The sequence below is a fragment of the Salvia miltiorrhiza genome, chromosome 1, assembly GCF_028751815.1.
Source record: "Salvia miltiorrhiza cultivar Shanhuang (shh) chromosome 1, IMPLAD_Smil_shh, whole genome shotgun sequence".
Lineage (NCBI taxonomy): Eukaryota > Viridiplantae > Streptophyta > Magnoliopsida > Lamiales > Lamiaceae > Salvia > Salvia miltiorrhiza.
In genome coordinates this window covers 66,800,586-66,908,636 of record NC_080387.1, presented here as the reverse complement: position 1 = coordinate 66,908,636, position 108,051 = coordinate 66,800,586, and the positions used below count along the sequence as shown (strand labels likewise).

The 108,051-nt window shown below is 37.7% G+C and overlaps 13 protein-coding genes, 1 long non-coding RNA gene and 1 other non-coding gene across 37 annotated transcripts; 9 read left to right on the top strand and 6 right to left on the bottom strand.

Annotated features, from left to right (window-relative positions):
- Positions 1-7,708: 7,708 nt before the first annotated feature.
- On the top strand, positions 7,709-11,762 carry LOC131005222 (DUF21 domain-containing protein At4g33700-like). 2 transcript variants are annotated; one of them, XM_057932062.1, is made up of 11 exons: positions 7,709-8,159; positions 8,279-8,355; positions 8,462-8,545; positions 8,650-8,763; positions 8,863-8,949; positions 9,020-9,159; positions 9,252-9,339; positions 10,096-10,169; positions 10,956-11,083; positions 11,162-11,415; positions 11,503-11,762. In XM_057932062.1, exons 1-11 carry the CDS (start codon positions 7,982-7,984, stop codon positions 11,545-11,547), a joined length of 1,269 nt encoding a protein of 422 aa, XP_057788045.1. In that variant the 5' UTR covers positions 7,709-7,981; the 3' UTR covers positions 11,548-11,762. The 2 variants fall into 2 exon arrangements, 1 of the variants encoding a protein (XP_057788045.1); XR_009095235.1 differs by lacking the exon at positions 11,503-11,762 and having other exon boundaries at positions 7,716-8,159; positions 10,964-11,083; positions 11,162-11,232.
- A 1,169-nt stretch (positions 11,763-12,931) lies between these two features.
- On the top strand, positions 12,932-13,609 carry LOC131005221 (histone H3.2). Its single transcript, XM_057932061.1, has one exon. The coding sequence runs from the start codon at positions 13,060-13,062 to the stop codon at positions 13,468-13,470; it is 411 nt and encodes a 136-aa protein (XP_057788044.1). The 5' UTR covers positions 12,932-13,059; the 3' UTR covers positions 13,471-13,609.
- A 1,824-nt stretch (positions 13,610-15,433) lies between these two features.
- LOC131005220 (uncharacterized) lies at positions 15,434-19,234 on the bottom strand. Of its 2 annotated transcripts, none has more exons than XM_057932060.1 (4): positions 18,808-19,234; positions 17,227-17,452; positions 16,086-16,359; positions 15,434-15,987 (listed from the first exon to the last, which is right to left on the bottom strand). In XM_057932060.1, the coding sequence occupies exons 2-4, from the start codon at positions 17,393-17,395 to the stop codon at positions 15,672-15,674; spliced, it is 759 nt and encodes a 252-aa protein (XP_057788043.1). In that variant the 5' UTR covers positions 17,396-17,452; positions 18,808-19,234; the 3' UTR covers positions 15,434-15,671. The 2 variants fall into 2 exon arrangements, with proteins under 2 accessions (XP_057788043.1, XP_057788042.1); XM_057932059.1 differs by having other exon boundaries at positions 17,227-18,132; positions 18,808-19,207.
- A 1,014-nt stretch (positions 19,235-20,248) lies between these two features.
- On the top strand, positions 20,249-24,637 carry LOC131005219 (probable LL-diaminopimelate aminotransferase, chloroplastic). Its single transcript, XM_057932057.1, has 9 exons — positions 20,249-20,615; positions 21,068-21,135; positions 21,757-21,873; positions 22,237-22,299; positions 22,486-22,590; positions 22,727-22,777; positions 23,164-23,484; positions 23,782-23,988; positions 24,154-24,637. The coding sequence occupies exons 1-9, from the start codon at positions 20,453-20,455 to the stop codon at positions 24,445-24,447; spliced, it is 1,389 nt and encodes a 462-aa protein (XP_057788040.1). The 5' UTR covers positions 20,249-20,452; the 3' UTR covers positions 24,448-24,637.
- On the bottom strand, positions 24,614-26,564 carry LOC131005218 (uncharacterized). The gene has a single exon (XM_057932056.1). The coding sequence runs from the start codon at positions 26,562-26,564 to the stop codon at positions 24,807-24,809; it is 1,758 nt and encodes a 585-aa protein (XP_057788039.1). The 3' UTR covers positions 24,614-24,806.
- A 1,733-nt stretch (positions 26,565-28,297) lies between these two features.
- Positions 28,298-31,762, top strand: LOC131005215 (uncharacterized). Its single transcript, XM_057932053.1, has 9 exons — positions 28,298-28,669; positions 29,297-29,361; positions 29,457-29,518; positions 29,636-30,601; positions 30,695-30,773; positions 30,863-30,970; positions 31,043-31,150; positions 31,231-31,382; positions 31,457-31,762. The coding sequence occupies exons 1-9, from the start codon at positions 28,477-28,479 to the stop codon at positions 31,590-31,592; spliced, it is 1,869 nt and encodes a 622-aa protein (XP_057788036.1). The 5' UTR covers positions 28,298-28,476; the 3' UTR covers positions 31,593-31,762.
- A 60-nt stretch (positions 31,763-31,822) lies between these two features.
- On the bottom strand, positions 31,823-37,144 carry LOC131005216 (proline iminopeptidase). 2 transcript variants are annotated; one of them, XM_057932054.1, is made up of 11 exons: positions 36,855-37,144; positions 36,148-36,362; positions 35,718-35,816; positions 35,524-35,634; positions 35,393-35,455; positions 35,170-35,263; positions 34,845-34,942; positions 33,678-33,779; positions 33,105-33,218; positions 32,601-32,675; positions 31,823-32,099 (listed from the first exon to the last, which is right to left on the bottom strand). In XM_057932054.1, exons 1-11 carry the CDS (start codon positions 36,946-36,948, stop codon positions 31,995-31,997), a joined length of 1,170 nt encoding a protein of 389 aa, XP_057788037.1. In that variant the 5' UTR covers positions 36,949-37,144; the 3' UTR covers positions 31,823-31,994. The 2 variants fall into 2 exon arrangements, with proteins under 2 accessions (XP_057788037.1, XP_057788038.1); XM_057932055.1 differs by having other exon boundaries at positions 36,148-36,373; positions 36,855-37,007.
- A 16,991-nt stretch (positions 37,145-54,135) lies between these two features.
- Positions 54,136-55,088, bottom strand: LOC131005214 (uncharacterized). Its single transcript, XR_009095234.1, has 2 exons — positions 54,803-55,088; positions 54,136-54,211 (listed from the first exon to the last, which is right to left on the bottom strand). It is a non-coding gene; the product is annotated as an uncharacterized LOC131005214 (long non-coding RNA).
- Positions 55,089-67,096: 12,008 nt separating this feature from the next.
- On the top strand, positions 67,097-69,181 carry LOC131005213 (malate dehydrogenase, glyoxysomal-like). The gene is made up of 8 exons (XM_057932052.1): positions 67,097-67,455; positions 67,526-68,050; positions 68,138-68,227; positions 68,317-68,400; positions 68,479-68,514; positions 68,600-68,689; positions 68,768-68,862; positions 68,936-69,181. Exons 1-8 carry the CDS (start codon positions 67,396-67,398, stop codon positions 69,006-69,008), a joined length of 1,053 nt encoding a protein of 350 aa, XP_057788035.1. The 5' UTR covers positions 67,097-67,395; the 3' UTR covers positions 69,009-69,181.
- LOC131005212 (protein TUNICAMYCIN INDUCED 1-like) lies at positions 69,151-71,064 on the bottom strand. Its single transcript, XM_057932051.1, has 3 exons — positions 70,835-71,064; positions 70,240-70,587; positions 69,151-70,160 (listed from the first exon to the last, which is right to left on the bottom strand). The coding sequence occupies exons 1-3, from the start codon at positions 70,964-70,966 to the stop codon at positions 69,336-69,338; spliced, it is 1,305 nt and encodes a 434-aa protein (XP_057788034.1). The 5' UTR covers positions 70,967-71,064; the 3' UTR covers positions 69,151-69,335.
- Positions 71,065-71,308: 244 nt separating this feature from the next.
- TRNAV-AAC (transfer RNA valine (anticodon AAC)) lies at positions 71,309-71,382 on the bottom strand. Its single transcript has one exon. It is a non-coding gene; the product is annotated as a tRNA-Val (tRNA).
- Positions 71,383-75,646: 4,264 nt separating this feature from the next.
- On the top strand, positions 75,647-77,291 carry LOC131005211 (transcription factor bHLH19-like). 2 transcript variants are annotated; one of them, XM_057932050.1, is made up of 5 exons: positions 75,647-75,780; positions 75,883-75,958; positions 76,100-76,303; positions 76,420-76,758; positions 76,893-77,291. In XM_057932050.1, exons 2-5 carry the CDS (start codon positions 75,920-75,922, stop codon positions 76,959-76,961), a joined length of 651 nt encoding a protein of 216 aa, XP_057788033.1. In that variant the 5' UTR covers positions 75,647-75,780; positions 75,883-75,919; the 3' UTR covers positions 76,962-77,291. The 2 variants fall into 2 exon arrangements, with proteins under 2 accessions (XP_057788033.1, XP_057788032.1); XM_057932049.1 differs by having other exon boundaries at positions 76,094-76,303.
- A 319-nt stretch (positions 77,292-77,610) lies between these two features.
- Positions 77,611-80,030, top strand: LOC131005209 (uncharacterized). Of its 19 annotated transcripts, none has more exons than XR_009095220.1 (6): positions 77,611-77,902; positions 78,018-78,113; positions 78,334-78,380; positions 78,496-78,641; positions 78,780-79,051; positions 79,583-80,030. XR_009095220.1 is itself a non-coding variant. In XM_057932046.1 (5 exons), the coding sequence occupies exons 1-5, from the start codon at positions 77,869-77,871 to the stop codon at positions 78,934-78,936; spliced, it is 534 nt and encodes a 177-aa protein (XP_057788029.1). In that variant the 5' UTR covers positions 77,611-77,868; the 3' UTR covers positions 78,937-79,299. The 19 variants fall into 19 exon arrangements, 2 of the variants coding, with proteins under 2 accessions (XP_057788029.1, XP_057788030.1); XR_009095219.1 differs by having other exon boundaries at positions 78,280-78,380; positions 78,789-79,051; XR_009095217.1 differs by having other exon boundaries at positions 78,280-78,380.
- A 1,662-nt stretch (positions 80,031-81,692) lies between these two features.
- LOC131005208 (transcription factor bHLH25-like) lies at positions 81,693-83,231 on the top strand. Its single transcript, XM_057932045.1, has 4 exons — positions 81,693-81,943; positions 82,055-82,411; positions 82,475-82,807; positions 82,899-83,231. The coding sequence occupies exons 1-4, from the start codon at positions 81,908-81,910 to the stop codon at positions 82,974-82,976; spliced, it is 804 nt and encodes a 267-aa protein (XP_057788028.1). The 5' UTR covers positions 81,693-81,907; the 3' UTR covers positions 82,977-83,231.
- Positions 83,232-98,917: 15,686 nt separating this feature from the next.
- Positions 98,918-100,749, top strand: LOC131005207 (transcription factor bHLH25-like). The gene is made up of 5 exons (XM_057932044.1): positions 98,918-99,014; positions 99,138-99,211; positions 99,297-99,767; positions 99,838-100,191; positions 100,273-100,749. Exons 2-5 carry the CDS (start codon positions 99,176-99,178, stop codon positions 100,339-100,341), a joined length of 930 nt encoding a protein of 309 aa, XP_057788027.1. The 5' UTR covers positions 98,918-99,014; positions 99,138-99,175; the 3' UTR covers positions 100,342-100,749.
- The last annotated feature ends 7,302 nt before the right edge of the window (positions 100,750-108,051 follow it).

The window sequence follows — 108,051 nt, the reverse complement described above, 5'->3', positions numbered from 1 at the left end:
TCAAATAATTTATTTTGGTGTTCGTAATTTTTTTACGCTTGTTCGATTTGTTTTATGTTAAATATTTATGTTAGTCAGAGAAATTCAAATAATTTATTTAGGTGTTCGTAATTGTTTAAAGCATGTTCAAAATGTTAAATATGTCAAAAAAAACGAAAAAAAAATCATATTTCACAGCAGAAACGAAAATAAAAGCGATTCGCCGAACATAAATGAAGAGAACACAAAATATAAACGAACAGAACACAATTTCTAAATGAACAGATATATTCAGATATACTGGACGCATGAATATCCCCAAAATTTCAATTTGATCATTCTCGGCATAAGAGTGCAGATTAGGGCCAAAGACCAGACAATGGAACTGAACAAATTTATAAAATAAAATAGAAAAATAGAAAGATAAGGTGTGTTTCTTCCTCCTCATACTCTCGCCATTATTCCTCATTCTTGAATTTCATGGCGGATCGGGAATTATGCATTTTGTTGATGACCTCGATCCTCGTCCACCACGTCACTCACCTGGGCGTATTCTCCGCTCTTTGCACCGCTTGCGTGCTCTGCCAGCAACATTGGCCATTCATCTGCCTCACGGGGAGATCTCCCAATAGGATATCTATCAAATAATAATTTTGCAAAAAACATTTTGAACAAATATGTATAATAAATTGAACAACCAAATAAAGGTTTCAACCATGTGGCATAATCTCTCCCGACCCTGCTCATGCACTTTGCCACAGCATCCCGCCCGCTGCCGTCAACTTTAGGATCTCGTCGCTGTTCGTGAATGACCGCCCTCATCTCTCGCGCATCGTGGTGGCGAATGCCACCGGCACCACATCCATCACCCCTGCGCAGAGCAGCACAGCCGATCGTAGAGACACGCGCCCTCCTATGGACAGCTGCCACAACATCACCGAAGAATTTACAGAGAATGCCAAAAAAATTGAAAATTCATCGACATACACGTTCGATTCAGTAGATCTTCAAACCCTGACCTTTTTCAAATAAGTCGTCGTCGATTATTTAAACGAAACCCTACTTGCAAACCGATTTGGGTCGTCGAAAGCTCCTCAAGAGAAACCCTACCGATCGTGGCTGTCTGTTCAGAAATTGTGGGAGATGATACGCGGTTAATGAGAGTAAATCTCGGACCTACCGTTTTTAATAGGTTGTAAAGTTATCCCAAATGCCCTAATTCTAATTAAAATGTATTTTTGAACATGGAAAATGCCAATTAAAAAATGTAGGCAGATTTAATTGGAACCGCACGATCCATCATTTTCTAGGGACTAGATTTATTCTCTATTCTTTATAGATAGGGTCATTCTTTGTTTAACTTGACCCATCATAAAATTATATATTATATTAGAGTTTATATTAGAGTTAATCCATCAAAATATTTATTCTCGTATAGCAAAAATAAAAAATGTTCATTAAAATAAAAAATTTAAAAATTTACTATTTTTTGTGAAAAAAAATCAAATTTGCCCCTATCACTCTCTCTATTTCAACATAATCGTGTGTTTATTTTTTCTCTCCCTCTCTTCTTTTTTCCCGAACCGACGAGACTGACCTTCTTTCTTCATGATCGGTAGTCCTCCGTCCATCGATTTCATGTCACGCTAATTTTAATTTTGTGATTAACTTATCCGATAGTCGTCGATTAGTCGCGTCAATCATAGTTATCTGATTGATCTATAAGATCGATCATCCCCTTCGATGCAAGTCATACTTTAATTGTAGCCGCTGACTGAATTTCATATGCATTCGCCGCAAATCTCACTATTCACCGTGACAATTTCTTTTTCCTTTCCGATAATATGCAGGGGCGCACGCACATAGAGTCAAGGGAAGGCAATTGCCACCCCTTGATTTTTAATAAGAAATACCTATATTATTTTTCATTAATTATTTATTTATAAATATATCCTTAATATTATTAAACAATTAGGATTGTAATTGTTTTCTATATTTTCCCTCAAATTCTAAAATTTCTTGCTAGCCAATGAGGATGTAAGGAGAATTGCTCTTCAAAATGCCCCTGCAAATCTCAAGTTAATAGCCCCTCGTATTCAGAAATATATTGTTAGAGCTTGTGCATCTAAAACACTATACTTGAAGAACTTGGTGATGAAGTTAATAGCCCCTCGTGTTATCCGGTTGCAACAACTTCTCTGAAAAGAGCATTTTCAGCTATGAAGATTGTGAAGAATTGATTACGCGACAGGATGGGTGATGAATGGATGAATGATAATTTGATAGTGTATATTGAAAAAGATGGAGTATTTAGTTGTGTTTCTATTCATGCTATCATACATAAGTTTCAAACTATGACGAATCGTCGCGATCAAATATAGATTGGATTTCTATGAATAATTTGTATATATTTAGTTTTGTTTGATATAAACTTTTTTGCCATCCCCTGATAGAAATCCTGCATCCGCCACTGATAATATGCGTATTTATTTGTAATTTCACATATATTGGGGTACCATATATATATATATATAAAATGTTGAGGTATAAATGATATTTCCCTAAAAATAACACATAATTTTGTTTTATATAGGGAAAACATACAATATTTAAGAGAATTATACGTCCATATATAAGCGCTTGATTGAAATAAGCGGTTGCGTAAATGAAAGTTGTCCTAGAATGTAAAGTGACATTAATTAATAGTCAATAGTATAGAATTGGATGTCATCACGCATATATTATTTTCATCTCATGCTACCTATCTGGTATTTGTGATTCAGACAGGCATCTTAGTATTTCACGTAATCACTCTGATTTTGTAATCGATTCTATTGTACTGAAACTATTTGAATACTCCATTTGTCCACGAAATATTGTCCTAAACAAGAGAGGCACGAGTTTTAAGAAAATTTATGTAATTTATTTAGTTAATGAAAAAAGAAGTTCACAAATGAAGAAAAAAAAATTAAGTTTGCAAGTGAAGATTGAGGCCCACATATTAGCAAGTTGAGAAAAAGACCCACAAATTTACTAAAAATAGATTATGATAATTTTTTGTGAACATATCAATGACAAATTATGATAATATTTTGTGTACGAATAAAGTAATAATTATGAAAAATAGCGAAAGCAAGCTTTTTTTCAAGGATGATAAAAATGAAAAAGTGGATCTCTCTTTTTAAAGTGAAAAGTTTGTCGCTTGAAATTGGCACTTGAATATCTCCAAAGGCAATAAAGTTAATCGGTAAAGTGGTAAAAAAATTAAGGTTAAAGGTTCTGAGTTCAAGTATATTGTAACACGATTTCTAATTTTTTGTTTAATTATTAATTTATCAAAATTAAAATCGATCCTACAAGTAATAAAAAATTGCAAGATAAATAAAATTAAGTAATATTGTAATTAGTTTTCGAAACTCGACTCCTAATTTTCTAAATAAAATAGCATTAATACTTATTGTGGAATTATGACAAATTTAAAACTATTGAATTTAGCTTCTGAGCTAGATCTTCTTGAGTTTATTTAATTATATCTATATCTCAAAATTACTGACATGGACAAACATTTTTTTATAAAAAAAACTATTAAATAAGGAAAAGAAAAAAAGGACAATAAAATAAAATTACAACTAACTCTCAGGTTATTCAATACAAACATAGTAATTAATGTGTCCGCGATATTTATTAGCTGGCGAAAGCTTTATAGGAAAGAGGACCCCGCAAATTTAATAAAGTTCCTTTGCATATGCAAGTTGCAACAGTGATTGAGATTTGGGGGCCCACGTTCCTGAATAACCAAAACTTTCAAGGGCGACGCACAATTTCACAGCTAAAATTATGGATGTTTTGAGAGAGGACATTGATGTGGCTTAGTGATAGAGGTGTTTGGTTTGAGTGATAAGGTATGATTGATAAAATAATTTATTTTAATTAAATGTTTGGTTTGTAGGATTGGATTCGTGATTAATAATTCGGCCCCATCCAATCATTCAAATGAGTGATTATTTATCACCCCAAAATTTGATTGATTATTTACTCACTCCTCCAATCCTATCAATCTTATCAATCATTTTTAATCTCATCCACCAAACCAAATAAGGGTGTGTTTGGTTTATTTGCTTACAAGAAAGGGATAAGTTATATTTATCACTTTATATATCGTTTATTTTGATGTATAAAAAATTTTAGATAAATTGTACTACTATAATTTTTTGGACAATTCTTTATCTCTTGGAAAATAAATAACTTTATACTTAAGAAAATGTGGCATAATTTTATATCACTTTATAAGTATTGGATAAATATATTATCCTTTAAATTAAATAAAATATAAAAAATATGATCACCACTTTAAGTAATAAATTTATACTTCATTATATTATCCCTTCATTTAGAGGGATAAAAAGCAAAAACATGGTGTGTTTGCTTTGAGGTATATACCTTGTTTGTTTTAATGTATGAAAAAATTCGGGCAGTTTGTATAATTTTTCGGACAGCACCTTATCCCTTGGAAAAGGGGATAATTTTATACCTAAGAAATGGTGGTATAATTTTATACCACTTTATAAGGAGTATAAAAAATATGGTCCCCACTTTAAATAATAGATTTATACCTCATTATATTATCCCTCCATTTAGAGGGATAAAAAGTAAACATACCCTAAGTCTCGTAGTTTGCAACTTATAAGTTCACAATACACAGGATGTGATTTCCCTCATTATATTATCCCTCCCTTCGTCCCGTGATGTTTGAGCAATTTTTTTCCGCACGAGTTTTAAGAAGCTAGTATTTTATGTATTAAGTTTGGTACGTGAAAAAATGAAAAGGTGATAAAGTAAAAAAAATTGCCATATAAGGAAAGTGCTCAAGCTTCAAGGGACAAATGAATACTGTTCAAGTTTTTGCAGGACGGGAGAGAGTAATAAATATCGAGAGAGATGCATGCAAGTTATATCGAGCATCTCATGGTGCACAAAATTGACGCTAAAAAAAATTGTTATACAAAATTTTGAAATAAACAATGACCACTTTTGAACCTTTACTTTTAAGGGTGCGTTTACTTTGATAGATAAATTTAACATGAAAAAATAAGGGATAACAAAAATTTATGCCTGTAAATGTCTCATTTCTTTCCCACATTTTATACAAAAGAGAAGTTCATCATTTTTTATTTTTTATTTTCATTTCAAAGAGGGATAATGAAATTTTCACATATCTAAACATATTTAATCTCGCACACACAGAAATTATAACATGCAGGGAAATTGATGCAGCGCACCTAGAATTTATAACTCACAAAGAGACTTATGCAGAAACACGTGTTGAAACTGTAAAGATCAAGAACACCAAAGTTGGTAACCCAGTTCGGTGATAAACCACCTATGTCTGGGGGCCACGCCTAGGGTAAATTATCCACTAGTGATGATAAGATATACAAATGGCTTACGCATGAAGAATCGTTCTCCCTAGCCTCTATATCTTCCCAAACCTTCATCAAGATGAATAATTGAGAGCAAATTAACAATTCACTCCCTAAGCTTGAATGCTACACATTCAACTCTCGAACCCAACAAATAAACTTACTCCAACAGGCTGAAGCAATGAATCAAAATAATAACACACCCACAATGCTTACAAGATTAAATAAGCAACAAGAACACACTTACATGTATTGTATGCCCTGAACAAAATCCACGAAAATACTCTAAAAAAGTACTAGTAGAGTAGCATGAAAATCAGCAGCCAAAACAGGTCCTCTTCGTCTTCAATATATAGCCAAAACCATAGCAGGACGTATGCTTTGAATAAGATTCTTTGAACAAGTTGGAGTCTATCTGATAATATGGAACGAAATAACTCCCCCCAGTTTGTAGAATCAGATCCATGTTTATCCACAAAACATGTAAAAGATATCTCCAAAAATATAAAAAAACCCGCAAGTCTAGAGCTGTTAGGAGTCTTCAGCGCGAGTTAGAATATCGGAAGAGACTCATTAAGCAACTATTCTAATTGGCAAAGTAGAACTTATGAAGACACTCGTGTTAGGTTACACAATGACAAACACCTAGAGTATGAAAATACTCTAATAGATAATATTACCACTTTAAAAAAAGAAGACATTTAAAGATATAAATTTTTGTTATTCCTTCTTTTTTTCATGATAAATTTATTCATCAAAGTAAACGCCGTTAAAATTTATATAGCATGGCAATATATCATGATTATGATAGCATCAAGAGTACGCTTCATAATATTCAGTTATTCACACGTACAATATGCTAAATATTTCGTGCAAGTGAGAATCAACTTGAGAAGTTGAGCACTTAAATCACTGAGAGCATCCACAATGGAGAGCCAATGGTGAACTATTAAATGATGGTCCCCACCATTTTGAGCCCATTATCTACAATGGGAGAGCCCACCATTTGGCTCTCTAATTTTTTTTTTATTTTCTTTTTAATTTTATTGTTATTTTAATTTAGAATTAACATTAAATTTAACAACTTAAAATTCATTAAATTAAAATTCAAACATTGCATTAAAAAAATCAAAAATATTAAAATATTACATTAAAATAAACCTACGAACTATGGCTTGACGGGACCAAAGCGTGCCCATACATGCTCGACTAAATCATCGCGGAGGCGAGTATGAAATTGTGGGTTCAAGAAAAACAAGTCGGGATTTTGTTGTGGATCGGGAAGAGTATGAAATTGTGGATTCAATTCTTCTTCTTCTGATGAAGAATCGTTGGATGAGTTGTGAAATGAAGACATTTTTATTATAGAATGGAGAGATTAGGGAGAAATAAGATGAAGAACGGTGTGAGGAAGTGAATGAAGTGGGCATAAATGAAGTAATTTATATAAGAAAGAAAGAAAAAAAATGGCCGAAACGGTCGAAAATACAACGGCCGAAAAAAAACGACTCAATTCTCAACGGCTATTTTTCAATTATGCAATTTTTATTTTTATTATTATTATTATTATTCAATGTAGAGTATGATTAAAAAGCAATATGGATAAGAGTTGTGAAGAAAATAAGAATGAAGGAGAAAAATAACAATTAAGGAGAATTGACAAAAATATAAATGGAGAAATTCTAAATATTGCATATTCTTACTCTCTCTTTTTTTTTTTTTATAAATTACATAAATAAATAAATAAATTAAAATATCTTACTTTTAATTACAAATAATGAGTATTTTTGTTCAAATCACAATGTTTGAAGTAAAAAATGACTTTATAACAAACATTAGAATGAATTAACAAATTTATCAATTTGATCTTAATCGCTAAAGTTAAAAAAAAACACTGTGATAAAATTTATATACTCCCTCCGTCCCACTTCAATTGGCACTTTTACTTTGGGCACGGAGATTAAGAATAAATGGCTGAGTGTGTAAAGTGGGTGGGGCCATTTGTTTAATGTGTGTAGAAAAGTGGGTGAGGGCCATTTGTTTACTTTGGAAAGTGTCAATTAAAATGAGACAAACAAAAAAAGTAAGTGTGCCAATTGAAGTGGGACGGGGGAGTATATTTCTTTTAAAATTAAGAATTGAGATAAAATTGTTGAGCGATCGACATATATTCGATGATTAACCCCCACAAAAATAATTCGAACAGTTGTCAAGGAATAACAACAAAAATAATTGATAGTCAGACAAATCGGAAAAAACAATTTGTTAGATAAAGAAATATTAAAAATGACACGTGGAGCCCATGCCGACTGAGATACGGACAGCTCGTGTATCGAATAGAAGCGCATAAGCAGCAGTTGATGAGTTGAATGTTGAATGTCGAAGCACAATCACATCCTCATTCTCTTCTCTTCTCCAAGGTTGTTCGCACGTCATCTTCCATTCTTCCTCTCCTCTCTCACTACACTACAAAAGCGCCCTCTCCCGTTCCCATTTCCTCCGGTTTCCTACCCCACGCGTTCTCCGCCCCCCTCCATTTTACACAGGCAAAATCAAGAAATTTTTTTCCGGAGCTGTGGTGAATGGCGGTGGAATACGCATGTTGCGAGCTGCAATTTTTCATTCACATTGCGGTGATTGTGTTTCTGGTGCTGTTTGCGGGCCTCATGTCCGGCCTCACTTTGGGCCTCATGTCTCTCAGCCTCGTCGATCTCGAAGTTCTCGCCAAGTCTGGAACTCCAAAGGATAAAATATACGCCGGTGCGCTTTTCAATATTTCGATTTTCCGAGAGAAGAAAATTCATCTGATTTGAGAATTATAGGTGTGAAATGGAATTTTATTTTATTGCTCGTTTTAATGTTTGTATTGTTACTTGCAGTGAAGATACTTCCAGTTGTCAAAAACCAGCATTTATTGCTCTGCACTTTGCTTATTTGCAATGCCGCTGCTATGGAGGTGCATATTATGTAATTTTTGAGTTATATTATGCCTCTGAATTCATCAATTCAAAATTCAATTTGAGATTAATGGTGTAAAGGTTTGAGATAATTTGTGTTCTCAGACGCTTCCTATTTTCCTCGACGGCATCGTTTCGGCTTGGGTTGCGATTCTCGTATCCGTCACTCTGATACTTCTGTTTGGTGAGGTAAACTCATGTCATGGTTAATTAATTACTTTACCTTTTAGAATTAAATTATTTAAGAAGCTCGTCATCTAGTGATTAATAGTATTTAAAATACTTAATGTCAGATAATTCCCCAATCTGTTTGCACTAGGCATGGACTTGCTATTGGGGCAACTGTTGCCCCGGCTGTTCACGTTCTTGTTTGGATTTGTTTTCCTCTTGCATATCCCATAAGCAAGGTAATTAACCCATTGCTTTTCTTTACTCGACGATGTCTATTCCACAACTTCTTGCAAGATTTTACACTTTTCTGCTTCTCTTTTTTTCTACTTCTTTAGTTGTTGGATTTCTTGCTTGGTGATGGCCATAGAGCTTTGTTTCGACGCGCTGAGTTGAAAACACTTGTTAATTTTCACGGCAATGAGGTAGTAAATGGGAGCGATTAAATTCCTAGCTTTCTTCATCAAATGTAACTCTAATTGGTAATATATATAGGCTGGTAAAGGTGGAGAACTCACGCATGATGAGACAACAATCATTGCTGGGGCGCTTGAGCTCAGTGACAAAACTGCAAGTGATGCCATGACCCCTATATCGGAAATCTTTTCGATCGACATAAATGCCAAGCTTGATAGGTATGTGTATGGTTTGTGACACTGATTCAGCAACTTAAATCTTTTGATCATTACTTGTGTTGTGAAATAGTGTTATTCTTTCCCTGTTTTAGGTCTGTGATGAATATGATTTTGGAGAAAGGACATAGTCGAGTTCCCGTCTATTATGAGCAACCTACAAATATCATTGGGCTTGTTCTGGTACATTTTTCATGCTTTAGTTTCAGATTACAAATTGTCATGAATTTGGATTTTGGATGCATAATTGGGGTATATATGTTACAATTTCAAATTTATAATTTCCTCGGTAATACTCCCTAAAGTAAGCAACTGGCTTGACTTAAATAAACTTAACTGTAATAGTTTTGTTTTGATTCTTTTGAGTTAAACCTACGGTAGTCCACTATTTTAGAATCCTCATTTTGTAATTCAGGGAAAGAATTAATTTATAACCGGGTGTTTTTTTTCTCTCTTTTCTTCCATCACTTTCCAATTGAGCTTACAGTGAGTTAATACTTCAAATTCTTGCTGTATACGATGCTCTGTAATTTAAGATTTTTCTGACAAGCTTTCTAAGTTGGTGGGATCCCAGTGTTCGGTGATCCTCAACCAATATTTTAGATATGAAAAGAGAATGTGGCATATGTGCAAGTCATACAACATGAAGTAGTAACAAATGTATACGAGTAATGAGACTTCTGAATATCACTGTATTCATCTACTTGTAGAACAATTCCCATCTGCTTTCCTCAGCTATCATATTTGTTTTTTCACAAAATGTTTGCGTTTGTAGTTTATGCACGTTACTTTGTTGTTGTCTAGAGAGCCACAAAGTTCTGTTTTCAGTTCGGCCCCTCCTATTTTCCACCTTCGAGTAGAGTAGTGCGTTGAACGCAACTTTTTATCTTAATGCGTAGTAGATCCACTTTTCTTGTGTACTTATTTATGGCTTTCCAGGTTAAAAATTTGTTGACCATTCATCCAGAAGATACAGTACCAGTAAAGAGTGTCACAATTCGCAGAATCCCAAGGTGTGTTCGAACACTGAAACTCCGAATCTTTCATTCAGAAATGAGGCCTTGATTACATGTTAGCAAAAATTAGTTTTTCTATGCTTTCATCAAGGAGGCATTTATCTTTGAGGATTTGTCTAGATAGATAAAAAATAGTAAGGGTTAATCCCTTCTTTACTAAGATGGATTGGAATATTGGGATCCCAAGGCCCTTGGTAATTTCCATCATTTGAGCTAGTTTTACTTGATTCATATCATATTGAAAGGGTGGGATTGGAAAAATCCTAATTTTTAGGATAAAAATACTCAAATCATATATTTTATCAATCATGCAAAGTAAACACCCGATAAAATTACTATTACCAATCAACGAACCATGTCATTTCATGCTTTCCTTGCTCGGGGCTCGTGCTAGTTTTCTCACTCTTGTTAATAAATGTGCTTTCATACAATATAATACAAGCTAGCAACTGGATACATATGCATCTATTCTTACTCATGCACTTGTTTTACCTTGGTATCTCTGTTTAACTCTCCAGTTCAAGTCTTAGACATCCTACTTTTGTTGATTTATTACTGGTGAACATATATTTTGCCTTATATGTAGAGTCTTGTGCCAGAAATTTGTCGTTAGTTGCACATTTATCATTTGATGAGGCGTTTAGTTTGGGTGATAGCTAACATAGATTAATTCACCCCATACTTTGATGGATTTGACAATCTTAAATCTATACAAAAAGTAAACGCTCCCAATTGGCTTTAGACATATGGAAAGTGTGCTGATATACCTCTACTTGGTCTTAGGGTTGCAGAAAGCTTGCCACTATACGACATCTTGAATGAATTCCAGAAGGGTCACAGTCATATGGCTGTAGTCATAAAGCAGTATACCAATACAATTGACAAGCCTGCTAGCCAAGCGCCGCTGGATAGTAAGTTTGTTTGTGTTTGTTTCTAGATTTACTGCACGAAACAAATGTTTGAAACCACTTGCTTTTTACATTGTGTAGATCCAACCAAGGATGTGAAGATAGACGTGGATGGTGAAAAGACTCTGAAGACAAAGAGACCACTACAGAAATGGAAGAGTTTTCCAAATAATGGAAGTGAATCTTTCAAAAACACAGCTAGGAGCAAGAAATGGACCAAAAATATGTATTCGGACATTCTGCAAATAGATGGAAATCCACTGCCAAAGGTCCCCGAAGAAGAAGAGGCAGTAGGGATTATTACCATGGAAGATGTCATAGAAGAGCTTCTGCAGGTGAAGTATACATTATAATGTGCTTTCCTAAATCATTCATTTAATTTTCAAATTCTCTTACATTATTTTATGGATTGCTTCTTTCAGGAAGAGATATTTGATGAAACGGATCACCATGTCGATGAGTCATGACCATATATATAGCATGTTCTTATGCGAGAGAGAGAGAAATATATAGTATAGATACTATGTTGAAATTGTTGGTATGTACAAGTTTTGGTTGGATATATGCAAAAATATTGGATAGGGAAGTCATGTTTCTTATTCTTATCGCTTAGAATGCGTATTGCTTAAGAGATTGAAACAATATTCATTGATTCATGAAAATCCAAGTTATGTTTAAACAAGCATGTACTAATATTTGTGTTTTTGTAAATCGGAGCTGGTTGCCATTCAAGTACATGCTGGTGCCAGATTGATTTCTGTCATGTATCCACATCAGTGGTCTTTTTCGTGCCATAAATAATTGAATATTTATAGTTATTAAATGTATATTTTTTAATTTCTGAAATGATTATTTAATAGTAATAATGTCAATAATCAATAATGTATCCATGCTTTTTTCATATAATAATGTTCATATATATATTTTTAATTTCTTTATACTGTGTTTACATAGCAAATTTCATGTCTCTTATACATTAACATGAAAGACTAATACTCCCTCCGTCCGCCAAGATTATGGCAATTTGCTTGGGTACGGGATTTAATAAAATTGGTGATGATTTTGATGTAGTGGAGAAAGGGTCCCACCACTTTATGAGATGAGTGGTTGAGATTGAATTTTGAGTGGTTTTTTTGTAAATAAAGAGTGTTAGTAAGGATAAAATATTAAAGGGGATGGTGGGACCATTGTCATAAAAGGAAAGTGACATAATTTTGGCGGACGCCCGATATAGTAATTGTGACATAATCTTGGCGGACGGAGGGAGTAGTATTTTCTCAAAAAAAAAAAGACTAATAGTATAAGAATTGTAATTTGTCCCTCTCTCTCCATACATTTTATACTCACTATGAAAGGGGTATGAGTCTTAAGATAAAAATTATTGAATGTATTGAAAGTAGTATTGTATTAAAGATGATAAAAAATACTTATAATTAATATTAAAAGTGGTAAAATGTAAAAATAAATAAAATATTATTAGTAGTGGGTTAGTGTTCCAAAATGAATAAAAAATTATTTGAGAGATAACAAAAAAAATGAAAGATAGTAGGAAATTAAACTTAAGTAGTCGTTACAAATGAAAACAAAGTTTTTAAGTGAAAGTCATGGCAAACAAATACTAACAGCTTTCAAGCAATAATAATTTGTTGCATTTAATTTGTAAAAACCTGACCGACGAAGGACGCAGTCCACTGCCCACGTCAGCAATCCGCTCCACGCTCAATCTCAAAATATCAACCGTTGATAAATCCCATCAACATACCACGTCATTAATCCTTCCCATCTCAACAAACAATCGCAGCCGTTACTAAAATTTCAAAATCCGAGCGCTCCAATTTTCCCTCCGTCCCGCCACTTTAAATTTTGAAGAATCCTCGCTATAAATCTCCACTGAGAATCCATCCTTCTTCATCCACTAAATCAAATCTCAAATCCTTTCAAAGCAGTCGCGCAATTTCCCTCTCTCAGAAACCCTAGAAATGGCACGCACAAAGCAGACAGCCCGCAAGTCCACCGGCGGCAAGGCGCCCCGCAAGCAACTGGCCACCAAGGCCGCCAGGAAATCGGCTCCGGCCACCGGTGGAGTGAAGAAGCCTCACCGTTTTCGTCCCGGCACCGTCGCTCTCCGTGAGATCCGCAAGTACCAGAAGTCCACGGAGCTGCTGATCCGCAAGCTTCCGTTTCAGAGGCTTGTTCGGGAGATTGCGCAGGACTTCAAGACCGATCTGAGGTTCCAGAGCTCCGCTGTCGCGGCGCTGCAGGAGGCGGCGGAGGCGTACCTTGTTGGACTCTTTGAGGATACGAATCTGTGCGCTATTCACGCTAAGAGGGTTACAATTATGCCCAAGGATATCCAGTTGGCTAGGAGGATTAGGGGTGAGAGGGCATAATTCTAATTTGGGGGTTTTGTTGCCGTGATGGTGCTAGAGTGATGATTAGGCTAGTTAGTTTGGTTTGATGTTATTGTTGCTGAATCTGTGGTTATACTTTTGGATCTATGTTAAAATGAAGTTGATTTCAAATTTTCAATTCTATGTTCGGCTGTTTGTTGTCCTATAAATTTATCAATTTTTTTAGAAATCAAATATATTTCACTGTATTCATTTCAAAATTGGTTTATTTCAGCCAGTTGCCACATGAATTAAATTGGAGTTTTAAGCCTAAAAATAAAGTGATCTTTTGCTCTTGGAAAAGGAAGAAAATATGAATGAGAGTATTATTGTGTGGAGCATCTTAACCATACTCCATGCTGATATGTACCAGAACAGACCAGAAATGAGTTTATACAAAAAGATGGACTGAGAAAATGGATAGGAAAGGAGGATTATATTCAGATTAATTTTCCAATTTTATTAGGAAAAATAGAGGAGAATGAAGTAGAGACTCAGTTTAATATACCAATTATATCAATAAATATTTGACTTGCGTTTTTAAGGGATCAGTTATGCTATCAACCTTTTTTGGCTTTGATTGGAAATTTTCTTGCAGAGCATCTTTTGTTAAAACCTCAAGAATTTGGGACTGCCTTTGGGAACTTATTCAGAAAGAGACCTCATGCCAAAAAGGAAAAAGAAAAGAAACAAGGAATCTACACTGCTTGTTCACATACAAGAGTTGTTTCAGTATTCTTTTACTCCACCAATCCATCTTGCAACTAAATCCACACTTTCCTTCACCGAATCTTATTATCATTGCAGGAGTTTTCTTCCTGAATTAGTTTCTCACAGATTGTGCCAATTCGATCAAGTAAAAGAGTGAAATACACCTGTATGACCGAGCTAAAAGGTCGATAACTTCTTACAATAACTGATTCTAAAAACAAAGTTATGTATTTACTGATATTCAACTGACAAACTATAATAAATGAAATGCAACTAAACTATACGCCTATCCTTCTAGTACTTCTTATTCATTTTTCATGAATAAACTCGAATTCGTTCCTATTAGGGGTGAGCATAAACCGAACCGAACCGAAAAAACCGATCGAACCGATCATTTTTGGTTCGGTTCGGTTTTGAATTTTCTGGTTCGGTTTTCGGTTCGGTTTGCAAACTAAAAAACCGACAGAGTTTCGGTTCGGTTTCGGTTCTCCGGCCATGGTTCGGTCGGGAACCGAACCGAACCGATACTTTTAATATATTTTAATAAATATATTATTTATTATATAGTTTATGTTTTATACTCTACTTTTTGAAACCCTAAGGCATTTGAAAATGCTTTCATTTTCTGCCCCCCCAGTCCAGCCGCCTCTTGGCCCTCTTCCACCATCCAATTCCATTTTCAAAACCTAATTGCTCCTACCTCCCATGCCGCGCCGGCGTTTCCACCGCACCCACGCCGCGCAGGCTCTTCCTCCGTCCCCACGCGGCCACGCCGCACAGCGTTTCCACCGCACCCACGCTGCGTAGGACCGACGCTGACACAGTTCCACCGCTTCTCCTCCAGTTTTTCTACCCCTCTTTTCTTACTTCGCGGTTCCGCCGCTTCTCCTCCAGCCACGAGCAGACCGGCTTCTCCTCCGCCGAACCAACGCTAACGCAGATCCCCCCTGCTTCTCCCACGCCACGACAGATTTTACTGGTTTTTTTTTCTTTCGAAAATACAGCCTGTTTTTCATTGAATTTGGGCAGATTTTCCAATTTTTTTGATAAAACAATGGTTCGGTTCGGTTACCGACCGAAACCGATCGGTTTCGGCCGGTTCGGTTTTGGTCGGTTTTCGGACATTTAGCGGTTCGGTTCGGTCCGTCTTCTATCGAGGTCGGTTCGGTTTCGGTTTTCTCAAAATGCATCGGTTCGGTTCGGTTTTGAACCGATGCTCACCCCTAGTTCCTATTCCATAGCACATGCATCATGAATACAACCCACTTCATTACGAACCAAACGCGGACATCTAGAATTTTTCTACATTCCCTTCGATAGGCAGTTGGCCAACACAACAATGTCAAGTGATTCCATAAGTGATAGTAAAAAGATGAGCAAATACATAAACTAATGTACATGGCAACCACATGTATTGATGTATGGGGTTGGTCGATCCTGAGACAAGGCCTAAGCCACCTGCTGCTTTCCATTTGAAAAACGCTGCATGCTCATTTATGATGTTTACTTTTCTTGTCCTTCCTCCTCCTACTCTTGCCTTTAGATTTTTCTTTTGATTTGTGTTTCCTCGAATGCCGCTTGCTTGAGGCTACCTTAGCTGTCTTCCTCCGGTGTGAACGCGATTCATCATCTGAAGATGATTCACTAGATGTCAGGGAATAAGGCTTCTTCGGGCCAAGCACGACTCTTGCTTTATTTGACATCTCAATATCGCTCTCAAACTTGTTATTAGAATCTGGGCTAAGGGGAAGGTAAGGCCCGGTTTCGTCCATCCTTGATCCAACAGAGCCCCTGCCTCGCTTGATTCTATAATTGGAAAGATAATAAGCACAAATACTAATTAAGTCCGCAAGGGAAAGGTCACCAAATTGTATACAGAATATAACGTGCATAAGCAAAAAAACCTGGACTGTAAAAATTGGTCAATCTCATCATCCTTTAGACCTTCATCCTCCATTGGATCAAAATGCTCAACAGATCTTTTCTTTGAAGAGAGAGAAGCATTTGCACTGTTCTCCACTTCATTGCTTGCTCTACTTGTACTAGTGTGAGATTCGCGAATGTCCTTGTGACCTCTTCCACTGTTGCTCCCACTTCTGATTCCTCCAAGCTTATTGTCCAGTTCCAGCTGTTTTTCCCTTAGTCGCCACATTTCATTAACTTCAACGACACGATTAGCTGCAGTACCAAATATCAAATGGGAGTCGTACAATATTGTATCCAGATAGATACATAAGATACTATAACTGGCTAGAAAAGAGAACCGTGTTTCTGTGAAACTTGCCACACTTCAAAGAAAGCTACTTGTAGTCTCAATACATCAACAGTAGCTCAGCTCACCTTTCCATATAACAGCCAGAAAAAGAAGATAAAAAAAAGAGAAAGTTCAATTTACTGTCCAGCAACTAACATCCAGAAGATCAAACAAACTTTAGGTACAAAAAAGTGATTTTGGCTTCTTTAGTTTATTTGCATGCTCAATAACACTTTGACAGATTTTCTCATCTAAGATAAAGATTTTGAGTAAAATATGTACATCATAGAAAAAATTACTAACTTACTGACAAACACACCAGTTCAACTCATAAATCCAGTCAAATATTTGTTTATTAAATTCAGTAGAACATCTAAGACAAGACTATAGCTTGAGCTTCCTAGTATTTCATTGCAGACCTCTACAGCCAACTTAAGGAGTTAATGTAACATAAAAAGACTTTTGATGCATAAAAGACAACAGGAATAATTAGACCCTCCATGCTGGCTAAAGAAAAGGCTATCTTTCAGTCCTTTCTATGACTTATGGCCTGTCATCATTGACATGCATAATTAGGTTAGTATTAGACAAGGGAGCTTTATGATATTTGCTTGAGAACACCCTTTATTATTTCTGAAGCCAAGGCAAGTCAAATCCAACTAAGGATTTCGTATATAGGACAACTCTAAAGAACAAAAACCACCACATCCATTAGTCAGAGAAGCACACATATATTTAAACCATAGCCCATTCAAACACCAGAGAAAGAAAAATAGGCAGCTAAAACTTACCTTGTTGAACTCCACGAACAGTTGCAGTCAAGAAACGAGAATTCGGCCTAAACCTAACAGTGGGCTCACGAAGATAAGCAAGTGCACCTTCCTTCTGAGCCTCACGACGCAATTCTGCGGCCTCCTTTAAAAGAATGGCAGCTATTCTGTTTTCCGTCTCCAAATCCATATTGAAACCTCAATAGGATTAAGGATGCCCACCAGGGTAGCTAAAAATAAGATATTCCTGCATAGTAGAAGCAGATTTAAAGCATTTTCATTAGTCAAAGATGCCAGGTGAATACAGAATCGTTGACATGTCAGTTTAGAGATCTTTCATTATCTTTTTAATTTTCAAACTCTAACTCAAACATAAGAATATCATCAGAGACTACTATCCCCTAAATTATCTATATCTATACACAATATTAAAACACAATTCGACAGCAGATTTTTACCGCCAATTCATTAGCATTGTTTTTTCCATCTTTTTAGTCGCAATAAATTTTTCGACATGATTTTCGGCATCAAGTTATCTGTGTCAACTTTTACCTTAATTACCAAACAAGTAACCATGGTTTTTCCACATACAAATTTTTTAATTTGGAGATAGGTGCAGTTTTAGTTATGTGAATAAAGAAATAACCACAAAATGCAAACATTGCCATGACAAGTGTTTCATAGATCAATAGAAAGAAGACATGTGTTTTACAGATCAACAGACAATAGTTGCTGGTTTAAGGAGCAAAAAAACTGTATTTAGAATATATTACCACCATCTATTGTCAGCGACAGACAAGATTTTTAGTACAAACACAGGTGTATTTCAATGAGAAAAAGAAAAACAGAGAAGTGAGGGATTAAAATTGAGAGATGCGTCTACAAAAATCTCTCTCCATATCCAGAGTCAGTTTATCTCTGTATCCCCTACATTGCAAAAATAAATCAACTGTGACAAAGCAGAATCCATAAATTTCATCCTCTTTACAGTCCAATGGACATTTGTTGGTTTAAGGTGCAAAAACTGTATGAGGCACACTTTGGTACATCCGGTGCATAAGCGCTAATTAAATCCTAATTGGTATTGCTGAACTACAATTGGATTTAATTAGGGTGAATGCAACACTGCCAACACATATCCAATGCAAACAAGTTTTTGCCAAACTCTTATATTTACAATATATTACCACCTATTTTCAGCTGCAGTCCAGATTTTTGAAACAAGAACACAGGCGTATTTTCAGTGAGAAAATAAAAATAAAAATAAAAATAGAGAGTAGCATAATTCAGAGATTGCGAGAAAAACTAAAAATTCAGAGTAGCTACAAAAATCTCTCTCCGTCTCCGGGGCAAGATTTATCCCTCAATCTCAGACGATGCAAGTGGAATCAGTAATAACAAGATAATACACATTCTTTAACACAAGGAAGAAATTTAACTATTATGACTCCTTCCTCTTCGCCTTCCTTAAGTAGATGTATTGAGAGTTCAATTATCAATGAAAAAAATAAAATTATACACTGTATATATAAAAAAACAAAAAACAAAATTAAGCATGCTCTGAATCAATTAATTACACTTTCAAACTAATGCCATATTTACCTTAGATCTTCCGCAAACTATGTGCGGATTCTGTCGCCAAAGTGCGCTATCCTCTCAGGTTTATGCAGGTGCAGGTAAATTTAGGGCGTATGTGAATATATCAGGAAGATTTCTCGATCAACCGGATGAATTTACGAAATTGATATCTAGGGTTTTTGGGTACTGACAAAGAGATCAGGAAAAAAAAAAAAAAAAACAAGAGGAAGAGGAAGAATTATGCAACAAAAAGATGAGTTCGAAGGTTATTATCCAAATTAACGGAAATTGTGTGATGGGGTCGGGGCGGTTGCCGGTGGCCGGAATTCGAGATATGAAAGGGAGGAGACGAGGCCGCAAGGGAGACAGCTGAGATTTAGGTGTATGGCAAATTGGCAATGCTGGGACGGGAGGAAATTAAAAATAAGGAATAGACTACAATTTTAAGAATTATAGGGTTAAAAAAATTAAGAATTATAAACTTCAAATTTATATTTAAAAATAAATGGGTCCCAAATATAATTATTGGCCCAACGTTTAAATTTATTAATTATTGTATATGTTAATTTGAAATATTATTGCTCTTAAAATTTGCATATATTAATATGAAATATGTATATATATATATATAGATAGATATATGTATATTTACGAAGCAGTACTTGTTAATGAAATAAAATTATTTTTATCATTCTAAATTATATTGATAAAACTCTTTTTATTATTACATCTATTTTAATATATATGTATATATATATATATATATATTCTATATATATACTTCATATTATGTTTAAAAAAAATTAGACTTAAGTATAAAAAATATGAATATATTTTATTTTATTGAAATTACGTAATTCAATGTTCTACGTCGAATTACAATAATTTCAATTTATGCTTTTATATTTACTCGTTGACAATAAATGTAGTCATGTTAATTTTATTTATATACATAACATCTATAATTTTATTTATTATTTCTAGTATGTATATATACCCATTGGTCTATATCAATTTTTTTTTTGAATTGTGTCACTCTTATCGTAATTCTACTATTTTTTTTATAATTTAATTATTAATATATAATATTCCTTTAATTTATGAAATAATTTATTAGGAAGGAGTGAGGTATGTTTTAAAAAATATTGTTAAATGTATTAGAAGTAGTAAAAAATAAGGGTAAATAAAATATTCCCTCACTTCCAACTTTAAGTTGCACTTTCTTTGTATGATAACATTTTTTTTCTCTATTTATATTTTCATTTTTTCACCTATCACGCATAATAAATAAAATACTAACTCTTTATAATTAATATCGATTTTTTTTTTAAATTTCGCCGAACAGAAAAAGTAAAAAATGGTAGAACTTGTTTTTATTTTGTGAGAAAATATAATTAAATAGAGATAATTAAAAGATAAAAATGGTAAGCTTATTTTCTTACTTTAAAAAGAGAATACTTGTGGTGGTACAATTCAAAAAGAAAAGCAGTACACCAGTAAAGAAATCTAAAGTGACATTGTAAACAGAAGACACGAAGGATTAACAGAAACTAGGGTTTGTATTAGAAAATTGGAAACCAAAATCTCATCATAATTGGCGGCTCTGACTGTGTAACCCAAGCAACCTCAACTCTCACTCATCTCCACACTCTGAGCTGACTTCACGAGAATGTCTGCGATTCATCAAAATGTCTCCACTTCTCTCTCCGCATCCACCTCCACTTTCCTCGGTCGCAACAATCTCAAGGCCATGAGGCCTTCTCAGGTCTCGGTGGCGGGGAGAACGAATGCGGTTGTTAAATGTGTTGCGTCGCCGTCAGCTCAGAAGACTGGTGAGTCGGTGACTGCTTCTCTCGTTATTCAATAATGTCTTTTCTTTACTCATTCTTTAGTCAATTTTATTTTTATCTGGAAGGTATGGATGTGTGTTTGTTTCTCCCCTAAAATACTTGCTCTTGTGTTTAAATGCGAGTAAGGAAGCTTGAGGTGAGAGAGCTCCTTGGCTGTAAATTTTAAGAACAATATTTCACTGCTAGATAGAAGATATGGCAGCTATGAATGGGTAGTGACAAATACCACAGATTAGTCAGACGAATATTGCAGTAAACATTCGAGAGAGAGTTCAGTTCACGAGGCACAAAATGTTATTCTTGAACGTCATCTGATTGGTTTCTTTCAGCATATTCTTGTGTATTAGTTTTTCTTGTGTAGTTACACGACATAGAGATTGTTCAGGCATTAACTTTAATACCATATGCTGATTGTTGTGCTACTTTTGATGAAGCTTACAAGACAAATGTGGCGCGCAACGAAAACCTAGCTAAACTTCAAGCTGGCTATCTCTTTCCTGAGGTCTGTTTCAGGACCATTGTTTCTAATTGTACATCTGTTTGATAATTCTTTTTTTTTTTTTTTTTTTTTTTTTCTGGTGCAGGTTTTAGTTGATGAGAATCTCATTTGACCTGGGCTTCATTTATTTACTAACATTAGCAAGGATTGCTTTCACAAGTCCTAATTATGCTTTCTTTAGAAGTTTATTAGAATCCTTGAAATCTTCGGAGGCTTCTAAGTTCTACCAAAATGCACAAAATGTTTCCAAGTAAAACTGGAAAAAATGTGTTTTCCTGTCTATATCATATCTTTGAGTTTTGGATCGTTTACTATTTCCACAGTCCCGAAAGTACCTACTCCAATTTCAAATGCAGATGGTCAGTCATACATTATGTCAAATGAAAAATTGATGTACTCATTTCATTCCAATCTTCCATGTATGAGATGCTGCTCAATTACACATTTATTTATGCCCAGAAGTAGCTGCATTCTGTTATCGCTTTCGTTAACAAAGGCTTTTTCTTATATATGAGATTTGAAGGTTGTTCCTTTTGTTCTGGATTAAAAGTTATGATATTTGTTACGCTATTTTGTTTCTGGATGTAATAACTAGATTAAAAAATGCAATTTCGTTCTTATTAGATAGCAAGGCGGAGAAATGCACACATTGCTAATAATCCAGACGCTAAAGTTATCAGCCTTGGAATTGGTGACACAACTGAGCCAATTCCAGATGTCATTACTTCTGCCATGTCAAAGGTATTATTTTTCTTTATAGTTTTTTTGTTTTATGAGGGTAAATTTGATGTGTTATATGGGCATGAAGGCTCACTCTTATATGGGTGTGAGTGTGAACTCACTCCCCTGGCAGTAAATTTGAGGCAATCTTTATGTCTTCTGGTAGCTTCTCCTTATGCGATGTTTGCATCAGTGGAAATTTATGGTCCTGGTCCCACAGGCTGTACTTGTGAAACTAGTTTAATCCAAATAGGCAAGAAAACAGTTTGTTAGATTAGGACATTGTTGTTGTTCCTACATAGATAGTATTTATATTTGTGTGCTCTTTTATCTTGTTGATTATTGATGCTCTTTCCTGGATTATGATGGCCTTTCTCATATCAGAGATCAGATGCGCTGTCAACAGTTGCTGGTTACAGTGGTTATGGTGCTGAACAAGGTGAACAGGTAGTAATCTTCATGTCATTCCTGTTTTGTGCTCTGTGTTTTCTTTCACCTTGTTTTCCTCCACTAGTATTGCTTGTTCTTTTTCAATCTGAGTGAGAGGTATGGCTGCCATTGATGTTTTTGGCTTCCATTATTCAACAGACGGAGAAACAAAGGCACTCATTTTTCTAACTTATTTCTTAACAGAAATTGAGAGCTGCCATTGCTTCAACCTACTATGCAGGCCTTGGCATCGAAGAGAATGATATATTTGTATCTGATGGTGCAAAAAGTGACATATCTCGCCTCCAGGTTAGCTTTTTTAATCTCGCCTCCAGGTTAGCTTTTTTCACTTCTCTTGCGGGTATAGGTCAGCAATCTATAGGGGTATTTGTTACTGGATATAGCTTGTTGTCTGCTTAGAGTTTTTTATTTTCCTGTTGTGCAGGTCCTTTTTGGATCTAATGTGACGATGGCTGTTCAAGACCCATCTTACCCGGTAAATATATTGTGTTTTATTTTGTAAATATGAGTCAATTCATTATTAAAATATAATTTGTCTTGCTGCATGAACGTTTAAACGCAAAATGTCAGGGTCTATTGACTCTATTTTGATGTTGCCATGTTCTATCATGTCATTTGGTTTAACAGTGTTAACATCAGAATCACCTTACACCTTACAAATTAAAAACTCATTATCATGAGGTAGCATTCAGTGCGTGCACAGGCTGAATAATAATCTATTCTTTCTTGCCTCATTTGTTAATCGTGCTGCTGCTAATGATCTGTTAAAACTGTTAGCAACAGGGGGATCTTCCATAAATATTTTTTTTCCTTATTATCTTGTACTTCTTTGGAATTTTATGAAATATCTCCTCTCTGTAGGCTTATGTGGATTCGAGCGTTATTCTGGGTCAGACTGGGCTGTTTCAGAAAGATGTGGAGAAGTATGCAAATATTGAGTACATGAGGTGCACGCCAGAAAATGGTTTTTTTCCTGATTTATCCACTGTTCGTCGGACAGACATCATCTTCTTTTGTTCTCCAAATAACCCGACTGGTTCTGCTGCATCAAGAGAGCAACTAACTAAGCTTGTACAGTTCGCTAAAGAAAATGGTTCTATCATAGTCTATGATTCTGCTTATGCTATGTACGTCTCAGATGATAGTCCGAGATCCATTTTTGAGATTCCTGGAGCCAAAGAGGTTTGTGCTATATGTGATTTCTAGTCCTATGGAATTATTATTTATATTCTTGTCTCTTGTGTTTATGTGATGTTCCTCAGATCCATTTTTAGTATAATTAGTTTTTCAGCTCTTTGAAAATATAACATAAAAGTATGGATGCCTTCTTGCGCATTTGCTTGTTTATCACATTTTTCAAGAGAAATCATATAAATGTTGATGACGAATAAGATGGAAAAGATTTTAGTATTGCTTTACATACACATAGTTTATATATCCGAGAAGCATGAATCACTTTGTTCTTTATAATGGTTGCAGGTTGCACTTGAAGTTTCTTCCTTCTCCAAGTATGCTGGGTTCACTGGAGTTCGTCTTGGTTGGACAGCCATTCCGAAAGAGCTCCATTATGCCGATGGTTTTCCAGTGGCCAAGGACTTCAACCGCATAGTGTGTACTTGTTTCAATGGTGCATCTAACATTGCTCAAGCTGGTGGTCTGGCCTGTGTTTCACCTGAAGGCATTAAGGTACTTCCTTTTTCTTTTCTTTTTGCCCATTACAAAGTTCAGATACCTTAAGCTACACTACAAAACATCAAACTCGAGAAAGCTTAAAGATGAGTGGAAGAGAAGGCAGCAACAGTAAGGCTAAAATGATGCTTGGAATAATGAATATGAATCTACTATATGCAGGCAATGCAGGATGTGGTTGGTTTCTACAAGGAAAACACGGCTATCATCGTGGACACATTCAATTCGCTTGGGTTCAAGGTTTATGGAGGCAAAAATGCACCATATGTTTGGGTCCACTTTCCTGGCCGTAGCTCGTGGGATGTGTTCAGTGAGATTCTGGAGAAGACCCATGTCGTCACCACTCCCGGAAGTGGTTTTGGACCTGGAGGCGAAGGCTTTGTCAGGGTCAGTGCTTTCGGACACAGGGAAAACGTTGTCGAGGCCTGTAGAAGATTCAAGGAGCTCTACAAGTAAACAGACGAATCTTCTAGGATCAATCGGACAAACGTTTATCAGCAGTGATTGCAGTGCTTGATTTGCATCTACATGTTTTATCCATGTCTTCTTCTTTTGCCCATTACTAGGTACTCTGTAAATCAGGCAGAAGCCAAAAGTTGCAAACAATTTAGTCCCCACTGCGTTGAATAAAGTATCAATTTTCAAAGAGTAAGAATGTACAAAGAATACATCTTTTATGGTCTAGACACATTTGAAGTACAAGAAGAATCCTATTTTACAAGACATTTACGGTTTTGTAGAGAGAAGAGGGGAGAACACCACCAGGCAGGATCAGCTTACACCTATTTTTGACCAAAATTACAAAACTGAGACACCTAGATTTGTTGTATACTCTTACAAACGTCCGATTTGCAGGTCGACTTATAATGCCCGGTCTGATTGCATCGACTACAGTGGACGGTATGCTTCTCCCGATTAAGATCCTCTACACACATTCGCTTCTTCTCAGGGCGTCCAGGGGGCCGTCTAACCTTAGGAGGCCGTACAGTCCTCATTTCATCGTCCATGGCAGTCTCGCTCTCACCATCCTTCTTCCACTCAATCTTACCAGGCATAGGATGTATCTCTTCAGCATATGCAGCAGTGTAACTAGCCACAGTGAAGTACTTTGATGTGAAAGCATATATATGGTTCTTGGAGGAGATGAGGGCAGCAACAGCATGCGAGCATGGTAATCCATTGAGCTGCCAATCACGACAAGAACACGAATACGTTCTGATGTTCACAATGTCAGAACGCTCGGCTGAGAGGACCTCAAACTCCACCTCATCTGACCGAAGAACTTGATAGGTGGAAGCACGGTTCATGGCCTCAATCATGTGCTTCTCTGCAGATGGAGCGAGTATGGAGAACCACGACTTGCACCTTGCACGCCTCTCCTGAAACTCCATTATCAATTTACAGTGGATCTGTTCAATCACCTGAGTCACTGGCAGGTCCCGAGTTTCAAGAATCCATTGATTGAATTCCTCGACATTTGATGAGAGATGCCCATACCGAGATCCCTCAAAATATATCAATGCCCAACGAGAAGGTGGGTATTGTTGTAGCCATTTCGTTGCTTCTGCTGAGACCTCCTCGAGTTCTACCATTTTTTCCTTGAACGCAGAAGCAGTAGTAGCATATGCTGCTTTCCACAGCAGCTGGACAAGCCGAGGGTTCTTGAATTCTCTAACAATGCTTTCGCTCAAGTGTTTCATACATATGGCATGACAACAAGTCGGGAACTTCCTTTTTACAGCATCCCCAACACCTTTCTGCCATTTGGATAAGAAGGTGAGATGCGGTATGATCTCTGTATGCATCTCAAAGGCCTTATGTAGTTCCGACAAGAACCACATCCAACTTTCATCGTTCTCTACATCAACAACACCAAAGGCAAGCGGAAATAATCCACCATCAGCATCAAAGGAAGTTGCTGAAAGTAAAGTGCCAAGATATTTACTTTTAAGTGGAAAGCCACCAAGCCCAATGATTGGGAGGCAACCCTCGAGAAACCCCTTTATCGAAGCATAAAAGGAAATAAAAACACGTTGAAACCGGTTGTCAGAACCAGCAGTAAACACCTCAGCAACACTTCCCGGATTGTTCTTCCTGATTTGCTCACAGTACACAGGAAGGAGGTAATACCCTTCTTCAGAAGAGCCGTATATGGCTTGCAGTCCACGCTCCTTGGCACGCCAGGCCTGCTTGTAGGGTATAGTTATCCCGTATTGCTCATATACATCGTGCAAGATATCCTTTGGCTTGTAATTTATGTTGTCACGCAACCGTTCCTCTATGAAGTTGACGATCCAGTCTACAGAAGCCTGATGATGCCCAGCATGTGCGTTCTTCCCACAAGTGTGCGTTCCATCTAGACTTCTTATCGTGAAAGTTGGAGCATTTGGAAGCTTCACTGCACGTATTCGCCATGGACAGCCTTCAGCAGCACATTTAGCTATGTACCGGATGAGATCGCTTTTAACTATCCGAAGCTCAAAATGTTGTGCAATGGCAGCCTCTTTGATTGCATTGCGGAAGGCCTTAACGTCTGGAAACTCCTGGCCAACAACAAAATCACGATCTTCCATACAACGGAGTATGACAGGAACGGTTCCACTTATTCAACACAACCATTAACCAAACAGATTATTTGATTCAACGATTTCCTCAAGAAGTGCTAAAGGCCTAGAGTACGGTACAACCAGTCTACAAAATCATACACACAAGAAATTCAGTGTTATTATGCATAGCAATACGATTAAAACGATACTTATACGAACTAGTAGTAGAAAAAGGTGAAAGTAGCACCATTTCCACATAATATGATAATTAACCAAATACATCAAGCTTCAATAACCTCATAGTTTTGTGTGTTCGAAAAATCCAAAAACAATAATACTAATAATAAACAAATAGATAAGTAAGCACAAATAGTACAAGAATTGCTGCTCAATTGTTTATTCATCGCCAAGACTAATATCTGGAATGCATTCATACTAACGCGACTATGAGCTATGAAAGTTCAGCAAAGGAAAAAGGTTCCGTAAGACAAAATTAGAGTGCAAAAAGCTCGGACTACTCGAAAAGCAAGCAAATTGCTTCAATCAAATTACGAATAACATATGATAAATTGGAAGGAGCTTGTCATGGAAATTTATAGAGAAACCTCACAAAACAGCAACTGGTATAAAATTGAAGAATAAGAAGAACACGATTTATTTGGTAAACAATCAAAAACGAGAATTGAAGAGGCACGTTACTCGGAGTATGAGTCTAACCTGAGAGTTACAGAGGGAAGTGATCGATGAGAGAGAGTGAGAAAGTATTGAGAAAGGAATAGGGCTCAACGAGAGGTCAAGATTGTTGTAACTTCGGACGGAGGGAGTATTTTTCTTTTTCTTTTTCCACGCCGCTCTCAAAATAAAATCTAACGCCTTTTCAATTATTATTATTATTAAAAACTAACTAATCTAATCTGATTTTTTTGGAAGTACAAACTGAAGCTATTGGTTTGACGAATTATCTTTGTGTTACTTATGATTAGATAAAAATGTGACTTTTGTCAGTTTTATTAGATCCCCAATTCCAATTTCGATTAATCGTTTCAAAAAAAATCCAATTTTGATTAATGTTATAAAGCTTAACAGTTAACATACAAAACTGTTTGATTGCAATTTGAGCCCCACAAATTTAATTCGCTACTTTTATGTATTTCTTTAGAAATATTGTTATTATTAATTGATCGTGTATGAATATGATACATATGTCTCTTTACTAGAGAAATTTTTTGATAAAAAAGCAAAAAGTTCATGAAAAATATAACTAATCTATAAAATCTACGAACCCTCCCCTTTATAAGATTGAGAGGGGCCCGATCCCTAATTAATAAAAAAGATAAATTTATATCTGAAAATATACTTGAGAAAAATTAAAGATACACACCCCTAATAATTTACCATCACTTGATTGCCACAATTGAACACAAAATCTTTATAAGCTATTTGGGTTCCTTAGTTTTTTTGTTTTTTTTTTTAAAGATTTTTTGCAACACTCTTTCTGGTGTAGGATTAGGTTGGATCCCCTACTACAAATAGAGCGAATTAGTATTTCTCTAAAAACCAAATTCTGTAAAATCTCAATAACATAAAATAATGAATTTATTCAAATAAATTCAAAAGCATACTGGGTCGGCAAAACTATAACCAACTGTTTATTGGGCCCATGAATTGGGTCACAGCCTTTTGGCCCAACGAATTGAAAGCTCAAAATTACCATCCTCTTACAAACAACAAACCACGTAGGATAGATCCCAACGGCTACTTTCAGACTCGCCCCAAATTTAAATTTTATCTCAGTTCCTCGGATGCTGTCGCCTCGCTTCACAGAAGTGCACAACGCTCCATTCCACCCCTCATCCCCATTTTTGGCTTCATTAATTCACACAGAGAGAGAGAGAGAGAGAGAAGAGATTTATAGTAGTGAAGGATAATCATATATAAAATGGGGGAGTGTCAGGAAATTCCGAATAAATTCTTATCATTTTCGTCATCGGAAAATCGAGATTCGATCGGGTCGCTGAATGACGGAGGGGAACAAGAATTTTATGAGAAGATCGAGGCTCCGAAGTTCGTAGACTTCACTTTGCCCGATCATTATAGCCCCGACGATCGTTATTGGTTTTGCCTCCGTGTGGGTTAGTCCCCGATTACAGATTTTGTCTTCTCTCTTCTACTTTTCGAATTCTGATTTTGCTCGTACTAGCTTCTGCAGCTGGACTTATTGCTTCTCAATAAGAGGTTGCATTATTTACATGTATGAGATTTGTTTCTGCTATTGATGTGCTAGATACATTCAAATGTCATAAGACTTGATGAGTGAGAGAGAGGGTTTTCATTAGTGAACTGCAAATTTAAAGAATTACGAGCTCCCTTATTGTTTACTGAATCGGTTGCGGTTAGCGAAGTAGTTTTATGTTGCAGATCTTTGATTCTGTATCATGTTTCAGTCATATGCTTCGATTTTATCATTGAACTCCTAACACCATCTGAAATAGAGGATTTTACGATCTCTATTAGTTAATGAGAAAGGAGTTTTATTCGTTGATTTGGGAAATCTTACCTATAATTATGAGGGAGCTGGTTTAGCAGCGAGCCTAAATTCTTTGTGGGAACAAAACTGATTAGTATTGGATGCTTTATGCTCCATATTTTACTTCATATAATTAGTTGATTGGTGTTGGATTATATCTTTCAAACTCTTTTCTATGTTATGTTATTTTGCTTTTAGTCTTTAAGAAGAACAAGGTTGATTTGCGTTTCAGGATGTGATCAAAAGCATGAGGAAGAAATGGATTCTGAAGCAATCTACAACAATTTTGTTCTTCGGGTTAGTCATCCATCATTGATTTCACTACTGCATTGCCTCTTCTCGTGTATGATTACTGAATCTTTTTTTTGTACTGCTAAAATCTGCTCGTACAGGTGATGGCAGCCAGGAGTCCCAATGTAAGGCTTCGGAAAGCACTCGATAGAAATGCTTCGAGGTACATTTTAATTTCATCTTCTAGGTTGGTTTGTGGATTGTGGTAGTGAGAATCCGCATTTCATGTCATGGTCTTGCTTCTTGAATTGACTGCAATAGCTTGAATTATGTTTTCCAGAACACCTATCAAATGCCCACTTTCAGCTCCTCCAAAATCTTCCAAGCCAAGGCTATCAAGGATGGCTGTCATTTCATCGATTTCTAAGAAGATAACCGAGGACAAGAAAAAGGTCGTTCGACCCCTTATGAAGCCTGGATCTACACCGGTGACTAAGACGAAACCAGTTGCTGCTAAGTATCTTACAACTCCAAGGAACAAAAAGTGCACATCAGATCAAACTTCGTTTAGAAGTGTTCAGCATCCAAAACCTATCAATATTGAAGTGCCAAAGAGTCGAATAGTGGCAAAGGCTTTGGTTTTTCGCTCTCCAAAGAAAGCCGTAAAGCTAAAGTCATCTGTTGAACTGCGTACACCCATCTCAAAATTATGCCAAGGGATGAATAAGCTTGAGATTTCAAGTCAGAGAAAGCGTGCCTTGGGCTATTCTAGCAACTCATCGAAGAATTTGAGTAATAGTTTGTCGAGGAGACAGTTGAGCAGTCAGAAGTTGCAAGCAAAGCCTGAAAAACCACTTCAAACTTTCAAAGGCCAAGAAGCTAAATCTGGAATATCGTTTGGAACTAAGATCAAAGGACAGTTATCACAGCAGCAGGAATCTAAAAAAATGCTGGGAAGCGATGAGACACATAACTTAAAGAAAAAAGAAAGTTGTGATATTAAAAAACAGTTAGCCACAAAAGTCGGTGAAGAATCTTGTCATGAAGGAGCACTTGAGCATTCAAACTTGGATTCGGGCTCAGCAGATTACTCAAGAAGGGAAGTTAGCTGTTTAGACGTAGAAGGAAGAGATGATTCAAGATCCGAAGCTACAAAAGCTGAGGAGAATAATGGGAATAAAAACATCACTTCAGAAAGTTGTATAGATCAGTTTAACGGCAACAATTCTTCTGAAGGGGAACGAAGCAGACTTGACTATGATGATGGAGATGACAAAGAAAACGCTGCAGTCTCTGATGAGAACAGGTTGGAAACTCTATAAACATGTGAAAACATAATTTTAGAATTTGTTCTTTTTGAACCTGTTGAAGTGATTAGTCAGGATCTTGTTGTATGCAGAATTCCAAACAACACTCTGAAGCAAAATGGAAGAAACATCCTTGGATTGCACGGGAAATGTGACCAAGTCGAAAAAAAGGTTTCTTATTTGGAAGAAGTTGTTGTTGTTGTTGTTTACATTTATCTTTTTATCGTGTTTCTGATTTCAATATACTATTGATTGCATAGGTTATTACTCAAGCACAGGACATCTTGAAAGAAGGTTTGTGTGGTATGGCGACGAAGCTCAAGAAACCAAAGGCCACGAATCCTAAACCTTTTAGACTAAGAACTGATGTAAGGATCATCTCCGCCTAGCAGCTGAATTTCTAAACAGCAATCAGAAATCTAATAAAATTGTAATTTCAGGAGAGAGGAATTCTTAAAGAAGCCGTCTTGGAAAGAAGAGTCGTCGAACCCCCAGCTAGTCGACGTGAAAATGCAACAGGTGGGAAGTTGCAGCGGAAAAATGTTCAAGTAAGCATTTTTCTTTCATGTGTATTTTGGTGCTTCCTTCAAGTGTAGTAGTGTGAATGTACAAATTCGAACTTTTGCAGAAAGGGAACACGACAGCAGTTTTAAGGACTCCAAAACGGCAGGAGAGATCGAAATCAGCAGAAAGTAAAAAATCTCAAGAGCCGAGTAATGCGATGCAAAGGTTGGAGAAGTTTAGGAAACTCACATCTCCTGTTCCCAAACAACGACATGGGTAAGCTAACAATTCTTTCCTTTTCTCTCACAAGCAAGACTCACAGTTATTGAGATAAAAGTGGATATTTGCAGGGTTGAATCAAGAAAGCAGGAATTGATTTCAGTACTGATTCCTGGTCAAAAGCTGGACGTGATACACGAAACATCACCCCAAGAATTGTCAACTGTGGCGAGGAGGAGGCTCGTCTCACACGTACCAAGGAGTTGAACTTTTACAATTTTTTTGTTCAATTCTTTATTGAATTATTATTTGGTTGTTGCCAATGTTCAATTATGTATTTAAACGGCGCAGACTTAATTCTGCTGGAAAGTGTAAACACTAAGTACCGACCATATTGGTCAATTCTGTTTTATGATTATGAAAAGTGTTATACGAAATGTTGCTCTCTGTGTGGATCTGTTACTGGTTAGATTTGAGGTATTTTAAGGAAGATGGAATAGACAGCCAAGAAGAGTTTTCAGATATATATAATTGAAGTTATATATATCAAAATCAGACATTATTTTCCAATCTGTATTCAATCAAAAAGAAAAAGTCGCCGAAACCGTGTATTACATAATAGCACAGATATGAATTATTGAAGTAGATATGAAACGTGGCGGTGCAGTTCTAGGGAGCAGATCCTTTGATGATAAACTTCAACTTCTCAGTTGCAGCAACAAGTTCTTTCGATATTCCTGGTTCGTTAGCCGAATGCCCAGCATCTGGGACCACCTGTGCAATCCAACAAATTTACTTGTATAAATCAAACATGTTGTTTCAAGTCCTGCTACAGCAAAGCTTCTTGTTTTCATGTGTATTTTCCTAAAAGTGCCTGAAATTTTCCAAGTTTCTGTCACTCAACACTAGTTTTTTGCCCTTCGATATTTTCAGCAATGCACACAGGCATTGTGTTTATACATTAGTGTAACTAGTGTCAAACTTAAAGTAGTAACTAAAATTTTCACCCTCCTATTCTCTGTTGAAAGGATGCCCCAGGGAGAGAAATGGAAGAGCCGCCCTTTTCCCCTCCCTATGGGACTTGGGGAGCATAGGAATCTTAGTAACCATGTGTATGCAGAGGTGGCAAAAGCCACTGTATTCATGTCAGATAGAACAATGCCACAAAATCCCTATTATATATAGTTAGTCCAGCAAACAAATTTACACTTAACTAACTCTTAAAAATTTCTCTATATTAACAAAGATGTCGAAGATGTGGAAATGTATTCTTACTCTGAAATCAGCCTCTGGCCAAGCCTTATGAAGATCCCATGCTGACATCATGGGGCAGCAGACATCATACCTTCCCTGCATGACAAATCAGAGACTTAATATCATGTGTTGATCTTCTGGAGTAAACTCAACAGCCGCTCACATTATGAGAAGCCAATGTAAGAAAAAGTATTTGCCACAGAAAACATGAATTTTGCAAGTAACCTTTCACATTCTTGTCTTCTAATTACTGATCTGCTCCAGAAAATGAATGCTAATGACAGTAGTTTTATAACTCTTTTTAAGATATATAGGTTCGGAAGAACTCAATGATACTGAATGCAAAGTGTACACCTTGATGAGCAGGAACGAATGAGATCTTAACATTGATATGCAGTTTCTCATAATATTCATCATTTCGAACTACTGTATCAAAATTGCCGGACAACTAACATTATTGTCCATATTCAATAATCAAATTCAAAGATTTTATATATTCATCATCCAACAAGATAGTAAACAAACCTGCACGATTACAGTGTTGATATGCTTTATTTTCTCAAGATTGTCCAACAGGTAGGAGTCTGAAGGAAAAAAACCTCTGTTGACAAAGTAGTGATTCTCAATCCTTGCAAAAGCCTGGAGAGAGGAAAAAGTTGATCTAATGGAAAAATCACAAAATAGACGCAGTTTCCACTTTCCAGACTACGTCTTCTATTCTTGAGCTTGATTTTAGCATTGATATTATCCATTCACTTTTCCATGATAAGAAAGTTGCTGCAGTAGCACGTGTTTGTTTGAAACAAGTTTTTTGACATTTTAGGAGAACAAGTAAATACTTGTGGCTAGTTATATTTGGAATCCCATCTTACAATATGTAACTCAATATAAGGCAAGAGTCTGAAGAGTACCATGTTACTTCCATTTAAGATCTTTATACTGACATTCCAAAGGCAAACAGTTGATTCTGGAAGAAGATTACTAAATGTGAACTAAAACGATATTCAAGCTTTTCTACACAAATAGAGTAGCTTTATAAAATTCAAATCTTTCATAAAAGAATGAGAAACGATGCTAATTAAATGGGATTGAACTCACCAAGCAAAACTCATCATCATCTCCACGTTTAGCGGTAGCTTCATTAGGCAGAAGATGAGCTGTCATCATTTCCCATTTGGTCCATGCCCTAGCAGCTGCATACTACATTATCAAGAGATTCAGATAAATAATTTTAGGACGGACCTTAAAAATGCTTAGAAGTAATACTTTTAAACAAAAGCGCTCCAATTAAGATGTGTAACTGTAGGTTCTTTAAACCCACCACTTTCATGGAATGTATAGATGTCAAAAACAGAATTGAGAAAACACAAAAAATAAAGAAAGGAAGAAGAAAAAGAACAATCCCTTAGCATACTACATTATGTGATTGCCACAGTGATCATCGGACCATCAACTCATTACATCACTATTTAAACTTTCGCACATAAAAACACAATCAAGACAAAACATAAACAAATGAAGAGATGGTCATATCAGTAAACCATGATCTCCAATATTTTCAACTCATTGGCTCAGAACTTGTAAATTCTGAGGAAACTGATTTCATGGTTTGAAATTTAGACCCTTTACATTTTGGAATATCTACGAGACAGTGGCATAGTGGCCATCACCCAAGAGTGGCTCCTAACATCAAAGAATCACATAACCACACAACAACCTTCTTATTTCCCTTATCCAGCAAAACCAAAATTACTTGTATAATACAAGGTTCGATAAAACTATAGCCTTCTAACACCATCCAAAAGCCATCTTTCTTGTTCTATTTACTCAATTTAGCCCTATTTTGCAGGCCTTGCCATGAAATGCTGATAGCAGACTTTAGCAAACGGAAATTTAACTTACTATAATTATTCCATCGAGAATTAAGTTTACATTTGTAAATGTTTGAGTAGCTACCTTTTAGAATAATTTAACTGGGCATCTAGGGATGTAGGTTTCGTTCAAAACTATCAAGTGGTTTCCATACAACAATTCAAGTCCTGAAAAAATGCAAGACATATCTCACCTATGCATAGAGGCATTTATCAACAAACCCAACTTCAGAAAAGGTACTAGGTCTCCTAACAGATTCAAGAGGTACTGAGGTAGAATACTTTTTCCAGTAGGCTTTTTGACAAAACTTATGGCTTACGGGAGATATTCAGTAACAAAAAGCAGTCGACAAAAATGCTGCATAGAAAGCAAAACAAGAATGTTAAGACTTACTTGTGTCTCCTTGTCATTGGAGTTTAACCTCTTGTGGTAGGCATCAACAAAACATCCTCTTTCACTTTCAGGAATAAGATCTCTAAATGGCTCCCAAGCTAGAAAAAGATTAATTTTAACCAATTTTAAAACTCCAGATATACCAATCAACACAAGAGAGAATATGAATTACACTTTCTACCTGATACTACATTCCCATTTTTTAAATCATCAAGAGGTGTGTACATCTACCAGCCAGAAGCTGCTCTATTTATTTAGCATGTAGGATATACCTTTATAAAGAATAAAAACTCTAAGTGCACCATCAGGAAAATGAGAAGCATACCATCAGGGTATATGGCAGCAGCTCCACCCTCGTAAAACCAATCAATTTCTTTCTTGCGCAATAGAAAAATGCCTCTCAATACAAGACCAGTCACCTTGAATATAAAGCAATTGAATGACAGTCAACAATCAATTCAAAATAGTTAGATGACTATCTGTCATTATAATTTGCAAAAAAACTACCATCTCTTGAGGAGAAGTATGAAAAAGGACAAGCAAGAAACCTTGTCAGGATGAGATTCACTATATGCTAGAGAGAGAGTGCTTCCCCATGAACCACCAAAAACCTGAAAATTGATATTGATATGAAGCACATAAAGCAGCATCCACGAAAGCATTAAGAGGTAGTAGTTACCAGCCATTCGGGAACTTGTAAGTGTGTTCTTAGTTTTTCAATGTCTTCAATAAGTTTCCAAGTTGTATTCTCCTCCAGGCAAGCATGAGGTGCACTTTTACCAGCGCCTCTCTGGAAGAGAAATATTTTAAATGAAAATGTCACGCATTCTGTTCCTTAGCTTCCTCATAAACCAAGTCATTCACATCACAAACCTGATCAAATAAAATGATCCTATAAAAATGGGGATCAAAGAATTTCCGGTTCTTAGATGAAGTTCCGCCCCCTGGACCTCCATGGAGGAAAACCACTGGCTGCAAGAATGAAAGATCATAAAAAAGACAGCACGTAGTTGATCATTAAAACTATGTAGGTTAGAATGGTCTGCAAAATTAGTATGCCTGACTCTAGCCATTTCCTTCAGAAGTATTTTAATGGGCTCAAAGAAATTCACTAATATATTATCTTCCTTCTAGTGAGAAATTATGCCATTAGAAAATTCGAGGCAACAGTCAGCCGTTGCACCCTCAAAATGATACCTATAAACACACTATCAATTCACACAAGACATTCACGTAATCTTATAGTAGTTACAATACAAGATGCTAAACCAGTATACAGGATGTAGAGGTAACAAAAACTCACATGCCCATCCGGATTCCCAGACTGCTCATAATAAAGTGTGTGAATGTCCGAAACCTTTAGAAAACCAGTGTCGTATGGCTCTATATCCGTGTAAAGGCTCCTATTTACTTCAGAAGACACTGCTTTGGTTTCCATAGTGTCCGAAATTACTAGCCGATCACTGTTATAATAACCAAGATTACGACTTTGACTGAGCACAACTAGATTTCTTCTTCCTGCACACACCCTTCACAATGTCAACCAACCAATATAAGCAAGAATCCACTGACAATCAAAAGAGAACCATTTCGCAGTAAAGATTCTCCAATCAATCAATTTCTCTAGTAAATAAGCGTATACATTAAGAATAGGAGGCAGGGTAGTATAAGGGTAAGAATCGTAAGATCATTTTTTAAACCTAGATTTAACAGAATGCAAAACCCAATACAACCAGAAATAGTTACTCTTTACTGTCATTCACATGCTTCAGTCTGATCTAACGCAGCATTAACGTTTGGCTGACGGGGTCATAAGCATTTATTACCACTACTGATGGAAAATTTAAAGTAATTTTTTGTGTTTATCTATTTCTGGGGACACAGAAATCTTGATCCCTTCCGCACCAAGAATCATCATCCATTTCATTACATAAGGAAACCTATCGATTTTTTTTTTCTTAAATGTTACGATGATCACAAGGAAAAATCAGAGAGGAGAGAGAGAGAGACCTGGAGTTGTGGGATTATTGATGGGAGCTAGAGTATGAGTGAAAGAGAGACGAAGAGGAGTGTTGGGAGGTATAACGGCAACCCCAAGATTCATTGCCGATTCCGATCAAATTCAATTATGCGGATGCGGATTAGCCATTATCTTGTATACTACAGAACGCATCAGCAATTAATGATTCCTTTCAAAATACTCTCGTTTTTGTTTGTTTGTTTGAGTCATACGAAAGTGTATTTTTAGTAGGGGATGTCTAAATGGATACTGGGATTGGATAATTCAATAATCGAATTATTCAATTTATCGAATTTTTCAATTATTAGATCGGTTTTGATTATTAAATTTTAAAAGATTTTGAGTATCTGTTAAGCTGATAATCAATTCGGGTTAACCTGATAATCGATTCGGGTTAACCGAATAATCGATTTTTTATTTAGGGGGGTGTATTAGTTCAAGACTTATGTAGATTTTAAAAGTTCGTGGATTTTAAAAGTCTATAGAATTCTCACGGATTCTTCATGATTTTGAATGAATTCTTGGTCGGATTTTTAATGAATTAGGAAGAATTTGTCCTGATTTTCTCGGAGTTGAAATCCACAAAGCCAGCGGGCGTGGAGATCTCGCGAGCGCTGCAGGCCCCGCGAGCGCTGGGTTCACGCGAGCGTTTGAAACCCAACGCTCGCTGAAGACCAGCGACCGCTGGATACTTGAAGATTGAATCTATATGAGTGATGCATATATCTCTGTCCTATTTTTATTGATTTTGCATGTTCATAATTAGGTGAGATTGATTGAATTGATTTTCTTTTCTGCACTAGTGGTGGAGGGTAGGGTTGTAACCGAATCGAATACTGACGAATATCTCAATATTCGATTCGTATTCGTGAAATAATTCGTATATTCGATTCGGTATTCGTTTAGGTTTCAAATACAAAATGTGATTCGATATTCGATTCGAATTGATTTTTAAATTATTCGCTTCGATTCGTTTTCTTAAATGACTTTAAATTAAAAAAATTCGAATATTCGATTCATTTTCCCTTCTATTCGATTCGAAATTGTAAAGAAAAAAATATGTGAAATAATAATCTAAAAAATATAATGATATATTTCAATACATCTACCTAATAAAAAATAGATCAAAAAAGCTCATTTGATGATTCCACGCCTTCATCTTCTTCCTTAACTCCATCTTTATCATATTCACTGGTGAATTAAGAACCAACACCTAAACTATAAGATGTAAAGTGTGGAATATACCTAGTAAAGATGATCGGAACGAATGAAGTAAAGCGATTGGAAAATTGAGCACGAGAGCAAACTAACTGTTGTATTCAAAAACAAATGATAACGTGATTGTAATACATGAGCTGAGGTCTATTTATAGAGTACAAGGAAGGGTAAAATGGTAAAATCATTGCCCATGTATGCTCCTTGCGTGGTTGGAGGGTAGAATAGTAACTTCGCCTTTACGCGGGAGATCTTCCCGCGCCTTCTAGCATTTCTCTAGCAGGAGGTAATTCCTCTGGTGATGATGACTTCTCTGGCGCAAATGGCTCCTCTGGCGAAGGTGACTTCTCTGGCGAAGGTGACTTCTCTGGCGAGGATGACTCCTCTGGCGAAGATGGCTCCTCTGGCAAGGGTGACTTCTCTGACGAATATGATTCCTCTGGCAAGAGCCATTCCTCTGGCAGATAAGTTGTCTCTGATATATGAAATCCCTCCGGTAAGAATGATTCTTCTGACCAGTGTGATTCCTCTGATGAAGATGATCCCTCTGATTTGTATCCTTTCTCTACTCTGCACATATCACTCATCATCAACCACTCCCCCCTCTAGTCTGGTTGAACCGGGTATTCTTCGCGTTCAACCAGTGGGGTATTGTGAAGATCAAAGCTATGTTGCTTTCCTCGATCCCTGCAAATCATGAAGATATAAGTACTTCTGATATTATATGGAAACAAGGGTAAGCCCTGTAAGTTGCTCTCTGGTGTTTTTGTTACTCCCACCCCCTGGTCTGGCTAGTTCACTCTGGAATAGTGCAACTAGGCAGAGGACTCGCCCGCGTAGGTGACGTCACCTGCATTAAATGCCTGCCCGATGTACAGTGCTTTCCCCGTACCCCGAGGTTACTTTTTAGCCTTTGCGTCCTTTCGTCTTTCTGTAGAGATTTTCACCCGTTGATTATTTCCCGTATGCCACGCGTCATTCATCCCGCGTGCTCGTAGTTGCCCGCGTACATTTTTACTTAGTCGATTCGAACTTCCATTTTTCACTATTCTTCTTCTCCTAGTTTCCGAACTCCTTTTTCTGCATTTTTCGGCGATTCTCTTCCTGTTCCGGCGTATTATCCTGCGACCCTTCCGCTCCAGGTTTTATCATCAATCTTTCTCTGGCCTAGGTAATTCGCGCATCTTCTTCTCCTGCAGTTTTTGTGCTTGGTATAAGTAGTTTTTGAAATTTGTTGGTGCTCTGATTGAGCGTGCAAGAAACCCTAGGTTTTAGATATTTTGATCATGGCCTCCCCTTCTGTTCCTCAACCCTCGCAATCGCCTTCTCCCTCCCCCCGAGCTTCTTCATCTTCATCTCCTCAACTCCAGGATCTCGAGAACCTCCCTTCCCCCTCTGCCTCTTATGACTCTCAAACTGTCCCCAATCCTTCACCACCTAAGAAGAGGGGTAAGAAGACACCCCAACCTCCCAAGCGTGTTCCTGCCTCCCGTCTTGGTGTCGCGGAAGTGGAAAAATTGAAGAGCAAGTGTCGACATCCTGAAGATTTACAATTCATAGCCTTCTCTAAAGACTCAACGCCCCCCGAGAGCCTTCGCCACCACAAAATGATAGTCATCTGGCAAGCCCAGATAAATGCTGGTCTAAGGCTTCCTCCCCCTGCCCTTTTAGTCAGTGTTTGTAACCACTATCGCATCCCATTTTACCAGGTTACTCCTTCCGCCATCCGGCGGTTATACGCCTTCCATATTCTTTGCCGCGCCCGCGGTGTTGGAGATACCGGTAAATTATTTTGTCAAACCCAGATTCTCCGCATGCAGGGCAGTCCCCTGTATAGCTTCGCTGCTCATCCGAAACATCCCACCACTTTCCTTTCATCCCTGAATTCCTTTGATAAAGACTTTCTATACAATTATTGCTATGTGCGCACCCTTGTCGGCAATTGGCGTGATTACCAAGTTTTAGAACTAGAATGGCATAGTTCCCGGACTGCCTATAGGCCAGCCTCCTTAGAACCTCCCTCGAACTTTGACCTGGGAGTTATAGCCCATCTAAATGCTATGAATGCAGCCAAGCCTTTAGAATGTAGATACCTTGCTAAGAACAATTCGGCTCTGGCACACAATGGCCTATTTCCCCTATATCCAAAGAAATCGATAGGTAAAAAATATAAATTAGAAAAATATATTAACTTTTGTTACCCGGATGCTAATGATGTAGCTTTTAAATTGCAGACATGTCTTGGAGAAAGAAATGTGGGGACAATTTGCCTGACATTGCTTCTCTCGCTTGCAGCGGGGAGCATGGTACCGGGGGTTCTGCTTCTGGGACAGGCCCCTCAGAACAGCCAATTGGGGCCGAGCTGGTCGCCCTTCCTCCTGTGGTAGAAGTCCCAGAGGGGAATGTGGGAGCCTCTCGTGCATTTGATGCAGAAGAGGTTGATGCGGGCGCCCTTGTTCATAGGGGTAAACGTCCCAGTGCTGGTGCTACATCTGGTACTGGGGGAGAAGATGTCCAGATTGTGGACATTACCGATGAAGTTCCCTCGCCTGATTCGGTCCCTGGTGTCCCCCTCTCCGAGCTTTCAAAGAAAAGGAAGAGAGGTTCTCTGATTTCCGTTGGTGAGAAAGAGAAACAAGAGAGCCTAAAGAAGGCCGGCAGGACTCAAGAACCATCAAAGAAGTCTGCTGGTGGTTTGAAGGTCCTCTCGTCTGCCGTGGAGAAGGGCAAGGGACCAGCAAAGAAGTCTGCTGGTGGTTCTAAGGTTCCCGCTTCTGCCGGGGGAAAGGGCAAGGGGAAAGCTGTGGCGCCCCCTGCTGATGAATCAGAGGATCTTGTTCCTGGGCCGATTTCGAGTTTGTCAGGGCAGGGGTTGATTGATGCCTTGATAGCTCGTGTCCACTCAAAGGACCAGGAGAAAGTGGAGCAGCTGACCCGGGGGGCTTTAGCTACTCAGCTGTGCCAATTGGCTCTTCAGGTACCCTGCATCTTATACTTTTATTAGAGGAAGAATGAAATTATTAAACTCTTGATCGCATTGTTGGAACCCGTTTTGCTTCCCTGCAGGTAGAGGCTCGGATGTGGGGAGCCGTTAAGTGCATCCATGACTACGACATGGCAGAAAAGGAGAGGGAGAAGGAACAGGCGGACATCGCTAAGCGTGATGACGATGTGGCCGGGGTGGTGGCGCGTTTGAGTAAGGCTGAAGCGGAGATTGCTGAGTTGAAGGCTCAGTTATCCCAAGCAGAGGTGGAGAAGTCCTCCCTGGTTTCTGAACTGACCAGGACGACCAAGGAAAGCCATGAGAACCTGGCCAGGTTCAAGGCGGGGTATGAAGAAGCCTACAAGGAGACCCGGCGGGGTTGGAAGAAAACGCTTGTGGAGGCGCAGAATCGTGCCTATGTCTTGGGGGCGCGAGATCAACGCCTGGAGTATTTCTTGTCTCCGCAGGGTCAACACTTTCTAGGGTTGATGCTGGAGGGCACTTTGGCGGCCTATAAGCGGACTCAAGAGTACCTGGAGGACTTCGGGCCCCTCTTCGCTTATGTGATACAGCAGTCTGCTTCCAAGGCATTAGAGATGGCTGGGGCGACCTCGGAACAGCTTGCTACCCTGGACCTGCATGCCTTAATGGATAACCTCAAAGATGAGGAAATAAATAAGCTGATGGGGATCCCTGCGAATTCTCCGAAGAAACCAGAATGGTGGTACCCAGTGCTGGAGAGGGCCATTCCCTATTTCGCCTTTGGGGTTGGGTCTGCTTCAGTGCCCTCCGCTCCATTGTATGCGCCTGCTTTCTCTGCTTCCCTGGCGGGCTTTGTAAACCGGCTGCGGGATCCCACCAACAAAAGCACTCGAAGATTTTCTCAATATGGTGTGGTGCCTCCTCTGCCCTCTGATTTGGCGGCCTCCGTTTCTGAAGATTCCGCTTCCTCCTCTTCTGCGATGGATCAGCTTTTTACCCTGTATCGAGATGAGAAAACCTTTGTACAAGAAGCTGTGAAATTGCTGGACTTGGGAGTCCGTCTCCCTGAGGTGAAGGAAATAGGCATGCTGCCGGTATTCACAGAGGGGGCCGTTTCTGGCCAAGTCTCTGCGAGTGGTGCTCCTCCCCCGGTTTCATCTGCCTCTGCTCCTGCCCCTTCTGCTATTGCTCAAGATGCTTCCGCTCCTCCTGCCTGAGTTAATAAAATTTTTGTAATTTTTTGGTCTGTACAAACTTAATACTTACTTCCCATTTTTGATGTGCAATTCTGCCTTCTCGGCGTGTTTATATGAAATTCCTTCCCTGCTTGTACTGCTTTTTCCCTTTCATTACTTGTATTGTTTTTGTTGCTTTCACGTTCATGTTGAATCTGTGCTTGGCTTGGTTTAGCTCATCGTGCTTTGAGGATTTCGTTGATTCCTCTGACGAGGATTTTGGTTGACTCTTCTGGCAAGGGTTTGGAAGGCTCCTCTGTCGAGGATTTTGATTGACTCTTATGTCAAGAGTTTGGTGGACTCCTCTGGCGAGGATTCTGATGACTCTTCTGGTCAAGAGTTTGGAAGGCTCCTCTGGCGAGGATTTTGGTTGACTCCTCTGGCAAGAGTTTGGAAGGCTCCTCTGGCGAGGATTTTGATTGACTCTTCTGTCAAGAGTTTGGCGGATTCCTCTGGCGAGGATTCTGATGACTCCTCTGGCCAAGATTTGGCAGACTCCTCTGGCGAGGACTTTGTTGAATCCTCTGGCAAGGATTTTGCTGACTCCTCTGGCGAGGATTTTGATGACTTCTTCGGATAAAAGCTTCACCGCCTCCTCTTGCGAGGATTTGGTTGACCTTTATGATAGGGATTTCATCGCCTCCTCTTATGAGTATTTGGTTACTTTCTCTGTCAATGATTTCGCGATTCCCATCCAAGCTGCTTCCCATCCGAGCTGCTTCCCATCCAAGCTGCTTCCCATCCAGGCTTGAGCACTCTGCGCGGAGCATGGAGGACCCGGGGGGTGCAACCAACTTTCGCGGCTTACGATTAAATAGTAACCCTCTGCGCGGAGCATGGAGGACCCGGGGGGTGCAACCAACTTTCGCGGCTTACGATTAAATAGTAACCCTCTGCGTGGAGCATGGAAGGCCCGGGTGGCACGACCAACTTTCACGGCTTACGATTAAATAGTAACCCTCTGCGCGGAGCATGGAGGACCCGAGGGGTGCAACCAACTTTCGCGGCTTACGATTAAATAGTAACCCTCTGCGTGGAGCATGGAAGGCCCGGGTGGCACGACCAACTTTCACGGCTTACGATTAAATAGTAACCCTTTGCGTGGAGCATGGAAGGCCCGGGTGGCACGACCAACTTTCACGGCTTACGATTAAATAGTAACCCCCTGCACGGAGCATGGAAAACCCGGGGGGTGCGACCAACTTCCGTGGCTTACGGTTAAGTGCAACCTCTGCATGGAGCATGGAGGACCCAGGGGGGGTGCAACCAACTTTCGTGGCTTACGATTATGTGCAACCTCTGCGCGGAGCATGGAAGGCCCGGATGGCACGACCAACTTTCGCGGCTTACGATTGAAAGAACACCCTGCACGGAGCATGGAAAACCCGGGGGGTGCGACCAACTTTCGTGGCTTACGGTTAAGGACAACCTCTGCGCGGAGCATGGAAGACCCGGGGGGTGTAACCAACTTTCGCGGCTTACGATTAAGTGTCACCTCTGCACGGAGCATGGAAGGCCCGGATGGCACGACCAACTTTCGCGGCTTACGATTGAAAGAACACCCTGCACGGAGCATGGAAAACCCGGGGGGTGCGACCAACTTTCGTGGCTTACGGTTAAGGACAACCTCTGCGCGGAGCATGGAAGACCCGGGGGGTGTAACCAACTTTCGTGGCTTACGATTAAGTGTCACCTCTGCGCGGAGCATGGAAGGCCCGGATGGCACGACCAACTTTCGCGGCTTACGATTGAAAGAACACCCTGCACGGAGCATGGAAAACCCGGGGGGTGCGACCAACTTTCGTGGCTTACGGTTAAGGACAACCTCTGCGCGGAGCATGGAAGACCCGGGGGTGTAACCAACTTTCGCGGCTTACGATTAAGTGCCACCTCTGCGCGGAGCATGGAAGGCCCGGATGGCACGACCAACTTTCGCGGCTTACGATTAAGTAGTATCCCTCTGCGCGGAGCATGGAAGGCCCGGATGGCACGACCAACTTTCGCGGCTTACGAGCGCTTCCCTCCCTCTGCGCGGAGCATGGAAGGCCCGGATGGCACAACCAACTTTCGCGGCTTACGGCGCTTCCCTCCCTCTGCGCGGAGCATGGAAGGCCCGGATGGCACAACCAACTTTCGCGGCTTACGAGCGCTTCCCTCTGTTCTGGTGGAGCGTGCTCCCTCTGCTCTGCTGGAGCGTGATCCCTCTGTTTTTCCTTTGATTTGTTGAGAAGCCATTTTTGAATTTGAAAATTGGGGACTACGGGTATACACCATACTCCCCCCTCTGGTGACATGTGCAATACTCTGTTATGAACATGTTGACCCAATTACTTCTTACTCCCTTCTCCGGCTCATAAGTTCGCACGGGCCCATTACCTCTTAGCCCTTTTCTTAAGCCCAGTACCACCTCTATATATACCCTCTACCCTTCATGCCCTAGCTTAGCATCCTTTATTTCCCTTCCGCCATCTCAAAACTGCTCTCCTTGCCAAACCCTAGATCTCCCGTCCTTTTGGCTTAAGCTGCCTCCTTATCCTGGTCGTAACGCCCTCAGTCGGGGGAGTAAGTCCTTTTAAGAAAGTACACCGGCGTCTGTTGATGGCTTGAAAAAATAGGACTCTCCCCCGCCTGAGGGTTTTATCTTCAGGGTTTCTGAAGAAAGTTCCCCCGTTGCCCCTTCCTGATTTCCTCTCAAACCCTAGATCTGCTGGCTGTTTGTCTCTCCTTTCCTGTATCTTTCCCCATCTTGGTTGTAAAGCTCTCAATCGGGGGAGCGAGTCCTGTTAAGAGGTTGTACACTGAAAAGACAGGACTCTCCCCCGCTTGAGAGTTTTATCTCCAGGATTCCTGAAGAAAGTTTCCCCCCTGAACCATTCCTAGCTTGGTTGTAAAGCACTCAAATAAGGGAAGTTCCCCTCAGAACACTCATATCCCTAGAGGCTCTGCTTTCCTCCCTGTGCTTCCAGTGCAGGTTTCTAGCTTTGTGGTTGTAAGGAGGGGGACTTCCCGTATTTGAGAGCGTTATTGCCATGTTCCCGAGATCTGGATGCTGGTTGTTCTGTTCCTCCGTATTCTTTCCTTTTGGCATTTTGACTTGTTGCTTTTCTTGATATTCTGCAGGTGCGGGGTAGATCCGGAGTGGATCTGAGATAGATCTGGCGGAAATGTCCTCGAACGGAGGAGAAAAACTTGAAGTGTTGGCACATGGAGACGAAGTCGTCAGCTCCTGATGTCTTGCTTTCCCTTTGACCTGCTAAGAAGCAGTTTTTGTATTTGTCTCTCCCTTATCCTGCTAAGAAGCAGTTTGTATTTTGAATTTAAAAATTGGGACCTACGGGTATACACCCTACTCCCCCCTCTGGTGACATGTGCAATGCTCTGCATGAACATGTTAAATAGCATATGTAATGTAAGAAAGCAATAATTGAAATAAGCGAACACAACACGAGGGAATTCCCTAGAACCACATATCTGTTTTATTGATATCATGGCCCCGGACCTCGTTAAAACCCCTGTGGGGAAAAAGAGTATCCGGTCTACAAGTGATTACTCCTGCTAAGAAGCAGTTATACATAGAACTTTTTGAGTGTGTTTATATTCCATGGCCTGGGGAGAGCTCTGCCGTCTGAATCCGACAATGTGTACGCTCCGCCACCCAAGACCTCTGTAACGATGAATGGTCCTTCCCAATTTGCTTCAAACTTGCCCACTGCCTTTAATGCGTCTGCTCTTTTCAATACTAGATCGCCCTTGACCAGCTTCCTTGCTCTGACCCTTTTGTCGTAGCCTGCTTTGATGACACTTTTATATTTTGCTGCTCTGATTTGCGCTTCTTCCCGCTGTGCTTCCACAAGGTCTAGCTCAGTTCTTCGAAGGTCGGTGTTATGCTCTGTATCATAGGTGATGATGCGATATGATTCCAATCTGGCCTCTGCTGGTATCACCGCATTGGATCCATATACCAGCGTGAAAGGAGCCTCCCCTGTTGCCGTCTTTGGACTGGTGCGATAAGCCCAGAGGACGGTATCCAATTCTTCAACCCACTTCCCTCTGCTCTGGTTCAACCTCTTCTTGAGCCCTTCACAGATTGTTCTGTTAGCTAATTCCACTTGGCCATTTGCCTGTGGGTGAGCCACTGAGACAAAACGCTGGGTGATGTCCATTCGGTCGCAAAAATCCGCGATTCTCTGCCCTGTGAACTGAGTCCCGTTATCAGATACAATGATTCTCGGTACCCCGAATCTGCAACAGATGTTCCTCCAAATAAAGCGTTCCACTGTAACTTCATCAATCTTGCCCACAGCCTCGGCCTCGACCCACTTAGAAAAATAGTCTACTGCCACGATGAGAAAGCATTTCCCTCCAGGTGCTGTAGGCAACTTTCCGACTATATCAATGCCCCATTTGTCAAACGGACAGGCAGCGTACATGATACCCATGGGCTCCCCTGGTGTGTTGATTCTCCCGGCATGCTTCACACTTGCGGACGAACTCTCTGGCTTCCTTGTTGATATGAGGCCAATAGAACCCTGCCCGGATGATCTTGCGTACAAGGTCCCGAAATCCCGTATGCCCACCACAGCAACCTGCATGAATTTCTTTCAGAGCAAAGTTAGCTTCTTCTGGCGATAAACATTTTAACAGAGGTTGAGTGAAAGATCGTTTGAAGAGTTGATCGTTGATTAGGCAATAATTCTCATAACGCGCCCTCTGATTGGTTTCTCTACTTAGCCGTTCCCCTGTCTTTAGGAAATGTATGATCGGAGCCCGCCAATCATCCCTGATCTCTACCGAGAACACCTGCGAAGTCTCCATCTCTCTGGTATCACAGAGTAAAATGATCTCATCACTCCAAGTTTGTTCTACTGCACTAGCCATGCGTGCCAGTAGGTCGGCCTTCGTGTTCTCCTCCCGAGAAATTTGTTCGAGCTTAAATTCCATGAACTTTTCTTTCATTTCGCTGATTTTGGTATAGTACGCCTTCATCATCTGATCTTTGATACTATAACTTCCCGAGAACTGTTGAGCTACTAACTGAGAATCTGTTTTTATGATGACACACTCGGCTTTAAGCTCTGACAAGATGTGAGCCCCTCTGACCACGGCCTCATATTCCGCTTCATTGTTGGACAATCGACAAGTGAATTTGATGGCGAACTGGTATGTCCCATAACCCGGTGAAGTGATATAAACCCCTATCCCACATCCCTCTTTCGTCACGGATCCGTCCACAAAGGCCACCCAAAACTCTGGTACAGGACGACGAGTTGTTTCTTGTATGAAGTCTGCCAATGCTTGCGCTTTGATCGCCGTTCTCGGTTCATACTCTACATCATACTCCCCTAATTCCACAGCCCATTTAACCATTCTCCCCGACAAATCCGGGCGTCCCAAAACTTGTTTGAAAGGTAAAGATGTGCGCACGACCACTCGGTGTGAAAGGAAATAAGGCCTCAACTTTCTTGCCGTGATCATGACTGCCAGAGCAGCCTTCTCAATCTCTGTATAATTTGATTCAGAACCTTGAATAATTCGGCTGACGAAATAGATGGGCTTCTGGTGACTCCCCTCTTCCCTGATAAGCACAGAGCTGATCGCATCCTCCCCTACCGCTATATATAGATACAACGTTTCTCCCGGGACCGGCTTGGTCAGAGTCGGGAGCTTTGCCAGATATACCTTAAGATCCTCAAATACCGCTCGACATTCCTCTGTCCATAAAAACTTAGTTCCCTTCCGTAATACTTTGAAAAACGGCATACTACGTTCTGTCGATCGTGATATAAATCTGCTCAGAGCAGTGATGCGTCCGTTCAGAGTCTGCACCTCCTTGATTCCTCTGAGTGGTGTCATTTCCATGATAGCCCTGACCTTTTCGGCATTAACCTCAATCCCTGCAGGTGTGACCTTATATCCCAAAAACTTCCCTGTTGTGACCCCAAAGGTACATTTTGCTGGATTCAACATAAGTCGATGGTCTCTGACCACCGTGAATATCTCCTCTAGATCAGAAACATGATCCTCTGCCCTCACACTCCGAACAAGCATGTCATCCACGTATACCGAAATGTTCTTTGCCAATTGCTCTTTGAAAATTTTCTCCATCATCCGTTGATATGTAGCTCCCGCATTCTTCAGACCAAACGGCATACTTTTCCATCCATATACCCCACAACAGACGGCAAAGGCCGTTTTGGCGATGTCTCCCCTGTTCATCTTTACCTGATGATATCCCTGGTATGCATCCATCATGGATAACAAAGCACACCCCGAAGTAGAGTCCACCAATTGGTCAATCCTTGGCAGAGGATAGTGGTCCTTTGGGCAAGCAGCATTTAAATCTCTGAAATCCACACACATCCTCCAAGTGTTTGTTTTCTTGGGCACCATCACCGCGTTTGAGATCCACTCTGGATATTGCACCTCCACAATATGCCCGGCTTTCAGTAACTCATAGACCTGCTCTCTGATTGCAGCGTCCTTTTCAGCCCCAAAATTCCTTGTCCGCTGTTTCACCGGCTTAACCTTAGGGTCCACGTTGAGACAATGCTCCACCAGCCCTCTATCAATTTCTTTTAAATCTGCGGTGCTGAATGCGAATACATCCGCATTTCGCCGAAGACAACCAATGAGCTCTTCTCTGACCTGATCACTCATGGCAGACCCGATTTTAGTCTGGAAACCCTCTTTCCCTGGGAATAATTCAATCATGTTGCAAACATCGCTAGTGGACATCAGCGCGGTTTTTTCTGTGGAGTCTCTGTCTTTTAATAAATCCGCCAACTCTTGGCGCTCCTCTGCTGGGGCATGCACCTCGCCCACCTTTCCCTTTTTCCGGGTATCTGATCCCTCTGACATTCTTTCCCTCTTTTGGCCCGCCGATTGTGTAAGCATTTGTACGTGGCATGCTTTCGACGCTGTTTGATCACCACAAACTTCTCCCACTTTTCCCCCTCCGATGGGGAACTTCATTTTCAAGTGAAACATAGAAATTATCGCCTTGAACGCCGTCAAAGCAGGCCGACCGAGTATGACATTATATGAAGGTTCGGGCATGTCCATAACTAAGAATCGTACCATCCTTGTCCTGCTGCTAGCAGCATTAGCACCCAGAATTATTGGCAACTCCACACAACCTAACGGCATGACCATCTCTCCCCCGAACCCAAACAAAGGGGCATTTGTTGGCTCAATACGGACTTCGATTCCCATGTTTTGAAGGCATTCCTTGTACAAGATGTTTACAGCACTACCCGAATCTACAAATATACGGTGAATAATGCAGCCGGCAATGTCTGCTGTGATTACCAGCGCATCATCGTGCGGGTACATTAACGTGCGCAGATCCTCTGCCCCGAATGTGATAGCTGGGTCCTCCGCCACGCTTGTAATCTCCATGACCCGCTTAGGATAATATCCCGATTTGACTGCCCGCACCACCTGTTTCTTAGCCCTGTTCGATGTGGGCATCCCATTCTCTCCACAAATCATATGAACTTCCCTCCGATATGGGAAAGGGGGAGCTTGTCTTTTCGGTCCTTCTCTGCGGTTATCTCGATTGTCATCGGGCCTACGATCTCTGTTATTTCCCTGCTCTTGTCACTGATCACGGTTATTTCTCTGATCCCTCTGATCTCGTTGATCCCTCTGATCTCTCTGATCATTCCGCCTCTGGCCCTCATTTCCTCTGTCGATGAACTGGTCGAGGTATCCCTGACGCACCAGCAGCTCCAATTGGTGCTTAAGATGTCCGTAATATTTTGTGTAATGTCCGAAAGAATTGTGATACTCACACAACTTGTTATTAGGCCCCTCCTGTGGCGGCCCAGTCCGATAGGTTCCCGGTGCCCGAAAGAACGGCTGATCCTTTATCAAATGGAAAATTTCCTCTTGTGGTTTATTCAAGGGCGTGTACTCAGTAAATCGCGTAACCTCATTCACTGTGCGTTGCTGATGGGACGACATTCCTCCCTGTGGTGGTAACATCCTCGGGGGCAACCCTCTGAATGGGGCCCTATCTTGCTGCCTCTGTCTCTCAGGTGCTTCCTCGGCTTTCTTGACCCTATGCTTATCATTTTCCACCTTTCTCGCCATCTTGGCGTCCTCCAACTGCAGGTAGCCCGGCAACCTTGCCATAATGTCATCAAAATCCCTTGCTGGTCGGATTTGTAATTCGTCAAAGAAAATCCCCGGCCTGAGTCCTCTGACGTAAGCACAATTTTTGATTTGCGATTCTGCCTCTGGCACCTCCAGAGCGGCAAGATTAAACCTTGCTGTGTATTCCCGCAACGTCTCACCCTGATCCTGTTTGATATCCATCAGCGAAAGGGCTGACTTCCCTACCCTCCGCGAACTCGCAAACTGTCGTAGGAAGCGAGTCTGCAGATCTTCAAAAGAGTGAATGGAATTCGGGGGAAGCATCCCAAACCATAACTGAGCCGGCCCGGTCAAAGTAGTTGAAAAGATACGGCACTTGATGCCCTCCGTGTACATATGCAACGTGACCAAACCTTCAAACCGATTGAGGTGCACCTCCGGATCGGTAGTGCCATCATAATCCAGCGAGATGGGCTTGTAGCTTCTGGGTAGGGTATCTGCCAGAATCTCATCAGAGAAAGGACTACGGTTGCTGACGGGGTGAAATCATGAAGTCTTAGCCCTCTTGTCCCCCTTATGCCTCCCCTGCTCCCTTCTGTCCCTGGGTGCGTCACGAGCATGGCGTTTGTGAATTCTATACTCAGGTCTGCCAGATGAATACTCCGGTTCCCGTTCCTCTGATCTCTCTGTGTAGCGCGATTTTTTTGATCGATGGGACTTCTCTACCCGGTGTGATTTTCCTGACCTTTGTTCCCTGTCCTCCCTCCGGGATTTCTCCCTCAGTGATTCCTCCAGATCCTGGAGTTGGTGTTTCAGCTGGGACACTTGGTTTTTCAACCGTGCCTTCTCCTTTGGTCTTTCTTCCTCGAACACAAGGGAGACGGATTGACTATCAGACTCGTCAACCCTCTCCTTTCTAACAACACTGTTGAGTCTGACACGGCTTCCCTCTGGTCTTCTTTCCACTTCCCTGTCAGCAGGGTCCCCTTGTATTTCCAGAGGCATCGCAGCCTGTTTGTTGATTGCCAAAGTGTTTGCCTCCTGAGCAGCGGGAGGTGGGGCCTCAGTACCCTGCAGGTTTGCTGCTCCAACCGGGGGAGCTACAGTAGGAATGATAGACAGCATCGGAGTTCCCATTGTCTGGCGCATGTTAGCGTAACTGAGTAAGGCCATCATCTGCTCTGCTAGCCCAAAGTTAATCGATCCCCCACCAGATGTGGGGGCCAAGCTCGGCACCTCTGATCCTGGTGTCATCAGAACAGACCTCTGGAAGTTACCATTCAATCCCACCAGCGGAGTAGCAGAGACAGCGGGGAATCCTGGTGGCGTAGCGAAGGTTGTGTTGCCCTGCAAGTTGTTGAACAATGAGGTAGGCACCTCAGTGGTGAGCGCAGCGGAGTCGAACTCCTTTTCTAGGTTGCGGTGTGCATCAGAGGATCCCATGGTACCTACACATAAACAAAATGAGAAACAGTCCCAACGACGAAAGAATAAACCCTCCGTTACCGATTGGAGTCCCGATATAAGAAATCCAATAAGAAATCCCGGCTACCGGTACAGAGACCGTTAAAAAATTCCCCACGCAGTAACTCTATACACCGGGAAATAAACCCAGGGCATAGATTGAGAAAACAGAGCCCGCATAACGGCGGTTTTCCCCGTGAACCCACACCAATGTCCGGCAGAGAAAACAGAGTACCCAGAGAACCAAAATAGGAAAACCAGAGATAGGCAAAAACAGGGTAACCACCAACAAACTTATTAGCGTAATACGTTAGAAATGATAGATAAATAAGAGACACGTAAGGAAAGGAACATCATAACCTACAATTAACGCGGTCACGCACTATAACAACAGCAAAACCTACAAGCAATTAGAATTATCATGGCAATCAGCCAGATTAGCAACATGATGCATCAATTAGAGCACAAAACGAAGATTAGTTTAAGAAAACATGAAGAACATCAATAATTATTTCCCTCAAGTGAAGATCATTCGCAGATCGACAGCATGAACCCCACCACAACAGAGATAAAGTGTTAATCATCATACTATCGAGGTAAAACCCCCGCATCAACGACAACAAACCAGGATAACCAGTGACAATGTAGCAACCAACACATTATCGATGCAAAACCCATAGATCCGCAACAAAAAACCCCCATATAACAGGAACAGAGCATAACTCCCCAACTCACCGATCGAAATCGAAAATTAGCCACAAAGACGTGGAAAACACTGATAAATACCCTCCCTTAAACGAAAAACATCTGCAACAGACTATCACCCTCCGATCCAACAATACAGAACGAGAATTAATCGCCAAGACATGGGAAGTAACGGTAATTATCATCCTCAAGCGAAGAACACCCACAGATCCACAATACAAGCTCAATCATAACAGAAACAAAATGCTAATCGACGTACTATCGGTGCAAAACCATGAATTAACAATAAAAACCCCACGCCTACCAAAAACAGGATAGTATCCGGCAAATCATTAGTGCAATTCTAAGATTATCGTAGAAAATACGAAGATACTCCGCAATTATCACGTTGACATGTAAAACACCCATACGCAAACAGCATAAACCCAAGATATCGAGGATCCGTAAGAAAACGACTGACGTAATCAAAACAGAGCATCAAACCACAATTTCCTCATGCAAAACATTAGATCGGTGACGAAAACGTCAATTTTACAAGGAAATCCCTTATCCACGGACAACCAACCCGAACAAACAGTAAACAGATGTGAATTTCCCCTGATTCATGATTTGTGCCCGTCACCACCTTTCCCCATGCACCCAAAACATAAATCAACGCAGATCATAGAGGATTAGCAACATATTAACCCGGAAAACACAATTAATCGATCAAAAACAGTTGGGTGCCCGAATTGTTGGCTCCATCGGTGCCGACGCCCGCAAATCCGATTGAAATTGCAGATCTGCGTACGCCGGCAACCATAATCTCACGTCCTAACCCAGTAGCCTTCCCACAGACGGCGCCAGTTGGTGAATTAAGAACCAACACCTAAACTATAAGATGTAAAGTGTGGAATATACCTAGTAAAGATGATCGGAACGAATGAAGTAAAGCGATTGGAAAATTGAGCACGAGAGCAAACTAACTGTTGTATTCAAAAACAAATGATAACGTGATTGTAATACATGAGCTGAGGTCTATTTATAGAGTACAAGGAAGGGTAAAATGGTAAAATCATTGCCCATGTATGCTCCTTGCGTGGTTGGAGGGTAGAATAGTAACTTCGCCTTTACGCGGGAGATCTTCCCGCGCCTTCTAGCATTTCTCTAGCAGGAGGTAATTCCTCTGGTGATGATGACTTCTCTGGCGCAAATGGCTTCTCTGGCGAAGGTGACTTCTCTGGCGAAGGTGACCTCTCTGGCGAAGGTGACTTCTCTGGCGAGGATGACTCCTCTGGCGAAGATGGCTCCTCTGGCAAGGGTGACTTCTCTGACGAATATGATTCCTCTGGCAAGAGCCATTCCTCTGGCGGATAAGTTGCCTCTGATATATGAAATCCCTCCGGTAAGAATGATTCTTCTGACCAGTGTGATTCCTCTGATGAAGATGATCCCTCTGATTTGTATCCTTTCTCTACTCTGCACATATCACTCCTCATCATTCACCATTATTACCTTCCTCCTTATCTTTCTCCTCATCACCATTATCACTTAACTTTTTCCTCATCACCGCTCTCTCTTGTATCATCACCTTTATCATCATATTGATCACTCCACTTCATGCTCTTTCTCTCTAATCTAATCTTCTTGAGGTGTATGCTCTACTAAATTTGGAGCATCCATCTTCCTGCAAAAATATTAAATAAGCCGAAGACTTCTCACAGTTACAGTAAATCTAATTTCACATTTACAACCATCGAAATTCATACTAACAGTAAAGGAAATTAAATCTTAAGCCGAAGTACTGACCACTTATAATACATCTCACTAGATATTTGACAACTAACATGTGCATTTCTCATTTGTTGTATGCGTTTTAGCTAGGCAACTATTGTCCTACTTTTGTTTTATGCAGAATAAGATATTAATTAAATATATAGCAAAGTTGCAAAATTGAGAATCAAATTAGGATATCAAATTATTATTGCTAAGACATTCGTATAGTTCACAAACATATCATATTTCTAGTATTTTGATTTAGAGCTCATATTAATACATGGCGGAAATATGGATATGCTCAATAACTATAGCGAGGCATCTGAGCCAGATCTGTGTTCTTGCAATAATTCAAAAAACTCCAACAAAATAAAACTCCAACATGTATGTAACATCTGTGTTCTTGCAATAACTCAAAAAACTCCATCAAAATAAAAAATGCAGCAACAAGATTGGATGATCACATCATCAAGCAATTGAGCCTTGTTAAACAAAATCTAACCTGCTAGCAGACGGCAGATGGAGGAGAGGGCGACGCCGCTGCGGGGTACTGGCGACTGGCGGCGGGCGACGAGCGACATTAGCAGACGGCAGATGGAGGAGAGGCGACGCTGCGGCGGGGTGCTGGCGACTGGGGACGAGCGATGTTAGCTGCTGGCGAGTGGCGACAGGCAGTGCCGCGATGGAGAAGAGATGCAAGCTGCAGGCGCGGCGTGCGTGGAGAAGAAAGAGAGAAGGTTTTTTTTTTTCAGATTTGAAAGTGGAGACTAGAGGAGCGGCGCGGCGCCTAGAAGTTTAGAATTAGGGTTAGATTTTTTTATTTTTTTTAAGAAGGGTTAAAAAGTTACTAATATAAAAATTATAATTAAAATATAATATTATATATATAGTATATATATATATATAATTAGGGTTAGAATTAGATATTTTTTTTGAAAGGAGTGTTACAATTAGAAGTTAGATATTATAAAATTATAATAAAAATATTATATAATATGTATAAATATATATTTATATATATATAAATATCGAATCGAATATCTACGAATATCGAATCGAATATCATAATTTCATATTCGTATTTGAATAATAATCGAATCGAATCGAATATCTGTTATCGAATACGAATCGAATAATTTCGAATACGAATAGGGCAATTTCAAATCGAATCTCGAATCGAACTAAAATATTCGATTCATTTACAACCCTAGTGGAGGGGCCCTCATTAAAAGCCGGCTCAATTCATTAGTGAGAATTTGATGGTTGTATTGAACTAAGAATGACATTGTGAATTTGCATTGGTCGCCCCAGCGAGCGCTGGGTCCAGCGCCCGCTGGCTTCTTGGCCGCGGGCGTTGGCATCCAGCGAGCGCGGAGATTTTGCAAGATTTGTGAATTCTCGCGGTCTGTCTTCGGATTTGTTCATGCCTATTTTTTCAACGAAATCAAGGAAAGTCATTCCAACTTTAAAGTCCATAGATTAACGAATACACCCAGATTTTCATAGACTTTTAAAAGTCTTGAACGAATACACCCAGATTTTTATAGACTTTTAAAAGTCTTGAACGAATACACCCATATTTTTATAGACTTTTAAAAGTCTTGAACTAATACACTCGGACTTTAAAAGTCTGCAGAAATCTATTAAAGTCTTGAACTAATACACCCCCCTTAATTCATACTCCCCCGTTCTAATAATGAAAACACACTTCATTTGGACACGAAGGTTAAGGGGAGGTAGTTTAGGAAAGAAAGTGTTGTGGCCCACATCATTAGTGTATTTAATTAAGGAGTTGATTAGGGGCTTTATTGGAAATATAAAATTTTAAATTAATAAAATTTGAAATTACTTTAACTCTCAACTCTCTCTCCCATCTTCTCCAACCACCACCACCGCCGACGACGACCACCACCGCTGACTCCCTCTGTTATGCTGTCGAAAATCGAACCCGGAATGTTAGTGTTGCTTCCTTCAAACTTGATGTGACACACTGTGTTTAGGAAACACACCAGTGCACACAGAGAAATATTGCAGTGTAAATAAAAATGGGAGAAGACACAATGAGATACAAAAATTCTTCAAGTTATAAAGTATAACTTAAAGACGCCTCATGGCAAAATGACTAAATCGAGAATGAACAACTCACGTTCAATACCTTTACAAGACTCTAGGTATTTAACACATGACACTCTCACTAAAAAACAAAACTCGGTTCAAGAGTAATACTCCGAAACCTTACAAAATTAAACAACGAGTGTTGACTCTGATGTCATCCCAACATACAGAATCACACTCGTACACAATTGCCCTACATGGCTTGATTTCTCTCTGTAAGCTCTGGGGTCTGAACTGAGACTTCTCCTTGGTATTTATAGATCTCTCAATCTTGTTCTCCGAGTCTTGAAGTCGTGGGAATGTAGTTGGATAAGTGGCCGTTGATGGTTTGTTGTATAGGCTCCACTTTGTCAACTTTTTTCCTTGAATGTAGGAGCTACTAACCACCTCCTATTTTCTCTCCCTTTATCTCCACTCTCTCTAGTAATCAGCCGACTCATTTGTCCTCTCTTTGACTTAGTCGAATACCTACAAAACACACGTGAAGAAGGCAAAACAAACCAAAACTTTAGGAAAGTTTTATGGAGTTAAAAATTAACTCCAACACAGAAAATAAAACATATAATTCGCAAATTATCCAAAAAAACTAGCACCAAAAACTAATTCAAAATTAGTATCGAAATTGCAAATATGTGACTGCAAAATAAAAATGATTGGGGATTGTGCGATGGCTGCTACCATCGAAGAGAGAGAGGGAGGATGGAGCTGCGTGGTGGTGGTTCGGCGGCACAGGGCGGTGGTGATTTGCCGGATCTGGGCGACTCCGCCAAGAAAGGGGAGGAGATGAGCGGCAGGTTTGGGAGTGAAGAGAAATAAGGGGGGCGGGTGAATTGAAATGAGTAGATTAGGGTTTTGTACTAATTTATACCATAGTTAAAATTCAATTAATTAGTTATAATTAAGCCCTAATTATTTCTATTTTTAGAAATGTGTCTTTATTATTGGGACAACCCAATAAGAAAAGTGTGTCTTTATTATTGGGACGAATGGAGTAATTTAATATATATATATATATATATATTATAATTATTACTATTATTTTAAAAAAATATATATTTAGTTAAAATTAAATTATTTTGTATTGAAAAAAGAAGAATGAGTCTTGGTTTAATGGATAAGTTGCTTCTTGTATTTGTTGGAGACCTGAGTTCGATTCCTCCCATGAGAGCCGAACTCGAACCGATCGACAATCCTAATGTTTAGTATGTTTCTCACTTTTCTTTAGCGCTTATTTATTTGACAAGAATAAAGTAATGTTGGAAAAAATATTTTAGGAAAATAATTGTTGCAAATAAATGAATCGTAATAAATAATTCATAAATTTTCTTGCGAGACTAAATGTATACATGAGATGAGCTAAGAGACAATGACTTAAATCGTGTGATGGATAATGGTCCCAGCAAATGATAGCCGTGTTCTCTGTCCCCTGGATATTACAAGTGTTGTGATCTGAATACCCACATGATTCATTACTCATCATTAAACTATACCCGTTTTATCAAAAATATCCTAAAATACTATAAGAAATATCGGCTAAAACCCCAAACTATTAAGTTCGTATAAAATATATCCCGCGTTCATTTTCCGACCAATCACCAGAAACTTGATGTAGCTCGTCTGGATGCCACAATGTAATTTATATATATATTTTTTAATGGCATGGCATAAAACGACGTCGTTTAGTACCATGTCATTTAAAAAATTAAAATCCACGCGAAATTTGAACTAAATCGTGATTGAACAAAAGAATGCAAAAAGATCAGCCCAAAAAATGCAGACGAAACCGCGAGGTCTCCCTCCTCCATATGCTCTCTCAATCGTTCTACATTGTTTGCTTTTTTCGCGTCGAGCACGTCGACAACAAGAACGACAAGCCGCTCCTCTACCTCGTCTTCGAGTATCTCGACACCAATCTCAAGAAATACATCGATTTCCACCGCAAGAGACCCAACCCTAGGCCCCTACCGCTGCAGCTGATCCAGAGCTTCTTTATCAGTTCTGCAAGGGGCGCCCCACTGCCACAGTCACGACGTTCTCCACCGCAATCTCAGGCCACATAATATATTGCTCAATAAAGAGAGGGAGATACTTAAGATCGCTGATCTCAACCTCGGAATGGCCTTTACCGTCCATCTCAAGAGCTAGACGCACAAGGTATTGTCGTCAATTTACTGTAATTTTTCATTTGGTGTTGAAGATTAAGCGGTGTGATTTTTAAACTGATTTCGCCTGCGTTTTGGGGCTGATCTTCTCGCATTGTTTTTGTTGAATCACGGTTTAGTTTAGATTGCAGTGTGGATTTTACTTTTTTAAATGACATGGTACGAAATAATGTCGATTTAGGCCATGTCGTTTAAAAAACTAAAATATAAATTACACTGTGGCATCCGACAAGCCACATCACGTTGCTAGTGACTGGAAAATGGACGCAAGATATTTTTTATACAAACTTAATAGTTTAAGGTTTTAGACGATATTTCTTATAGTTTAGGGTATTTTTGATATAACGGATATAGTTCATGGTTTAATATAATATTTATAAAAATAAAATAAAAAATTACTGTTTTCATACTCAAACCTTAGCCGCACAAGCACTCCCTTATTTCTTATCTCTCTTATATCCCTCTTCTCTTTCTCTCTCTCTCCTACCAAATCTCCTTGTGGAACGAGTCCAAGAGCAGCAGTAGCGCCGTGACGTGCACCTTCTTCGAGCAGGATAAGCTTTTGCATCCAAGAGAACAGTAAGGTGGCCCCTATCCTCCTCCTTCTCGAGTTTATTGTCCCAACTTCTTACCTCGCCAGAGAGATACTACACGACCTTATCCTCATACCCTTGATGCCGATCTCTTCCCCTTTCTTCTACGATGATTTTGCCGTTTCTCACCGCCAGCGGCTTCAAAAACACAACTTGTGGCTATTCTCTTCACATCAATTATTTTGTTTATTCACAAGATGTTGTACTTATAGTTATAGGGTCAAGTAATTATTGTACTAAAAAAAATTATTAATATAAAAAAATGCAATGTTTCAAAATTATTACTCTCATCGTCCTCATAAAATGTATCTAAAATATTTTTGATAAGTTTTTTTATCGCAATAAAGTGAGACCCTTACTCAAGTCACAACACATTCTTATTAAAACTCGTGTCATTCAAAAGTGGTTACATTTTATAAGGGCGGATGGAGTATTTATTTTTTTTTACGACAATTTTATTATATTCACAAGAACTTGTACTTTTGTGATATGAAAAAAGGCAATATTTCAAAATTTAAATAAACACTAGGAAGAAAAAAAAAAAGCAAAACAAAAAAACAGTTAAAAAAAACACTGAAAAAAAAAACGTTGCAAAAGAAAAAAGAAATGAAAGACATAAAAAATGCTGAAAAAGATAAAAAGTTACAAAATGCATTTAGTGAATTTTAAACTCTAGTCAAATATAAAGTGAAAGTGATGCTTCACTATTGCACAACAACATCCATTTTGTATCTATTTAAGAAAATAATTACTCCATCCGTCCCACGAATCTTGACATATTTGATTTTGGCACAAAAATTAAAGAATTATAGATTAACGTTTTAAGTGCGTAGGTAATAAAGTATAAAAGTGATAAAGTAGGAGAGATAATGTAATAAAGTGATAAAGTAGGAAAGAAAATGTAATTAAGACCCCTTATTTTTGGACCAATTATTACCTTATTTGGAATGTATCAAGATTCGTGGGACGGCCCAAAAAACAATACATGTCAAAATTCGTGGGACGGAGGGAGTACTATATATTTATCATGCGCCCAGTCCACTCCGATCCGTCTCATGCATAGACTTGGTCTCACAGGAGACAAACTCTAAATTATTTATTTTGTGTTTTGACTCATTAAAAAAAATTGTTATAATTTTGAATTTGTATTTAATAATTACTCCCTCCGTCCACGAAATGAGTACCCATATTTCCTTTTTCGTCCGTCCACGAAATGAGTACTCATTTCCCTTTTTGGCAAGTGTACCCCACACATCTCTTTAATTAATACACTCAAAAAATGGGACCCTTAAACTATTCACACTACACACCATACATTTCTTAAAACTCATGTCGTCCACAAATGGGTACTCATTTCGTGGACGGAGGGAGTATATACTCTTTTTGTCCCCGGTATTTATGTATATATACCTTAGATTTATGGCACGTCTTCCAAATTTATGCACATCCTATTTTTGGACACTAGCCCACACATAATTTTCATCATTTTATACTTATAAATCATACTCCCTTCGCCCCGTAAAAGTGTATCACATTTTTCATTTTCGTCCGTTCCATAAAAGTGTATCACTTCCATTTTGAGACATGGCCTCACTTTCTCCTTTTAACTACAACCACTCAATTTTACATAACCCCATAATCACTTCAACTACAACCACTCATTTCCACTCAACACTTTATCTACTAATTTTTTTCCTTAAAATCCGCACCATCCCTTATGTAATACACTCTTACAAGACGAAAGGAGTATTATTTCCCCACAATCTACTTAGCAATATTTTTTATATGGCACAATTTCTCCACTATCAATACTCTAAACAACTTTTATTAAAACTCACATCCGAAACACCTATTCATATTTATGGGGATAGAGAGAGTATTAGTATAATTTACTAGTAATAAACGTAATATTTCATCTGTCCACGAAAAGTATGATACTTTTGCCATTTTTGTGTCCATAAAAACCATGACACTTTCCTTTTTAAAACATAGCCCACATCTTTTTTTATATCTTTTATTCTTGCAAACTTTTTTTTTTACAAAAAAAAATTACCCTTAATTCAATTTCAATCATTCATTTAATACAATAATGATACTTTTATCCACTAGATAAAAATCACCACTATTTTATTAAAATACGTGCTCATCAAAATTGTCATAGTTTTGATTGACAGACAAATTAATTAACTTGTACCTTTATACATAAAAGTTTTTATTGTTAATTTTGTAGTAAAAATAATGTACATTATCAAGGTACATACAACAAATAATAATAATAATAATAATAATAATAATAATAATAATAATAATAATAATAATAATAATAATAATAATACAAAACACTACTAAATGAAAAAGCATTGTTTGCATTTCAATAAATATTGAGTTTACTTTTAATCTCAACAACAAATTTGACTTAAATATAATTATTATGCTTTTTATCAATAGCTCATACTTAAGTTAAAATTTTGGCCTTTAATTAAATGAAATAAAATTAACTACCCACAATTGATTTATCAATTTTAGACCTTAATTTAACTAAATAAATTAATAGTCCACACCTAATATAATATTTTGAGCTCTTACACCCAAACTATATTATTATAAAAAAAATAGCTCAAAATTAAAAGTTCAGATTTTAAACAATTAATTAAACTTAGTAATAAAAACTATAAGCTACAAAAAAATTAATAAAAATAAAGACAACATAAGTTTTAATAAAAATAATTAAATATATTGTGAATTGAAAAAAATTATAAAGTTAGTATTATTACTCCCTCCGTCCCGCTATTCATGGCACGTATTCCATTTCGGGTTGTCCCATTAATAATGGCACGTTTCTATTTTAGGAAATAATAAGGGATAGATAATCTTAATTAAAGCACTAATTAAATACCTAATAAAACCTAATTTAATTAAAAACTAACACTCTCACTTTAACTCTCTCTCTCTCCCTGTTTCAAAAAACTCTCTCACTCCCGTTTACTCTCTCTCTCTCTCTCTCACACACACACACACACACATGCTGCACCATCGTCGTCTCTCCTCATCCACGGCGACGGCGCGGCGACTCCACATCCACCCACCGCCTCCGCATCCAACCACTCTCCTCCGCGACTTCTCTTTTTCTCCTCTGCGTGTCACCTCCACTTCCGCCGGATCTCTCTGTCACAGTCGTCTCGCCTCTCTCTCGCTCCAGCCGCCTCCACCATCACCTCCTCCACCGTAGCGCCACCTCCTGTACTGCGCCGGCCCCCATCCACCCCCCTCTGCCTCCGCCCTCCTGCCTCCACCCTCGCGTTGCCTAAGCGCCTCCGCCCGAGTGCCTTCACTGGTGGCTTCTCTGTGTCGACCAGATCCGAGAGAGAGAATAGAGGCTTGAGTTGGGGATCTAAAATCGGCCATGGTGGCGGCCTTATGGCCGTGCAGTCGCCGGAAATCTAAGAGGAATTCAACCACAATTTGAAGCCTAGGGTTTTAATTGCGTATGACTATTTCTTGAGTTTCTTGAATTTTAGGCGGCTGAATTTCTTTTTTGTTGTTGATGACGATTTCTTAGTTTTTTTTTAAATTTCAGGCAGCTGAATTTCTTTGTTCGTTGAAGATGAGGATTTCTTGGGTTTTTTAAAACACTATTGGATTTGAATGATGGTGTATTGAGGGGAGCCGATGCCGGCGTTGGACTGGCCGGTGTTGAGTCAACCTTAGGGTGTGTTACTTTATTAAGATTAATTAAATCAATTAACACATGTGGGCCATACAACCTTTCTACTAATATAGCTCTCCTAAATACCCGTGCCGAAAAGAAACGAGCCATAAATAGCGGGACGGAGGGAGTAATACACTCTCCGTCCACAAAAGTGTGGTACTTTTACCATTTTTGACCATCTATAATAAGTATGATCTTTCAATTCTAGCATATACTATATTCTTATATTTTATCCGATTCACACAATATTTATAAAAACTCATCTTACAAATTTTTTATTAATTTTTTAACAAATCAATTCGGTGAGACACTTTCTTCATTTTATACACATATCTCAATATTTTTTTCTTTAAAATTTGTGCTCTCATCCACACTACACTCATCGTGGTTGGAGGGAGTAATAATTAGTTATATTCCTACTATTTTTTATTAACTTTCAAAAATAATAATAAAAAAATACTATTCTCTCCGTCCATGAATAATAGTCATACATACCCCATTTTTTTTGTCCATGAAAAAGAGTTTCATTTAACCATTTGAACCATCATATCATACATTTTCTCTTACATTTAACTATAAATTGTACTTTTATTCCACTTTTTAACTAAAAATGTACTTTTATTTTACTTTTTTGTACTAATAATATCCCTACAAATTATACATTTATCTCACTTACCCCTATTTTAACAATTTTTTAAAACCTGAGCCGAACCCCATATGAGACTCTTTTTCATGGATGTAGGGAGTATATTGTTTGCGAAGGAGTGAATATAAACCTTATAAAAGGAATATTTGTGCAACCCTAATCTATTTCTTCTTCCTGCGCCGCTCTTCATCTCCTGCTTTTTTTGTTTTGTTTTAGGGAAATCTTCTAGTTTGTTATGTTGCTCTGCATCTTTTTCTTTTTCCATCGCTCTTTCTTCTCCATCACCTTGCATCCTTGCATCTCCTTCATCCTTCTCCATTCTCTCTCGTCGCTTCCTAAGAATAGATCTCATGAAACAATTCAATTGTTTAAAAAATAACGAAGACAATTGAGTTGCATCATCTAATTATTTTAAGCAAGTGAGTAGCAGCACAGAGAAAGGCCCTTCCCCCTTAAACAGCCTTCAGTGTTGATCTCAATTAACTGAAGGTGTTGATTTCAATTGACAGCAATATTCATCGTTTTAAAGACTACTCTGTTGCCCATTAAGTGTTCGACACTTAAGCAGCCCAGAATAGATCTCAATTGTCTATAAAGAATTTGTTGATGCTATTCAATTGTTTAGTCAATATTGTCAAACAAGCGAATGGCATTGTCAAGTTCTTTAAAATGCTTGACGTTGCGAACGATTAAACGGTGAATTTTGCTGTTAATTGCAATTTTGCATCTTCATCAAAGGCGTACAAACCAGATGCAACGCACTCTCATCAAAAAATCTCTTTTCTTGAGGTATAGAAGGGCTCTTTTTAGATCATATGAAATTGTTTGGAAAACTTTTGGATTTAATACTATTTGAACGTAATGATGTTATGATTTTCACTTATTGCTCATGATTTGCTTCATAGATTAGCTCATGCAAGGGTGGAATGGTGTATCCACGATGATTAACAGCCGTATTTTAACTTCTGTTTGTGCGATGTCAGTAGATTGAAGATATACTGACTATGTTTTGGAAATTATGAAACAATTGGATGTTTGTTCGTCACTTATAATGGGCTCGTGGATAGATATGTACTCTCTCCGTCCCAAACGAAATGTCCTGTTTTCCTATTTGGGCTGTCCCAAACGAAATGTACTGTTTCCTTTTTTGGCAATACACTCTCTCTATACTTAATATTTAAATAATTTCCATCAACCCACTTTATCTACTTTATACACATTTCTTAATCTCCGTGCCGAAAAGAAATAGGACATTTCGTTTGGGACGGAGGGAGTATTAATCCTTCGTTTTCATCCATAATATAAATAATTATCTTTTTTTTAGAGGTATAAATAATTATCTTTAATAAATTTACTTTCTTTGAACTGTCATCCTTTTTTCATTTTTTATTTATAATATAATTAATTATCATTATTAATACTTTTTAGAATCGAATCATTTGTCATTCAGAGTACAGTCAACTACTTTTATTTAAACAATATATTAACTATCATAAAAAATTTCATCTTTTTTCAGCGGAAACAAGCAAGAGGTGAAATAACACAAAAGAGAAAGTATACCTAAAAAAAGAAATTTTGGTAAGCGGTACCTGTTTTGTTTAACCACACCCATAAGAGGGAGTATTTGCGAGGGGATAGATAAAGCAAAATAATTAGTTGATGCCATAGTAGAAAATACCTAAAGCTTTGTATTTATAATAACACGAAGCATGGATTATTTAGTAAAAATAGATTTGTTGAGTGTTGAAAGCTTTTTAGAAGCTTACGGGTGTATTTATTTTAGAGGATTAATCTTGATAGGTAAAGTTTATAAGATTAATCTCTTACTTAGATGAACTCAACAATGTATTGTTGGATGGATTGTGCAAAATGGAAAATTGATGTTGCAAAATACAGTTGCAGTTGGTCAAGGCATGCGTTTGAAATTAATCAAGAGAGGTTCCCGCACAAAGTAAAACATATGAAAAAGTAGGAAGCTGCTTCTCAATATGAAGCCAACTTTTATAATCTTTCATTTTTTTAGATACAAGATACATATTGTATGTTACAAACTTACAGTTGAATTATAATTCAACATTCAATATCCAAATAAAATACTAGTACAACCTAAAAAGATAGAGTTTTTGGTGCTCAATTTTGCTATTTGAGCCACATATTGTTTGGTATAATCCTATCTCAAAAAAGTATTAACTCTATTTTTTATTTTTTAAAATTTAATATTTCAACTTATTTCTAATAAATACACATACTGGCTGTTGAAGAAGAAACCTCCCATTGAAGCAGCAATCCAAGGGAGACACAGAGGTATGTATGCATAAAATCTAGGTTATTGGCTGAAATTTTGTTGATCATTCAAGATGTTTTGTTTGTCATGAACCCGAGTCTCTTCCAACTAAGATACGATCAACGCAGAAATCCTCTTCACTACGCAGCCGATTCTGGCTATTTGGAAGGCGCGAATTGGCCACTTCCCTGAAATGGCAATTCAGAGGGATAAAAGTGGTTCATTCCCCATTCTTGTGGCATCAAATGAAGGCCATGTTGATGTGGTCAAGCTTCTCTTTGAAGACTTGCCCGATCCACCGGAGGTGCTCGACAGGGATGGCTGTAATATCCTGCACCTCGCGGCCAGGCACGGAAGGGCTAATGTAGTGAGTTGTGTTCTTGGTATTACTAAATACCACCCACCTTTGATGTTGGATATGTATTTCATTGTCACTTGTCTTTTTTTTTGGATAAATTATGCAAGTAAATAAAGAAATTTAAAGATGGCACGACGGTGGACTCGAATCCAGGACCTCAAGCTTTGGGCATTAACCACTCACCTATAGCTAGACCAACACACAAATTAAAACTTCAAAGCAGAGTTTCAATGTTATCCATGTTTTGAGTTTCAACATTGAAATGTCGACCAAATTCTTGTTGTGTATCAATTTAGTGATGCATTTTTGGCAGTGCTCTGAGCAAAACATTGCTCACTATACAATCAGGGGCAACGTAGCATCACCAACTTAGTGGTGGTATTCCTCACTTCTTGGAGGCTCCGAACTCAATTAAAATAAATAAACAAGTAATTACAATTTCAAGCTCTTCTTTAATACTCCATCCGTCCCACTTCAATAGGCTCACTTCTTTTGGACACAAAGATTAAGAGGAAAGTGATAATAAAGTGGTGTGGTCCACACCAATTAAGTAGTACAACTTTTTTTTACCTAAAAAGGAAAATGAGTCTATTGGAGTGGGACAGAGGGAGTATATACTATAATACATATAGATACAGAGATTGTAAAGATATTTGAGTTTAGTTGGGATACAGTCGCACACACCACACAAAGCGTAAACAATTAATACGATAAATTGGTAGTGTTAATGATGCTACTTTTGTAAATAGGTATGGACGGTGATGATATGAGTCCTCACAAAATTGAGCGACTGAGGTTTTCAACCTACGATTGTGCAGTAAAATCATGACTAGATAGAGGTGTGAATGAGATTGTACATGGATAACATTTAACTTAATAACTAAAACATAAATAGAAAATTGCTAATGTATTCGAATTTTTCTAGATAAAAAAGAAGTGCCACCCAAAATAATTTAGAATTTTTAATTTTTGACACAGTTTTTGTGCGTTTAGCTTTGTGACAAAGGTCTGACATCAGAAAGGAGGCCTGTTTTCCTATGAAATACAAACAAATGGGAGAAGAAGAGCCAATCAAATACCCAATTTTGAGAGCCACAGACACTGGATACACAGATAAAGCCTCACTGAAAATTCCATTTCCATTCATATTCCGCACCTTAACCTTATAACTTCACACTCTTTCAAACAATATCCCTTTCCATAACTCAAAATAATCTCACCACAAAACATGGAGGCCAACCACCGCATCTCCCGAATTTCGGCTCACCTCCATCCTTCAAATCCACAGGTAATCAATTAAACTAGTAAAAAAGTGGTGTGATTTCGAAGCTCAAGTTTAGCTGTTTATGTTTGCACAGATGGATCCCATGCTAAGGGCGGCGGAGTGCAGGGCCAAAGGCGGCGCCCCCGGCTTCAAAGTGGCCATATTGGGCGCCGCCGGAGGCATCGGGCAGCCCCTCTCCATGCTAATGAAGATGAACCCATTAGTCTCAGTTTTGCACCTATACGACGTCGTCAACGCCCCCGGCGTCACTGCCGATATCAGCCACATGGACACTGGTGCAGTTGTGAGGGGGTTTCTCGGGCAGCCGCAGCTGGAGAGCGCGCTCGAAGGGATGGATCTTGTGATCATACCTGCGGGAGTTCCCAGGAAGCCAGGGATGACTAGAGATGATCTCTTCAACATCAATGCCGGCATTGTTAGGACACTCTGCCAAGGGATTGCCAAGAGCTGTCCTAACGCCGTTGTTAACTTGATCAGCAATCCCGTCAACTCCACCGTGCCCATCGCTGCTGAAGTCTTCAAGAATGCCGGCATATATGACCCAAAGAAGCTCTTGGGAGTCACTATGCTTGATGTTGTTCGAGCCAACACGTTCGTGGTATGTGTTTTTTCATGTCTAAGCTCGATTCTTGAGATTCATTGCCAACCAAATTTTGAATCTATATTTGTACTGAAATTGATCTAGGCTGAAGTTTTGGGACTTGATCCTAGAGAAGTTAGTGTTCCTGTTGTTGGTGGGCATGCAGGAGTCACAATTCTGCCCCTTCTCTCACAGGTAGCATAGAGCTTGTTGTTTCTATCTTATTTTAGTTGCACCTCAACATAGATTTGCTTAGCAAGTTATCTTGAAATCGTTGTCTGTAGGTGAAACCTCCTTGCTCTTTCACACCGGAGGAAACGGAATACTTAACAAAGCGCATTCAAGATGGTGGGACTGAAGTTGTTCAGGTAAAGCTGATTGCTGTGTTTCTTGAATAAGTAGAAGAAAACAAGCTACTCAGATTCTTGATGCAATTATCATTGCAGGCAAAAGCTGGTGCAGGCTCAGCAACTCTGTCAATGGTAATGATTTTGGTTCAATGCTTACCATTCTAAAAGAAGAAGAAGAAGCAGGTAACTAACATCACACATGAGTTAAAATTTGTAGGCATATGCAGCAGTGAAATTTGCAGATGCATGCCTTCGTGGCCTAAGAGGAGATGCGGGCATTGTTGAATGTGCTTTTGTAGCTTCACAGGTACCTCTATCGAGCTTCGGTGAGATCCACTTTCTGAAACATTTTGCTGACATGCGCCTCTCAATGATCGGTTTGCAGGTTACAGACCTCCCGTTCTTTGCAACTAAGGTGCGACTTGGACGTGGAGGAGCTGAAGAGGTGTACCAGCTAGGGCCTCTGAATGAGTATGAGAGGTAAGAGTGTTTGTGACATGAAAGTTACTGTTACTGGCATGGTAAAAACTGATTGCTGGATAAATATGGACAGGGTTGGATTGGAGAAAGCAAAGAAAGAACTGGCAGTAAGCATTCAAAAGGGAGTTTCCTTCATCAAAAAATGATATCCTATGATAATAATAGCATCAAGAATCCCCCTTTTTAAGGCTATTTTTAAGTTTGCTGCCTGATAAAAGTTTTAAGATGTTTCCTTGTGCAGTTTCTTTCTCTGTGTTATCAGTAAATTTTATCTGTGTTATAATACAATAGAAGTGAATGAGACAACTATATTCGCTTATACGAATTCATGAACCACATCACTCATGGCTTTTTGGTGTATGGTGTATGGTGTAACTATATTGGCTATACTACATATAAAAGGAACAAAAATGTCTACAATATCTTACACTTTCCTCATCCTCCTCCATTACATCAAGATCCTCCACAATAGTTCACAACATAAATGGATTTGGAGGCTGGTGGACTATAGGCATCTTCGACATAGTAATGTTGCCCAAGAGCGCGCTCTGCGCCACAGAATCCTCTGCTATCAAAGGATTAACCTGCACCACCCTCTCCGGGACAATCCTGTTCCCATCAACCTTGGCCAGCACCTCAAAGTGCATCCTCACAGTCGAAGGCTTCGTCCTCCATTCAGGGATGCCAGCCACATCGCCCTCTTTCAGCCTCTTCTCGACTTCAAAACCTATCTTCACAAAAGTCTGAGCAGACACATCCGCCTTCAACAGCTTGAAAGACCCCTCCTTGTTCGCTCTGGGACCCAGCAGAGACGATAACAGTGCCTCAAAACCAAGCAAGTTGGAGTTTGAGCCGTTGATGGACACAACGGGCCACAGTGTGCTAAAATGGTCGGGTGCAAGAAGGGCCGTGGCGTCTCCTTGGAGATCAAGGGCAGATATGGCATCACTTCCCACGTCTCTCTTCTTTGAAGCAGAGGACAGCTCCACCAGGCCAGGCGCAAGGCGCTTGAGCTTGAGGCGGTTGCTGGAAGAGGGTGATGATGGGGCAGGGGATGTGAGCGATGTGGGGCCAACTATACGAAGGGAAAGGAGAGGACCATCTTCTTGGGAGCGTGCAGCATCTTGGAAGCGCTCTGCCAAAGATATGAGGCCTGTGGCAAAACCGTTGTTTGTAACATTCAGTGGAAGTGGAAGCTCAACCGGATGGCGCAGGCTAACTGATCTAGCCCCCTTAACTGTAACAACAGCACCATCTGCTAGGATCACCTTCTTAAGCACACCAGCATCCACGTCGTGCTGCACGAACATCAAACAAAATCAGCAACCAACTAAAGATAAAAAGGAGAAATATTCAACAAAACTCAATTTCTATTACAGGCAACGATATCCTCATGTCCTTGGCATCCTGAATCCACAGTTCCATCGGACCTGCCAACTGGAACGGCGCAAGCACGGGCATCTGATCATCAACCTTTCGTCTCTCCAACAGCACATTTTCCTCTCCCGGCCTAGCCGAATTTTCCATTTGGAAAATGGGTAAATCTACGTACTCCCATCTGTTGACATCCTCCAAGAGCTTCAAGGGAAGAACTTTATTCTCAATCTCCACGTCGAATTCATATGCTACTGATCTCCCCACCAGAGCATCCCTCAAATCGAATCCGGATATCTTAAAATCATCAGCTTGGAGCCCTAATCCCTTCACAATCGCTTCTTTCAAATCCTATTATGAACAACCATAAAGCTCGATCAATTTGATTTTATCAAAAGAGAACCCTAGATTGAATAAGAAACTCGTAATTCATGTCAATTCATCAACCAAACACATCCTAAGACAGCTCGCAGAAACGTAGAAACACACAAAAGACACCCTATGAAAAAATCACATGCTAAAAAGTGTTTATGCAGCAACAACAACATCAAAAGTGAAATGAAAAGGTCTTGGAAAAGTAAATGGAATTAGAACTTACGGAAATAGCTTTTGGATAGGGAGGATTGGAATCTGGGGCGGCAACCAAAGCGGACGATTTAGAAATTTGAGTTCCGACCAGAAGCAAACAGAAGGCGGCAGCGATGACCGGAGATGGCCGCTCTGAATCCATTGATGGGTGAGGAAAGAAGGGAGATTCTGAGCAGAAAATCAAGGAGCTGTTGATTACAAATTTCTGTATTTGATTTGTTCAGGAGAAAAATGAAATCTAGTTTGCAACGTTTTAAACTGGCCCATTAACCGGGGCCATGGGGCAAACTGGATGACGTGGATGTGGTCAGCCAATAGGAATTGAGAGAGTGATAAAAGGAGTAATATGATTGGCTGAGTTTGTTACGTTTAACGTGGTCGTTTCTTTGGCGCGGGAAATTGGTCGCTCGCTTCAATTTGGGCTGATGTGAGAAATACGACGTCGTATTGGAAGTTGCAACGAAAAGTAAATTAAAAATTTAAATGGCTTCGCCCGGACTCGAACCGGAGACCTTCAGTGTGTTAGACTGACGTGATAACCAACTACACCACGAAACCATATGTTTGTTAGTATCCCCTAAAATTTATATAAACTCATATTTTAAAACCAATTTGGTCTACACTTGCAAGTTGCAATTCGGTATGGAACACCGTAATGCTCAAATTTGGTTCATTTATTATCGAGTCAAATCACAAACTTTGTTTACCAAATATTTTGAGGCTCATGAGGCTAATCGAACTTTTTAAATATATATTCAAAATATTAATTTTCTTTTGAAAAAAAATTATGTCATTCACAGTAACATAATATATTACTCCCTTCGTCCCACTTATATTGAGACAATTTTTTTTTAGCGTTCCACCTATCTTGAAATATTTTATTATTTGGCATTTTTTTTTCTATTATTCACTTTTTCATTTTTTCACCACCTACCATACTTGACACACAAAATATCAATTTCTTAAATTTCATGCCCAAAATTTTTGTCTTAGGATAATCGGGACGGGGGGAGTAATTTTTTTCTTCGAACAATTAGAATTATTTAGATACTTAATACAATTATGACTAATTATAATATATGTAAATATAAATTGTACATGATAATAATTTATATTTTCAAATTAAATCAGTTAACGAACTTATTCATGAGCTAACGAGACCAAATACTATCAAGCTTAGGCTTGATTTATTTGTTTATAAAATTTTACTAAACGAGCATGAACAAGCTATTTTTGAATCGAGCTTCGAATAATTTGCAAAGAATTTGATTTGTTTACAAGTTTTTGAGCTTATATAAAAGTTTTCCTAAAAACTCAAAACAACTATGTTCATCACTTCATTTTTCGTCTTCATTTTGAATGACCCACATTGTACGTCATAAAAAATAGTCATAAAGCCCGTTCATTTATATCAAACATCAAGTATATTGAAAAAGATCGTAGAACAAGAGTTCCAACTCATTGTATATGATGTCATAGCATACAGTCGTATCTGATTCTTTCACCGTTGCAGCGGCGAACGAAAACTCTCTCCAAATTGGAAGAATTACATAACCTTCCTCAAATATAAGAGAAAGAAGATGACCTTTGAGCATGTGCTGCTACTTACGATATAAATTCGTTTTATTTTTGGAGACGATACATCAAGCCATGAACACTATCGGAGCATATCTCATTTTGCGAATAAAAAACTTTTCAATTCGACTTTTTGCATTGCGCTTGTTTTACAAGTTTAATTTATTTTTGAAATTTTAATTCAATTTATTTCGTTATATTCTTATCTTCTTTATTTATATTTCACATTGTAATTCCAATATATGTATAGTTTCTTAGAAGTTCCTTGTGTTTTTCTTTATGTCTTTTGACTACAATTGAACCTTTTAATTAAGCGCGTAATACAAGGATGATGGTAGGGTTCAAATATAGGGAAAATTGCACCTAAATACACAAATTTTGCCAAAAATCCAAATTTAACGCAAACTTAGGATTTTACATTTTAATACACCAATTTAAGAAGTTGTTCAATTTTGACACATTTTTCAATTCCGGCGACCGGCATTCTGACGTGGACGCCGGAATGCCAATGTCGCAGCCACGTCACACACCCACTCTCTCTCACTCTCTGCACGTCACCTCCTCCCTCCCCCTCCCCAGAACCACGTCGCACCACCGCCGCCGAGCCCAGCCTCCCGCCGTCAGCCACTTCCCCCTCCCCAGAACCGCGTCGCACCACCGCCGTCGAGCCCCATAGCCACAAACCCTCCCTCCCGCCGTCAGCCACTTCCCCCTCCCCAGAACCGCGGCGCACCCGCCACCTCCACCAACCAAACCAACCGGATTTCCCACAACCACCGTTTTCCTTCACCTCCACCATAAGCACCAAAAATGCCATATCCACCGTCACCAAATCTCCACCACCATCGTTTTTTTTTGTTTGCACAGATTTGCAGATCTAAGGTTTGTGCTTGGCCGTGAGCAGCGGCGGCGGCGTGACTCAGGATCGAGGGAGTACAGGCACGGAGGCAGCGAGGATCTGCTGTTGATGTCGGAGGTCAGAGAGAGCGGAGTCGATTTTGGGCTGCGGGTGGTGGGGGAAGTGGCGGCGGGTGCGACACGGTTCTGGGGAGGGGGAGGGTCCGACGGGGGGAGGGAGGGTTTGCGGCTGAGGCCCTGTGGGGCTCGACGGCGGCAGTGCGACGCGGTTCTGGGGAGGGGGAAGTGGCTGACGGCGGGAGGCTGGGCTCGGCGGCGGCGGCGGTGCGATGCGGTTCTGGGGAGGGGGAGGGTCCGACGGGGGGATGGGGAGGGGGGAAGGTGACGTGTATAGAGAGAGAGAGAGAGTGGGGTGTGAGAGAGAGAGAGTGGAGTGTATGTGTGTGTGACGTGGTGATGATGTGGCATTCCAGCGTCCACGTCAGAATGCCGGTCGTCGGAATTGAAAAATGTGTCAAAATTGAACAACTTCTTAAATTGGTGTATTAAAATATAAAATCCTAAGTTTGCGTTAAATTTGGATTTTTGGCAAAGTTTGTGTATTTAGGTGCAATTTTCCCTCAAATATATAATAATATTGTAAAACCGAGACTTAATTAATAATTTCAGTATATTAGTACTCTTCCTCCTTCCCACGAATCATGACACGTATTCTTTTTTGAACCGTCCCACGAATCTTGATACATTTCTAAATAAGGTAATAATTATTACATTCACTCTCCTACTTTATCACTTTTATTACCTTCTCTCTCCTACTTTATCACTTTATTAACTACACACTTAAAATACTAATCTACAATTCCTTAATTCCCGTGCCAAAACCAAACGTGTCAAGATTCGTGGGACGAATGAAGTATTACATTACCTCTATATGCTTATAAAACCTAATAAAATATTTGTAAATAAGATTATCTATCGAAGAATTTCCACTTCAAAATGTGCATATTGAAAATCTATTGCTCTTTTTTTCATTTCATTATAATTCTAACGTGTAAAAATATTTAATAATTGTTACAAACGACAAAGTTAGGAGTTCAAAAAAATGAAACATAATCCTCGTAAAGAGAAATATATATATATAGTTCGAAATATTCTTACCGTTGACTCGGTTGATTTTAGTGCAACCACCCCAGTCTCACAAATTAAGATAAACCATTGAATATGTTTATACTACTTTACATGTTACTTAACGATGTGGATTTTGTGTGACGTTATGTTTCTTATATATAATATATTGATTACGAAAGCATGACCTTTCATATTCCGATTATATAATATATGGTCACTATAAGAAACCAAATTTAACAATGGAAAAAATTATCGCCATCAAAATCTCGGCCTTAATGACGAAAAAAATTGCTATCATCAAAGACTTAACCTTTGTACTTTGTTCTGGATGCTTTGTATTCATTGATTCATATTAATTGTATTCATATATATTGTGAATTCCTATTCTTTATATTGATCTTCGTATTATTTATTCATATATTGTGATTTTTTATTCTTCTATTCTATTTATTGATCATTGTATTGATATATATTTTCTTTGTATTCATATATTGCGACTTTCTGTGCTTGATTTTCTTGTTAATTTGATTGGATCACCATGAACAAATTGGTACTTTTTTAGATATTGTAGAAAAGAAAATTAAATAAATAAAATATTTAAAAAAGGATTTATAAGGTTGAAAAATAAAATAAAAAACAAAAATAAAAAATTAATGACGAAAATTTTCATTGTTAGAAAAACTTTCAATGTAGTAAACCTGACACCGATTTTCCCTATTTTAACGACTGATCTATCGATTTAATGATAAAATTTTGATTTGTAACAGCACGTTCTAATGTGACGAGGAGTACATACTATTCGTATATTAATATATATAAAAGTGCAGATTTATGTAAAAGTGGTCGGTATCGCTCAATCAATAGATCAATATAGATGCAGTACATACACATACATGCATTTAAAGAATTTGGGTAGCTATAGATTAAAAAAAATTATTATTAGAAACTAGTTCGAACTTTAGTGCCACGTTATCCAATAAACCATCTAGAACACTTCACATTTGCTTATACATTATACACTTCACCCTAACTAAAGATTAGAAACTTCGAATATAAACAATAGAAGTCAGTCCCAATTCATTGTATCAAATGTTAATTTAATGTTTAATTTTCCATAACATGTTTCAAAAGCAGCCCACTGAAATGTCACTATAATATTAGGTAATATTCAAGTCAACACCTGAGATTCATGATGAATATATTTTTACCTTAAAAATTTGTCGAAGGAGACTTTGTCAATAAAGTAAGCAGCATCAAATCCGTTTGTTGGCCTTATAAATCCATGCTAATCAAGAAACTTGGAACTTAATTCCGTGACACAAAAACGTATATACTGCTAGCGTTGTTCTTCATTCTCAGATACATACATGCATGGTTCGGTTATTAATTAGCTAGGTACACTATACATATATGATATATTTATATTAATTAATATATATACACACACACTGCAGCACAAATCTCATATATATATATATTCTGAATCCATGCATGCAGATGCAGGTAATTTCATATATCTATTAATTCTTGGTTAATGGAGATCTCAGCAGGCTTCAATAGCTCAGCTGATTTGGTAATACTACTTAATTTCTGCGTCCACTACTCTCTCTCTCTCTCTCACACACACACACACGTTAAATATATCCGATGAAACAACTCGTGAATTTATATATATAAAGTTAAACTAAAGTTAATTGTGTTAATTCAGCTGCAGCAATATTGGAGTTGGGGAGTAGATGGGGATTGTGATCAGGAGGAGAGTAGGCCTTTGAAGCAGCTCAGAGCTTCCCCATTTGGGAACACAAATTGTACACTACTCAATTCATCAATAGACCGTAATTTAGCTGAGAGAAATAGGAGAGAGAAGTTAACCCGCAGATTTGCAGCACTGTCTACTCTACTCCCTGCATTGAAAAAGGCATGTTACTACTAATTTCGTTGCCTTTCCTTCATCATGCATATATATAATTAAGTCTTATCCATGATCTAGAGTTAATTAATTAATTATTTTATAAATCATTCTGTCTATTACAGAGGAACAAGGCTTCCATTCTTGAAGAGGCTATCAGTTACATTTTACAACTCCAAAAAAAAGTGGAAACTCTTGAGAAGAAAATTACCATCAAGAGCTGCGACGACGTCGCATCGTGTTCAAATCAGAGCTTATTATCTGTAGATACTGAGTCATTGGCACTGCCACTAATTAAGGCAAAAACCTGTAACTGTGAGGTGCTGTTCAGTATTGACTGTGAGAGAAGAAAAGGGGTGTTGGAAAATATTGTTGGTATAATTGATAATCTCCATTTATCAATTGTTAGCTGCAGTGTTGTGCATTTTGGAGATTCTGAACTCAACATCACAATCATTGCCGAGGTATACATATACTATTATTTATTTTGTTACGTATTTGGCTTGTTTTTAATTCAATATTTCTCTAGCTAGCTTCCATTCAAAAGTATTCATTTCTGATCAAACATATATATGTACTTGTTTAATTAATCTTGCAGATGGGGAAAGAGTACTGTATGAGCATCAAGGAAGTTGTGAACAATTTACATGTTGCTCTCAAAATATAATCATAATGAGCATCAAGGAAGTCGTGAAGAAGCCCAATACATTAGAGAATAGATAATCATACAAGGCCCATTATTAGAAGATTGAATATTTTTAGGGAGTTTTACTGTAAAATTTATAATTTTATATTGAGGGTTGAAAATTCAATTCGCACCCATCCAGCAAAGTTACTTGATGGAGTATTTGTACACTAATTTGTACTACTATTGTTTTGAGGGAGGATTGGGATAAGCTAGAAAATTAATAGTAAATAATAGCCTTTTTTGTCAAAATAAAAATAATAGCCTATGAGTTCCAAATTAAATAAATTAAGAAACTACACTGCAAGAAAAGTCTCTATTCGCTACGAAAATTAACGATTACGTTTTCAATGTTATCGATGCACACGTCAACGATGTTATATCACAGATTTTTATTTATTTATATTTTTTAAAATTTTGCATCATTAGCGTGTCATTGATAAAGAATGTATTTTTTTTATTATGTCGTTAAATATCCTTTTCATTGTTGAGTAGTTAATAGTTATCGAACACAACATATATTTTTAATATATTTATTAAATTAAATTGTCATCGTTAAAACATCGTAAAATATAATTTAATTTTTTAATTAAATTTATTAAATAATAAATTTTAAATAGTAAATGTTTGGAACGGAGATGTACTAATCAAGCCATAACTGCTTTTTCTCCAACATCAGAACTCTAGTTTTATCAACGCAAAACAGAACCTCCGCCCCCACCCGGAGCCACGCCGTCGAACCCCGCTTCTTCTCCCCGCCGTCATTCCAGAACCGCCGCCCCGCTCCGAGCCACGCCGTCGATCTCCATAATCTTCTTTCCGCCGTCGATCTCCGCAATCTTCTCCTTGCCGTCGATGCGAAACCGCCGCCTGGTCCAGAACCGCCCATATGCCGTCAATCCCGCGCCGCCGCTCACCATGGAGTCAGTTGTCTCTCTCTCTCCCCCTCCTCTCTCTCCACTTAGGATTCAAGCTCAAGTTACTCTCTACTTAGGATTCAAGCTCAAGTTATAATACTTGCATTATATGTATCTGCAGTGGAACTAGCCTACAATAGCAATTGGATCAGCATTTGGAAACTATCTGAGCTTCATCCGTTCCGGATTCTATGGGGGAAGAACACGCTGAGCACTGGTTTGGAACTTCTTCTGCTTCTTGCATTCTCACACATTAATTTCAAGTAAATGTGCCAACTCTCAAATAAGATTTGATTTATGTAATTAGATTGAGTCCCGTTGACAGATCTTGCTTTATCCTCCTTGATTTATGCTGATAGAAATAAAAAAATGTGTTTTGGTAGCTAGTGAAGAACTATTATTGGAGGGATTGTTGCTAACTATTCTTGCAACTATAGGAAATGGCTCATGTTTTCAGCTTGTAGGAGTGCCAGATTATCACTTGGTAAATTGTGTCGAAAAATGTAGTGTAAATACAGTATATTGGTAATTTCAGATGTGGCTTCATTAAAATGTAAATTGTGTCGAACTATTGTTGGTTGTTTTGTTTGTTTTTTTAGCTAGCAAACTTTTCCAAGGATGCATCAAATGGTTTGGGGGATTTTGAAGAAACATCTAATGATGATATCAAGTCTTTCTTCGACTCATCCTCTCCTCTGAAGGATGTTGCAGAAATCAAAAGAAAAACTGAAGAATTCATTTTCAGGCAAGTAAGTTATTTAAATCACAGAAAAAGGGTAACTGTGTCTAAATACACTCACTTTTACTTAATTCTAATTTTGTATATAAACTAAAGATTCTCACTTCAAGTACATAAACTTTCAATTGTACTGATTTTTTACAGTGTTGTCAGTTGCCCCCAAATCAAATCAATGCTAAACTGGACGCGTGAAATGTCCACGTGGCCACATGAACTATTAAACGATGTGTTGGATGTCTACGACACTTCAACTATCTACATCACTTCAGCTAGTCACGATGACATTAGTTATTGGCATTGACAACACTGTTGGAATGAATGCGTGTGCAGAGGAACCTACCAGCCATTTTGCAGATCTCTTCCAAATAATCAATTGCTCGAATGTTTAGAAGTTACTAATGAATCCAATATGACAGGTTCATTTCATCACCACTCCTATTCCTGTCTATATTGTATTTTCTGCTCAAGTTTCTGACTTCCTGTATTGATAGTAGAGACGCATCCTATGACATAGGCAATGCTCAAGGATATTGCTGTTTCTTTACATAAACATATGTTCTCTTGATGTTAATGCTCAATTTGCTCGAAGTAATTTTAGGGCTCGCTTGGTAAGGCATGATATATTTGATTGAGATGTCTTTTGATATAATAACTGTGTTTTGTACTACTACTACCTGGAAGTTGGTATGCAAAATCACACAAATCTGAATTATATTTTTGGGTTTTTTCTTATAAAGGATTGTGTGTATTTTGTGCCAAACAAGATATTAGAGTGTCATAAGTATATTATATATCTTAATCACGCGTACCACACAAGCCCTCTGATTAACCGTGTGATCATTGTTTCTATCAGTAACAGCCATGCGGTATGATCATCACTGTTTTTAGTGAAGTCTTTGTGCTCGTCTTGTGACTTGATCGATCAACATTGAGACTCTGTTTTTCAGGCAACGAGCAGTGGCACTTTGCTGAAACTTCCCTTCACCACGATATTCGAGTATCTTCAGGTTGTTACTCTCGCATGAAAATCGAGAGAATCAGAGTTACTCTAATTGGGGAAGGGGAGAAATGAGTTCCAAGTGGAGTTAACAAATCACTTATTAATTCCAGCTTGAACTCACAACGCCAGTTGTGAGATAGAAACAGCTGACAACAGCAAATGATGAACACTTTTTCTTCTCATTTTTCCTTTACAGCATTAGCTCAATGAGTCTTTCACTTATGAAGAGCGATCGAATGAATAAATATTTTGCTAACTATTGTTATGCAAGAAAATAATCTAGTTCTTTTTTCATTTTATTTTGGCTTCTCTGCAAAGGTAGTTACCAGTTATATGTATGAGAGCTATTTACATTGTCGGTGCAATAATATTCGAATATGATGTCAGGAGATAAACTAGTTTGTTGTTGATTTATTTATATTATGTATATTCCTATTTTATGATGCTTCCCATATGTACGATGCGTCCAAGATTTCGGGTAAATGAATCTCTTGAGTTGGATACAAGGTTGGGTTCAAACTTGCAGTCTAGACTCATTAGACGTATAATTCCCAACTAAAAAAAAGCTACACATAATCATTTTATACGTATTGTACATTAAAAAGTTGTTCGTGGATAAGTGATAATATCTGGTACCTAAATTAATTTGATCTCCAATCACACATTTCTTTGTATTCATTCCATAAAGTAATATAATTATCAGATCAGATCGAATAATCTACATGTTAAAGAATTAATTGTGCAGATCGAATATAATTATTAATTGAATATTGCCAGTTGCTTGCGCTTGTTGATGTTTCGGTCTGTCTATTCGATTTGTTCCTAATTAGATACTATATGATTTCCCTTTCCCATACGTGCGAAGATACAATTGCTATAATACATACGTTTTGCTCTATATATAAGAAAATATATACGCATAATATATTATTTCAAAGCAAAACCAAATTATCAAAGTAATCAGCACAAATATTGATAATCAATTAATCCCTAGTATATGAGAATTAGGAATTAACTTTGACCACTGATCAGCTCATGATGAAAAAAAATTAAAGCATGATTCTATAATATATATATATATATATAGAAGCACTATATTTTTAATCATTTTGATTATACTGTAAGGATGCGTTTACTTTGATGGATAAATTTATCATGAGAAAATAATGGATAATAAAAAAATTATGCCTTTAAATGCATTTTTTCTTTTCTCATATTTTATACAAAAGAAAAGTTCATCATTTTTCCTTACTTATTTTCACTTCAAGGATGGATAACATAAATTTTTTATTATCCATCATTTTCTCATGATAAATTTATCTATCAAAGTAAACGTAACCTAATGCTTATTTTACACAATACGTTTTACGTATTAGAATAATGCTTCTTTTTATGACAATCATAAATCATGATATGATTAATGATTCATATTATAGTTCAAACTATGAAATATTTTACATATATTAGCTTGTTCTTTTAGGAGTATTTACTTTGAGTGATAGGATAGATTGATAAAATAATAATCCTAACTAATAGATCATTTACTTTGATGAATTAATTAATTTTGAACTTGTTTGATATGTGTGATCAATTTATCTTTTCACCTCTCATATATATTACTATCTATTGCTGTCACATACGGACTAATTAAAGTTGTCACTTTGTTAAAAAAAAATCCAGCCATATTTTATTTTTAAATCAAGAAATTAGATGTTGAAACATATGCCCAATGACCCATCAAGATTTCGGTATCCACTTTTGGTGGAAGATCAGTTTCCAGCCGCGCCTCTTCAAATTTCAAAGAATATAAAATATTCTTTATTAATCGTTGCAAGAAACCTTTACTTCTTTAGTTTGCTGTTGCTTTACACCCTGCCTATTGAAGCTAAGATAGTATTAATTAATACACATATTAATTTATTCAGGTGCACATATATAATACTAAGAAAACATTCACGTTTAGTGGTGCAGTGACATCATGAGCAAGTTCCATGGATAGACTTTGCAATAAAAATAGTTAAATTATACAACTACAATTTTCTTGGACCATTGATGATCATTTTTGTCAAACTTTTCTCTTATTAATATTGCAAAAACAAGATAATTAAGTAACTGAAATTAATTCCACGAGGGGAAAATAGTGCAGCGGCTTATGCTTCAAGGAATACCATAAATCCAAATTGAATTTATCTAAGAACTTGTACACAATAATCTGATGTTTACAATATGATTTGATGCAGGGATTTTTTTGATATACAACTAGACTTGGATAATGGAGATTTCAGGCTTCAGAAATTTAGCTGATTTGGTAAGACTTTTTTTGCAAGTACATGTAATAACTGCTCAATATTTAGAAATTCTAATTACAGCTTATATTTACTAGCTAATTAACTATAGTTAATCGTCTCAAAAATTGCAGGTTAATCAACATGTGAACGATCCTTTACCTGTAGATTTCCAGTCTTCATTTTATGAAGGTTTGAGTCACAACTTTGAGCAAGCATGTGAATATGATGACAGGCCATTAATGAAGCAGTTCAGGACGAGTTCACACATGCCTGCAACCACTCTTCAGTTTGACGTTATTCCAACTTGTGATGGAGTAGTTTGGATGAACCCCAAAGATGAAGCGTTGGTCGCGTCTAAGCCAATCCCTTTCCACCAGCATCACAGTCACAACAAGCTTGCCGACCATTCTTTAGCAGAGAGAAAGAGGAGAGAGAAGATCGGCAAGAGGTTTGCAGCCTTGTCTGCTCTAGTCCCTGGACTCAAGAAGGTATGTGTCACTAATTTAATTAATCTAATTATATATTTCAATCAATAATATATATACACACAGATGGACAAGGCTTCTATTCTGGAAGATGCGATTGAGTACATGAAGCTGCTGGAGGAGAAAGTAAAGGGGCTCGAGGAGAAAGCTAGGAAGAGAAGCATGGAATCAGTGGTGTTCACCATCAACAAAGACGACGAAGACGAAGATGACTTCCCCCTAATTAGGGCAAGATTCTATGATAAAGAGATGCTCATAAGTATTCACTGTAAGAGAGGGAGAGGGGTGTTTGAGAAAATTGTTGGTGAAATTGAGAATCTGCAATTTTCTATTGTTAACAGCAGCCTCATGACTTATGGAGATTCTTCTCTCAGCATAACACTAATAGCTCTAGCCCAGGTACTACAATATCATACATACATATACGTACATGCATGTGTTTGTGTTTTACCATACATATATGGATTAATTCTTGTTTAATTTCCTGCAGAAAAATGACGAAGAAGACAGCATGAGCATGGAGCAGCTTGTCAGGAATTTACGAGGTCTTCTCAAAATAATCTTGTGAAATAATAGTACTCCATATGCCTTGAATTTGTGGGAGCCATAATAATATATATACATATTTAGGTTAGGCCTATTTTGTTTTCCTTTTCAAAGACCACAAATTATATTGGTTGGGTGAGGGGTGTTATTCATAATCTTCGCTTTGCTTTAGTATATATATGTTTAATTAGCAGATTTTCTTTTTAAAGGGCTGTATGTTAGGACTTATATAGGCATGTGTTTTATATCGATATATATGTGTGCACTTTTTCTTGAAGTTTGTTTTGTTTGCCCCAATTTTGTCCATGGATTTATAATACGACAAGAAATTGCAGCTCTAACGACCGTAATTTCAGTCGTTGTTCCCCGGAAAACAGTCGCTAAACTCCTTAACGACCGAAATAATGACCATTTCTGATGGTCGCCGTTTGCGTCGTCGTTTAGGAGCTCAACGACCATTTTTTTAAAATTTAACGACCGAAATTCGATCTTTAAACATTTGGTTTGGTCGGGTAATTACGACATTCCCGAAAAGTTAACGACCGAATAAACGGTCGTTAGATAACGACTGAACTGTACGGTCATTGATACTTAACGACCGTTTCACAAGACGATCGTTAGCTAACGACCGTTTATTCGGTCATTAATTTATTGAGGGTGTCCGATATTCTTGAAATATCAACGACTGTTTTTTCGATCGTTATTATATTTTATTTTTTAAATTTTTTTATTTTTATCCTGTTTTTCATAACAATATAACAACGGTAGATGATATATAAGAAATTAAACGATATCAATAGCACCTAAATTTTAAAATGTATAAAAATAACAAAATACGTCTACAAGTTTAGAAATCCATATTAAAAGTATTCAAAGTATATGTTTAGTAGTGTCTAAACAAAACGAATAATCAGATATTCGGATAAAACGCATCGGAGGCATCAGAGGAGGAAGGTCGATATATATTTATGTAATGTAATAATTTTACTAACTGTTTTATAATTGTATTAATTACTTAATTATTATCATGATGTCTAGCCTGTTCAACCTTATTTGTATATATACTACAATGGTCTCAAGTTTGAGCTGTATTTGATCATTTGTTCAGCATAAATATGTACGTGTTCAAATAGGGTACGGTAGGTAGCCAATTGAGCTGAGCATAAAGGTATATGTGTTCAAATAGGGTAGGGCTAGCTATGTGGCCCATATTATAAGAATCACGAATTGTAAAAATATGATGAATTTTAGGGGTTATTGCCCCTAAATACACAAACTATGACTAAATTCTAGTTTATAACACCAACTTTAGATTTTGCCCCATAATACATAAACTTTCAAAAGTTTCTGGAATTTCCCATGCCCAAAGTATGGATATTCGAAAATTACCCCATTATAAAATTTATTGCACTTTGACCCCTAAAAATTTTGATTTTAGACAAAAAGACAATTTATACCTAAATTATGTTTAAAATTGGGCTTAAATGGTATATCGGCTGGAAACTTTCCTCGTGCCCGATAGGTTACTTCGGTAAACTGGGTCTGGACTGTGAGACAACGCCACGTACTTTTAAGCAAAAAACAGTTTAAAAGATCCTTGTTTAAAATGGTATCAGAGCCAGGTTTTTATAGAGGAATTATATTATTTTTAATTTATTTTATAATTAACCTATGTGGGAGGAGACTCCATTAGAAAATATGGATCCGGACGAATGTCCGAGATGTATTGTGTACAGGAAATCTCTTCAAGATTTGGAGAGAGAAACTACTCGTCTTATAGACGATCTCAACTGGAATAATCGAGCCCTCGTGACGAATATTAGGCGAGGAGAAGATGCAGAAATTATTCGTGATATCATCACGGGTATCCAATCATACCATGAGACTCTCATGGGAATCGTCGGGATCAGAACGGCGATTGAACAAACCAGAGACAAGGCCCATCAGTCGCACGATTGATGGAACCAAAAGACAAGGCGAGTGTAGCCTTTCCAGGCTACCAAAAGATCGAACCAAGCTCTTCCGACAACGTCAATTTACGGGAGATCCAAAAGACGGTGGAATATTATGGCGTCAAGCTGTACGATCTACCGATGGAGCTGAGCAGAATATCACTCAAACAAGAGGAAATATTAACCCTCTTGCGTGATATCCAGAAAAGGATGAAGGAAATCGAAAGGCGAAAACCATGTTCCGGGAAAATTCGGAAGCAATGGTCCAACGACCCGACGAATTCCCCTATATTTGATGCAGCACCCAAGGAGTTGCAGCCGAAGGATATAATCCGAATCATGAAAGGCAAATATCATGAATAGCCTTGACAGAATCGGATTAGAAGATCTACAGGAGTTAGCAGAATCTTTTGCTAACCTCAATATGGTTGATCTAAAGATGAACCAAGGAGATGAGATGCCCAAACCCGAGCCTCAAGAAGAAAGTTCGTCAAAAAAGGGTGGAGCTTCAGACGATGCAAGCCACTACCAACGAACCAAGAGACGCAGGCCACAGATGCGGGATACTCCTGTAGGGAAGGCCACACTTGAACCAATCCATCCATATGGATTGATTCTCAACCTCGACGAAGCCAGTTTCAAAGATTGGGAGGATCTCATCGACGAATGGGCTTCAGCATTGAATATCGTAGTCACCACCATTGAGTACGATAAAAAGGAATTTGCCAAAATCTTCGAAGCAAGTCTGGCAGGAATGGCAAAACAATACTGGGATAAAATCGAAATCTCAGCAAGGGAAGAACTGTTTAATAGCACAAAACCTTATGAAATCATTAAGGAGGCTACTAAACAGATAAAAATCCATTTCTTGGGAATGGGTTTTTTCGAGGGATCTGCAGAGGAGAAACGCAAGAAATATCATCAGGCACTCTACAATCTAAGATTAGTGGTGCTAGAGCCAAAAGCTCTTGATGAATTTCTACGTCTTTATACCCTATATGTTCATATGGGGGTAGTTGATGATCAAACCGCCAAGGACCTCTTTTTCACAAAGTTCCCAAGTCCATGGAGGGAGATGCTCATCAACGAATACGTGTCACCAGGAGAATATCCACTTGATAGTGCATCAAGAAGGATGTCATATGTTCACAAGAAGCTGTCCGAATGGTGCCAGAAGGCGGCGGACCTAAGAAATCTCAAGAGATTGAGGAAGCTCAACAAGAAATCTCCATTGATGTGCGACAATATTGATCTTCCAACAGAGATCGGTGCTGAGTTGCTATATCAAAGAAGGAGCAGAAAGAAACATAGGTACCAACCCTATGAAAGAAAGTCCAGAAGGAACTCTTGGAAGCCAAGAACTATGTGGACCAGACAGAAGGCACGCTCTTACAAGTCAGGCCAACGGAGCGGACCATCAAGAAACCGATTCTCAAATCAAAAGAGAATCCCGGCGAGAAAAACTTTCAGGCGCACCCAGACCAAAGCAAATGAAAGTTTCAGAGATTGCAACTGCTGGACGTGCGGAGCAAAGGGGCATATTTCAACTAATTGCCCAGACAACGAGAAAAGGGAGATGAGAAGATTCGAATCCACACCGGATATCGAAGACGCTATTTTCTACCAAAAATTGATACCCGTGTATCAGTTTGAAGATATATCCTCTGATGAGAGTATATATGAGCAAGAAGAGATCTTTAGTTCTGAGGATTCGGAAATGACCGATGGATCAACCGGAAACGAGTCAGACTAAAGAGGAGCACGAGGTCCACCACACACAGAAGGAGGATCAGAATGGTTTTTCCAGTCATTTTCTGATTCCACAAAAGGAAGTGGTGAAGCAGCTCGTGAAAAAACTCAAGAAGGAAACCGAAGAGGTTCAAACCTACCAAGGGTTTTCTAATGGAAGATTGAATCGAGTTCTTAATAGCTTGATTCCAACCAAGAGGAAGCATCATGTCTATTTTGGCGTCACCAGCCAAGAAACGGCGCTTCCAATTGAGATCACAAGCAACCAGGTGGAAATACAGCTGGTTCCGGCCGAAGATATTAGGCAGGATCTCAAGAAAATGAAGCCAGAAGTCGCAAGTACGATGAAATGGATTCACATTGGAGCAATTCAATTGGTACTCAAATCTTCCCTTTTCCCAGGGACAGATCAACCGATTGATGTCGCACTTTGCGATAAAAGGGTCAGAGATGCCAGAGAATCAGTTATTGGAGCTTTTTCAGGCAATCTCTATGCCAAAAAGATTATAACCGAGTTCTACCCACAGATCGCTTATAATCTACAGGATTCATCCTTCAGCCGAGCCCTGACTCTCTATCAGGACTACAAAAAGAAGGAGTACATGGCAGATGGAAATAGGCCATACTCACTGACGTATCAAGTCTCGTATGCCCTATCAAATTCCCATCATACGGAGTTATTTCTGGGAAAAGAATTTATTGAAATTCCAGAAATATTCAAAGAAGTAGCCAAGGCAGCCCTTCCAAACCGAGTGGAAATTCCCCAAGTCAGGGAAATCGACATCGATGTGGGAGACAAACCGGTGCTTAGCCATACCCAGAGTCTCAGACTGGGAGCACCAAGGCTATCATTCCAAGGAAATAGGCTAACATCAGGGCCTATTACAAGAAGTTTCTCTCAGTCATACGAGAGAATGGCGATCCAGGAAACCCCAGTTCCGGACATAAGGGTGAAGCTCAAATGTCCCGAAGGATGGAGACAGGTTTCCACAAGAATTAATACAACCAACAAGGAAAACCAGTTTCCTTGCAGTTCGTTGTATTATCTGGCAAATCCAGGCGACAACCGATATATCGGAACTCTGGAAGTTGGAGGTTTTGAAATCCAGACCGAAGGCCAAGCCGGACAAGAAGCAGATGTCCTGATCTTAGGACGAGATTTCCTTGACAAATATAAACCATGGTCATGGAAATCAGGACGAATGGAGATCACAATCGGGCGTCAAAGATTGATGATCTAATGACAAGTCCATTCTCAATATACATCTCTGTTGGGATGTTATACGAGAAATTCAAAGCAGAATATTTTGCTGCTTATATGGACTCGGGAGCAGGAATCTGTACAGCGAAACGAGGAGTCTTCCCGGCAGAAGTGGAAGAAGATCTACCTCGAATTACAGGAAGGGATTTCTCCAAAAAGATTTTACTTCTATCAAAAGGAGTAAAACAGACGGAAATATTAATCGGAGGAGCAGGGCAGACACCTTGGTACAAGGTCAAAACTCCACCAATTTATTTCCATGATACCGGAGCGGATATATTATTGGGAAATAATTTTCTGCAAAGCTTCAAGAGATTTATACAAGACAATGAGGCCAGGAGGCTTGTGTTCACAACCAATTGCGACCACAAAATCATTGTGCAAAGGCTCCAAGGAGCTTTTCATCGTTCAATGCCAATCAAGTTCCGCAGCAAGCGTGGTGATGATGGTAGACTCCGGCGACCTCAAATGAAGGATCAAAGGAGATTCGGCGAAGTTTTGCTCAAATGCAGAACTGAGGGATTTCCAGATCTCTCTGAAGAGGAAATACAAATCCTCAAAGTATCCCTGATATCACACAAAGATATCAAGGAAGACGAACAGGTGTCCCTAGCCGACGTCAAAAGAAGAATCCAAAGGTGTTATCACGAGGATCCTTTGGCATGGTGGGACAAGAACCAGCTCAGAGCAACTTTGAAAGTCAAAACTGGAAAGGAGCATGAGTTCGTTAGATACAAGCCTATCCTGATGAACCCTCAAGATCAACAGGATATGATGAGTATAATCAAGGAACACCTTGATTTAAAACTTATCGAAGATGGAAGATCACCCTACAGCAGTCCTGGATTTCTGGTAAGAAATCATGGGGAGATCAAGCGAGGAAAGCCAAGATTGGTCATTAATTACAAAGGGATTAATGACATTCTTGAGTTTGACGGATATTTCATCCCAAGTAGAGAACACCTAATTAACTGCATCAGAAGTGCAAGGGTATTCTCAAAGTTCGATTGCAAGTCAGGTTTCTACCAGATTCGCATGGAGGAAGGGAGTAAGAAGTTCACAGCCTTCTCAACTCCACAGGGACATTATGTCTGGAATGTCATGCCAATGGGGTTAGCCAACGCGCCTCAGATATTCCAAAGGAAAATGGATAATCTCTTCAAAGATTATTCTTCGTTTATGTTTGTTTATATTGATGACATCCTCATTGCATCAAAAAACATTCATGAACATGTCAGGCATCTGGAGATCTTTGCAGATGTTTGCCAACAAGAAGGACTAGTGCTGTCAGAAAAGAAGGCAGTCATAGCCACCCAGAAGATGGAGTTTTTGGGGATCGAGATCGATGAATCTGGAATCATTCTACAAGATCACATTGTGGAAAAAGTCCAGAATTTTCCAGAAGATCTCAAGGAAAAGAAGCAGCTCCAAAGCTTTCTCGGAGTCGTTAACTTTGCAGGAATGTTCATCAAAAATCTTGCGGAGTACAGGAAAATCTTTAGTCCATTACTAAAGAAAGATGTTCCATTCATCTGGAAGGAAGAACATCGAGAGGGTATGAAGAAGTTGAAAGAGATTTGCAAGAATCTCCCAAAACTTTCAATACCACAAGACGAGGATGATTTGGTCCTCTACACGGATGCGAGTGATTTCTGGTGGGCAGCAGTGCTTACAAAGATCACCCCATATGGAGAAGAACCTTGCAGATACTGTAGCGGTCTTTTCTCCGACGACGAGGCTGTGCGATGGCACATCAACGAGAAAGAATTCTTTGCAGTGCGAAAGGCGTTTAAAAAATGGCCGCTTTTCTTACTGGCTAAAAAATTCGTTTTGAAAGTTGATAACACTAACGTTAAAGCTTTCTTAACAAAAAAGTTTGAATCTAAACCTGAAAAGGCTAGATTGATTAGATGGCAAGCAGAATGCCAATATTATGATTATGATATTGTCGTTTTGAAATCTGATCAGAATGTTCTTGCAGATTTCCTTACAAGGGATGGAGCTCCCTGAAGCGGAGGCCATCGAGGCAATACAGGCGCAGCTCTTTGAAAGCTTAGAGCTGCTACAACAAGAATGGCAGAAGTGTGTACTACACACTAAACAAGCAGGAAAGATACAAGCGGCTGATGAAGCCAAAGTATCTAGCCAAATTGATGTCTGTTTCATGAAGATGTTCAATCTTCAGGAAGCAACTGAAAAGCCGCTCTTGCGCGCAGTCCGTGAAAATCGGGCTAAAGCAATGCTTTCCGTACAGGGCGGATTACCTGTAGCAGGGGATTCAAGTACCCCTAGCCCAAGTCCTGAGAGAATGGCTTCACAGCCGGACGCTCGAGGAAAAGATGTTGTTAAGGGGTCACTCCCTGAATCAACATGTCAACCCTCCACCTCTGGGGAAAAAGAGGGAGAGATCAGCCTTAGGCCCATGACAGGCCAAGTTAAGGTTGATACTAATCTTATTATTTCTTCTCCTTCTTGGCAGATGTATCAAGATAGGTGGGAGAAACTTCTCACGAGAAGAGGCATTAATCCGGGAAATTGCCGGGTTGATGTTGCGGGGAAATATCCAAGGGTTTGGATGACTCCAGGAGCCAATCCAAACGATGTTAAAGAATGGTATGAATTTGGGGCATTAGCTTCAGTTTATACCACTTCTCCGGCCTTCACCGAAATCAAGGGTCTACCCAAATGGATCCAGAAAACGGTGTTCGACACATGGGAGAATAACGAGTCCCTCAAAAGGGGAGACGTTCTGGAATTGTATTTCTTCAGTGCAGCTCCAGAGCCAGTGGGCAAAGGAATCTACGAAGCCTTCCATTTCATCAAGCTTCGGAGACCAGATACGGGAGCCTTGAACCGGATCAAAGTTCCTGAGTTTAATGCCGCAATCGTCTCAACATTTACGGAGGATCAAATCTCCACGAGACGAGCATGGGGTCTTTGGGTCTGTCTCACAGAGATGGACAAAATGAAGTCCAGATTCAAGTTCTCTCAGAACTCAGATCTGGGAACATTCCTGGTCAACACTATGACAGGAACCACAACCCAGTTTGCCGAAACATCTTTCGAGAACAAAAGGCAGACAATATGGGGAAACAGGATAGCGGGGAGCAAAGAGACTCGTCGCAAATTTTGCAATATGGCTCATGTAAGCCATTGGATCGAAAGAATCTGCGATCAATGTTCGTCGCAGAAGGAGCCAGAATTCGGCAAAGGTTTCCTTCCGAAACCTGACAGAAGGAGGTTCCGGTCTGATGAGCATGACGAGCGTCAGACCCCAAAGGGAAGAACACCTCGGGCACCAAAAAAGTAAGGTGGCCGACAGAGCAGAGTGAATCATGTGATTCACAGCAAGGACCGCACCCACAAAAGAAACGATAAAAGTGGGTGGAATGACAGGAAGACCACTCAGCGCTCCAGAACAAATGTGAGTGGAAAGAAAGCAGCCGGCCCCTACAGCATTATCACAAAGCGATAAAGCAAGGGCCCAGCACATGTGACAACACCAACAAGTGTCGGCAATAATAGCCAACAAAAGAAGGTGGCTGTCAACTTCAAGCAAGCTGGCCACAAAGATAGCATCCGAGGCCAACCACCAAGCAATAATAGAGGGTATCAGACCTCTATAAATCCACAAGTGCTGGAGAGAAGAAGATCATCGAAAAAATTCACACTCATTTCACAAAACACACATCTTCTCTCTCTTGAATTATCTTTGTAATTTTAAATTTTGTTTTCAAAAGTTTTCGTTTTTAAGTTTTAGTTTCTTTTTATTTTTATGTACACAAGGATTAGCTACTATGAGTAGCTAAACAAGTTAGTCTCCTCCTTTGGGGATTATTTTATGAAATAAATTAATTATTATATAATTCCTCTATAAACGCTTAGTTTTTGTCCAACTATTCCGGGTTGAGTAAAAATATTTTCTTTATTTTTCCAACATATTATTTAGTCGGCACTTAGTGAAGGAGAAGGGTTGCAACCATCTCTTGCGAGTGTGTGGTTGGAGCGTGCCGGGTGGGCAGACGAGCCGTAAAACGCAACAAGACCAACTCCTGAAGAAGACCAGTCGACAAAGGTATAATGTTGGTTTAATTTAAGAATTATTTGGAAGTGTTACGGAAGCATGTTGGGCCTGATTAATTGTTAAACTGTTTTAAAATTCATATAAGGGTTTTTGTCTTGGCTTTGTATTTGTTGGGGTTATTATGCAATTTTTATTATGTTGGGGATAGTTTAGAATTTTCAGAAGATGGTCATGGGAAAAACTAGAAGAATTGTAAAGTTGGTGTATTATGAGGCAAAAACTAAAGATGGTGTTAAATTCTAGAAAATTGGGAAAGTAGATGTATTTATAGGCCAATACTCCTGAATTTTATGTGTAACATAATGAATTTGCCGTGGAAAGTGATGAATTAAAAAAAAAATTGTCCTGCAAGAAATTTGAATTCAAATTTATGAATTTATTCAATAATTAAAGTGATGAATTTACGTTCCTTCATAATTAATTTAAGGGCTTAAATGATTGAGTTTATATTTTATAATGAACTAGCATTTGCATCCCTGTGCAATGAAACTAATTAAGAAGGATAATTTTGCATGAAATCTTGCAAAGAAAAACACTATCACTGAATAGTGAACTTTAAAAATGTTTAAATTGACATGCCAAAAACAAAAATCATGAACTAAGAGAGAGAGAAAAAAAACTTAAAAAATAACTACATTTACTATTTTACTTTTGTAATTCACAACCAATTTATGGATTGATCATGAATTTTAGCTTTAAAACTCAAATTCACAATCACGATTATTTTTAGTTGTGAATTTTAGCTGTAAACTCGAATTCACAATAAAAAATATTAATTATTGTGAATTCTAACTTTAAAACTTGAATTCACAAACAAAATTATTCATAATTGTGAATTCTAGCTTTAAAAAACGAATTCACGATCAATCTATATTCGAATTATAAATTATGTCCTTATAACTCGAATTCACAACTAATTTAGTATTCGAGTTGTGAATTCTTCGTGAATTATAGAACTAGTTGCATGTGAATTAAAAAATCAGAATACAAACTCGATTTAAATCACATTTAATTATAAAAATAAAACTATTTAAATATTAAACCTCGATATCGATTTGATTTGTAGCTTTTTTCCTAATTTCCAATTTTTACGAAAACCAGACACATCAACATACTTTTGCGAAACTCTAATACTTTCAAAACCTCCAATTCTCATATCAACCTAGTATTTTAAATTTCTCAATTCTCATATCCGATCAGAAAATTATCGCGACCATCGCAAACGCAAGAGAATCCTATCCAAATTTGGGTTATCTAATGAAGAAGGAAACGGAGATGAAGCTTCCTTTTTGAGGGAAACATGGAAGACACTTAGCTAGCTAGCTATAGGGAACAATATTAATGAATGGCATCGCACACACGAATTAAGAGATCATTAAACTTATTAATTTATGTATAATTCTCTTAATATTAATGTAAATGAGTACACACAACTTTCTGGTCCGTGACCTCCACTTTTGAACTTTAAACTTAATTATCTCCTAAGATATATAATGGATACTATTACAAATTTGAATATGATTCTAAACCACTCAAGATGTGAAGGATCTGATTCTCATCATCACTAATTTTCTCTCCTACTAACGTATATATTTACCATCTTAAACTACTTGACATGCATGCTTCCCTTTATTTGCAATTGGTGATCAATCGAATAAGTTTACCCTATGATTGGCTTGCAAAAATAGACTCTAGTTGTCTCTCATATTTCTTTCCAACTATTTAATCAAACTACAAGATAAACAAAATAAGATATCGAATTATCGAAGACATCCATCACTTTTTTACACACGATCAATTTAAAGAGATATCATATCAGAATTAAAAGGCTCTATCTGGAAAAAAATTTAAGAAGAAACTTCCAAAAAAAAAAAAAAATGGACGTTGAACAACCGGATTTAAATAAAAAACCTAAAACAAAGCGAGCTGTAGAAGATTTGAGATATGGGACATTTCTCTCTTGTTATGAATTGAATGGAACAGTAAAATGATCACAACAATTGGTGGAACTCAAAGTAAGGGAGCTAGTTTTTTAAGATTGATACAAAAAAAGGTGATTGAAAAGAAAAAAAAAATCATGTTTACATGTAAGTGACATACAAAATATGGTCTTAGGGATAGAGCTTTTTTCTACATCAAAAAAAGAATATTTAATTTCAACATTGAAACTTATTAGAACACCAGCTAAGAATCAACGTTTCAACTTTATATTATACTTATATATAGAGCCTCGCTGCAAACACTCACCGTCTATTAGCTTAATTTACTTTCACTTTTACTATATATGCCTTAAATTCTATGCCAGCTTTTGAGAAATTTCCTGTGATTTTCCTACCACAACCATAATTAAGTTAAATTTTCCAGCCAAATAAACCTGACCACCGACAGTACGCCACAACCTTTTGCATTTAAGAGAGAGGGGGAGAGAGAGAGAAAACCTTAATTAAAATTCAAATTGAATTATGAATAAAACCATATACTGGTGTATATCAATTAGGAAATTAAGAACTGATTAAAAAAATCACCCATTAATTAATTGCACTAACAAATTTGGTGGGTGTTACTCAGACTCTTCTTGAATTATTTTCATGTATATATACAAGATATGGGAGCGACCTACTTGATTTTAGTTCATAAAATAAGCAGGCTTTTACGGCTTAATTATACCTACCAAATCCACTTGCAATACCACAAAATAATGATCAACTGCATAATGTAATCGCACCGTATCATGTACAAGATACTCCTAAATAGTAAATGCAGTATATAACTTAACTATTTTGCTTATTGCTATTAAGAATTGGAGCCAATGTTACTTTAATTTGTCTGTTTGCATTATTTGGTCATGTCCCCTTCTTAAATAATTCTTGTTACGTGCGCACATATATATATCATATTTATATAAACAATCCTCATTGGCATATAGTGCATAGATAATTAATGATCCAATAAAACGTCGTGTGAAATAAGAATGAATTTGAGATATCAATTATTTAAATTTTATGGTTGATATTCATTCAAATTAACGATGGATAGTTCCGTCAGTGTACGATTTAGTAATTTTTCTTTATTTCTATTTTTATGTTTGTTCTAAACCATTAATAATAGAAGGAGTTAATTTTAAAAATTTACAGATCTATTATCATTGTCCCGCTCCTGAATCAAAGTCCGATTTGTTCTTTTTCCTTGTAACTTTAAATATTTATATGAAGTAAAATTAATAAAGTATGTTTCTTTCTTTCCTCGAAAAAAAAAAAACAAAAACAAAAGTATACTTCTTTCAAGTATGTTTTGATCTTTATGTGATTTGTAAATTTAATGATTTTGGTCATAATTTATGAGATACAAAAGGGAAAACAATCACTATATATATATTGATAATCATAATAAATATAAGGTGTCATAGTTATATTATACACCCTAATTAATTATTCGTATCAGGCCAAATGAATTCTATATAGTATATATCACTCATATATGTTTTTATATTTTTTTGATAAGTAGAACTACTTTATATATCCTTTTTAGTTTCACCCACCTCTCCTCTTGAAACCTCCTTATCAAGGCTAAATTAAATTGCGTCAAATTCTACAAAGAGCCACGAACTTAACAATTTTCTTAAAGTTATTGGAGGTAAATGGGAATCATGGGATATAATCTTGATTTCTCAATTTTCCAAATATATGGTTTGTCAAACTTAATTCGGAACATACTCTCTCTCTTAGAAAACTTACAAATTGTTTCAAGAACTTAAAGTCGAGGTTCATGATTCAAACTCCACCATTCATCCCCTTTCCCAAATAAAAAAAGTAAGAACTTAAATTTTTTTCAATAAAATTCCCTCTAGCCAAGGTGGGAGAAAATATTCCACTCTACCCTATAATATCTTAATTAATCTCAAAATACGATCTATATATATATATGTGTGTGTGTGTGTATATATATACATGAGCTCATATTTGTGCTCGTTTTTTTTGTCTATTTGAGGTCTAGATCGAGTCCTTTTTCCTTTGTCTTTGTCAGTGTCTTGTGCTTGGGAGGACATAATTTGGAAGGGGGACCATTTCTTGGGCATAACTTGAAGATAGGGCATAATGCTGATGCATTCCGCGAAGGTGGCCAATTGACCCAGGCCTTTTGCCCAAAGTACCGCGCGGGATCCAGTAGCATTGAACGGAAGGTTCGGGGGCAATGGCACAAAGATGAATACAGTAGAACTGACGTGTAGGCGCTTAATTAGGGCAGAAGGTGATGGTCATCCATGAAGAGGCCGATAAGGTTAAACCTCTATCATATTCACAAGGATTCGAATATCCAGATTAGACCTGAAGATATGGATGAATACTGAGGATTGAAGACTCCTTGCTCCAGCCGACTCTCTATAGGTTGGGCCTTCTCGAGCTCAAATTGCGCCTATAAATACCTAAAGGCTTCTCGTCTGATGGTACCATTCGGTGACCATATTTTGTTGTGCTATAATTTGAGAGATAGTGAGGGAAGCAAACATCGCCCTTCTGTGAGCGTAAGTATTTTAATTCAGTTTATGTTTTGCGCGGCCCTTTTGGCCGTAAGTACTCTTTTATTTAAGTAAATTCCCTTTTCGTTTCAGCATGTTTCTTATTACGTATTTTGCCTTGTTTATTTCATTTATGTCTAGCTAAGTATTTTAGTTTGATTTGGGCAAGATGAATTAATCATGAACATGTTATAAACACATGAGGTCTAATCGGTCCTAATACTGCATGAATATGTTCCCGATATAGTAGGTTTGATTCAATATGATTTTGACAACTTGATTAAATAACTGATCACTAATTAGTCAAGAGGTTTTGACCACAAGTAAGCTTTGGGCATAAGGCGAAAGGAATTTCAGCCTCCAAATAGTACGACTGGTGTTCCAGTTGCGATTTTTGGCTTTGTCCATATAAGAGGTCGAATTGGGTCTTCTAAATCTTAATGCTTTCTGGACATAACCTTTTCAAGCAAGAGGCCAACGTAGGGGAGGCTTATGGGCAGAATAAATAAATTCATTAACTGGTAATTTTTGGGCTTATACACTGAAATGAAAGATTGGGTTGGGGTGCGTAACGCGTGACAATAGGGGTGTTATTGCTTTTGACCTATAATCAATTGATATATGCATGTAGTGAACATGGTTGTACGAGTGAAGTTTACGTTTAATGAGTCAACCAAGTCAGGTATAGTTTGGATCTTTTGATCAGAATACGCCTTTGTTTCAGTTCAGTTTTTGTTATCGTTTTTCCCACAAGAGTAGTCATAACAGGATACCGAAATCAACCTTTTTTAGTGACACCTTAACCAAAGAAGTTACAACCAGTTCCCTGTGGATTCGACCTTGAACTTGCTGCTAACAATGTAGCTGTGGGCACGAGACTATTATTTGTGCGAAGCTAAACGACGGCTTCATCATATATATATAGGGAGAGGTTCAAATGAGAACGAAAATTTAAAATGAGAATGAAAAACCATTCTTAACTCTTGGATCATGAAAATCTACGGTGGATGCATCATCTTGATGGATGAATGCATCACCTGGGTTCGAATCCTGGAGGGAGCGAATTTTTTATTTTTTTTATTTTTTTTAGTTAATTGCACAGTGAATGCATGCAGTAACTTTAAATTCAATGCAGCGTTCTTAGTTCTCATTTTAAATTGACATTTTCACTCTAACTAACCCTTATATATATAGGGAGAGGTTCAAATGAGAACGGAGAACCATTCTTAACTCTTGGATCATGAAAACCTACGGTGGATGCATCATCTTGATGGATGAATGGATCACCTAGGTTCGAATCCTGTAGGGAGCGAAATTTTTATTTTTTTAGAGAGAGAGAAGGAGAGAGGGAGAGAGAAATGTTATGCTAAATAACTTATGAGAGCACCTTTAGAGTTGTTTATTTTTTGTACATTTATTTTGATTACAATAGCTCATAAATTGTTATTTGAATCATAATATTTATAAATTGCATAAAAATTGAAGCTCAATTTGTTAATTTTTTCTATTACTTCAAATAATTAATAAAAATATCAAATAAAGCTTTGATTTTTATATAATTTATAATATTAATAATCTCAATAATAATCCATGAGGTATTAGAATTAATATAAATATAAAAGACATAAAAAATAATGTTAGTATGGACTCAACATGAACGATGCATACATAAAATACGTAAGCGTAATTTTTTTTTTTTTTATATATTCCAATTTTGAAGTTTCGGACTCAACCCGACCCATTAACCGCACACAAACCTTGACAAGGAATATATATGTACCTTTTACATTGAGTGGCAATGAAATAATTTGGCCGGAGAGTCAAATCCTATTAGTTGACGATAAAAAAAGAAAATTCAAAACTAATTAAGAACCATCTAATTATTTAGATCAAGATAATAAGCATATTAGATCATGTGCCCAATTGGGTTTATTTAATATCATATATATATATGAGTCATCACGATGTGGCTATGGAAGCCCCCGAGAAATGTGGAGTTGATGAAATGTGATTGGAAATACATTCATTATTATTGGTGATTGAAGTATAATATTGTTGAATCCCCAAAAGAAAACAGCTACGATTATTGGTAAAGTTTTTCCACTAGCAATTTCAAATCCATCTAAAAAGTCTTCAAAAATTCTTAATAAGACAGCTCTAAATGATCGCTGCTTTACACCTGCCTAAAAGTTAAACCCAATATTTTCAGATCCTCGTTTTCTTTTATCTTCTTTTTTTTTTTGGATTTCCCCAATAAAAGCGGATTATTAATTTACTACAAGTTCACATATTATTGGTGAAAGGTACGTTGAAAAAAATTGTCCAAAACGCCAGTTCACATCAGCAGAGACTTTGAAATAAAATAATGTGAGAAAGATGCCCCAAATCATATTAGTTATACCTATAAATGAGCACAAGTCGTATCAATTGCAAGAAAATTAAATTGGGATTATATCTTGAGTGGAAAAAAAGTGCAGTTTTGTCCGAATAATTGGAAGGTAAGTTGTTCATTTTCAAAGCTTGAGACTTTATGCCTTGAGTGAATGTTGACAAATTGCTCTTTAACTTGAAAAATCTCAAATATGTGTCACACAAATTGATCTTTATTCGACTTTATGCAGGTTAGCTTAACTAAGTAGAACATTTTTCTTTTGGAAACATGGAGATTTCAACCTTCAGAAACATAGCTGATTTCGTAAGTAAAAACGTCCAACTACATAATCATCAAATTAATTAGAGTAAATTTATTTATTGATTGTTTTGGGCAAATTTTATTACAGGGAATGGATGATCCTCTATTCTTCCAGCAATGGCAAGTGGACCCAATGGAAGATTTCAGCTCGATTTCTTGTGCATTTTCCGAAGGCTTTCATCAGTCCTACACCCAGCAGCCTCTGCTGGACTTCAAGAGGCCGGCGGAGGCGTCTCCGGCGGGCGAAAGCCGGCCATCGAAGCAGCTGAGAACCTCAAACTGGTGCAAGCAAGAAAGAATGTCAAACTCACCCCCTCCAACCAGTCCTATTGTGGGAGTTGTGAGGCCTCTTAAAGAGGAAGCATGGTTCTCTCCTTCCACTCTCACTGATAATCAATCTTCAAACTATGTGCTGAAGCCATGCCAAGGGATCAAGAGAGTCACCCCCAACACCAAGCTCTCTCAAGCACAAGACCACATCTTAGCTGAGAGAAAGAGGAGAGAGAAGCTCAGCCAGAGGTTCATCGCCTTGTCTGCCCTAGTCCCCGGTCTCAAAAAGGTAATTAATCATGATTAACTTCTACAATTAAAATAGGGATTAATTTCATTAATCACATATATATAAATAGATGGATAAGGCTTCTGTTCTTGGAGATGCTATCAAGTACATGAAGCAGCTCCAGGAAAAGGTGAAGGCGCTGGAGGAGAAGGCGAAGAAGACGACGGCTGTGGAATCCGTGGTGTTGGTGAAGAAATACCAAGTGTGCGATCTGGATTCCTCAACGGATCTCTGTGAATCGCTCCCCGAGATTGAAGCGAGGTTCTGTGAGAAAGATGTGCTGATCAGCATCCACTGTGAGAAGAGAAAAGGGGTTTTGGAGAAAATCGTTGCTGAGATTGAGAAGAAGCTCCATTTATCAGTTGTCAACAGCAGCGTCATGACTTTCGGAGATTCTGCTCTCAACATAACAATAATTGCACAGGTACATACCTCATATATTAATTATTACTACCTTATATATTATATGTAAATAGTTGCTCAACTTGCTGGTGATTTTTTGCAGAGGGATGATGAATCCAGTCTGGATATGAAGGAACTGGTGAAGAATTTACGCGGTGCTCTCAGAATATGAAGGATTATTAACGCAAGTTGGTGATATATATAATATAGTCTTTTTATCCAGATGAGCTGTTGTGTTTTGCCTAATTTCCTGTTGAATAGCTCTCCACCATTTTAGATGGCATCATCACCTCTAGAGTTTTGTTATGGGGTTCATTTTGAAGAAGGGTTTTATTTTTAGCTCTCTGAGCTTTTTTTCATGGTTCCAAATAGCTTGGGCCATGTTTTTATACTTACCCTTCTGTTGTACTCTACCCCATAGCCTAGTTAGCTAGGGTTTTCATTTTGGTGGATGGTCACACAGGAATTCAGGTTGTTGGTTTTTGAGACTTTTAATAATCAGCCTTTTCCTAATTATGTAAAATTAATATATTGTCATCTGTTTTTGTTCAATAATTGATATCTATATATATTCACAGTTTGGTGTTGTAACAATAACAATTGTTTGTGGAAAGCACTAGCAAGCTTTCTGTTCATTATAAACTTGTGAGGGGACTAGGAGGAAGAAAGAAGGAGAAGAATTTATAATAATTAATTAAAAAAAAAAAACTCAAAACCGGCTTAGAAACATGTAACATTATGATTTATAATTAATTTGCATTTCAATTTTAATTAAGACCGATTTGTGCGAATTTTCATTTACATCAAATGCATAATTTATGCGTTAAACATGCATGCACGTCATAATATGATAATTAATCGACCAAACATATTTCTATCTGTCAAAGTAGGGATGATCAGCTAAAATAAAAATTCTGATCCTTCTAAAATACTATTTCGTCAACAACATCGTTTTCACTTTTACCATTTTGATTCATCCATAATATCATTTCCACTTCCATTTATAGTAATAGAGTCTCACAAACTCCACTCACAACACAATAGTCCAAACTCCACTCATAATAATACCCACTGCTATCTCCTACTTTTTTAAAATCTGGGCCGTCCACAAAATGGAAACGATATTGTGGACGGAATACTCCCTTTGTCCCATTTATATAGGCTTGTTTTCCTTTTACAGATGTCCCAAATATACAGGCTTGTTTTCATAAAAATTAATGTTTTTTTACTCGCGCGTTTACTATTATATATATCCCTATTTAATTTTTTAATTTACTCCAACTTTAATTCATCATTAAATAATAAATATGGGTGTATTAGGAAGTTTACTTGTATATTTATATTTTCAATGATTTTTCTTAATCCTTGTGTAAATTTCAATCAGCCCATGTATATAGGACGAAGAGAGTATGACTATGAACTATTTTTAACCCTTAGATCATCAAGATCTACGGATGATTCATCACTCTGTTGGATGAATTCAAGATATTTGTTCGAATTTCATAAAAAGCGAAAATTTTAATTTTGAAATTTAGATTTTTGCACAATAATTTTCAGATGTATTTTACATAAAATTCGGACATTTACACACGATATCTCAAAGATTAATTCTCATTATGGTAGATCAATAGTGCAAATCTATACTCTAAAAGTGATTTACAACCTAACCACTCCTTGTCAAACATATATAAACCTAAGGGTGTGTTATCTTTGATTGTAAACTTATTATGAGAAAATGATGGATATATATATTTTTTTTTTCTCTCTACATCACTCATTTCTTTTCTATCAGTTTCTATAAAAAGAATTTCGCCCTTTTTTATTCTTTCTTTTAACTCCAAAGAGAGATAAGATTATCAAGATGTATTAGCTTAGTATGATAATAGTATCTTACCATGGAGTGAAAAATAGGAAGAAGAAACAGTGAAATTATTAATTTATAGAAAATGGGGAAAAGAAAAATGAAGAATTTAAAAGGAGAGATTTTTTATTTCTCTTTTTATATATATAAGTTTACCACCAAAGAAAACACACCGTCAAAAACTAATTACAATAGATATATAATAAAAAAATGTTCATTCAATTAGACTTCTAATTGCCATACAAAAATAATTAATTGTATATAATGCACCCTGCAAACTTTACCGGAAATAATAAAAGTTGGAAGTGGAAATATATGCATGAGACCAAACAAGGGCTTATTGCCAATACTAAACACGCATCTAATGTAAATTTGTAATTACAATATATATATATATATATATATATATATATATATATATATATATATATATATATATATATAGGGGGCCGCTCCAATGAGACCCCCTAATTTTAGTGAGATCTAGGGCACGATTTGGTGCGTTTATTTTATCAATCCTATGGCTGATATTGTATCTGGAGGGTGATTTTTTTTCGCAGGGTTTGAATCCTGGAGGGAGCAGAATATTTTAAATTTTATTATTCATCAGTATATACTGCATTGTTCATTAGTATATACAGCCCTGTTCATCAGTATATATGTCTTATTCATTACGAATTTTTTAAATTTTATTTTTCATTAGTATATACATCTTGTTCATTAGACATACGTTTTGTTCATTAGTATTATATGTCTTATTCATTGTACTCATGTTACACGAAAAATAGGGGATCTCACTGGAGCGCGCCCCTATATATATATATATATATATATATTTGAAATTAACTTTTTGCATTAATACAATATAACCTCTTAAGATTTTTTAAGCGCAAGCTTATTTTTCCAAACAAGTACTCCCCGACGTGTCCGATATATGTAATAAATTAAGATGCGTGTCACAGGCGAATTATATTTTTCCAAACGAGTACTCCCCAACGTTGTTTACTATGATTCAACTCCTTTAAAAATACTAAATAGTACTAGTATATTCTCCCTCCGTCTTATGAAGCATGACACAGTTCTTTTCGGCACGAGCATGACACATGTGCGTTAAGTGTGAATAAAGGTGAATAAAGGGTAATTTTTTTGCCATTTTTAGAAACTGTGTCATGCTTCGTGAGACAAACCAAAAAAGAAACTGTGTCATGCTTCGTGGGAGAGAGGGAGTATTAAAGTCTGATTAATTATATGAAAATTCACAACCACGCGAATTTTTTTGAACTCAAAATTACGGATTTTTTTTTTTTTTGAGATAACAAAAGAATTATGATTCTTGAGCACCGTACATATTGATACAGCGGTGGATCGGATATATTATGATTGTGTCGCCACCGCAGGTGAGTTGGACAACCAGTGAATGTCGCGACCTGACAGGCGGTAGATGTAGTGATTTCGTTTGCACGCGATGTAGATATTTCCTACGTGTAGAGGTTCCACCTACGTGCGTGCGGCACTTTTGTGTGTTGTAGAGGTCCTGCTTGTATGTAGTGTAGATATTTTCTACGTTTGTAAATTGTAGAGGTCTCACTTGCATGTTATATAATGACTTATTTGATTATATAATATATAGATACTACCTCTTGTAATTCAAAAAAAAAATTCCATTAATTGTGTATACTGGCATGAAGACCGAAGCGTAAAGATTGGGCTGAATCCTCTTTTGCCCCAAACATAAGACGAAGGAAAATAAAGGGGAAAAAAATCTTATTTGTGGTCGCATATTGTCAATGGACAATTTAATTTGTGCATTCGCTTTAATTAAATTTTAATTAAGAATTAATAAACTTGAATTAAAACCCTAAATAACTCATAGTTACAAGAACTTATTGTGTGCGGACTGTCCCGCATGAGTTATGCGTATTATTATTATTATTATTATTATATCCGTTTAAATGAATATGATCATAGTTCTCTGAATTACTCGATCAATAGGCTTATTCTGTCGTTCAAGTCGTCGATTGGTAGATATATTATAAAATTGATAGATTAATAATTAGGAAAAAAAAAAAACCCTGGCTCCTAAATATCAACATATGTAGTGTGAACGCTGATGCAACTTAATGTATATAGATAGATTAATTTATAAGAGGTAGTTATATATATCTATAAAGAGATCAGTACAATCACCATCAACTTTCTAAAGAATGAGATAATGCAGTATTAGTATAGAACACCACAAAAATATATATAAAGGGAAAAGCTATGTGTATATACTATGTATTTTAATGAGTATCGGACCTATTCTAAAGATTTATTTTAATGTCTTTCTTACAAAAGTTTTCTTAATTCCCTGATCAATTTATTTGTTACCCTATATTTGTGGGAAATATTATTTGTGTCAATTCTACTACAACTTAATTTATCAAAATCATTGACAATATATGCATCCATATATTAAAATATTCATTCACAATTAAAAATTCTGCCATATTAAAAAGATCGACCATTTTCTTTAAATACTCATTCCCAATTTATTTTTCTTTTTTCTTTCATTCTCATTTATATCTTTCTTTTTTCCTAAAACACATGCTTTTTAGTTAATAATATATATATATATATATATATATATATATATATATATATATATCAAATTAAAGATCACGACAAGAGCTTTTGTATGATATATTATATATAAATAATAAATTTAAAATAAGAAAGTTATACCAGTTAGAAGTTTCAAAAAAATTATTTTTCTCTCATCTCTATTTTACACAATATAGATTTTATTGTATTTAAAAATATTATATATACATGTAATTATTTTATTTATGAAATTTTAGGCTTGGTGACATATTATTGTGATGGATAACCAATTGTTGTGACAAATTATATTTATAAATTCTAATATGTGTGAATAGTTATCACATATTACTCTATGTTTTTGTGATGAGAACAAATAGTAAAATCGTTATTTACATCTCAAATTTAGATATATCGCTCTAATATTAAAATTATTTTATTTTTTCAGTATTTGACATAATAGCCTATAAATACCCTTTGAAAGCTTCAAGAAAAGAAAGACATAGCCTTTATTTTTTTTAATTTCTGCATTGTGTAGCTTGAGAGTCGAGACAAGGAGATAAGATATGTGGAGTCAAAACAAGAGATAGCAAGATTCTGCAATTTTTCCTACAGATTTTATTGTTGAATGATTTTGCTTTTCATTATTTATAGTTTGCTAGTTTACATGTCTATGTTTGACTAATAATCTTTTATCATAGGATTAAGAAGTAAACAGATGATAGATTTTGAATTATTTGGACCGATTAATCTAGATCTATTATTTCCTTTTCATGTTCTTGAGCTTTTATTTTGCTTGATTGACTGATCAACAATTTTGCATTAATTTGATACCAGGAAATGATTATTAATGCATGAACTAAGAACATGAAATATGCTTATTAATATTAGTCGGGAGGTCTTGAAACTTGTGTGAGGGCTTTAATCTTAGAAACTGTTGAGAGCTACATGTTTAAGTACAATCCGGTGACGGTAATCTTGCATGTAATTTGCTATTTGTATGTCGTGTTGAGTGAATTTAGACTTATTTTGTGATTGTATTAGGAATAATCGAGTCCTTGAATGATTAATCAATCTGAATTTATTTGATTTCCTGAACTTGTTGAAACCAAAGCTTTATGATATCTTTATCTTTTGTTAATGTCTCGTTTGTTTTCTAATGTTGCTTTTATTAATATTCTTGTTCAATTTAAATTATAAATACCAACTTATTTATCATTCATCTAGATAGAGAATTATAATTTAAGATAGTACTGATTTTAATTTTCAATCTCTATAAAATAGGATCTTGCTTGATGTTGTACGCAATTGCACTCGTATATTTGTGGCGTGTGAATAAATAAGGGAACGATGGTGTGTTGGTGATTGAGAAAAGAAAGAAAAAAGAAAAAGAAGGTACCCTTAGGGGGTTAAAAAGTCACATCCAATACTATTATGTTTGTCGCGACATTTTGATATGACTCTACAATTTGCAAACTATATATGTGCCTGAATTATTGATGGTCCTCGCCTAATTTTACGATTATCTAATAGAAATTCAATTTCCTTTAATTAAATCTCTCACAAAGCACTAGTGGCCGCAAAGAAATATACTATTATTTTCATATTATTTTGTAGATATTCTTGGTTAATATTAAAAGATGATCCACGTCTACAAGCAAAAAATTAATATGGAAAAAATAAAAAATCCAATACCTATTTTGGAAAATATATCTGGATTAATATAGGTAAACGAAGAAGATGCTACTGAACTACCATATCTCGTGAATTATGCTAATCAATTGTCTTAAGCTATCAACAAAAGACAAAGTCCTGTCGTTTTCAAAATCAAACGTACGTACACAAGCAAATAGACTATAAATAATTATATTTACTAGAAAATATTATAGATCTCCTCCAATAATATAGTTCATGAATAGTACGACTTGTTAATCCCAAGAATTGACTCGACGAATTCAAATTGCTTACAGATCTTAATGTAATAAATTAAAGAATTAATAATTTTTAATTGGTAATACAATTATTATGTTATCACTGTCGATAGTTTATTAAAGCACGATTACTTGATTTGGAAATCAAGTTAAACAGTTTTTTTATGTAGTTGAATATTATTAATATGTGTGAAAGTGAGGCGAAAAGCGGCCAAGCTATAGTCAAATGTTGAAGACAATAAAGAAAATAAGTATTTAAACTTTTGTAATGAAAAAAATGTGTTGGGAGGCAACGATCTTCATTGATTACTATATGTTAAATTAATATTGGAGAAAATATTATTATATACTATAGTTTAATCTTACGCACACTTGAAGTCACAGTGACCGCAATTTTTTGGTTTCAATATAGAATTCATGTTCGAGAAGATGCTACTACGACGTATCTATATGTAAATATATTATGCAAACTTTAACTGGGTATGTTCTTGGGATAATTGCTTGATTAGATAATTTTTTATGTATACACTCTGCATCATTGTTTTGTAGTTTTCTCGTTTATATAGTGATATAATTGTTATTCTATATGTGTATTGTATGTTACCGTAGAAAAATATAATCTCATTGTGTGTAGTCAGATATATATATATATATATATATAGGGTTAGGTTCAATGAAGAAGGCCTAAATGTAAGAGAGAAGAGAGAATTAATCTCATCCGTTGATCTTAACTAATCTAACGGACATGATTTATTCACGCCATGTTCAACAGATTTTTTTGTTGAACATTCATCAAATATATTGAACATATACAATATTTTTGGGGGTTCTGGGGTTCGACCCCCATATGTTCAACGAAAAAATCCGTTGAACATGGCGTGAATAAATCATGTCCGTTAGATTAAATAAGATCAACGGATGAGATTACTTCTCTCTTCTCTCTTACATTTAGGCCTTCTTCATTGAACCTTGGCCTATATATATATATATATATATATATATATATATTAGGTAGTGGTGGATCCAGGATTTGTTATTAGGGGGGACGAATTTTATTGAAGTACGACGTTTGAAAATATCTATACGGGGGTTCGGGGGCGGAAGCTCCCGAGCTAAATTTTTTTAAGCATTCCGTCAATTAATTTTTATATCCAACTAGAATATTAATGGGTTTAGAATTAGAATCAGTCACTTAATATACTCCCTCCGTCCCAACGAAAACGGTGCACTTCTTTTTTATACGGGATTTAAAGAGAATAAAATTATAGTGTAAAACTGTATAAAGGTGTGTTGGGCCACATTGTTTGTAGTGTAAAATAATTATCAAAAAACGAAATGCACCACTTTCGTTGGGACGGCTCAAAAAGGAATACGCACCGCTTTCGTTGGAACGGAGGGAGTAGTAAATAGTTGTTCGCAATTTTAATTGAATGGCAAGTACATTAAAAGCATATAAAGACCTACTTCTAATACGCTTTTTGAAAAATTGTTTTATCTTAAAAAAAAAGAA

What these genes read in the sequence shown, in the direction of transcription:
- LOC131005215 (XM_057932053.1), top strand. Translation starts at nt 28,477, where the DNA reads ATGGGGGAGTGTCAGGAAATTCCGAATAAATTCTTATCATTTTCGTCA. An exon ending in ACAACAATTTTGTTCTTCGG is followed by an intron (nt 29,362 to 29,456) that starts GTTAGTCATCCA and finishes CTGCTCGTACAG; the next exon opens with GTGATGGCAGCCAGGAGTCC. An exon ending in CTTTTAGACTAAGAACTGAT is followed by an intron (nt 30,971 to 31,042) that starts GTAAGGATCATC and finishes TTGTAATTTCAG; the next exon opens with GAGAGAGGAATTCTTAAAGA.
- LOC131005207 (XM_057932044.1), top strand. Translation starts at nt 99,176, where the DNA reads ATGGAGATTTCAACCTTCAGAAACATAGCTGATTTC. An exon ending in TCAGAAACATAGCTGATTTC is followed by an intron (nt 99,212 to 99,296) that starts GTAAGTAAAAAC and finishes ATTTTATTACAG; the next exon opens with GGAATGGATGATCCTCTATT. An exon ending in TAGTCCCCGGTCTCAAAAAG is followed by an intron (nt 99,768 to 99,837) that starts GTAATTAATCAT and finishes ATATATAAATAG; the next exon opens with ATGGATAAGGCTTCTGTTCT.
- LOC131005211 (XM_057932049.1), top strand. Translation starts at nt 75,920, where the DNA reads ATGGAGATCTCAGCAGGCTTCAATAGCTCAGCTGATTTG. An exon ending in TCAATAGCTCAGCTGATTTG is followed by an intron (nt 75,959 to 76,093) that starts GTAATACTACTT and finishes GTGTTAATTCAG; the next exon opens with CTGCAGCAATATTGGAGTTG. An exon ending in TACTCCCTGCATTGAAAAAG is followed by an intron (nt 76,304 to 76,419) that starts GCATGTTACTAC and finishes TGTCTATTACAG; the next exon opens with AGGAACAAGGCTTCCATTCT.
- LOC131005221 (XM_057932061.1), top strand. Translation starts at nt 13,060, where the DNA reads ATGGCACGCACAAAGCAGACAGCCCGCAAGTCCACCGGCGGCAAGGCG.
- LOC131005218 (XM_057932056.1), bottom strand. Translation starts at nt 26,564, where the DNA reads ATGGAAGATCGTGATTTTGTTGTTGGCCAGGAGTTTCCAGACGTTAAG.
- LOC131005222 (XM_057932062.1), top strand. Translation starts at nt 7,982, where the DNA reads ATGGCGGTGGAATACGCATGTTGCGAGCTGCAATTTTTCATTCACATT. An exon ending in TGATACTTCTGTTTGGTGAG is followed by an intron (nt 8,546 to 8,649) that starts GTAAACTCATGT and finishes ACTTAATGTCAG; the next exon opens with ATAATTCCCCAATCTGTTTG. An exon ending in TTGCATATCCCATAAGCAAG is followed by an intron (nt 8,764 to 8,862) that starts GTAATTAACCCA and finishes CTACTTCTTTAG; the next exon opens with TTGTTGGATTTCTTGCTTGG.
- LOC131005220 (XM_057932060.1), bottom strand. Translation starts at nt 17,395, where the DNA reads ATGGATTTGGAGACGGAAAACAGAATAGCTGCCATTCTTTTAAAGGAG. An exon ending in TGTTCGTGGAGTTCAACAAG is followed by an intron (nt 16,360 to 17,226) that starts GTAAGTTTTAGC and finishes TTGGTACTGCAG; the next exon opens with CTAATCGTGTCGTTGAAGTT. An exon ending in GACCAATTTTTACAGTCCAG is followed by an intron (nt 15,988 to 16,085) that starts GTTTTTTTGCTT and finishes TTCCAATTATAG; the next exon opens with AATCAAGCGAGGCAGGGGCT.
- LOC131005208 (XM_057932045.1), top strand. Translation starts at nt 81,908, where the DNA reads ATGGAGATTTCAGGCTTCAGAAATTTAGCTGATTTG. An exon ending in TCAGAAATTTAGCTGATTTG is followed by an intron (nt 81,944 to 82,054) that starts GTAAGACTTTTT and finishes CAAAAATTGCAG; the next exon opens with GTTAATCAACATGTGAACGA. An exon ending in TAGTCCCTGGACTCAAGAAG is followed by an intron (nt 82,412 to 82,474) that starts GTATGTGTCACT and finishes ATATACACACAG; the next exon opens with ATGGACAAGGCTTCTATTCT.
- LOC131005212 (XM_057932051.1), bottom strand. Translation starts at nt 70,966, where the DNA reads ATGGATTCAGAGCGGCCATCTCCGGTCATCGCTGCCGCCTTCTGTTTG. An exon ending in CCTATCCAAAAGCTATTTCC is followed by an intron (nt 70,588 to 70,834) that starts GTAAGTTCTAAT and finishes TGTTCATAATAG; the next exon opens with GATTTGAAAGAAGCGATTGT. An exon ending in ACATGAGGATATCGTTGCCT is followed by an intron (nt 70,161 to 70,239) that starts GTAATAGAAATT and finishes ATGTTCGTGCAG; the next exon opens with CACGACGTGGATGCTGGTGT.
- LOC131005209 (XM_057932046.1), top strand. Translation starts at nt 77,869, where the DNA reads ATGCCGTCAATCCCGCGCCGCCGCTCACCATGGA. An exon ending in GCGCCGCCGCTCACCATGGA is followed by an intron (nt 77,903 to 78,017) that starts GTCAGTTGTCTC and finishes ATGTATCTGCAG; the next exon opens with TGGAACTAGCCTACAATAGC. An exon ending in GAGTGCCAGATTATCACTTG is followed by an intron (nt 78,381 to 78,495) that starts GTAAATTGTGTC and finishes TTGTTTTTTTAG; the next exon opens with CTAGCAAACTTTTCCAAGGA.
- LOC131005219 (XM_057932057.1), top strand. Translation starts at nt 20,453, where the DNA reads ATGTCTGCGATTCATCAAAATGTCTCCACTTCTCTCTCCGCATCCACC. An exon ending in CTGGCTATCTCTTTCCTGAG is followed by an intron (nt 21,136 to 21,756) that starts GTCTGTTTCAGG and finishes CGTTCTTATTAG; the next exon opens with ATAGCAAGGCGGAGAAATGC. An exon ending in GTGACATATCTCGCCTCCAG is followed by an intron (nt 22,591 to 22,726) that starts GTTAGCTTTTTT and finishes CCTGTTGTGCAG; the next exon opens with GTCCTTTTTGGATCTAATGT.
- LOC131005213 (XM_057932052.1), top strand. Translation starts at nt 67,396, where the DNA reads ATGGAGGCCAACCACCGCATCTCCCGAATTTCGGCTCACCTCCATCCT. An exon ending in TCCATCCTTCAAATCCACAG is followed by an intron (nt 67,456 to 67,525) that starts GTAATCAATTAA and finishes ATGTTTGCACAG; the next exon opens with ATGGATCCCATGCTAAGGGC. An exon ending in TTCTGCCCCTTCTCTCACAG is followed by an intron (nt 68,228 to 68,316) that starts GTAGCATAGAGC and finishes CGTTGTCTGTAG; the next exon opens with GTGAAACCTCCTTGCTCTTT.
- LOC131005216 (XM_057932054.1), bottom strand. Translation starts at nt 36,948, where the DNA reads ATGAATCTTGGGGTTGCCGTTATACCTCCCAACACTCCTCTTCGTCTC. An exon ending in GGATCATTTTATTTGATCAG is followed by an intron (nt 35,635 to 35,717) that starts GTTTGTGATGTG and finishes TTTCTCTTCCAG; the next exon opens with AGAGGCGCTGGTAAAAGTGC. An exon ending in TCAACACTGTAATCGTGCAG is followed by an intron (nt 32,676 to 33,104) that starts GTTTGTTTACTA and finishes TTTGTCATGCAG; the next exon opens with GGAAGGTATGATGTCTGCTG.